Source organism: Salvelinus alpinus, chromosome 4, assembly GCF_045679555.1.
Source record: "Salvelinus alpinus chromosome 4, SLU_Salpinus.1, whole genome shotgun sequence".
NCBI lineage: Eukaryota > Metazoa > Chordata > Actinopteri > Salmoniformes > Salmonidae > Salvelinus > Salvelinus alpinus.
The window spans coordinates 34,683,295-34,803,668 of record NC_092089.1 but is presented as its reverse complement, the minus strand read 5'-3'; the positions used below and the strand labels follow the sequence as shown (position 1 = coordinate 34,803,668).

The 120,374-nt window shown below is 43.0% G+C and overlaps 3 protein-coding genes and 1 long non-coding RNA gene across 13 annotated transcripts; 2 read left to right on the top strand and 2 right to left on the bottom strand.

Annotated features, from left to right (window-relative positions):
- Positions 1 to 14,008: 14,008 nt before the first annotated feature.
- LOC139573386 (cell adhesion molecule CEACAM1-like) lies at positions 14,009 to 29,535 on the bottom strand. 5 transcript variants are annotated; one of them, XM_071396780.1, is made up of 5 exons: positions 22,947 to 23,032; positions 20,485 to 20,715; positions 19,845 to 20,120; positions 19,445 to 19,701; positions 14,009 to 18,926 (listed from the first exon to the last, which is right to left on the bottom strand). In XM_071396780.1, exons 1-4 carry the CDS (start codon positions 22,996 to 22,998, stop codon positions 19,637 to 19,639), a joined length of 624 nt encoding a protein of 207 aa, XP_071252881.1. In that variant the 5' UTR covers positions 22,999 to 23,032; the 3' UTR covers positions 14,009 to 18,926; positions 19,445 to 19,636. The 5 variants fall into 5 exon arrangements, 4 of the variants coding, with proteins under 4 accessions (XP_071252881.1, XP_071252877.1, XP_071252880.1 ...); XR_011674585.1 differs by lacking the exon at positions 22,947 to 23,032 and adding an exon at positions 29,349 to 29,535 and having other exon boundaries at positions 19,445 to 20,120; XM_071396776.1 differs by lacking the exon at positions 22,947 to 23,032 and having other exon boundaries at positions 20,485 to 21,207.
- A 19,621-nt stretch (positions 29,536 to 49,156) lies between these two features.
- On the top strand, positions 49,157 to 52,902 carry LOC139573384 (putative nuclease HARBI1). 6 transcript variants are annotated; one of them, XM_071396774.1, is made up of 11 exons: positions 49,157 to 49,545; positions 49,847 to 49,917; positions 50,005 to 50,181; positions 50,272 to 50,333; positions 50,416 to 50,502; positions 50,590 to 50,631; positions 50,700 to 50,873; positions 50,953 to 50,988; positions 51,088 to 51,642; positions 51,924 to 52,035; positions 52,130 to 52,902. In XM_071396774.1, the coding sequence occupies exons 1-8, from the start codon at positions 49,388 to 49,390 to the stop codon at positions 50,986 to 50,988; spliced, it is 807 nt and encodes a 268-aa protein (XP_071252875.1). In that variant the 5' UTR covers positions 49,157 to 49,387; the 3' UTR covers positions 51,088 to 51,642; positions 51,924 to 52,035; positions 52,130 to 52,902. The 6 variants fall into 6 exon arrangements, with proteins under 6 accessions (XP_071252875.1, XP_071252871.1, XP_071252873.1 ...); XM_071396770.1 differs by lacking the exon at positions 49,157 to 49,545 and adding an exon at positions 51,712 to 51,827 and having other exon boundaries at positions 49,552 to 49,917; positions 50,590 to 50,873; XM_071396772.1 differs by lacking the exon at positions 49,157 to 49,545 and adding an exon at positions 51,712 to 51,827 and having other exon boundaries at positions 49,552 to 50,181.
- An 890-nt stretch (positions 52,903 to 53,792) lies between these two features.
- LOC139573385 (cell adhesion molecule CEACAM21-like) lies at positions 53,793 to 73,768 on the top strand. The gene is made up of 9 exons (XM_071396775.1): positions 53,793 to 53,922; positions 54,063 to 54,129; positions 54,713 to 55,036; positions 67,643 to 67,927; positions 70,734 to 70,851; positions 71,067 to 71,095; positions 71,361 to 71,443; positions 71,742 to 71,783; positions 71,939 to 73,768. The coding sequence occupies exons 2-9, from the start codon at positions 54,084 to 54,086 to the stop codon at positions 71,939 to 71,941; spliced, it is 930 nt and encodes a 309-aa protein (XP_071252876.1). The 5' UTR covers positions 53,793 to 53,922; positions 54,063 to 54,083; the 3' UTR covers positions 71,942 to 73,768.
- Positions 73,769 to 87,615: 13,847 nt separating this feature from the next.
- LOC139573388 (uncharacterized) lies at positions 87,616 to 110,601 on the bottom strand. Its single transcript, XR_011674586.1, has 3 exons — positions 110,430 to 110,601; positions 88,348 to 88,466; positions 87,616 to 88,136 (listed from the first exon to the last, which is right to left on the bottom strand). It is a non-coding gene; the product is annotated as an uncharacterized lncRNA (long non-coding RNA).
- Positions 110,602 to 120,374: the final 9,773 nt, after the last annotated feature.

Below are 120,374 nucleotides of genomic sequence, written 5' to 3'. Positions count from 1 at the left end.
GGTCATTATGTATTGTGTGGATGAAGGGACGGTGGGTTCAGGGTCATTATGTATTGTGTGGCTGAAGGGACGGTGGGTTCAGGGTCATTATGTATTGTGTGGATGAAGGGACGGTGGGTTCAGGGTCATTAAGTATTGTGTGGATGAAGGGACGGTGGGTTCAGGGTCATTAAGTATTGTGTGGCTGAAGGGACGGTGGGTTCAGGGTCATTAAGTATTGTGTGGATGAAGGGACGGTGGGTTCAGGGTCATTAAGTATTGTGTGGGTGAAGGGACGGTGGGTTCAGGGTCATTAAGTATTGTGTGGCTGAAGGGACGGTGGGTTCAGGGTCATTATGTATTGTGTGGATGAAGGGACGGTGGGTTCAGGGTCATTATGTATTGTGTGGATGAAGGGACGGTGGGTTCAGGGTCATTAAGTATTGTGTGGCTGAAGGGACGGTGGGTTCAGGGTCATTAAGTATTGTGTGGATGAAGGGACGGTGGGTTCAGGGTCATTAAGTATTGTGTGGCTGAAGGGACGGTGGGTTCAGGGTCATTAAGTATTGTGTGGATGAAGGGACGGTGGGTTCAGGGTCATTATGTATTGTGTGGATGTAGGGACGGTGGGTTCAGGGTCATTAAGTATTGTGTGGATGAAGGGACGGTGGGTTCAGGGTCATTATGTATTGTGTGGCTGAAGGGACGGTGGGTTCAGGGTCATTAAGTATTGTGTGGGTGAAGGGACGGTGGGTTCAGGGTCATTAAGTATTGTGTGGATGAAGGGACGGTGGGTTCAGGGTCATTATGTATTGTGTGGATGAAGGGACGGTGGGTTCAGGGTCATTATGTATTGTGTGGATGAAGGGACGGTGGGTTCAGGGTCATTATGTATTGTGTGGATGAAGGGACGGTGGGTTCAGGGTCATTAAGTATTGTGTGGATGAAGGGACGGTGGGTTCAGGGTCATTATGTATTGTGTGGATGAAGGGACGGTGGGTTCAGGGTCATTATGTATTGTGTGGATGAAGGGACGGTGGGTTCAGGGTCATTATGTATTGTGTGGATGAAGGGACGGTGGGTTCAGGGTCATTAAGTATTGTGTGGGTGAAGGGACGGTGGGTTCAGGGTCATTATGTATTGTGTGGCTGAAGGGACGGTGGGTTCAGGGTCATTATGTATTGTGTGGATGAAGGGACGGTGGGTTCAGGGTCATTATGTATTGTGTGGGTGAAGGGACGGTGGGTTCAGGGTCATTAAGTATTGTGTAGCTGAAGGGACGGTGGGTTCAGGGTCATTATGTATTGTGTGGATGAAGGGACGGTGGGTTCAGGGTCATTATGTATTGTGTGGCTGAAGGGACGGTGGGTTCAGGGTCATTATGTATTGTGTGGATGAAGGGACGGTGGGTTCAGGGTCATTAAGTATTGTGTGGATGAAGGGACGGTGGGTTCAGGGTCATTATGTATTGTGTGGATGAAGGGACGGTGGGTTCAGGGTCATTATGTATTGTGTGGCTGAAGGGACGGTGGGTTCAGGGTCATTATGTATTGTGTGGCTGAAGGGACGGTGGGTTCAGGGTCATTATGTATTGTGTGGATGAAGGGACGGTGGGTTCAGGGTCATTATGTATTGTGTGGCTGAAGGGACGGTGGGTTCAGGGTCATTAAGTATTGTGTGGATGAAGGGACGGTGGGTTCAGGGTCATTATGTATTGTGTGGATGAAGGGACGGTGGGTTCAGGGTCATTATGTATTGTGTGGATGAAGGGACGGTGGGTTCAGGGTCATTAAGTATTGTGTGGATGAAGGGACGGTGGGTTCAGGGTCATTATGTATTGTGTGGCTGAAGGGACGGTGGGTTCAGGGTCATTATGTATTGTGTGGATGAAGGGACGGTGGGTTCAGGGTCATTATGTATTGTGTGGCTGAAGGGACGGTGGGTTCAGGGTCATTAAGTATTGTTTGGCTGAAGGGACGGTGGGTTCAGGGTCATTAAGTATTGTGTGGCTGAAGGGACGGTGGGTTCAGGGTCATTATGTATTGTGTGGCTGAAGGGACGGTGGGTTCAGGGTCATTATGTATTGTGTGGCTGAAGGGACGGTGGGTTCAGGGTCATTAAGTATTGTGTGGGTGAAGGGACGGTGGGTTCAGGGTCATTAAGTATTGTGTGGCTGAAGGGACGGTGGGTTCAGGGTCATTAAGTATTGTGTGGATGAAGGGACGGTGGGTTCAGGGTCATTAAGTATTGTGTGGATGAAGGGACGGTGGGTTCAGGGTCATTATGTATTGTGTGGCTGAAGGGACGGTGGGTTCAGGGTCATTAAGTATTGTGTGGATGAAGGGACGGTGGGTTCAGGGTCATTAAGTATTGTGTGGCTGAAGGGACAGTGGGTTCAGGGTCATTATGTATTGTGTGGCTGAAGGGACGGTGGGTTCAGGGTCATTAAGTATTGTGTGGCTGAAGGGACGGTGGGTTCAGGGTCATTAAGTATTGTGTGGATGAAGGGACGGTGGGTTCAGGGTCATTATGTATTGTGTGGATGAAGGGACGGTGGGTTCAGGGTCATTATGTATTGTGTGGCTGAAGGGACGGTGGGTTCAGGGTCATTATGTATTGTGTGGATGAAGGGACGGTGGGTTCAGGGTCATTATGTATTGTGTGGCTGAAGGGACGGTGGGTTCAGGGTCATTAAGTATTGTGTGGCTGAAGGGACGGTGGGTTCAGGGTCATTAAGTATTGTGTGGGTGAAGGGACGGTGGGTTCAGGGTCATTAAGTATTGTGTGGATGAAGGGACGGTGGGTTCAGGGTCATTAAGTATTGTGTGGATGAAGGGACGGTGGGTTCAGGGTCATTATGTATTGTGTGGCTGAAGGGACGGTGGGTTCAGGGTCATTAAGTATTGTGTGGATGAAGGGACGGTGGGTTCAGGGTCATTAAGTATTGTGTGGGTGAAGGGACGGTGGGTTCAGGGTCATTAAGTATTGTGTGGATGAAGGGACGGTGGGTTCAGGGTCATTAAGTATTGTGTGGCTGAAGGGACGGTGGGTTCAGGGTCATTAAGTATTGTGTGGATGAAGGGACGGTGGGTTCAGGGTCATTAAGTATTGTGTGGATGAAGGGACGGTGGGTTCAGGGTCATTATGTATTGTGTGGCTGAAGGGACGGTGGGTTCAGGGTCATTAAGTATTGTGTGGATGAAGGGACGGTGGGTTCAGGGTCATTAAGTATTGTGTGGCTGAAGGGACAGTGGGTTCAGGGTCATTATGTATTGTGTGGCTGAAGGGACGGTGGGTTCAGGGTCATTAAGTATTGTGTGGCTGAAGGGACGGTGGGTTCAGGGTCATTAAGTATTGTGTGGATGAAGGGACGGTGGGTTCAGGGTCATTATGTATTGTGTGGATGAAGGGACGGTGGGTTCAGGGTCATTATGTATTGTGTGGATGAAGGGACGGTGGGTTCAGGGTCATTATGTATTGTGTGGCTGAAGGGACGGTGGGTTCAGGGTCATTATGTATTGTGTGGATGAAGGGACGGTGGGTTCAGGGTCATTATGTATTGTGTGGATGAAGGGACGGTGGGTTCAGGGTCATTAAGTATTGTGTGGCTGAAGGGACGGTGGGTTCAGGGTCATTATGTATTGTGTGGCTGAAGGGACGGTGGGTTCAGGGTCATTATGTATTGTGTGGCTGAAGGGACGGTGGGTTCAGGGTCATTATGTATTGTGTGGCTGAAGGGACGGTGGGTTCAGGGTCATTATGTATTGTGTGGCTGAAGGGACGGTGGGTTCAGGGTCATTAAGTATTGTGTGGGTGAAGGGACGGTGGGTTCAGGGTCATTAAGTATTGTGTGGATGAAGGGACGGTGGGTTCAGGGTCATTAAGTATTGTGTGGATGAAGGGACGGTGGGTTCAGGGTCATTATGTATTGTGTGGCTGAAGGGACGGTGGGTTCAGGGTCATTAAGTATTGTGTGGATGAAGGGACGGTGGGTTCAGGGTCATTAAGTATTGTGTGGATGAAGGGACGGTGGGTTCAGGGTCATTATGTATTGTGTGGCTGAAGGGACGGTGGGTTCAGGGTCATTAAGTATTGTGTGGCTGAAGGGACGGTGGGTTCAGGGTCATTATGTATTGTGTGGCTGAAGGGACGGTGGGTTCAGGGTCATTAAGTATTGTGTGGATGAAGGGACGGTGGGTTCAGGGTCATTAAGTATTGTGTGGATGAAGGGACGGTGGGTTCAGGGTCATTATGTATTGTGTGGCTGAAGGGACGGTGGGTTCAGGGTCATTAAGTATTGTGTGGATGAAGGGACGGTGGGTTCAGGGTCATTAAGTATTGTGTGGCTGAAGGGACAGTGGGTGGCGGGCGATTTGAATAAAGAGAAAACAATACCTTCAAAAATCTATAAATCTCTAATTATTGTGCAGTTTTTATCTATAGGCTACATTGAGGTTTTTCTTTAGTTATTTTAGGCTGTCGAGCATTAGTGCATAAACCTAAACTTCAGGGCTTAACTGTACATGAGCCAGATAGCCTACACACCAATCATCAAATAATGCTTTTGGGAACAGGAAGAAAAAGTTAACATCAAGCCAGGGAGGCAGAAGGGACATTGTCGAAGTTGAACTTAATAAGACAAAAGCTGCGGAAGGAGAGTTGAAAATAAAGAGAAGGGAGGGCCAGAAAAGTAATGTTTGGGAAAGATTTGGTGAAGTGGTAAAAGCAGTGTGATGTTATGTGATTTATGTGTGATGTTATGTGTGATGATTGTGAAGCGCTATACAAATTCCACAGTCACAAGACTGGACTTCAAATAGGCCCATGGCAAGTCAAGGGAACTGTAGCCTACTGCTCAGATGGGTTCAATGGAAAATGAAACCTGGACACTGACTGTAGGTCTATAACCTCTCACATAGCCTTAATATTAACTCCTGCAGAATTAAGTATTTCTTGCAGTAAAATGATACACCAAATGTAGGCACAATTTTGACTTGTGAACAGAAGTGGAGAAATATGATGTATTTATTTCTGCATCTTGAGATGCTGTTAGCATCATAAAATCTGATAGTATTTCAACCACAGAAAATATGCATCGAAGCCGAACTGAAATGTTTTCAGAAACACATTGGATCGTTTTCACAGATTTCAATGTCCTTTCACCTGGTCAAACGGATGTCATTTGGACATTTTACACAGAAAATCTTCCTGTTTCTTTAGCGTCATTGTATTTACTCCCCAGATCCTAAACGTCTTTGCTCCGCAAAAAAAGATAACAGAGAAAAGTTTACCGATGTCAACTATACTGAACAAAAATATAAACGCAACATTTAAAGGATTTGTCGTATGTTTTCATGAGCTGAAATAAAAGATCACAGGAATGTTTCATTACAAACAAAAACGTTATTCTCCAAAAAATGTTGCCTAATTTTTTTACATCCCTGTTAGTGAGCATTTCTCCATTGCCAAAATAATCCACCATCTAACAGGTGTGGCATATCAAGAAGCAGATTAAACAGCATGATCATTACACAGGTACACCTTGTGCTGGGGACAATAAAAGGCCACTCTAAAATGTGCAGTTTTGTCACACAACACAATGCCACAGATGTCTCAAGTTTTGAGGGAGCGTGCAATTGGCATGCTGACTGCAGGGATGTCCACCAGAGCTGTTGCCAGAGAATTTAATGTTAAATTCTCTACCATAAGCTGCCTCCAACATCATTTTAGAGAATTAGGCACGTCAGCCCAGGACCTCCACATCCGGGTTCATCACTGCGGGATCGTCTGAGACCAGCCACCCAGACAGCTGATGAAACTGAGGAGTATTTCTGTCTGTAATAAAGCCTTTTTGCGGGGAAAACATAATTCTGACTGGCTAGGCCTGGGCCCCAAGGCACAAGCCTGTGCCCCTCCCAGGCCTACCCATGGCTGCGCCCCAAGGCACAAGCCTATGCCTCTGCCAGGCCTACCCATGGCTGCGCCCCAAGGCACAAGCCTATGCCCCTGCCAGGCCTACCCATGGCTGCGCCCCAAGGCACAAGCCTATGCCCCTCCCAGGCCTACCCATGGCTGCGCCCCAAGGCACAAGCCTGTGCCCCTGCCAGGCCTACCCATGGCTGCGCCCCAAGGCACAAGCCTGTGCCCCTCCCAGGCCTACCCATGGCTGTGCCCCAAGGCACAAGCCTGTGCCCCTCCCAGGCCTACCCATGGCTGCGCCCCAAGGCACAAGCCTGTGCCCCTCCCAGGCCTACCCATGGCTGCGCCCCAAGGCACAAGCCTGTGCCCCTCCCAGGCCTACCCATGGCTGCGCCCCAAGGCACAAGCCTGTGCCCCTCCCAGGCCTACCCATGGCTGCGCCCCAAGGCACAAGCCTGTGCCCCTCCCAGGCCTACCCATGGCTGCGCCCCAAGGCACAAGCCTGTGCCCCTCCCAGGCCTACCCATGGCTGCGCCCCTGACAATTCATTAGGGCCTCAATTGACTGATTTCCTTACATGATCTGTAACTCAGTAAAATCGTTGAAATTGTTGCAAGGAGCGTTTATATTTTTGTTCAGGGTGGATTGAAGCATTCATTTTATCGATCTATTATATTATTTTGTTGAGCAAGGGTTTATAACATATAACGACAAAAGAGAAGCTGCACGTATCTAATTATAGAGAAGTTGACTGACTAATAAATAGCCAACCAAAATGTCAGAAATTATAAGCAGAAACATACTGTATATAAATCAGGCAAAAAACCATCCTGCACCCTCTGTCAAAAAAATCATTATTCCGTATTTGACTGTAGCCTACAGTGCATTTCTATATTTGCGGGTCAGGGTTGGGTGCGGGCCTCAGATTTTCAATTTATCACATCTAGTCGGGCAGTTGCGGAAGAATTATTAGCAATTGCGGGCAGATGCGGGTGATTAACAGCTGACCCGCGCACCACTAATGCACACATACATACAGTGCAGTTGGAAAGCATTCAGACCCCTTGACTTTTTCCACATTTTGTTACGTTACAGCCTTGTTTTAAAATGGAATAAATTCACATTTTTACTCATCAATCTACACACAATTCCCCATAATGTCAAAGTGAAAACAGGTTTTAAGATTTTTTTGCCAATTTATAAAAAAATTAAAACAGAAATACCTTATTTACATAAGTATTCAGACCCTTTGCTATGATACTCAAAATTGAGCTCAGGTGCATCCTGTTTCTATTGCTCATCCTTGAGATGTTTCTACAACTTGATTGGAGTCCACCTGTGGTAAATTCATTTGATTGGGCATGATTTGGAAAGGCACACATGTGTCTGTGTAAGGTCCCACAGTTAACAGTGCATGTCAGAGCAAAAACCAAGCGATGAGGTCGAAGGAATTGTTCGTAGATCTCAGAGACTGGATTGTGTCGAGAAACAGATCGGGGGAAGGGTACCAAAAAATGTCTGCAGCATTGAAGATCCCTAAGAACACAGTGGCCTCCATCATTCTAAAATGGAAGAAGTTTGGAACCACCAAGACTCTTCCTAGAGCTGGCCGCCCGGCCAAACTGAGCAATCAGGGGAAAAGTGCCTTGGTCAGGGGTGTGACAGATGTGGTCAGGGATGTCACTCTGACAGAGCTCCAGAGTTCCTCTGTGGAGATGGGAGAACCTTCCAGAAGGACAACCAAGATTGAACTCTTTGGCCTGAATACCAAGCATTGCTCCCCATCCAACCTGACAGAGTTTGAGAGGATCTGCAGAGAAGAATGGCAGAAACTCCCCAAATACAGGTGTGCCAAGATTGTAGAGCCATCCCCAAGAAAACTTAAGGCTGTAATCGCTCCAAAGGTGCTTCAACAAAGTGCGGAGTAAAGGGTCTGAATACTTATGCAAATGTAATATTTTTAATACATTTGCAAAAGTTTCTAAAAACCTGTTTTTGCTTTGTCATTATGGGGTATTGTGTGTAGATTGATGAAATTAGTATTGAAGATTTTATGAATAAGGCTGTAACGTAACAAAATGTGGAAAAAGTCAAGGGGTCTGAATACTTCCCGAACACGCAGGTGCACACTCAAACTAAACCAGTATCTCTACGCCATAGCAGACTGGCAGAATTGTTGTATTACACTAGGTTATCTTAATAGCAGTTACATTATGGACCCACAGGGCCTTCAGGATATTACTTGTCTAATCTAACTAATCTAATAGTGAGCTGGGCTGATTTCGCTGACTCACCCAGCACAGTGAGGGTGGAGGTGGCTGTGAGCTGAGGGCTGGTGCTCTGGACCACATAGACCCCTGAGTCGACCACTGTGATGGAGGTCAGGGTCAGAGTCCCCATGCTGACGTCCACCGAGGCACTGCCGTTGTGGCTCAGGAACACAGCCTGCTGGCCCACCGACCAGGTCAGGATCTGAACGTCGCCCACAGCCCAGCTGCTGCTCTGCAGCTGAGTGGCCGGAGACAGCGTCAAGGTCACCGTGTTGCCCCCACAGACCGGGTTCTCAGAGAGAAGCACATTCTCAGTGCTGGAGCTCAGCACACCTGGAGAAGAGTGGAAAGAAGGGTCTTTAGCATTCAGTGGTCAACAATCCTGGTCCTGGAACAGAACAGGATGTACCCACTTTTGTTCCTCTTCCAGCTAATCAGTTGCCGAATAAGACATACATTATTCGAATTCACAGATTTTTGTTATTTTGAAGTGATATCATGATGGTCAAATATGAACTTGAGGTCACTAGTCTTTAACATGCAATATTTATGGGACATTTGGTAGAGTCTACCTGGTAAATACAACTTTGTAATTTCTTAGGTAATGATATAATACAAATACAATAAACAGGTACTCAATCAAATAAAGTTTTCACAAACTATCTAGTCTAAAACTGTATCCACTTTAGTACAAGATGTAATTAATTAATTCACATTTTACTGTAAACGTCTCTATTTTACACTTTCATTTCTCCATCTTCTGGACTTGAAATTCACAGTAAATGAAACTGAAACTTACCTCCCTGAGTTACTTGTATTATTGAAAAATAAGACATGTTACCTTGTATCAAAGCCAGTAGAAGAACATGTGGGACCCTTCCTCTTGTCTCCCCCATTGTGTTTTGGTGGTCTATGAGTGCACCTACTCTTTTATATTGATATTTTGGGGTCCAGCCCCCTACACAAACTCCTCAGGAAACACGTTAATATCATATCTTTATATGCCAGTGTCCATCATATAGTACTCGTTCTTGTCAAACTATAAAAGAGGGCTCACATATTATCGTTTTTTATTTCTACAAATATTTTCCTTGGTGGCATGGTTTGAATGACAAATTAGGGGAATCTGATTGACAATGGTGACAGAGAGTGTGTGTCATCTCTGAGTCGCCTATCCCCCTTCATCCCTCCTGTCTGCCTCCTTCACACTTTGATACAGCATGTAGCTTTATTGTGGCAATGGCATTGTAGTAAAGAATCATTACAAATATTTTCACTGATCAATTAGACATAAAAAAAACATATAAATTGGATTATTTCTATAGTATTTAATTGTGTGTAGTTTAAGTCTATATTTTCTGACGACAGCTTTACTGGTTTGGAACAGGGCTAAAGTCTCACAAAAACACCATGACAACAAAATGTGTTAAATGTTTATAATGTAGTCAACAATTACAGAATAGAACGGTCCACACTGTAAATCAAGTATCATATATCGTGTCTGTGATATTGTAACGTAAAACTTTAACATACAGTACCTATATCATTGACATTCCCATTTCACAATTTTCCCAAATATTGAGAAATCTCCCTCTGTTATTCCTGGCAGTGTTTGTGTAACAAGGCAACAACACCTGTAGAATTGTGTAATCTGTGGGGACAGGTCCCTATCAGGGAACACCTGAGCACACCTATGTGTGTCTATGCCAGATCAGGTTTGATTTATGAACAGTGGAGGAAAAGGTATGCTGCCTGTCATTATCTCACTGTCCAACCAAGGAGCATGAATAGAGGAGCAAACTGGTCATGCGAAAGACATTCAGCTATTCTATGAAACCAACATAAGTACCCACATGCTGTATTACAAAGCTCTCAGGTTGAGGGTAAGAGGTTATATTAACCAACATAAAGCCCTGAGAAAGAGAACAGGCACCCAATGATAACAACATCAAAACATGAGAGCTGAGTTGAACAGTGGGATTTTGTACTAATCTCTATTCAGAGCCTGAATGTTCTGCCTGCTCATGTAACAAGTGTTGTATTTCATGTCATATATTTACACAACATCAGAACAGTTCCCATGCCTGATATTAGTGTACATTCCTTTTGGTGGTGTAAGTGCCCTTTTCAATGTTGCACACTTCCTTCTCCTTCTGTGTTCCCCCCCATTAACATGCCCTGCCTTCTTACATCTTCCCTGTCTACGCTGTCTACTCTAGACATGTAGAAGAGGTAAGTCGCAGTGAAATTGTCCCATGGAAATCATAAACAATCCTTCCTAATATTGAGTTGCACCCTGTTTTGCCCTCAGAACAGTCTCAATTCGTCAGGCATGGACTCTACAAGGTCTCGAAAGCATTCCACAGGGATGCTGGCCCATGTTGACTCCAATGTGTCCAACAGTTGTGTCAAGTTGGCACAATGTCCTTTAGGTGGTGGACTTTTCTTGATACACACAGGAAACTGTTGCGCAGGAAAAACCCAGCAGCGTTGCAGTTCTTGACACACTCAAACCGGTGCGCCTGGCAGCTACTACCATACCCCGTTCAAAGGCATTTAAATATTTTCTTCTGCTCATTCACCCCCTGAATGGCACTCATACACAATCCATGTATTAATTGACTCAAGGCTTAAAAACCCTTCTTTATCCTGTCTCCCACCGTGCATCTCTACTGATTGAAGTGGATTTAATAAGTTACATCAATAAGGAACCATAGCTTTCACCTGGATTCACCTAGTCAGTCTATGTTATTAAAGGACTTTTGTACACTCAGTATGTATGTAAAAGCACCATTAATTAATGTATATGGTCCTGACATATTATTATTATGTCATCCTACCATTATATTGGGAGATTCATGCATTTCATGTATTTATATATATTTTTTTATCTTGTAATCTATGAATACTGTTCATGTTAGCTAGATACTGTACTTTTTGCTGTACATGGCGTCATTGGACTAGCATGTGTATTCATGTCCCCTTTCCTTGTTAATTTATACTTTCCAGAGGAATTAGTGTACTGTATACGGGCAGCACAGCATTTGTTTATGGATGTTTTTCCTTTCCTTATCAGGTATGTCATGTGCTATGCTTGTTAAAGGTCCGAAGCAGACGTTTTATCTCAATATCAAAACAATTCTGAGTAACAATTCATTACTTTATTGTGATTGTTTTCAATTAAAATGGTCAAAAAGAAACAGCGATAGCATCTTAGCAAAAGGGCATTTCTCAAGCAAGATTTTTGCTAGAACTGTTTGGGAGTGGTAGTGTGGAAATATATATAAAACACAGTAGAATCTAGTTTTTGACTGCACTGGGCCTTTAGGATATGTGGAACATATATTTACTGTCCAAGGCTAGCTATGTTCACAAGTGCATGGCACTACTGTACTGTACGTAACGCCTGGCTGTCATTGGGAAAGTTGGATAGCCTAGGTCCATATGCTACTGTACATTTACATTTCATACTGTACATTGTGTTTCATTATATTGCACTGCTTTGTGAAAGGAGATTATTGTTATATTGCCCTGCCCTGTCTACTGTACTCAGGTGGAAGAGAGGAGTTGGTGTAGAAGGGAAGCACAGCATTTTTTTAAGGAAGTTTTTCCTTTCCTTTTCAGAGAATTAAAGATCAACACCAACCCTGATCCTTTGGTCAAATGTAAGCCAATCAAACACAATGCAGAGGCAATCTACACCGGTCACACCCACAATTTGGCCTGATTTACAGTATGTCTGAATAATTCATATCACTATTACTCAATGTAATAAAGGGGGTGATCATAAATTCCCCTAATATAATGTAATAATAAACCTAACCCTAACTACATGTCCACAGCCCTGCTCAACGCTATTCCCTGATAGAATCCCTAATGGGTGAATATGGTGGCAGACAGGTGCTTAGGATTAGGGTTGAGCTGGGGTGTGAACATGAAGCTAGGGTTAGGGTTAGTCAGGGTCATGGTTAGGGATAGGCACACTAACTACCAGATACTGTTTGAATAATGCTTTGACTTCCAATAGAAGGCAAGTGATGTGGTCATAGATAAAGGAGTATATCTAAACAGATGCTGGAGTATGATGCATCCAGTATAGGTTACCCTGTAAATGATAAATAACCAATGGCTTTGTGCCAGTTGTATTGAGAAATGAACGCCTCCTCATGTGCCATTTCCAGGTTTGAGGTTAGCTCAGTATCTAGTTTGTGGTATTCTGGGTCCATGACAAATGGTGTCCATTGTTCAATTTCACCATGTCATGCCCTGACCAAACAGGGTAGGCAAACATGGCCTGAGGTTGACAATACCTTATCACACAGAAAGGGATTTGCCAACAGACATTTGAATGTGTGTGATTGTGTTGGACACGGGGCTAGGACTGAGGTAAAGACTTGTTCAACTTGTACATCAGGTTAGCCTTTGCAATAAGTAGGATACTGTAGCTATATGAGCCTACACACTGACAGCCTACAGTATACTATCATGTTATGAAACAACTTCTGTGTATGTAGGTCAGGCTAGTCTCATAATACCACTCTCACATAAACAAGTGATGTTATGGTGTGAAGATGGTGTGATTATTACAGCAGCTTTTCATAGGACTATTTCCTTGAAACTCAACACCCTGGGGAGACAGCAGGTTTGTCTCTGCTCCCTAGTGAGGGGAAGGACAGTACAGTGTACTCTACTGGTATGTCTGGGAGTGGATCTGGAGGTATGGTGGGTCCTTCTTTTAATATAATGTGCCACTGTACAGTAGTTGGCCACTTACCCCTGTCAATCAAAGACCAAAAGTGACAACTCTATACAGAGACAGGTATCCACAGTTGAAGACAGAAGTTTACATACACTTAGGTTGGAGTCATTAAAACTCGTTTTTCAACCACTCCACACATTTCTTGTTAACAAGCTATAGCTTTGGCAAGTCGGTTAGGACATCTACTTTGTGCATGACAAGTAATTTTTCCAACAATTGTTTACAGACAGATTATTTCACTTATAATTCACTGTATCACAATTCCAGCGGGTCAGACGTTTACATACACTAAGATGACTGTACCTTTAAACATTTTGGAAAATTCCAGAAAATTATGTCATGGCTTTAGAAGCTTCTGATCATTTGAATCAGTTGGAGGTGTACCTGTGGATGTATTTCAAGGCCTACCTTCAAACTCAGTGCCTCTTTGCTTGACATCATGGGAAAATCAAAAGAAATCAGCCAAGACCTCAGAAAAAAAATTGTAGGCCTCAACAAGTCTGGTTCATCCTTGGGAGCAATTTCCAAATGCCTGACGGTACCACGTTCATCTGTAGAACAACAGTACGCAAGTATAAACACCATGGGAACACGCAGCCGTCATACCGCTCAGGAAGGAGATGCATTCTGCCTTCTAGAGATGAACGTACTTTGGTGCGAAAAGTGCAAATCAATCCCAGAACAACAGCAATGGACCTTGTGAAGATGCTGGAGGAAGGTTCAAAAGTATCTATATCCACAGAAAAACGAGTCCTATATCGACACAACCTGAAAGGCCGTTCAGCAAGGACGAAGCCACTGCTCCAAAACCGCCATAAAAAAGCCAGACTACGGTTTGCAACTGCACATGGGGACAAAGATTGTACTTTTTGGGGAAATGTCCTCTGGTCTGATGAAACAAAATAAAACTGTTTGGCGATAATGACCATCGTTATGTTTGGAGGAAAAAGGGAGAGGCTTGCAAGCCAAAGAACACCATCCCAACCATGAAGCATGGGGGTGGCAGCATCATGTTGTGGGGTCACTTTGCTGCAGTAGGGACTGGTGCACTTCACAAAATAGATGGCATCATGAGAAGGAAAATTGTGAATATTTTTTTATTTATTTTATTTAACCTTTATTTAACCAGGAAGGGCTATTTGAGATTTAAAATCTATTTTTCAAGAGCGCCCTGGCCAAGATAGGCAGCATCAAGTCATTACAAAAATTACAGACAAACAACATGAAAAACTACAAGTCATCTAGTAAAAACCATAGAATTCACAAGAGTATAACAAAATCAAAAACAGCAAATTAAAAACATTGACACGTCAGGGAATCAGTCTCAAGATCATTCATCAGTGATTTAAAAATACCAATCGGGACGAGTTCTTCCAGTTTAAAAGTATTTTGTAAGGCGTTCCAAGACGATGGCGCAGAGTACATAAAAGCCCTTTTATCAAATTCAGTTTGGACATTTGGAACAGTTAGCAGGATAAAGTCCAGCGAACGAAGAGAGTACCCACCACATTTCTGAACAATAAAAATGCCCAAATAAAAAGGTAGTAAACCCAAAACGGCTTTGTAAATAAAAGTATACCAGTGCCTGAGCCTACGAGTGACTAGAGAAGGCCACCCAACCCTGGTATACAAAGTGCAGTGGTGCGTAAAGGTTTTGCAGTTTAAAATAAATCTCAAAGTGCCATGGTAAAGGGTGTCAATTGATCTCAAACACCGAGCGGAAGCATTCATATATAAAATATCCCCATAGTCTAGTAAAGGCATAAATGTAGCTGATACTAGCCTCCTTCTGGCTTCAAAAGAATAACAGGCCTTATTCCTAAAATAAAATCCCAATTTCAGCTTCAATTTTTTTGTAAATTGTTGAATATGCAATTTAAAAGAGAGGCCGTCATCAATTAAAATTCCAAGATATTTACATGAGGTTACAACCTCAATCTCCTTGCCCTGACAGGTAGTAATAGGTGAAAGGTTCAGAGGTCTATTTCTTGCTTTAGAAAACACCATAAGTTTAGTTTTGTCAGTATTGAGGATAAGCTTCAATTGACACAACGTATGTTGAACAGAATAAAAAGCAGTTTGCAAGTTCTGGAAAGCTTTTGCAAGAGACGAGGCACAACAGTAAATAACAGTATCATCAGCATAAAAATTCAGTTGCGCATTTTGGACATTTTTGTCTAAATCATTTATATAAATAGTGAATAAGAGAGGACCAAGTACAGAGCCTTGGGGCACACCATTAAAGACAGACAATTTAACAGACATAAGCCCATCAAATTGAGTGCACTGAGTTCTATCAGACAGATAGTTAACAAACCATGCAACTGCATGCTCTGAAAGACCTACACTCGACAATCTCTGCCTTAGTATAGCATGATCAACTGTATCAAAAGCCTTAGAGAGATCAATAAAAAGTGAGACACAGTGCTGTTTTTTGTCAAGGGCTTCAGTGATATCATTTAAAACCTTCATGGCTGCTGTAATTGTGCTATGCTTCTTCCTGAAGCCCGATTGGTATATTGATAAAATAGAGTTAGTAAATAAAAACTCTTTTAGCTGTTCACTCACAATGGTTTCAAGTATTTTCACCAGGGGTGACAGCTTTGAGATTGGCCTATAATTACTTAAAAGAGTTGGATCTCCCCCTTTTAAAAGTGGTAGGACAAATGCTGATTTCCAGATTTTCAGAATCTCATTACATTCCATGGTTAGATTGAACAGATATGTAAGTGGTTCAGCTATGAAATCAGCTGCCAGATTTAAAAAGCAGGGATCCAAAAGATCAGGACCTGATCTAAGGATTTCAGGGCTTTATGTACCACCTGCACTGAGAATGGCAAAAAGCAAAAAGTTTGACCAGCTCTCACTGGTTCATCCACACAGGGTTGTACAGAGACAGAGGACACTGAATCAAACAGCCTACCAGAGGATGGAACGTGCTCATTGAAACAATTCAGGATTTCAGTTTTGTCATATACAGCAAGAGTCCTTCAAAACACATGACGGTAATTCATTAACATTACTGTTACCAGACATAGACTTAATAGCATTCCAAAACTTTCTAGGGTCATTCAGGTTATCAGTGGTAACAGACATAAAATATTCAGACTTGGCCTTCCTGAGAAGAAAAGAACACTTGTTTGCCTAAAAATAAGCCAATCAGCATCAGAACAAGATTTCCTTGCTTTAGCCCAGGCTAGATTACGGTCGTAAATAATACAAGACAGCTCAGAAGAAAACCATGGATTATCCCGTAGATTAACCCTGAACCTGCGGAATGGGGCATGTTTGTTTACTATTTGGAAAAAAACATAATGAAAGAATTTCCAGGCAGTTTCCACATCAGGGATAAACTCAATCTTGCACCATCAAAATAAAACAAATCATGAAAGAAAACCTGCTCATTAAAACACTTCAAATTTCTCTTACGAATAAAACGTGGGTTTGTCTTAGGAACCTTAGTATTTCTAACAGCAACAACAGCACAATGGTCACTTAAATCATTACAAAAAACACCAACCGCAGAATATTTATGTGGAACATTTGTCAATATCAAATCAATCAGGGTAGATTTATCTGGGCTTTTAAGATTTGGGTGAGTGGGTGAGTTCATCAAATGGGTAAGATTCATAGAATTACAAAACATTTTTAAATCATCAGACACTGGCTTTAACCAACACCAGTTGAGATCACCAATCAAGATACTTTCACTGTAAAGACGTTTAGACATAAGGTGCGTCAAAGAAGAAAATGCATCACCGAGAGCAGAGGGGGGTCTATAACAGCCAATCACAGTTATAGAGAGACCCTTTGAAACCTCAATATTCAAAGCAATAAATTCCAACTGTTTACAAATAGTTTCAGACTTTGCCACACTTACAGGGAATTTAGTTTTTACATATATAGCCACACCTTTCTTAACTCGATCAGTGCGATAAACATTGTAACCACTTATACAAATATCCTTATCAAAAACAGACTTGCTGAGCCAGGTTTCAGAAAACACAATTACATCAGCATCAGTTGATTTAGCCCAAATCCTAACCCTATCAATTTTTGACAACAGGCTGCGTACATTTAAATGAAAAATACCAAAACCAGATCCTTGATTTAAAATCAGAGGGGGTTTGGAGACATTGCATACCAGGGCCAGGGTTAGGTTGCACGTTACCTGGTATCAACAAATATCAACAAAAGAAGAATAACTAGGCACCTCGGTTTAATAACCTTGCACGGCTTCTCTTTTTTAAGAGACCTACCGCAAGCGTGTGTGAGTTTCCAGACAATAAAAAACAGTCATTTAAAACCCTTAGACTTTGGTAGTGACACAAATTCGTACTGTTCACATCATGCCACAAATACATCGGCACATGGACGAGTGGACCGAGTGAAAAAGAACAAGTTCCTGCAAACAAAATGTCTAATGGGCGAGAGAGCACATTGTCAGATGCACTCACCCAGCAACAATGTTCGTTTTCTCCAGAGTTCAATAAAGTCAGTGCACTAAGCAATACCATGAAAATTGTAATTTTCTCTGACAAATGTAAAAAATAGAGGCCAACGAAGGTAAGGGGAGAGAGGGACAGCGTGTATGTATGAGTCTGTGTGTGCGCGTGTGAGTAGATTGGGTGTTGAGGTCGATTGAGAGAACGGGTTGAGGATTGTTGAGCTGCCACTGACAGCCAGGCGAAAAGCAAAAAGGAGCAGCTTGGACGAGACACTCCGCGGACGAAGGAGGAACTCAGGCCAGCCAGAGATAGGGTTACTTTGGTAAACTTCAAGTAATGAAGTGCCGAGTTGAGAGAGACCCGTGATCTTTACACCAGCAAAAACAAAATAGTTTGCACTACACAACAAGGAAGTTACTCAACCATAAATAAATAGGTTATTAGTAGGTTAAAATGTACTAGTCACAGACAAACGACTTGACATGCTGCCATATATTGAAGCAGCATCTCAAGACATCAGTCAGGAAGTTAAAGCTTGGTCGCAAATGGGTCTTCCAAATGGACAATGACACCAAGCGTCCTTCCAAAGTTGTGGCAAAATGGCTTAAGGACAACAAAGTCAAGGTATTGGAGTGGCCATCACAAAGCCCTGACCTCAATCCTTTAGAACCTTTGTGGGCAGAACTGAAAAAGTGTGCGCAAGCAAGGAGGCCTACAAACCTGACTCAGTTGCACCAGCTCTGTCAGGAGGAATGGGCCAAGATTCACCCAACTTATTGTGGGAAGCTTGTGGAAGGCTACCCAAAACGTTTGACCCAAGTTAAACAATTTAAAGACAATGCTACAAATACTAATTTGACTTCTGACCCACTGGGAATGTGATGAAAGAAATTAAACCTGAAGTAAATCATTCTCTCTACTATTATTCTGACATTTCACATTCTTAAAATAAAGTGGTGATCCTAACTGACCTAAGTAAGACAGGGAATTGTTACTAGAATGAAATGTCAGGAATTGTGAAAACTGAGTTTAAATGTATTTGGCTAAGATGTGTGTAAACTTCCGACTTTAACTGTATTACCACACTCATCTGGGAGTATATTTTACAAGGTCATCTCAACAGCAACAAAGTACAGAAATAATACAAATAATTATAATACAGTACGTATTGCAAATAAGGAAATATTACATAGATAATTTCTCATCATTATCCACTGCATGTGAATGATAAACATAATTCACTGGAAACTTCCAATGACTCAACTATCATTATGCCACAACATAGGAAACATTCTTACATTCTTATATTCTTATTCTGAGAAATTAGCATTCTTATTGGACAGGATTAAGAATTTCCAAACGTTGGTTCCTGTTTTATTGTTCATTCTGAAGGTGAACCTGGTCTCAATCAATGTTCTCCTCTGTCCTTCCCATTATCTGTAGTCTTATAGCGCCGCCTCTAGGGATCCAGGAGGAACAGCTGACCCACACAGAGGACCAGTCCTAAAACTCCACTCAGCCTCAGTGTTTCAGATCCTGATACTGTGGGTCCTGCATGAGGGAACAATAACATGATGCAGTCTGGGATTTTGGAGATGATGGAAACTGTCTAAAACAGTATTTTTACCATGTAGTATGCAGGTATTCTAGCTAGGTTAAAAAACAAAGCATTTCGATTTAAATATTTAGATTTAACAGTACCTACAACTGGGGTTAAGCATGAGTTAATACATTTTGTATCATGATAACTTGGTGATAATAGTGTAGGAATATTTTATGAGGGATATTATTATATAAGTCGAAGTATAGTGTAGTTTTACAATATGGTGAATCAGTTCTTTGGAATTATGATAGTAATTGATTATCTACCTTTATGCATGGCTGAATGAATGTGGTCAGTTCATCATTAAATCTGCCAAAGAGTAATCAGTCTCCATCCAGGGTTTGTCTGGAGAGTCATCTATTCACAATCTAAAGAACCCTCAAACTACAATCACAAAACTGCCATTGCAAGAATTGATTCTGCAGTGTAGCTTCATTTTATCATACAATAAAACAGGAGTAACTACCTGTGACCTTCACTGTCTTGGAGGCCTCTGCAGAGCATCCAGCTGCTGTGTTCTTCACCACACAGGTGAAGTTCTGGACCGTACCAGGTACCGACGGGATCCATTTCAGGATGTTCCTGTTCACGGAGAGGTAGGTGCTAGTGAGGATACCCCCCCTCAACGGCCAGCGGATGGAGCAGTCGACAGTGCAGTTCACCTTGCAGGTAAGGATGTATTCCCTCCCAGGCAACACTGTGCCAGGGCCACTGATACTAACACTCCAATGATCAACGGTCAGCAAAGGAAGAAAATGTCAGCAAAATAGCTTTGCCTCTACATTTTTTTAAAGGAAAATTGGAGAGCATCACCAATATTCACTGATTCTCTCAAATGAAGCGTAGGCGTTACATCTTATACTCACAGTTTAGCAGGTAGCCCAAGCTTATGACCTTGCTTTCAGCCATGTTTGCCATGGTCACCTCGCACTGATAGAAGCCACCATCAGAGGGCAGCAGGGAGTTGAAGTGGAGGGAGGTGTTGTGTTCCAACAGGTTTATCCTGGCGTCTGGAGCTACAACCTGGCCGTCTTTGTACCAAATCACTGGCAGGCCTGGGAAGGAGCCGTCACAGTCCAGGCTGAAGGACTGGTTGAGGACGGGGAGAGAGAGCTGTGGGCTGGGCCTCACGGACACTGAGCCTGGAACACACAGAAAGGAGATCCAGAGGTGTGATTGGAGTTGTTTAGGGTTAGGGATCTTAGGCATATTCAATCAGGGCAGAGCAAGAGCACTTGAAAGAGAAAAGACACATTTCTGTGGACGGACTGTAAGGACAATGGACTATAAAGTATTCTTATTTTCTTCGCACCGCAGCGTGTCGCACAGGATAGAAGGAGTTGACACTAGATTTAGAAATCTGTAATACAGGTTGCAGTGGTGGCTGCAGTAGTGTGAGCTTCTGTAGATCTGTTGGTAGAGCTCTTGCAACACCAGGATAGTGGAATGCATTTCTGGGACCACAAGCACGCATGATTGTAAGTTAAAAACAAAGAAATCTCTTACTTTTCACCTCCAAGATTGTGGTTATGCTCTTTGAGCTCCCACTCTCTGTGTTGACCGCAGTACACTGCAGCTCCACAATGCGGTCCAGACCGTCTGGGGTCCAGGTCAACTCACTCCCATTGAAAGTGCGCCCCTTCAGCAGCCAGGTGTAGGTGCATCCTGGGATGCAGTTGGGGGTACAGGTGAAGGTCGTCTCGTATCCAGCTCTCACCCGACCCACATAGGACAGGCCTGTTAAATCAGGACCACATGCAAGGGAGATTGATTTACTAAACACTTCATTGTTACAGCATAAAAACCACTGTCGCAATGTCATAACAAAATAGCGAACATATAACACAATGCTAAACACTATGATACTAAACATATAGTAAAATGTAGCTCTATATAATTGTGAGTTAACATAATTGCTTTGGTGGTAAAAGTAAGAGATTAGAGGTAGTCTAATCTCTTACTGTGTTGTTACCTAAGGGTAGGTAACAACACATCCGCCACGCTGATCCTCAACACAGTGGCCCCTCAGGGGTGCGTGCTCAGTCCCCTCCTGTACTCCCTGTTCACTCATGACTGTATGGCCAGGCACGACTCCAACACCATCATCAAGTTTGCCGATGACACAACAGTGGTAGGCCTGATCACCAACAACGATGAGACTATAGGGAGGAGGTCAGAGACCTGGACGTGTGGTGCCAGGACAACAACCTCTCCCTCTGTCACGTTCCTGACCTGTTTTCTCTTGTTTTGTATGTCTTTATTGGTCAGGGGGTGAGTGTTGGGTGGGCAGTCTATGTTTTGTATTTCTATGTTGGGTTTTGTGTTCGGCCTGGTATGATTCTCAATTAGAGACAGGTGTGTATCGTTTGTCTCTGATTGAGAGTCATACTAAGGCAGCCAGGGTTTCACTGGTGTTTTGTGGGTGTTTGTTTCCTGTGTTAGCGTTTGGGCCACACAGGACTGTTGCAGGTTAGTCACGTTTGTTGTTTTTGTTTATTTGTAGTGTTTGTTGGTTTGCCATTAAAATCATGAATACCTCCTACTCCGCATCTTGGTCCGATCCATGCTCCTCCTCGTCTGAGGAGGAGAACGACATTGACAGCCGTTACACCCTCAACGTGATCAAGACAAAGGAGATGATTGTGGACTACAGGAAAAGGAGGACCGAGCACGCCCCCATACTCATCGACGGGGCTGTAGTGGAGCAGGTTGAAAGCTTCAAGTTCTTTGGTGTCCACATCACCAACAAACTATCATGGTCCAAATACACTAAGACAGTCGTGAAGAGGGCACGACAAAACCTATTTCCCCTCAGGAGACTGAAAATATTTGGCATGGGTCCTCAGATCCTCAAAAGGTTCTACAGCTGCAAAATCAAGAGCATCCTGACTGGTTACATCACTGCCTGGTATGGCAACACCTTGGCCTCTGACCGCAAGGCACTACAGAGTGTAGTGCATATGGCCCAGTACATCACTGGGGCCAAGCTTCCTGCCATCCAGGACCTCCTCACATTGACTCTGTATATAGCCTTGCTATCGTTATCTCCCTGCTGCTGTTTAATTATTTGTTACTTTTATTTTCAATTATTTACTTATTTTTTGCTGAGAGAGAGAGAGAGAGAGAGAGAGAGAGAGAGAGAGAGAGAGAGAGAGAGAGAGAGAGAGAGAGAGAGAGAGAGAGAGAGAGAGAGAGAGAGAGAGAGAGAGAGAGAGAGAGAGAGAGAGAGAGAGAGAGAGAGAGAGAGAGAGAGAGAGAGAGAGAGAGAGAGAGAGAGAGAGAGAGAGAGACCATTAAATCAGCAGTAAAAACTATAACAAAGCAGTTCCGTAAAAAGCTGAGGGATGGGGCTGGAGAAATCGAACCACTCTCTAATTCATAGACAGAGCTATGGATGCAAGGACTGATCATCCATGATAATGATAACCATGTCTTGAGGCTATATAGTTTGTTTACATTTTCTTTGTTTACAAACATTGGAGTAAAACAAGCTTATATTTTGGATTCTGATGGGGAACAACAGCTGAACTAAGCTCATGAGTCATTTATAAATTCTTCAAAAATCAATGGGTGCATATCATTCATTTACACTGTAAGTCCAAAAATGGTGTAGCAACTGCTGATTGCCACTTTAAGGGCATCATACATCCTGATGAGCTGTGTCTGAATAATGTTGTTTGTCACAGACTCACGTGAGTGGCTAACAATTTGCTCGATATGTTGTACAATGATCACACTGAAATTGTAACTTTGTGTGTGCGCGCGTGCGTGTGAGTTTTTTTTGTCACATCGCCATTTGTAACTCCATCCTTTGTGGGATTAATTGACTAAATGATTCAGTCATCTTTATACATGTGTGAATTAAATGTATACTGTGTGTGTGTGTGTGTGTGTGTGTGTGTGTGTGTGTGTGTGTGTGTGTGTGTGTGTGTGTGTGCGTGTGTGTGTGTGTGAGAAAGACCCCTTACCTGTCAGTGTCAGTACCAACACAGTGTAGATAGTATTCAAATCGAATGCCATAGTATTACTACCTCAGTCTACTACCACTCTCTGTGGCTACCTAAAATATGTGGGCACCTTTAAACCTTCTTTAATACAGGAAGTGTTATGTTGACATGCTGTAATGTCCCAGATTTCAACATACAAGTCACAAAATTATGATTTTTTCATACATTCTTTATACAAGCCTCAACCATCTTGTGTAGAGATTCCAGGTTGCTAAAACATTTTGTTTTTATTTCCGTGTTACTTTACTCAAAGAGTAGGCTGGTTTAAATGAAAGTGTGTACTCTCGAATGTATTGGGAGAGTTCAGATGTGTAAAATGCCTTCCTCTCTTGCCTCATCCCTTCATGACTGCTACTGATTCCGAAATGTCCTGTTGCCCCAAAACAGAATATTTCAGTTGACGACCATCAATAGTTGATTATATTGAATCATGTGTGTTAGAGCTGGGCTGGAACAAAAGCCTACACACTACCCTGTAGTCAACCCCTGTGGTTTGTGTATGATATCCCCCTGGTTAACTGGGTCACTGGAGTTCTTTACTGATCAAGATCCCTGACCTCTTGGCAATACTGTGGTAATCAGGGACTAAACTGACTGGAAGTTACCGTCACTGTAATCTAGTTCCCCTGCTGTGCCCAGTAGCCTGGGGATGAGGTTACCGTCAATGTAAAGGTGAGAAGGTGTGTCTGAGCTGATGTGTTTGCAGGTGTGACCAGGAGCCACCAGGGGGTGATCAGGCTGCAGTATGTTCTATGACCTACCGTTTCACCTGACTACACCATGGACTGCACCAAAGATGTTCTGTTATATTGACAACATAGTCGAGTAACCGTTGCAACAATGGAAAAACATGTCCTCAAAGATGGAAGGCAGGCGGGAGAAGGCGAGATCAGGTGGGACCATTCTAGCCAATGAGAGGGCAGATACAGGTGTGAACGGGTGTGAAGTTTCCAAAACACCACGTACGTCCACTTATACCAGTGCATTCTTAACAACCTAACCATTATGAAACTTCTATTCAGTTTTGTACCACTCTTTCTGTGGCCACCCAAAATATTTGGACACCTTTATAGCCTCATTAGTACAGGAAGGGTTATGTTGACATACTGTAACGTCCTGGATTTCAACATCTGACTCACAAAATTATATTTATTCATACATTCTTGATTCTTTATACACGCCTCAGTCATCGTGTGCTGAGAAACATAGACTAGAGATTCCAGGTAGTTAATTGATGATGTGTTTATTGTTTCCCTGTTTCCTTAAAGAGAGGGCTGGTTTAAATGATGACTTCAACACTAGTATGTGAGTTCAGACTTGTGTAAAATGCCTTCCTCTCTTTCCTCATCCCTTCATGACTGCTACGGGCCCTGTAGCCAATCCCTGCATTTTGTGTATGATATCCCCCTGGTTAACTGGGTCAAAGTCAAGTTCCCTGACCTATTAGCATAGCTGTGGTAATCGGTGACTAAGTTGACAAGAAGTTACAGTCACTGTGAAGGTGTGTCAGGCTTCTGGTCAGTGTGACCAGAAGCCACCAGGGGGTGATCCGCCTGCAGTTTGTTCTGTGACCTACCATTTCACCTGACTGCGCCATGGACTGCACTCTACCCATAGACATAGATAGAAGACTCATCTTTATATCTGTGCCATTATAGGCAATCTACATTTGAAGTAGTCCATTTTCTTCTTCATGATTGGCTGATCCCTCCTGATGATCCAGTTGGACTTGACTCCAACAGGGTCACCAGGAGGGACCTGCCAAAGAAGTTGGAAGTCACACCCAGTTGACTACATTAAAATGGTGGATCCCTCAATGGAGCTGCCCATGCTAATACAGCCTTTTGGCCTCTAGAGGCCTCTACCATTGTCTATTTAGTTATGTATGTAGAACTATTGTGAGGTAAACGGTAGAGAAGAAGGATAATAATGTGGGCAGCAGAACCAGGTTAAAGAAAACACAGCATATCCAGTTATGGAGATGTGTCATCCCATTGGCTAAGGAGCACCATTGAATTTTGGTTGATATATACAGAAGATAACAGCATGAAATAAAGCATTTTCAATTTAAAGAGCAACTGCTCCTTCAGAAAAACTTCTCATTTAGAAAACTGCTAGCGGCCGTGACTGAATTCAAATGTTAATTTGTTTCAGGGTGTGGTTTGATGTGGGTGTCTCGTGTGTGTGTTTGCAGGTGGGAAGAGTTAGCCAAATTTTCTCATTAAATGCTTTCAATATTTAAACATGTCCCATTTGAATTGTGTGATTTACCGCTGCTCCCTAACTAGCCTCATCGGGATATGATGAGAAAAATGCAGTTGCGATTGTGTGTGTCATCATTTGTCATCATGCAGTTGTGTGTCATCATTACAGTATGAGCCATGAACATTTATTCTACTGTCAAAATTGAATACAAAGTGTAAATGAGGATAATTTTGGTTATAAAGTCAGTCTTATCCAAAACAGAGTTTTGTGAGACTTGTGGTTGCAACTGCATCGCAACGTAAATGAATGTTGGGTTTGTTTCAAACCTGCCCACATGCCGACAGCTGGCATTACTCAAGTAATTTTCATTTCGGGGTGCAGTTACATGCGATCCAATCATAATGACTGTGGTAGGTTTGGGTGGACTTCGGATATCCCGATGAGGCTAGTTAGGGAGCAGCGGTAAATCACACAATTCAAATGGGACATGTTTAAATATTGAAAGCATTTAATGAGAAAATTTGGCTAACTCTTCCCACCTGCAAACACACACACGAGACACCCACATCAAACCACACCCTGAAACAAATTAACATTTGAATTCAGTCACGGCCGCTAGCAGTTCTTAATGAACAAAAAACGAGGCCAAATTAGGAAGTACAGTCGCCCTTTAAAACAACACCACAAATGATGAATCTATAACACCAGAGGGCACAGACATGATTCAGCAACTGGCTATGTATGGCCCATGAGTCGAAACATAACAGGATGCTATACCAGTCTACACTCTTAGGAAAAAAAGGTGCTATCTAGAACATACAAGGGTTTTTCAGGTGTCCCCATAGGATAACCCTTTAAAGAATACATTTTGGTTTCAGGTAGAACCCTTTTGTGTTCCATGTAGAACCCTTTTTCCGAGAGGGCTCTATATGGAACCCAAATGGGTTCTACCTAGAAGCAAAACGGGTTATCCTATTGGGACAGGTGAGGAACCCTTTTAGGTTCTAGATAGCACCTTTTTTTCTAAGAGTGTAGAAAAACCCTTTTTGTAAAAGGGCTGCAATGCTACATCATTCCTAGCAGTGGCTGATGTTTGCACACCATTTGCCTTTTATAGGCTTTGAATGGTATGTCATCAATAACCTCTTTTCTCTCTCTCTTTCTCACTTTCTCGCTCTCCACCTCTTGCTCTTTGCCAATCTCTCTCTCCCCTCTCTCACTTCCCCCTCCTCTCCCCCGCTCTCTCTCTCTCTCTATCAAGATAGTATGAATAGAACATTAATTCTTGGGGGAACTTAAAACTATAGAAATTCTATTAAATTTGTGTAAATGCTAATTCAATTCTTAGAACTTTCTCAGCATTTAATGCTAATCATTTCTTGACTCCACTTCCAGTAACTGCAGTCTATGTGTCCAATATAAGAGGAACATGTACATTTGGTTAAGAATGTTGCTTTTGTCTCTTCTCATGAAAAGCCACAAATAGTTACACCAACTGTCACTGCTGCAATCCATGATGCACTTTGGCCTTCTGATAATCTATGAGGAAGTACATGTTCAAAGCACGCAACCCCACCGCAACCACGTTTAACTTTAACACACACAGGTGTAAAAATACAAAAAAGTGGAAGCTTCTCACAGACCCAAGTTAGTCTCTAACGATTTGCCCAATATGTTGTACAGTGATCCCACAGAAATTGTGACTTTGTGTGTGTGTGTACAGTGAATTCAGAAAGTATTCAGACCCCTTGACTTTTTCCACATTCTGTTATGTTACAGCCTTAATCCGAAATGGATACATCATTTTTTCCCCTCATGAATCTACACACCATACCTCATAATGACACATTTTTGCAAATGTTTTAAAAATAGAACATTTAAATATCACATTTAAACAAGTGTGGTAAACCGTGGGGTGTTGGGTTGAGCGTGCAGAGATTGACACAGAGACAGGGAGGCTTTAGTCCGAAAAACAACTTTACTTTAGAAAGAAAATAAATCTATCAAAGAAATAACTTAGGTTTGCTCGGTCTTCCTTCTCTCCCTTCTCTGGTGTCCGTCTCTCTCCTTTCTCTCCCTTCTCTGGTGTCCGTCTCTCTCCCTTCTCTCCCGCGGTGTGCCATCGTGCTCCTTTTATTTAGCCTCCACGGCTGGTTGGCACTATCCTCTAATTACCTCCACTTAGCTGTCCGTGTCGGGGTGCTCAGCTCCCGTATTCCCAGCAGAGGGAGCCAACGTCGCCTCACGTACTTCCCCTCTATTACCATCCCCCGGGGTAGACCTCCTGGGATACCACACAGGTATTCAAACCCTTTAATCAGTACTTTGTCGAAGCCCCTTTGGCAGCAATTACAGCCTCAAGTCTTCTTGGGTATTAAACTAAAAGCTTGGCACACCTGTATTTAGGGAGTTTCTCACATTTTTCTCTGCAGATCCTCTCAAGCTCTGTCAGGTTGGATGGGGAGCGTTGCTGCACAGCTATTTTCAGGTCCCTCCAGAGATGTTTGATCGGGTTCAAGTCTGGGCTCTGACTGGGCCACTCAAGGACATTCATAAACTTGTCCCGAAGCCAATCCTGCGTTGTCTTGGATGTGTTCTTAGGGTCGTTGTCCTGTTGGAAGGTGAACCGTAGCCCCAGTCTGAGGTCCTGAGCACTCTGGAGCAGGTTTTCATCAAGGATCTCTCTGTACTTTGCTCCGTTCATCTTTCCCTTGATCCTGGCTAGTCTCCCAGTCCCTGCTGCTGAAAAACATCCCCACAGCATGATGCTGCCACCATGATAAACATCCCCACAGCATGATGCTGCCACCACCATGCTTCACCGTAGGGATGGTGACGGGTGTCCTCCAGACGTGACATTTTGCATTCAGGCCAAAGAGTTCAATCTTGGTTTCAACAGACCAGAGAATCTTGTTTCTTATGGTCTGAGAGTCCTTTAGGTGCATTTTGGCAAACTCCAAGCGACTGTCATGTGCCTTTTAATGAGGAGTGTCTTCCGTCTGGACACTACCATAAAGGCCTGATTGGTGGAGTGCTGCAGAGATGGTTGTCCTTCTGGAAGGTTTTCCCACCTCCACATAGGAACTTTGGAGCTCTGTCAGAGTGACCATCGGGTTCTTGGTCACCTCCCTGACCAAGGCCCTTCTCACCCATTTTCTCGGTTTGGCCGGGCGGCCAGTTCTAAGAAGAGTCTTGGTGGTTCCAAACTTCTTCCATTTAAGAATGTTCTTGGGGCCATTTTTTGGAACCTTTCCCCAAATCTGTGCCTCGACACAATCCTGTCTCAGAGCTCTACGGACAATTCCTTCGACCTCATGGCCTGGTTTTTGCTCTGACATGCACTGTCAGCTGTGGGACCTTATAAACTTATAAACATATAAACAGGTGTGTGCCTTTCCAAATCATGTCCAATCAATTGAATTTACCACAGGTGGACTCCAATCAAGTTGTAAAAAGATCTGAAGGATGATCAATGGAAATAGGATGCACCTGAGCTCAATTGCGAGTCTTACAGCAAATGGTCTGAACATTTATGTAAATAAGGTATTTCTGTTGTTTATTTTTTATAAATTAGCAAACATTCTGAAAACCTGCTTTCACTTTGTCATTATGGGCTATTGTGTGAAGATTGATGGGGATTTAATTTTTATTTAATCCATTTTAGAATTATGAAGTAACCTAACAAAATGTGGAAAAAGTCAAGGGATCTGAATACTTTCCGAATGCACTGTATGTGTGTGCGCGCACGTTTGTGTGTGTGTGAGACCCCTTACCTGTCAGTGTCAGTACCAACACAGTGTAGAAAGTCTTCAAATAGAATGCCATAGTATTACTACCTAAGTCTACTACCACTCTCTGTTGCCACCTAAGATATGTGGACACCTTTATAATTTCATTAGTACAGAAGGTTTTATGTTGGCATACTATAATGTTGAATATTTTAATCTCTGCTCACAAAATTATGATGTATTCATACACTCATTCTACACGCCTCCGCCATCTTGTGCTGAGAAGTCTTGAGTAGAGGTTCCAGGTTGCTAAAACATTTTGTTTATTGTTTTCTTGTTACCTTAAAGAGAGGGCTGGTTTAAATGATGACTTCAACACTAGTATGTGAGTTCAGACTTGTGTAAAATGCCTTCCTCTCTTGCCTCATACCTTCATCACTGCTGCTGATTCCAAAATGTCCTGTTGCCCCAAAGCAGAATTTTTTAGTTCACGACCATCATTGGATGATTATATTAAATCATGTGTATTAGATCTGGGCTGGAACAAAAGCCTACACACTACGGCCCTGTAGCCAGCCCCGGTGGTTGGTATATGATATCCCTGTGGTTAACTGGGTCAAAGTCAAGTTCCCTGACCTCTTAGCATAGCTGTGGTAATCAGTGACTAAACTGACTGGATGTTACCGTCACTGTAATCTCGTTGCCACTCCGCAATAACCTGTGAATGATGTTACCATCACCGGGTTAAAGAGATTGATTTATTGTATGTCGTCCCTTTACCTAAAGAGCACCATCTTATTTAATTCTGGTTGTTGCATTCAGAAAAGAACAACATTAAATACAGCATACTCAATTTAAAAAACATCCACAAAATATGAATCTATCTATACCACCAGAGGGCACAGACATGATTCAGCAACTGGCTATGGCCCATGAATCAAAACTAAACAGGTTGCTATGCCAGTCTAGTCTTCATGGTCCTCATAAATATGACTCCAAAGAGTAAAGGTTGACATGTAAAGCAACAGGAGGAATGGAAATGGGGCTAGGTCCCAACACAGTACGTGTTGCAATTTACCAGCATGTTGTAAAACGGCTGCAATGCTGCAATACTTATTATTCCCGGCAGTGACTGTTGTTTACACAACATTTGCCTTTTATGGGCTTTGAATGGTGTCATCCATAAACCTCTTCCTCCTCTCTCTCTCTCTCCCTCCCTCCCTCCCTCTCTCTCTCTCTCTCTCTCTCTCCTTTAAGATAGCATGAATACAACATTTTATGCTAATAATTTCTTTAACTACACTTTCAGTAACTGGAGTCTATGGGTCTGATAGAAGAATTTTGCTTTTGTCTCTTCTCATGAAAAGCCACAAATAGTTCTACAAACTGTTCACTGCTGGAACCCACAATGCAATTCGGCCTTCTGAAAATACGAAAAAGCAGAACTGAACCAAAAACATTACACTAATATCCTTGTTTTACAACCTTCATACTGTTAAACTGTCTCCTGGAGTGATTCCACAGGTAAAGAACTGTACAGTATGACAGTATTGTTTATACTTCCTGTGCCACTCTATTATTGTTTATACAGTGGGGAGAACAAGTATTTGATACACTGCCGATTTTGCAGGTTTTCCTACTTACAAAGCATGTAGAGGTCTGTAATTTTTATCATAGGTACACTTCAACTGTGAGAGACGGAATCTAAAACAAAAATCCAGAAAATCACATTGTATGATTTTTAAGTAATTCCTTTGCATTTTATTGCATGACATAAGTATTTGATACATCAGAAAAGCAGAACTTAATATTTGGTACAGAAACCTTTGTTTGCAATTACAGAGATCATACATTTCCTGTAGTTCTTGACCAGGTTTGCACACACTGCAGCAGGGATTTTGGCCCACTCCTCCATACAGACCTTCTCCAGATCCTTCAGGTTTCGGGGCTGTCGCTGGGCAATACGGAATTTCAGCTCCCTCCAAAGATTTTCTATTGGGTTCAGGTCTGGAGACTGGCTAGACCACTCCAGGACCTTGAGATGCTTCTTACGGAGCCACTCCTTAGTTGCCCTGGCTGTGTGTTTCGGGTCATTGTCATGCTGGAAGACCCAGCCACGACCCATCTTCAATGCTCTTACTGAGGGAAGGAGGTTGTTGGCCAAGATCTCGCGATACATGGCCCCATCCATCCTCCCCTCAATACGGTGCAGTCGTCCTGTCCCCTTTGCAGAAAAGCAGCCCCAAAGAATGATGTTTCCACCTCCATGCTTCACGGTTGGGATGGGTTCTTGGGGTTGTACTCATCCTTCTTCTTCCTCCAAACACAGCGAGTGGAGTTTAGACCCAAAAGTTATATTTTTGTCTCATCAGACCACATGACCTTCTCCCATTCCTCCTCTGGATCATCCAGATGGTCATTGGCAAACTTCAGACGGGCCTGGACATGCGCTGGCTTGAGCAGGGGGACCTTGCGTGCGCTGCAGGATTTTAATCCATGACGGCGTAGTGTGTTACTAATGGTTTTCTTTGAGACTGTGGTCCCAGCTCTCTTCAGGTCATTGACCAGGTCCTGCCGTGTAGTTCTGGGCTGATCCCTCACCTTCCTCATGATCATTGATGCCCCACGAGGTGATATCTTGCATGGAGCCCCAGTCTGAGGGTGATTGACCGTCATCTTGAACTTCTTCCATTTTCTAATAATTGCGCCAACAGTTGTTGCCTTCTCACCAAGCTGCTTGCCTATTGTCCTGTAGCTCGTCCCAGCCTTGTGCAGGTCTACAATTTTATCCCTGATGTCCTTACACAGCTCTCTGGTCTTGGCCATTGTGGAGAGGTTGGAGTCTGTTTGATTGAGCGTGTGGACAGGTGTCTTTTATACAGGTAACGAGTTCAAACAGGTGCAGTTAATACAGGTAATGAGTGGAGAACAGGAGGGCTTCTTAAAGAAAAACTAACAGGTCTGTGAGAGCCGGAATTCTTACTGGTTGGTAGGTGATCAAATACTTATGTCATGCAATAAAATGCAAATTAATTACTTAAAAATCATACAATGTGATTTTCTGGATTTTTGTTTTAGATTCCGTCTCTCACAGTTGAAGTTTACCTATGATAAAAATTACAGACCTCTACATGCTTTGTAAGTAGGAAAACCTGCAAAATCGGCAGTGTATCAAATACTTGTTCTCCCCACTGTAAGTATGGTATGAAAGTACATTTTTTGCACCTTACTTGTGAAAAAAACTCCAAAGCTCTCTATAATTGGATGAATTGGTATCTCTAGGGAAATTCAAAAGGCTGACTGAGGACCTTTTTACTGAATAATGTGTTTGTTTTATATGATTGTGTTTTGATTTTTGTTATTGATATGAATATTGATATGAATATTGATGTGAATATTGGTGTGCGTATTGATGTGTATACAGGCCTCATCTGTAAAATAAACCTTGACTCAAAATTATCAAAATTAAGGTTACATGAATACAAAATACACAAAGAACTAAAAAATATAAACACAACATGTAAAATGTCCCATGTTTCATGAGCTGAAGTAAACAATCCCAGAAATGTTCCATACGCAAACATTTTTTATTTCTCTCAAATGTTGTGCACAAATTTGTTTACATCCCTGTTAGTGGACATTTCTACTTTGCCAAAATAATCTGTCGATCCGACAGGTGTGGCATATCAATAAGCTGATTAAAAAGCATGATCATTACACAGGTGCACTTTGTGCTGGGGACAATAAAAGGCTACTTTAAAATGTGCAGTTTTGTCACACAACACAATGCCACAGATGTCTCAAGTATTGAAGGAGCGTGCAATGGGCATGCTGACTGCAGGAATGTCCACCAGAGCTGTTGCCTGATAATTTTATGTTAATTTATCTAACATAAGCTGCCTCCAATGTCATTTTATAGAACTTGGCAGTACGTCCAACCGGCATCATAACCACAGACCACGTGTAACCAAGTCAGCTCAGGACCTCCACATCCGGCTTCTTCACCTGTGGGATTGTCTGACGGCGGGTGGGAGTGGGGGATGTTGAGGAGTATTTCTGTCTGTAATAAAGCCCTTTTGTTGAGAAAGACTCATTCTGATTGGCTGGGCCTGGCTCCCCATGGCTACACCCCTGCCCAGTCATGTGAAATCCATAGATTAGGGCTTAATGGATTTATTTAAATTGACTGATTTCCTTATATGAACTATAACTCAGTAAAATCTTAGAAATTGTTGCATGTTGTGTTTATATTTTTGTTCAGTATATATATATAAAAAGATTGCTGCCTACTTGAAACAGGTGAAAGAGACTTGTTATCTCAATGGCATCACATCTATAAATAAAGGATTAAATGGATAAAAAAATATTGATGTGAGATTCTGTTAAATGAAGAGTTAGATGAGGTTAATGGGTGGCTGGTATGTTTTGCAGGCCCTGAATGAAGAGAGCTCTAAAACTGAACTCTGCATAATTCTGTTTTTCCAATCATTATTGAGCTTTGATAGATAATAAACACTCTGCTATGATGACAACCTATATGAGTCATCATATATATGGATAAAAATACACACTAATACGCTTTGTCTCCCTTTCAAAATAGTTCATGAGACTGTCACTGGTCCGACCTCTAATTTGCATTCTGTGAACTCAATGTAAATGTGATGTACTGTATAACTGCATCTTTGTGCTTCAGAGACAGATGTGTACTCACTTTACTAATGAATATAAAACATAACCAAACTTATGCGAGAGGGAAAAGAAAGTAAGAGAAAGAGAGAGAGTGTGTGTGTCTGTGTATATTCAACAAGGAAGTTCCAGAAGCGTTACATTGTTAAAGGGCAACTCCACTAATTTTCAACCTCATTTTCCTTATCATTAGAACAATAACAGTGTCTACATGTGAAAATGGCACATTTCTAAGTTTTGTAGAAAATATATAAAGTTAAAAAGTTCTATCCGATAACATCCTCAAACAGTGATTTCAAACACTGTGAAATTTGAGGCGACGTGGCAGCAATAAAATACTCTCCCCCTGACAAGAAACTGGTTGCAGGTTTTGAAAATCCCCAGGTTTTTTAACTTTGACCTTAGTATTCTTTGTTATATTTATTATTTTTGGTTAGGTCAGGGTGTGACAAGGGTGATATATGTTTTTTGTCCTGTCTAGGGTTTTTGTATGTTTATGGGGTTGTAACAAGTCTAGGTGTTTTGTATGTGTATTGTTGCCTAGATTGGTTCTCAATTAGAGGCAGCTGTTTATCGTTGTCTCTAATTGGGAACCATATTTAGGCAGCCATATTCCTTGAGTATTTCGTGGGTGATTGTCTATGTTTATGTCACGTTCTAACCTTAGTTCTTTTGTTATTTCATTGTTTTAGTATGGTCAGGGCGTGAGTTGGGTGGGTTATCTATGTTCGTTTTTCTATGTTGGTTTTTTCGTTTGGCCTGGTATGATTCTCAATCAGAGGCAGGTGTCGTTAGTTGTCTCTGATTGAGAATCATACTTAGGCAGCCTTTTTCCACCTGTGTTTTGTGGGTGTTTATTTTCTGTCTTTGTGTAATTCACCAGACAGGACTGTTTCGTTTCGTGTCATTCTCGTTTATCGTTAGTTTTGTTGTTTTGTTCGAGTATTCGTTTTCATTAAAAGGCATAATGAATACTTACCACGCTGCATCTTGGTCCTCCTCTCTTTCTCCCAACGACGAGCGTTACAGAAACACCCACCACCAAAGGACCAAGCAGCGTGGAAACGGGCAGCAGCAGCAGCAGCGGCCTAAATCGCAGGACTCCTGGACCTGGGTGGAGATTCTGGATGGCAAGGGACCCTGGGCACAGGCTGGAGAATATCGCCGCCCTCGTGAAGAGCTGGAGGCAGCTAAAGCCGAGAGGCGGTGGTATGAGGAGGCAGCACGGCAGCGCAGCTGGAAGCCTGAGAGGCAGCACCAAATATTTCTTGGGGGGGGGGCACACGGGGATGGTGGCGAAGTCAGGTAGGAGACCTGCGCCAACTCCCCGTGCTTACCGTGGGGAGAGAGGGACCGGGCAGGAACCGTGTTATGCCATGAGGCGCACAGTGTCCCCGGTGCGCAGGCAGAGCCCGGTGCGGTACATAGCAGCGCCTCGTATCGGCCGGGCTAGAGTGGGCATCGAGCCAGGTGCCATGAAGCCGGCTAAGCGCATCTGATCTCCAGTGCGTCTCCTCGGGCCGGGGTACATGGCACCAGCCCTACGCATGGTGTCCCCGGTTCGCCAGCACAGCCCAGTGCGGGCTATTCCACCTCGCCGCACTGGCCTGGCTACAGGGAGCATTCAGCCAGGTAGGGTTGGGCAGGCTCGGTGCTCGAGACCTCCAGTGAGCCTCCACGGTCCGGTCTATCCGGTGCCTCCTCCACGTACCAGGCCTCCAGTTCCTCCTCCCCGCACTTGCCCTGAGGTGCGTGTTCCCAGCCCGGTACCACCAGTTCCCGGCACCACGCACCAGGCTTACAGTGCGCCTCGTCTGTCCTGAGCCGCCCGTCTGTCCTGAGCCGCCTGAGCCGCCCGTTTGTCCTGAGCCGCCTGAGCTGCCCGTCTGTCCTGAGCCGCCTGAGCCGCCCGTCTCTCCTGAGCCGCCTGAGCCACCCGTCTGTCCTGAGCCGCCTGAGCCGCCCTTCAGTCAGGAGCCGCCTGAGCCGCCCTTCAGTCCAGAGGCGCCTGAGCCGCCCTTCAGTCCAGAGGCGCCTGAGCCGCCCTTCAGTCCAGAGGCGCCTGAGCCGCCCCTCAGTCCGGAGCTGCCCTTCAGTCCGGAGCTGCCCCTCAGTCCGGAGCTGCCCTTCAGTCCGGAGCTGCCCCTCAGTCTGGAGCTGCCCTTCAGTACAGATCTGCCCCTCAGTCCGGAGCTGCCACTCAGTCCGGAGCTGCCCCTCAGTCCAGAGGCGCTCCTCAGTCCAGTGGGGTCCTTTATTGGGGTTCCCAGTCCAAGGTCGGCGGCGAGGGTCGCCGCTCTAAAGAGGCCACTGAAGCGGGCAATGACTATGGTGGAGTGGGGTCCACGTCCCGCGCCAGAGCCGCCACCGCGGACAGATGCCCACCCAGACCCTCCCCTATAGGTTAAGGTTTTGCGGCCGGAGTCCGCACCTTGGGGGGCGGGGGGGTGGTACTGTCACGTTCTGACCTTAGTTCTTTTGTTATTTCTTTGTTTTAGTATGGTCAGGGCGTGAGTTGGGTGGGTTATCTATGTTCGTTTTCTATGTTGTTTTTTTTGTTTGGCCTGGTATGATTCTCAATCAGAGGCAGGTGTCGTTAGTTGTCTCTGATTGAGAATCATACTTAAGTAGCCTTTTTCCACCTGTGTTTCGTGGGTGTTTATTTTCTGTCTTTGTGTAATTCACCAGACAGGACTGTTTCGTTTCGTGTCATTCTCGTTTATTGTTAGTTTGTTGTTTTGTTTGAGTATTCGTTTCCATTAAAAGGCATTATGAATACTCACCACGCTGCATCTTGGTCCTCCTCTCTTTCTCCCAACGACGAGCGTTACAGTTTAGTTGCCTGTGTCAGCACAATTATTATATAGTTTCACGTTCGTTTTATTGTTTTTGTATAGTTTGTTCAGTGTTCTTTCTTCATTAAAGAAGATGTATTCAAATCGCGCTGCGCTGTGGTCTCATCGCTATAACGAACGTGACAGAATCACCCACCAACCAAGGACCAAGCAACTTGGTATCGGGCAGCAGCGAGTTCTGGACTCCTGGACATGGGAGGATATTTTGGACGGAAAAGGACCCTGGGCACAGGCTGGGGAATATCGCCGCCCCAAGGCAGAGCTGGAGGCAGCGAAAGCTGAGCGGCGGCGATATGAGGAGGCAGCACGGCAGCGCAACAGGCACGAGAGGCAGCCCCCATTTTTTGGGGGGGCGGGTCACACGGGGAGTGTGGCAGAGTCAGGTTGGAGACCTGAGCCCACTCCTCGTGCTTATTGTAAGCAGCTCGTTACTGGTCAGGCGCCGTGTTATGCGGTTAAGAGCACGGTGTCGCCAGTACGCGCCCATAGCCCGGTGCGCTATAGGACAGCCCCCGAAAGTGTCATGCGAGTGTGGGCATCCAGCCAGGGCGTATTGTGCCGGCTCAGCGTGTCTGGTCTCCGGTATGCCGTTTCGGTCCAGGGTATCCTGCGCCTGCTCTGCGTGCTGTGTCTCCGGGGCGCTGGGAGGGTGCAGTGCGTCCTATGCCTGCGCTCCGCTCGTGCCGGGCGAATGTGGGAATTGAGCCTAAGGGAGAGGTGCGCGTAGTATGCACCAGATCTCCAGTGCTCACCCACAGCCCGGTTCAACCTGTGCCTGCACTCTGGAGGGTCCGGGCTAGAGTTGTCATCCAGCCTGGGGGAGTGGTGCCAAGGCTGCGCACCAGAGTTTCGGTGCTCCCCCACAGCCCGGTCCTTCCGGTGCCTCCTCCAAGCACCAGGCCTCCTGTAGGTCTCCCCAGCCTGGTGGGTCCTGTGGCAGCCCCACGCACCAGGCTGTCTCTCCGTCTCCTCCCTCCAGGTTCTCTCTCCAGGCCAGAGCCGCCCGTCTGTCCTGAGCCGCCAGAGCCGCCGTCTGTCCTGAGCCGCCTGAGCCGCCCATCTGTCCTGAGCCGCCTGAGCCGCCCGTCTGTCCTGAGCCGCCTGAGCCGCCCGTCAGTCAGGAGCCGCCTGAGCCACCCATCAGTCACGAGCCGCCTAAGCCGCACGTTAGTCAGGAGCCGCCTGAGCCGCCCGTCAGTCAGGAGCCGCCTGAGCCGCCCGTCAGTCAGGAGCCACCAGAGCCGACGGTCAGTCAGGAGCCGCCAGAGCCGCCCGTCAGTCAGGAGCCGCCTGAGCCGCCCGTCAGTCAGGAGCTGCCTGAGCCGCTCGTCAGTCCGGATCTGCCAGAGTCTCCCTCCAGTCTGGATCTGCCAGAGTCTCCCTCCAGTCCGGATCTGCCAGAGTCTCCCTCCAGTCCAGAGGCGCCAGAGTCTCCCTCCAGTCCAGAGGCGCCACTCACTCCAGACTCAACCATCAGTCCAGTGGCGTCCTCTAGTCCGGGGTCGGTGGTGAGGGTTCCCGCTCCAGAGACATTACGTAAGTGGGCCAAGTCAGAAGTGGAGCGGGGGGTCCACGTCCCTCACCAGAACCGCCACCGCGGAGTTATGCCCACCCAGACCCTCCCATATAGGCTTAGGTGTGCGGCCGGGAGTCCGCACCTTTGGGGGGGGGGGGTACTGTCACGCCCTGACCTTAGTATTCTTTGTTTTCTTTAATATTTTTGGTTAGGTCAGGGTGTGACAAGGGTGATAAATGTTTTTTTGTCATGTCTAGGGTTTTTGTATGTTTATGGGGTTATCCTTTTGTCAATAGGGGGGGGCGCTATTTTCACTTTGTAAAAAATCGTTCCCAAATTAAACTGCCTCATACTCAATTCTTGCTCGTACAATATGCATATTATTATTACTATTGGATAGAAAACCCTCTCTAGTTTCTAAAACCGTTTAAACCTGAATTATATCTGTGAGTAAAACAGAACTCATTTTGCAGCAAACTTCCTGTCAGGAAGTGAGAAATCTGAAATCGAGGGCTCTGTTCCAGGGTCAGTTTATTAATTTGCATGGAATCTATGGGGCTACATGCACTGCATACGCCTTCCCCTAGATGTCAGTAGGCAGTGAGAATTGGAATGGGGTGTATATCTCTATCTGAGGCCGAATAAGACCGGTTGGAATGATGCGATAACTCTTTTCTTTCTTCACCGTGACGCGAAAGGGTCACCTGGATTGCGTTCTGAAAACCTTTCGTTATCGACGTTAGATATCTCCGGCTCTGATTTTATTTGATATATGTGTTAAAAACATCATAAACTAGTTATATTAAACCGACTTATAGCAGTTTATATCAGTTGATTGCGATTTTCGGTATTTTGTTTGTAATGCGTTATTGTGAGTTGGAGTTCCGTGCCGCATGGCCAGCTTTGTTAGCTAATTCCACAGATGAAGACGACATTCTACAACCAAACAACGATTATTCTGGACAAAGGACAACTTGTACAAGATTCTGATGGAAGCTCATCAAATAGTAGGAACCATTTATGATATTATTTCGTATTTCTGTCGAAAAATGTTTAGACTATATTCCGCCCAGATTTCGGGCGCTGTTTCGCTATAACGTAAGCTGTATGTCGTAATAAGGTTATTTTTAAAAATCTAACACAGCGGTTGCATTAAGAACTAGTGTATCTTTAATTTGCTGTCCAACCTGTATTTGTTAGTAAAGTATATGATTAGTTATTTGATTAGATGATGTGAGTGTCAGAAATATATCCAGATTATTTTGTGCTGTTTGGCTAGTATTCACATTGTTCAACCACGAATTGTACCGCTAAATATGCACATTTTCGAACAAACCATATATGTATTGTGTAATATGATGTTATAGGACTGTCATCTGATGAAGTTTGAGAAGGTTAGTGAAAAAATTAATATATTTTGCTGGTTTATTCGCTATCGCTAACGTGCATGAATCAATGCTGTTGTGTGGTTGGCTATTGTAGTAAGCTAATATAATGCTATATTGTGTTTTCGCTGTAAAACACTTAAAAAATCTGAAATATTGGCTGGATTCACAAGATGTTTGTCTTTCATTTGCTGTACACTGTGTATTTTTCATAAATGTTTTATGATGAGTATTTAGGTATTTCACGTTGGTTTCTGTAGTTATTCTAGCTGCTTTGGTGAGACTTCTGATGGTGGCTGCAATGTAAAACTATGATTTATACCTGAAATATGCACATTTTTCGAACAAAACATATGCTATACAATAAATATGTTATCAGACTGTCATCTGATGAGGTTGTTTCTTGGTTAGTGACTATTTATATCTTTATTTGGTCGAATTTGTGATAGCTACCTATGCAGTAAAAAAAATTTGGAAATATGCGGTTGGGTCTTTTGCTATCGTGGTTAGCTAATAGAAATACATATTGTGTTTTCCCTGTAAAACATTAAAAAAATCGGAAATGATGGCTGGATTCACAAGATGTGTATCTTTCATCTGGTGTCTTGGACTTGTGATTTCATGATATTTAGATGCTAGTATTTACTTGTGGCGCTATGCTAGGCTATGCTAGTCAGCTTTTTTACTGATGAGGGTGCTCCCGGATCCGGGATGAGTACCAAGTAGAAGTTAAAGAAGATGTATTCAAATCACGCTGCGCTTTGGTCTCATTGCTATAACGAACGTGACACATGGTATACGGTCTGATATACCACGGATGTCAGCCAATCAGCATTCAGGGCTCGAACCACCCAGTTTATAATGTAGATTATATATTATTTTTGTGTGCCTTGACTTGTTATATTTCATCACTGAAAATGTCTGTTCACATACATAGGTTGACCCAAACAGTACAAACATCTCCTAATCTTTGGAAAATGTTGTTCATCGAGAGATGCATAGAACCTTGTCAGTGACATTGTTTTCAATAGTTCTCCAATCACTGCATCAGACTGAAGATCTATAAGCTCAAGTTGCAGGTCAGTGGGAGCATTATCCACAAGGTGAAAGGAGAGGAAACCAACAGCATGTCATTTTCCAACACTTGGAAATCCTCAAAACGATGAGAAGACTCACCGTTCAAAGCACGCAGCAGCGATATATACCTCTCCCGCTGGTCACCTGATAGGGAACAGACTAGTAGTGTTGGTAGGTGGGTGAGATTGTTGGCTTTGACAGGGTTGTACATCTGCAAAAAGGCCCTTCCCTTGTAGTTTGGAAATCAGTTCATTCATGAGGGCCATGAAGTCCACGGTGAAGGCAAAATCAGCCAACCATTCTTTATCTTGCAGTTGAGGGAAATACACATATTTTCCTTTCATTTGCAAACACTCAGCAATCTCCGACTTCAGGTCCCACACCCTTTAAAGCACCTTCCCCAAACTCAGCCATCTCACGTTTGTGTGGTAGGGGAGATCTGCATGACCTGACTCTGTCTCTTACAACAGTGAGACAAACTGCCTGTGGTTTAAAGATTTTGCTCTTTACCACTTTAGTGACTGTATCCACAACATGGCTCATTTTCAGAACACATTTACAGAGCACCTCCTGATGAATAATGCAATGCAGGAAAATCCATTTCTGATCTGGTTTCAACTCAGCTACTTCATATTGTATCCTAAAGTTTTTTCCCGTCAAGTTTGGGCACCCATCAGTGGTCACATTGGATAACTCAGTCCCAGCTTTGCCACACACTTATTAACCTCCTCCAATAAATATTTCCCTGTGGTTGTGCTCTTCATTGACTGCACTGAAGCAAACTCCTCTGTAATTTCAATGTCTGGGGTTATGCCTCGTAAGAATATCAACAACTGCGCCGTGTCACGTGCATCTCTCATCCAGGGCCAAGGAGAAATAGGTGAAATCCTTTTCCTTGTCTTTTAACCTCTACCGCTTCTCTCCCGGATCCGGGATCCTCCTCATCTGACTAGCATAGCCTAGCCTAACGGGACAGGGATATCATATAATATAATTTACATGAAATCACAAGTCCAATACAGCAAATGAAAGATAAACATCTTGTGAATCCAGCCATCATTTCCGATTTTTAAAATGTTTTACAGCGAAAACACAATATGTATTTCTATTAGCTAACCACAATAGCCAAACACACAACCGCATATTTTCACCATGTTTCCACCGCATAGGTAGCTTTCACAAAACCGACAAAATAGAGATAAAATTAGTCACTAACCAAGAAACAACTTCATCAGATGACAGTCTTATAACATGTTATGCAATACATTTATGTTTTGTTCGAAAATGTGCATATTTGAGGTATAAATCATAGTTTACATTGCAGCCACCATCAAAAATAGCACCAAAGCAGACAGAATAATTACAGAGAGCAACGTGAAATACACAAATACTCATCATAAAACATTTATGAAAAATACATGGTGTACAGTAAATGAAAGATAAACATCTTGTGAATCCAGCCAATATTTCCGATTTTTTAAGTGTTTTACAGCGAAAACACAATATAGAATTATATTAGCTTATCACAATAGCCAAACACACAAACGCATTTATTCACCGCAAAGGTAGCTTTCGCAAAAACCAGCAAAAGATATAAAATTAATCACTAACCTTGAACAAATTCATCAGATGACAGTCTTATAACATCATGTTATACAATACAATTATGTTTTGTTCGAAAATGTGCATATTTATAGCTACAAATCCTGGTTATACATTGTGAATACGTAGCATCGATTCACCAGAATCTCCGGAGATATTTTGGACACTCACCTAATCTGACCAAAGAACTCATCATAAACTTTACATAAAAATACTTGTTGTATGGCAAATGAAAGATACACTGGTTCTTAATGCAACTGCTGTGTTAGATTTTTAAAAATAACTTTACCATAACATACAGCTTGCGTTATTGTGAGACAGCGCTCACCAAAACGGCGGAGAATAGGAGTCAACATTTTACACAGAAATACGAAATAACATCATAAATGTTTTCTTACTTTTGCTGAGCTTCCATCAGAATGTTGTACAAGGAGTCCTTGGTCCAGAATAAATCGTTGTTTGATTTAGAATGTCCATTTCTTCTGACGAATTCGCGCCACAATGCTAGCCAAGGTTGATAACATTCCCATCCTCTCTTGATGCAAAGAACGGAAAACTCCAAAAGTCCCAATAAACGTTGAATAAACTGATAAAACTCGGTTGAAAAAACCTACTTTATGATGTTATTATCATATGTATCAAATAAAATCAGAGACGGAGATATTCGCCGTGTAAACCGAACGCTTTTCAGAAGACAATGTCGAGCTCCCCAGCGCGCCTTCGAAGACAAAAAAAATTCCGGACCTGTCACTCCAAAAGCTCTTGTTCGGCCTCAGATCAAGCTAGACACCCCATTCCACCTTCCACTGCCTGTTGACATCTAGTGGAAGGCGTATGAAGTGCATGCATATCGATAAATAAAAGCCAGTTGAATAGGCAGGCCCTGAAACAGAGCCTCGTTTTCAGATTTTTCACTTCCTGTTTGGAAGTTTGCTGCAAAATTAGTTCTGTTTTACTCACAGATATAATTCAAACAGTTTTAGAAACGTCTGAGTGTTTTCTATCCAATAGTAATAATAATATGCATATTGTATGATCTAGAAAAGAGTACGAGGCCGTTTCATTTGGGCACGATTTTTTCCAAAGTGAAAACAGCGCCCCCCTATTGACAAGTGTTCCATATTCTTTGCGATGTCCTCAACACGCCATGTCACTGTTCGTCTTGACAGGGAAATATTTTGAAACTGCTCTTTCTTGTCGGGGCAAAGTATTGCTGCAGAGTCAATTAAATATTCTTTAATGAATTCGCCCTCAGCGAATGGCTTGCTATGTTTAGCAACTTTGTGGGACAGTACATAGCTAGCTCTCACAATTCCATCGTTTGCTGAATGCAGTTTTGTGAAAAGTCCTTGCTGCTTTTGCAACTGAGAAAGCTGAGAAACTATTTTGATGCACTTGCCCTCTGCTCAGAAGACATATTCCTATATGTATCTGCATGCTTTGTCTGGAAGTGTCAAGACAAGTTGTAGTCTTTCAAGACAGCTGTGCTCTCTTTGCACACTAAGCACACAGCTTTCCCTGATACCTCAATAAAGAAATGTCTCCATGTCCACTCTTGCTGGAACATCCTACATTCATTGCCTACTTTCCTTTTCTTTGAAATCTTAGAAAAACTAATTTTTACACAATTTCTAGCTAGCTTCTATTTGTAACTGTGACATATGTGTCAGACTGTCATTCACTGTCTGTCCTCAAGCAGTTGCTATTTATACGTGCCTTCAAAATAAATGTCCCACAAGCGGAGGGAGTTAAATCATTACACAAAGGCGAATATTCATTGGGCTTTTAATTTGAATAAAAATCTGCTTTCATGCTACGTGTTATTGTGCACTTGTTATTACGGGTCTCATCCCATGTATTATTTAGAGGTTTACACCTCGCTCTTTTGTTTGGGTTACATCCCTGTGTTTTATTTATATATGTGTTTGTTTTGGGCTTCGTCCCCATTGTTTTTATGATGTACTTTATTTTGGGTGGAGAAATAAAAAAAACGATGACGTATTCCTGCGCTTGTCTCCTATCATTATACAGCGTGACAAAATAATCGACTACTTTAAATGGAGAGAGTGGGAAAGGCAGAGCTGGCGACCATTGTAGAGACAGTCCAGCATCATGAGGACTGTCTCTCCAGACTCGGCAGCGCCATGGACAGCGTGCCGGTAACCATCCTACGTTTGGAGGGGAATGTGCAGTCCCTCCCGTCTCCAGCACCGGTTCCAGCACCAGCCCCCACACCACCACTACCTGCCTCTGTCCCATCTGAGCCGGTCCACGGAATACCCCTGTCCCTCCCGGAGCGCTTGCAAGATGCAAGGGATTCCTTCTGCAATGAGACCTGTACCTCGCACGCTACGGCGAGGCTGTCTCCGGCAGAGACAGGTTTGCCATGTCATCTTGGCACTGACCGGACAGGCCCTGGACTGGGGTGCCGCGGTCTGGGAAACAGGCGGACCAGAGGTCGAGTCCTACAAGCGCTTCACCCTTCTCTTCCCCCCGGTGTTTGATCATCCTGTGGAGGGCCGAGAGGGAGGTGAGCGCGTACTCCAAGTACTCCGGGGATCTAGGACCGCCTCAGAGTTTGCCTTGGAGTTCCGCACGATCTCGGCCTCCACCGGATGGAACGAGTCGGCTCTGGTCACCGTGTTCCGCAGCAGACTGCGGGAGGAGGTACAGATGGAGTTAGCCTGCCGTGATGACAACCTGTCACTCAACCAGCTCATCAGCATGGCGATCTGGTTGGACAACCTTCTGCGGTCCCAACGAAGACCTGCGCGGAATCTGGAGCCCATGGCTACACCCGCTCTGTGGCTAGAGCCAATGGAGGTGGGCTCTGCACATTTGCCCGAGCCAGAGCGTAGGAGAAGGAGGATTCTGGGCCTCTGCTCCTATTGTGGAGAAAAGGGTCATTTCTCCCCGACCTGCCCTCTATCCACTAATAGGTGAGGAGGTGACAAGCCAGGGAATTACCCTGCTCCAACCCAGGTAGGATGCAAGGTCTCCCCTCCTTTTCTGTCAACTCAACCAGTGTGTTTTCCCATTAAATTCCCTGAACACCTTAGCCCCTCACTCCCATTAGCTTTGATTGATTCCGGAGCTGCTGGGAATCTTTTAGATAGTGCACTGGCCATTGCATTACGCATTCCTTTGAATCCCCTACAGTCACTCATTCCGGTTCAAGCACTGGATAATCGTCACGCCTGCCGCCTCATCGCCCCTGGGACTGTGCCATTGACCTGCTGTCTGATGCAGCCCTCCCAAGAGGACACGTCTATCCCCTCGCCTATGCAGAGACCGAGGCCATGGAGACCTACGTACAGGAGAGCCTCCAGCAGGGTTTTATCAGCCCATCTACGTCACCAGCCTCCTTAAGCATCTTTTTTGTTAAGAAGAAAGATGGGGGACTGCGCCACTGCATTGATTATCGAACACTGAATAAAGCCACCGTTAAGTTCACCTATCATTTACCCCTCATCCCAACCATCATCAAACAAATACATTGGGCCCAGTACTTCATGAAACTGGACTTGAGGAGCGCCTACAATCTGATGCATATTCGTGCAGGCGACGAATGGAAAATGGCCTTTTCCACGACCATGGGCCATTACGAGTATCTCGTAATGCCCTTTGGCCTGTCTAATGCTCCTTCAGTCTTCCAGACCTTTATTAACGAAGTGTTTCGGGACATGCTGGGAAGAGGGGCATTGGTTTATATAGACGACATTTTGGTCTATTCTGCTGACCGCGCCCAGCATAGTCAGGTTGTTAGTCAGGTTGTTAGTCAGGTCTGTGCTGGGAAGACTGTTGGAGCATGATCTATATGTTAAACAAGAGAAATTTTTGTTTTTCCAGCTGACCGTGTCCTTTTTGGGCTAACTCATATCCACGGAGGGAGTGGAGATGGAGGAGCAACGCGTCAGCACAGTCAGGTCATGGCCCATCCCCAACTCCGTGAAAGCAGTCCAGTGATTCATGGGGTTCGCCAACTATTTCCGGAGGTTCATCCGGAAATTGATCCATGGCACGAAGCCTCCAGTGATGATCCATGGCACGAAGCCTCCAGTGATGATCCATGGCAAGAAGCCTCCAGTGATGATCCATGGCAAGAAGCCCCCAGGGGTGAGACATGGCACGAAGCCTCCAGAAACGGCCTCCAGCCCGGAGCCTCCAGAGACGGCCTCCAGCCCGGAGCTGCCAGAGTCTCCTTCCTGTCCGGAGCTGCCAGAGTCTCCCTCCAGCCCGGAGCTGCCAGAGTCTCCTTCCTGTCCGGAGCTGCCAGAGTCTCCCTCCTGTCCGGAGCTGCCAGAGTCTCCCTCCTGTCCGGAGCTGCCAGAGTCTCCCTCCTGTCCGGAGCTGCCAGAGTCGCCCTCCTGTCCGGAGCTGCCAGAGTCGTCCTCCTGTCCGGAGCTGCCAGAGTCGCCCTCCTGCCCGGAGCGGCCAGAGTCGCCCTCCTGCCCGGAGCGGCCAGAGTCGCCCTCCTGTCCGGAGCTGCCAGAGTCGCCCTCCTGTTCGGGGCCCGCTGCAAGGGTCCCCAGTCAGGGGTCGGAGGCAAGGGTCCCCTAAGGTGGAGCGGGGTCCACGTCCTGCGCCAGAGCCGCCACCGTGGATAGATTCCCACCCAGACCCTCCCCTATATCTTTAGGTTTTGCAGCCGGAGTCCGCACCTTTGGGGGGGGGGGTGACTTTAGTTATATTTGTTATCTTTATTTTTTGGTTTAGGTCAGGGTGTGACAAGGGTGGTTTGTTTAGTTTTTGTTTTTGTCTAGGGGTTTTTGGCTTGTCTAGGGGTGTTGTCTATCTATTGGGATTTGGTATGGTCTAGGGGATTGTAGGTTTATGGTGGCTTGAATTGGTTCCAAATCAGAGACAGCTGTTTCTCGTTGTCTCTGATTGGGGAGCCTATTTAGGTTGCCATTTTCCTTGTTGGTTTTGTGGGTAGTTGTTTTCTGTCTCTGTGTCTGTACCAGACAGGACTGTTTTGTTTGTTCCGCTTTGTTATTTTTTGTTCTAGTGTTCAGTGTTATTAATAATCATGAACACGTACCACGCTGCACCTTGGTCCTCTCATTCTTCCTCAGACGAACATCGTTACAAACCAGCCATCCTCTAACCCTAACTTTCAGCTGTGGGTCCATTTTCATTAACAAACTGTATGCATCTGTATGTTTTATCCAACATACTCTCCTCAAGTTATTCTACAGGCTCATATGACTTACACTTGTTGACCACTCTAGCTGGTTGACCTTTGCCTCTTGGTCTTGACTATGACATTGATTGGACACTGTTTTACTGGGCTTACAACTATTTTCAAATGTTTTGCAGATGTTCCAGAAAACACCACAATAAAGGTGATCCCTCTAGATGACCACTCTAGATAACCCTTCTAGGGCGGCAGGTAGCCTAGCCGTTAAGATATTGGGCCAGTAACTGAAAGGTTGCTGGTTTGAATCTGTCGATGTGCCCTTGAGCAAGGTGCTTAACCCTAATTGTTCCTGTAAGTTGCTCTGGATCAGAGTGTCTGCTAAATGACTTAAATGTAGATGTACTGTATGGATCAACATCAGACCAGACATGGTGGATAAATTAAGATGTCTTACTCAGGCAGTTTACCATTGGAAAAAATTGTCAAGGTATCTGTCTTTGTAATTTGGCCCTCCCTCTCTTGAGTGATTATGCTTTCCAGTGATTATGCTTTCCAGCTTTAGACCGTGTGGTGGGGGAATAAGTGATTATGCTTTCCAGTGATTATGCTTTCCAGCTTTAGACCGTGTGGTGGGGGAATAAGTGATTATGCTTTCCAGTGATTATGCTTTCCAGCTTTAGACCGTGTGGTGGGGGAATAAGTGATTATGCTTTCCAGTGATTATGCTTTCCAGCTTTAGACCGTGTGGTGGGGGAATAAGTGATTATGCTTTCCAGTGATTATGCTTTCCAGCTTTAGACCGTGTGGTGGGGGAATAAGTGTGGTGGGGGCATAAGTAGACCTTGCTTTCTCTAACGTCTCTGGTCAGACCTCACTCTGTCCTGGAGTCCAGTCCTCCTGCTCAGTTTCAGTGGGCTCTGAATGGAACACTACTGTCCAATAAGGCAGGGTTTCTAACCTCGGTCCTGGCCCCCCTGGGTGCACATTTTGTTCTTTGCCATACCACTACACAGTTGATTCAAATAACCAACTCATCATCATGCTTTGATTATTTGAATTAGCATTCAACATAATTGAAAAGCCTTTGAGAAAGATACAGACATACATTTCCAACACATCTCTGAATGACTCTCACGCTAATGTCACACACACACTGCATATAGAAAAAAATGCCCCTATATGGCTGCCAGGGCTAAGTTACAAATTGCAAGACAAAACGTATCAAAACCATGAGCGAAGAACCACACACTATACATGACTGATGTCCAACCTTGACTTTAGTTCTGTTTTTAATTTTTCATTGCAGAGTGCATTAAAGGGATAGTTTTGATCAGCATGTTGGCATATATCTAGAACCAGTATGGCCAAACTGTCACACCCTGGCCTTAGTTAACTTTGTTTTCTTTATTATTTTAGTTAGGTCAGGGTGTGACATGGGGGATGTATGTGTTTTGTATTGTCTAGGGTTTTTTGTATGTTTATGGGGCAGTGTTCAGTCTAGGTGTATGTATGTCTATGGTTGCCTAGATTGGTTCTCAATTAGAGACAGCTGTCTATCGTTGTCTCTGATTGGGAACCATATTTAGGCAGCCATATTCATTAGGTAGTTCGTGGGTGATTGTCTATGTGTAGTGTTTAGTGTCAGCACTATTTGTTATATAGCTTCACGGTCGTTTGTTGTTTTTGTATAGTTTGTCAAGTGTTCTTCGTCTTCGTTTATTAAATATGTATTCATTTCACGCTGCGCCTTGGTCCTCCTCTCTTCAACGTTACGACGAACGTGACACAAACATCTATAAATAGAATACCTTTTCATTTTGTTTGGTCTTCCAAACCACCTCCAGCAATCAAGGTAAACCGTTTTGGCCATGGGAAATCACTCTTAAGTTGGCCCCATGGAGCTAGGTGGCAGCCATATTTAAAACTGGTGCCCAGACATCTTTAGTTTGATGCCGTTGTGAATGAGCCTAGTCAGTATGACCTGGGGCCTGTTGCACAAAAGTAGAATTAAGACATCCGGGATAAATGACTCAGCTGAGCTCAATGAAGCCAAAACATGTGCGTCCAGGCTTAATTGGTTGCACAAAGACCAAGCCAGGATGAGCAGACACGGATTCATTAAGCCAGGTGAAACCAATCCTGGATAGGTGCGCGCTCACGGCTCACTCAAATAGACCCCGCCACAGATCACAGATTAACTGATTTACCATGGCAACTAGAGCCGCGTACTTTTCCCCGTCGGAAGCACAAATCCTCATGGAGGCATACGAGGAGGTAAAATATATAATTAAGAAGAAAGGCAACACCGCCACAGTGATAAAGCAAAGAGAAAAACCGTGGCAAAGTATTGCAGACCGCCTGAATGCGTAAGTAGTGCACAATTACACACTCACCGCTCCGCTGAAACATCACAATTACAATTCAAATATTTAATTCACATCTCCAAAAATGCAGTTGTACTGTAATTATGAAACGGTTAAATTTTTAATTGAAATGCACTGCAGATATGAGTGAAATTGTGTAAAGTAACTCCATCACACTGTATAAAGCTATGATACATTTTTTGATATTTTTACTGAAAACAAGACAAAAATACCAAGTAATTTTTTGCAGTGTGACTCCATTAAATGTGTGTGTGTGTGTGTGTGTGTGTGTGTGTGTGTGTAGATTAAACATGAACGGGCCAAAACGGACATGGCAGCAGGTCAAAATCAAATACAAGAACATTCTGCAGAATGGTATGGTCCCTGACTAATATTTAACAAAGCACAAGCATATATTGTACCCAGAAGGTGCCTGCTCACACATTGTCTGTACTGTTTTAGCAGTGAAAAAGAATACCCACAGACAAGGCACGGGTGGTGGGTCACCAAAGGCTGACCTTACCCCAGCAGAGGACATGGCCTTGGAGCTAAATAAAGGCAGGCCCGTCTTAGAGGGGATCCCTGGGGGGAAAGAGACGAGCATAGGTTCCTCCCAAGATGCCACCCGCTTCATTCAAGGTATGTCCTTCCATCTCTACATGGGATACAACCACATTCATATTGAATCAATTTGGACTGTCTGACTTTGGTTTACCTATTGCCTTGCAGTGTCTGGCAGCACTGTGTTCCTGTTAGAGCCACCAGCACAAGCACCAGACGATGCTGATCCAGTGAGTACTCCATCAAAGGCATACTGTAGGCCTGGCATGTCTTGTCTACTAGCTTCAATATGAATCCGATTAAATGTGATAGGGTGAAGGCCCCAGTGCAGCAGCAACAGCACATGATGGAGACGATGATGAGGAGGAGACCATCTCTCTGGATTCCAGAAGGCATGAGGTATCATGTTAAGACTGTGAAAGTACTATTTACTCTACAATGGTGAGGAGTCCTCATCAAAATCAAAAAATCTAATTTCTTTTACAGGACCCAGATGCTATACAGTGGGAAAACCAGCCTGGCAACATAGTGCGTATTAATAAAAGGACACCACATCCTGCCAAATTCCAGCTGCGCTAATTGTATTGTGTTCACAGAGCTCACAAGCTATCAGAAAGTTGTATGGCAACCACCTCCGGCGCCAAATAGAACTGGCAGACATAGACATTCAGTACAAGAAGAAAAAGATGGAAAATCTTGCACTGGAGTCCGAAATAAAAAAGAGGACAATTAGGAAACTGGACCTTGAAATAAAAAAACTTGAGAGGGAGGTGAGATATGCCTTCAATGTACACTGTATGCTAACTGTAACACAAATGTATTAATCATTATTTTTCTTTCCTCCCCCAGCTCCAAGAAGATGACACAGCTCAAAATAAAAATTAGGTATATTCTCGTAAAGTCAAGTGAGCCATGACATATGAGCTCTTATTGTGAGCACACAGGACGGTGGCATCTTTCTAAGTTTTTTATTTATTTTCCCAGCAATCAGTACAACCAAGTCATCGTTATAAGGCATCGCCCTCTTTTGCCCACCCCCCCAGCACCAGGTGTGGCCACTAGCCTATATGAAGGCCCAAAATTGTGTGTTCCTTTCTGCTCTGACAATGGCATGCCCATTCGTGCGAGATGTGGTGGATGAAGAAGCACTTGTGCTGAGGAGAGCCTTCAGGCGAGAAAGGGTCTTCAGGGACCGGTTGGACCCACTGGCCTTCCCTGATGACCATCTATATGAAAGATACAGATTTTCTGCAGATGGCATCAGGTATCTATGCAGACTACTGGGTCCCAGGATTAAGCACCGCACTGCACGGAGCCATGCACTGAGTGTGGAGCAAATGGTTTGTGTGGCCTTGCGCTTTTTTGCTAGTGGAGCCTTCCTGTACTCAGTGGGGGATGCAGAACAGCTGAACAAGGCCACAATTTGCCGCACAATAAGGAGTGTGTGTCTGGCTATCAAAGCATTAGCAGATGTCTTCATCTCCTTCCCTGGCCACAGAAGACTCTGTGACATCAAAGAGGAGTTCTATAGGATTGCAGGTAAGAGGATCTACAAATTACAGGACAACTGTTAACACATAGTAGGATACTCATTACTTTGTGTGACAGGTTTCCCCAATGTCATTGGTGCAGTGGACTGCACACACATAAGGATAAAAGCCCCCTCAGGTGCCCATGAGGCCGATTTTGTGAATAGGAAATCCTTTCACAGCATTAATGTTCAGGTGAACATAACTTTTTGATATTGTCCATTGACGAACACTCTGCATTGCCAGTGATGTGCATTGATTGGTGTAATATTCCTCATCTTATGATTTCAGATGGTCTGCAATGCTGACTGTGTGATCAGCAATGTTGTGGCAAAATGGCCTGGCTCAGTCCATGACTCCAGAATCTTTCGGGCCTCTGAAATCTATCAGTGCCTATCACAAGGTAAGCCACACAACCCCTATTTATAACCATCATGGCTGTGTCAAGAATATCACTGTGTTTATGAGGTAGTAATGATGAGATTTTGTGTTGACAGGTGAATTCTCTGGTGTGTTGCTGGGAGACAGGGGGTATGGCTGCCAGCCTTTTCTCCTGACACCTTTCACAGACCCCCAGGAAGCACAGCAGGCCTACAACCATGCCCATGCCAGGACCAGGGCCAGAGTTGAAATGACCTTTGGCCTCCTGAAGGCACGCTTTCACTGCCTTCACAAATTAAGGGTCAGCCCTGTTAGGGCATGTGATATTACTGTGGCTTGTGCTGTCCTCCACAATGTGGCCTGCCTGAGGAAGGAGAGGGCCCCCAGAGTGCCACCAGCCATGGACTGGGACAATCCGGCAATCTTCCCTGATGACGACAGTGGTCGGCTGCTGAGGGACCAATATGTGTTGAATTATTTTAGTTAGTATGTGTGCTTTCAATTTTGGTTAAATATGTCCTGCGGTGGCAGAGGAATTTGGTTTTTTTTGGGTTCGTTTTTTGACGAATTTGGCCTCTTATGATGTTTGTGCGGTATACTGTGTGTAATACAAGGCTGCAGGGAGGCTACTGCATCCATTCATTTGTCTGTTCAGTTGATGTGTATGGATTTGTCCTGCATTTATTTTAGTGTGCAGACATGCAGGGTGTGTTATATACAGACCTTTGAATGTGTATGTATCATTTTGTATAATATGCTTGGATTCTGTGCTTTCCATCTTGTAGAGTCACTGTGACTTCAGTTTCGAAAGGAGCTGATGGTTTACCTGCTTTGTTTTGTCCTTATTCAATAAAGGAACATAATGTTACACATTGTGTTTTTATATTCATATGGAATGTGTATTTGTTTATATGACTACTAGGGCCACACTGAAGAAAAAGGATAAAGTCATAAATTTATGAGGCTGGTTCTTTCTGCAGAAAAGCTACATATTGTTTTTACAGTTTTGATACTTATGACAATGTGATACTTAATATTCTGGCACATCAGCATGTCTTTGTTTATGAAACCATACTGAAGTACAATTTCACGAAATGCCCCACATCTGTCATTTTAACAACTGTCCTCCTTTAAAACAACTGGTTACAATATTATGACTTGTGTTTTTTTCCCCTCTGTGGCCCTAATATTCTATCATTTTATATATAGCCTTATAGTCTATGGGAAACTGTAAATTATCTAATGATAGCAACATCATCTAAAAATCATTTTTTATCCAAAATCATTGAAATTAATGATCACAAACGTTTAAATAACAGTGGGTCTAGTTATATGTGATAACAATGTATAGTGAGCAGTGAAATAACTATTGGTTTCCATTTGTGGTGACTGCTGACTGACAATAGGGATGAGATTAAATAGATCCTGGAATTTAGCCTGGTCTGGAGCAGGCTAGCTCCACAGAATAAATCTCCATGGTAATTTATACCATAACATATCCTCCTGCCCCCTATCCATCTTTAGTGCAACCGGATTACGGATCAATTGAGCCAGGATCACCAAGATATCCTGGCTTAATCCCTTATCCTAGTTTTGTGCAACAGGCCCCTGGTGACTCCAGTCTCCAGTCAGAGAAATGGTGATACTGAGACAAGGAAGATGAAGAAGAAGCAGAAGCAGAAGAAGGACAGGAAGAGGCCTCAACCACAGGCAACAGGGGAGCAGCAAAACCCAGTCAGAGGCAGAGAGGAAGGGGGAGGATGTCTTGTGTGGCTGTAGTCAACAGAGGCATGGACTTGGTAATTAAGCGGTATAAAACCCAATTTAAAAGATAGGGAAAGGAGCAGGGATTCTGGGGAAGACATATCAAGAGCTGATTGATGTATTAGAAGTTAGAATACTTTTTGGGGTAAGGTTTAAACAGAACTTGATTTTTATTGTTAGAAGCTTTTGCATTATAATTGCAATAAAACAAAATCTGTATTTATTGCACCCCTGTCTCCTACGTAATATTTATTTTATGAAACTAAACTACAGTCTGAATCACAGACATTTGATACGTCAGAAGAGATGGTGGCATCTGCAGTTGTCTTTCTTACCATGGGAATACTCTCAGGTGAGACCTTATCTGCTGCTCATAATAAAATACAGCCGCACATAGGATAACCCTAAAAGCACCAACATGAGGTCATCATTTCGTCATCATTTCTAAACCCTTTTTGGATCCTTCTGAAATTTTAGGACCATTTTTTCTGTGTTAATGTAATATATTCTTCTCTACTCCCATGACAGTAGGAATTGTTCTTCAATCAATAGCAGGTTCTTGTCAATAGTCATAGACATGGTTGCAATTGTGTTAATATCTATCTCCAAGGCCAATTGCTGTCACACCTTGTCCATAGACCACTTACATGGCAAAGAAACCAAATTTAATTTTGTAATTTGGGTAAACTATCCCTTTAATGTGGTGACACATATTCCCATTAGTCCATCTTAATGTTTGCTTGCATAAAATATAGTTATTCTACTAGGCACAGTGGCTTCTACAGTGACTTCCAAAATTGTCTTGGTAAAATAATGATTCTGTAAGAACTATAAAAAAAAATGCATTTGGAAACTTTCCACTAATATCTTTTGTCTGCTGAATTTTGTGTTTATTTTGAAAACGTTATAATCAAGCATTGTTTTTGTTTCCTCAGGATATTGTGCTGGTCAAGATGTGTTTCCACCTGGACCTGTGAATGGAACATTGGGAGGAAATGTGATTTTCAAAACCACCATCAATCCAACCACACTTTTTGCAATCAGCTGGACTTTTCGTGAACCCCCTGTCTCCGTTGTTGACTTTGTCAGTTCTTTAGGTCCTGTGATCGGAGAGGGATATGTTGGTAGGATCAGTCTGGACAATAGCACTGGATCTCTGGAGCTCAGGAAACTGACCCTGATTGACAATGGGCCATACAGAGTGGCCCTAAGAACGGCTGCTGTTTCTCAGGTGGGATCTACTTCACTGATTGTCTATGGTGAGTTCCAAATGTTGCAGGGTAAGGTATGTACATAAAGTTACATTCACAAATGTTACGTTCACGAAGAGTGATACTGGGAGAACAATTGTCACAATGCTTGGATAACGGCACCGTCAGTGTTTTCTTTGATCAAGTGTCAAACTAATTAAGACGATCTAAGCAAGGCTTAGAACTTGTTCTCAACTGGCCTACCTGGTTAAATAAAGGTGAAATAAAATAAATAAAATAAAAGGCTGGCTGAGGTCCCTAAGGTTTAGACAGCGTATGAAAACAACCGCTCTCTCATTTAGGTCAACTACCAGTTCAGGGTCAACACCTGCCGTTTTGAAATGGTTTTGAGCATTGTTGGCTGAACACAATGCTTTATAATTTGACCATTTACATTTTTTAAATGGTATGTTCTCGGTTTTCCCCTTTTATGAGAGGATTGTTCTTAGGTTGTACCTGGGTTATCTACTTTTGAACATAGGCTTCTACTTTGAGAACATTTTTATTTACTTGAATTGCAGTTATTTTTTTCAAATGTCCAGGTGTTTCCGGCAATGAAACACAATGTGACATGCAAAGTACCATAACATAATGTTGCAATTTACAAAACTGAACTCTTTTGCAATAGTGAGGTGCAATTAGAGGACGTCTTTCAGTAGCTGCCTTGTCACCACTGGTCAGGTTTGGCTTCAAATTAGTGGATTTGTCTATTTCAGCCACACCCATTGCTGACAGGTGTATAAAATCGAGCACACAGCCATGCAATCTCCATAGACAAACATTGGCTGTAGAATGGCCTTACTGAAGATCTCAGTGACTTTCACCGTGGCACCGTCATAGGATGCCACATTTCCAACAAGTCAGTTCATGCTAGAGTTCTGTCATGCCCCCCCCCCATCTCCATACCTCTCGATCTCTTACCCTCTGGTGAGTGTGAGAGATCTCTATGTAGGATTGTGGTCCACGATAACCTGGCCCGAGCAGGCCAGTCATGACAGTTCAACATCTAGTGAAAACCCTTCCCAGAAGAGTGGGCTGTTATGGCCGCAATGGGGAACCAACTCCATATTAATGCCCATGATTTTGGAATCAGATGTTCGACGAGCAGCTGTCCACATACTTTTGGTCATGTAGTGTATGAACACAGAAATAATGGACATTTTGAACTCTTATGGTAGTGATATGACAAAATTACACATGGTTTTGAAAATGTTCTGGTCTTGACTTGGCCTCAAACCTTTTGTCCCCCTCCCAGTCTCAGTTTTGACTCGGTTTCGCATTTTATCGATGGCAATTTGAATTAGAGGTTGACCGATTAATCGGAATGGCCGATTAATTAGGGCCGATTTCAAGTTTTCATAACAATCGGAAATCGGTATTTTTGGGCGCCGATTTGCCGATGTATTTTTTTTATTTAAAAAATGTATACCTTTATTTAACTAGGCAAGTCAGTTAAGAACACATTCTTATTTTCAATGACGGCCTAGGAACGGTGGGTTAACTGCCTTGTTCAGGGGCAGAACGACAGATTTTCACCTTGTCAGCTCGGGGGATCCAATCTTGCAACCTTACAGTTAACTAGTCCAACGCAATAACGACCTGCCTCTCTCTCGTTGCACTCCACAAGGAGACTGCCTGTTATGCGAATGCAGTAAGCCAAGGTAAGTTGCTAGCTAGCATTAAACTTATCTTAAAAAAAACAATCAATCATAACCATTAGTTAACTACACATGGTTGATGATATTACTGGATATTATCTAGCGTGTCCTGCGTTGCATATAATCTGACTGCCTTCTAGTAGTTGTTCCCCTTGCTCTGCATGGGTAACGCTGCTTCGATGGTGGCTGTTGTCGTTGTGTTTCTGGTTCGAGCCCAGGGAGGAGCGAGGAGAGGGACGGAAGCTATACTGTTACACTTGCAATACTAAAGTGCCTATAAGAACATCCAATAGACAAAGGTTAATGAAATACAAATGGTATAGAAGGAAATAGTCCTATAATTCCTATAATAACTACAACCTAAAACTTCTTACCTGGGAATATTGAAGACTCATGTTAAAAGGAACCACCAGCTTTCATATGTTCTCATGTTCTGAGCAAGGAACTGAAACGTTAGCTTTCTTACATGGCACATATTGCACTTTTACTTTCTTCTCCAACACTGTTTTTGCATTATTTAAACCAATTTGAACATGTTTCATTATTTACTTGAGGCTAAATAGATTTTATTGATGTATTATATTAAGTTAAAATAAGTGTTCATTCAGTATTATTATAATTGTCATTATTACAAATAAAGAAAGAAAAAAATCATAATCGGTCGACCTCTAATTTGAATGCACAAAAATACCGTGACGAGATCCTGAGGCCTATTTGTTTTTCTTAAGGTATCTGTGACCAACCGATGCATATCTGTATTCCCAGTCATGTAAAATCCATAGATTAGGGCCTAACAAATGTATTTCAATTGACTGATTTCCTCGTATGAACTGTAACTCAGTCAAATATTTGAAATAAATATTCCAATTATTATTACTTTCTAAAATATGTGAGAATGTGGAAATTGCCTGACTAAATAGATTGGATCAGGGATGCAAACTAGTAACCTTTCGGGTAAAATTCGCCATTTTGAATCCAAAATAGGTAACCTACATGATTTGTGTAGATCTGATGAGAAACGTTTGGGCTTTGGATCACTACTTGCTGTAAGAGAACGAGTGATGCACGTTTGGAGCAATACTTGCTGTATCCAAGGCCCAGCCAATCATTCACATAACCGAATGCAGCACGCAACTGAAGAGAGAAGAGACAACCAGTTTGCTAGTTACAGCATCAGCGTGTGCTCTGGAAAGGCAGTTTGCCAGTTTAGTAGCACGTCCCTTGAACGATAACGAAGAGGTAGGTGAGATGCATGACGACGGAGGCGGGGGGTGAGAAGGTGATGAATCGTACTTCATGAGCTGTTACCGAAAATCAACTGCCATTTAAAGTTTGAGGTGAGGGAGCAAGTGTGGTGGAACAAGAATTGTTAGCGTTAAGTATCTTACTAGCTGGATCGAGTTCTGTTAGCTAGTTAACTAATTATCCCAGAGAAGTTAACTAGCTAAAAGAGTATACCCCATGGTGGCGGTGGGGTTATGGTAGTTAGCTAGCTAGTTAACTAGCTATCTATGAACTAATGTTTTCCCTCTACAGTATATGGTTAATTTTCAGAATGAGAGAATTAGGTGAAAATGAGGCATTGCTTGTTAACTTCTTATGGCTGCAGAGCAGTATTGAGTAGCTTGGATTAAAGGTGCACAGAGGTGCACAGAGTAAACGGCCTGCTCTTCAGTCATAGTTGCTAATATATGCATATTATTATTAGTATTGGATAGAAAACACTCTGAAGTTTCTAAAACTGTTTGAATTATGTCTGTGAGTATAACAGAACTCATATGGCAGGCAAAACACCTGAGAAAAAATCCAAACAGGAAGTGGAAATTCTGAGGCTGGTAGATTTTCAACCAAGCTCCCATTGAAATTACAGCGAGATATGGATGAGTTTTCACTTCCTACGGCTTCCACTAGATGTCAACAGTCTGTAGAACTTTGTCTGATGACTCTACTGTGAAGGGGGGCCGAAGGAGACAGGAATGAGTCACCACTGCCATGAGGTGACCATTCTTTCACCATGCGCGTTCACATAAGAGGGAGCTCCGTTCCATCGCTCATCTGAAGTCAATGTAATTCTCCGATTGGAACGTTATTCAAGATTTATGTTAAAAACTTTCTAAAGATTGATTCAATACATCGTTTGACATGTTTCTACGGACTGTTACGGAACTTTTGGACATTTCGTCAGGTTTTAGTGAACACGCTTTCCTGACGTTGGATTTGTATACCAAACACGTGACAAAAATAGCTATTTGGACAAAAATGATGGACATTACCGAAAAAAAACGAACATTTCTTGTGGAAGTGGGAGTCCTGGGAGTGCATTCCGACGAAGATCCGCAAAGGTAAGTGAAGATTTATAAAGCTTTTTATGAGTTTTGTTGACTGCACAATTTGGGCGGGTAACTGTATGGCTTGATTTTGTGGCTGAACGCTGTTTTCAGATTATTGAATATTGTGTTTTGCCGTAAAGCTTTTTGAAATCTGACAGGGCGGTTGCATTAAGAACAAGTGTATCTTTAATTCTATGTAGAACATGTATCTTTCATCAAAGTTTATGATGAGTATTTCTGTTATTTGACGTGGCTCTCTGCAATTTCTCCGGATATTTTGGAGGCATTTCTGAACATGGCGCCAATGTAAACAGAGGTTTTTGGATATAAATATGAACTTAATCGAACAAGACATATATGTATTGTGTAATATGAAGTCCTATGAGTGTCATCTGATGATCATCAAAGGTTAGTGATTAATTTTATCTTTATTTGTGCTATTTGTGGCTCCTCTCTTTGGCTGGAAAAATGGCTGAATTTTTCTTTGAGTTGGTGGTGACCTAACATAATTGTTTGTGGTGCTTTCGCTGAAAAGCCTATTTGAAATCTGACACTTTGGTGGGATTAACAACAAGATTACCTTTAAAATGGTTTAAGACACATGTATGTTTGAGGAATTTTAATTATGAGATTTCTGTTGTTTGAATTTGGCGCCCTGCACTTTCACTGGCTGTTGTCATATCGATCCCGTTACCGGGATTGCAGCCATAAGAAGTTTTAAACAAGTGGATTCATGGATGAGGTGTAGCTGGAGCTGAGCTTAAGGTGGATGCCACTAATGTTATAGGTGAAAGGAACACCACACACTTTCCCTCTTTCTCACTTTTTCCATACGGTTGATAAAAAGGGGTATGCCAGGTGTAGTCTCTGCCTGACAGAGATCAATTATGTCAACAAGGGTCACGTGCTCTGCTGCTGGCACATTGTAGAACAGATTACCACAGCAGAAAGTGTACAATGTAATAACGTCCAATGTAGCCCAAAGCTATTGCTTTTGTTGTTGAACTTGACATACAGTTGTGTGAGTAAGGGGTGATTCTTTTAGTTTACTCAGTAAATGTTTTTTTTTGTACACACGCAGCCTTGTGCACTTGATCGATGTAAATATGGCGCCGAAGAGGATGGCTGATGTTTTACATGCTCCTAACCAACTGTGCTATTTGTTAGTTTTTTTTGCGTTGGTTAATTTATTTTTTAAATTATTTTGTATAGTTGAAGTCGGAAGTTTACATACACTTAGGTTGGAGTCATTAAAACTCATTTTTCATCCACTCCACAAATTTCTTGTCGGTTAGGATATCTACTTTGTGCATGACAAAGGTAATTCTTCCAACAATTGTTTACAGACAGATTATTTCACTTATAATTCACTGTATCACAATTCCAGTGGGTCGGAGGATTACATACACGAAGTTGACTGTGCCTTTAAACAGCTTAGAAAATTTGAGAAAATTATGTCATGTCTTTAGAAGCTTCTAATAGGCTAATTGACATAATTTGAGTCAATTTGAGGTGTACCCGTGGATCTATTTCAAGGCCTACCTTCAAACTCAGTGCCTCTTTGCTTGACATCATGGGAAAATCAAAAGAAATCAGCCAAGACCTCAGAAAAAAAATTGTAGACCTCATCAAGTCTGTTTCATCCTTGGGAGCAATTTCCAAATGCCTGAAGGTACCGTGTTCATCTGTACAAACAATAGTACGCAAGTATAAACACCATGGGACCATGCAGCCGTCATACCGCTCAGGAAGGAGACGCGTTCTGTCTCCTAGAGATGAACGTACTATGGTGTGAAGTGCAAATCAATCCCAGAACAGCAGCAAAGGACATTGTGAAGATGCTGGAGGAAACAGGTACAAAATTATCTATATCTACAGTAAAACGAGTCCTATATCGACTCAACCTGAAAGGCCGCAAGGAAGAAGCAACTGCTCCAAAACCTCCATAAAAAAGCCAGACTACGGTTTGCAACTGCACATGGGGACAAAGATCGTAATTTTTGGAGAAATGTCCTCCATCGTTATGTTTGGAGGATAAAGGGGAGGCTTGCAAGCCGAAGAACACCATCCCAACCGTGAAGCACGGGGATGGCAGCATCATGTTGTGGGAGTGCTTTGCTGCAGGAGGGACTGGTGCACTTCACAAAATAGATGGCATCATGAGAAGGAAAATTATGTGGATATAATGAAGCAACATCTCAAGACATCAGTCAGGAAGTTAAAGCTTGGTCGCAAATGGGTCTTCCAAATGGACAATGACCCCAAGCATACTTCCAAAGTTGTGGCAAAATGGCATAAGGACAACAGTCAAGGTATTGGAGTGGCCATCACAAAACCCTGACCTCAACCCTCTAGAAAATGTGTGGGCAGAACTGAAAAAGCATGTGTTGAGCAAGGAGGCCTTCAAACCTGACTCAGTTACATCAGCTCTGTCAAGAGGAATGGACCAAAATTCACCCAACTTATTTTGGGAAGCTTGTGGAAGGCTACCCGAAACGTTTGACCCAAGTTAAACAATTTGAAAGGCAATGCTACCAAATACTAATTGAGTGTATGTAAACTTCTGACCTATTGGGAATGTGATGAAATAAATAAAAGCTGAAATAAATCTTTCTCCCTACTATTATTCTGACATTTCATATTCTTAAAATTAACTGGTGATCCTAACTGACCTAAGACAGGGAAGTTTTACTAGGATTAAATGTAAGGAACTGTGAAACTGAGATTGTATTTGGCTAAGGTGTATGTAAACTTCCGACTACAACTGTACATAATGTTGCTACCACCATCTCTTATGACCGAAAATAACTTCTGGACAGCGATTACTCACCTCAAACTGGAAGAAGCTTTTTCCTTTTAATGAGTCCGACGAGAAGGATATACTGCTTTCCCGAGAACAGGCTCAAATCCCTGTCATTTGCGTGAAGAAAAGATGGAGGAAAAGGGGACGCAGGTCGGGCTGAGTTTACTTCTGAGTGAGTAAACTCCCACTGCCATCCGTTCTACTGGCTAACATGTAATCAGTGGAAAATAAAATTGTTGACCTACGATTTAAGATTATCCGACCAGTAGGACATTAAAAACTGTAATATCTTATGTTTCACCGAGTCGTGGCTGAACGACGACGCGGATAATATAGAGCTGGTGGGATTTTCCATGCACCGGCAGAACAGAGAAGCTACGTCTGGTAAGACGAGGGGTGGGGGTGTGTCTGTTTGTCAAGAACAGCTGGTGTGTAATGTCTAATATTAAAGAAGTGCCGAGGTATTGCTCGCCTGAGTTGGAGTACCTTTATGATAAGCTGTCGACCACACTTTCTAACGAGTTCTCATCTGTATTATTCGTAGCCGTCTATTTACCACCACATGCTGGCACTAAGATCGCTCTCAACCAACTCTAAGGCCATAAGCAAACAAGAAAATGCTCATCCAGAAGTTGTGCTCCTCATGGCCGTGGACTTTAATGCAGGCAAACTTAAATCAGTTGTACCAAATTTTTACCAGCATGTCACAAGTGCAACCAGAGAAAAAAATAATTCTAGACCACCTTTACTCCACATACAGGGATGCACACCAAACTCTCCACCGGCCTCCTTTTGGCAAATCTGACCATAATTCTATCCTCCTGATTCCTGCTTACAAGCAAAAACTGAGGCAGAAAGTACCAGTGACTTGCTCAATACGGAAGTGGTCAGATGACGCAGATGCTACATTATTTTACACACAGTCACATAGATCATATTCTTTGTTTAATTAGTTCATCTGCATTTCAAGGATGGATTTAGACTCAGTCACTTGAAATTAGCATTTTAAAGCTGATATTTATTTTTCTGTATTTTATTATTATCCCCCCCTAGCAGGGAGTTTTTTGCATGTTTCAGTGCAACAAAAAAAGTGACACCTTTTTGGACCCTCACCAGTTTGCATCCCTGTTGGATGCATGCATGGAGATTTTTATGTAGCCTGTGTGGCTGACACAGGCACACATAATAAATCCATTAATAGCGGTAGCATTCATTTCACCATCGCTGTTTTTATGAGAAAGTGACCAAAAATCAGGTTCTTTTTTGTTTTATTTTTATGAAGGATTTGTATGGAAAGCCAAGTTGAAGCCAACATTAGACATCCTCATAATAACTGCACACGGTTTTACCGCAACAGAGTAGGGAACACCCTTCAATGAAAACAGTGGGAAAAACAGAAGTGGCCACATCTCTCTCAAAAACGGACCAAAAATGAAATCACAGATAATTATAAGGGAGCAGGAGAATTTATAAATTGGCTTCAATAATTAAAATGTTTGTTTTGTTGTGGAAATGTAGTACTAAGAGAGACTTTCTCATTTCTTCCAGCAATCATCTTTATTTAATATTGATTTTATTATTGCAATAATGAAACCATCGATCCCACACTGTGAAGTGTGTGAGAGAGACAGACAGACAGACACTCGTACTAACTATAGTGCATAACAATCTTGTAATCCTGCTGCCACACTTTTCAATCACCAAATTAAGAATGTCAGACTTTCAAGGTAGGCCTATTCCAGTACTTGAATTTCAAATTAAATTTAAATGATGCTCCTTCAAGATCCTTGTATTGTTTGAAAAACTAGTTCATTGACACACCGGTGTGACAATGGAAGTAACCTAATAAAAGAATCCCCATCATCCGTCAGTTTAGGCTAGAGAAATGGGCTGCGTCTCAATCCGCCACATCTGTGGAGGAAGGTGGCCCAGCTACAGCGGTGTTTGCAGACCATGAGACATCTTGAAAATTGGTCTTCTCACAAAAAACGGCTGTAGCATCCAAAAGGTTTGGCCTACTAATGTGTGAGGGGAGGTTCTCACAAAGACGATGGTGTTCTCCGTTTTGCTCTATGTCCCCCACAAGGGGTCCTAAAATTCCAAATCAGATAGCTAAAAGATCCATGGTATGACCATCTTAAAACAATTACGATGCATTTGGAAAGTATTCAGACCCTTTGACTTTTTCCACAGTTTGTTACATTACAGCCTTATTTTAAAATGGATGAAATTGATGAGAAAACAATCTACACACAATACTTCATAATGACGAAGCAAAAACAGTTTGTGCAAATGTATTAAAAATAATAACTGAAATCACATTTAAGTAAGTGTTCTTTACGCAGTACTTTGAAGCACCTTTTGGCAGCGGTTTCAGCCTCAAATCTTCTTGGGTATGACGCTACAAGCTTCGCACACCTGTATTTGGAGAGTTTCTCCCATTCTTCTCTGCAGATACTCTCAAGCTCTGTCGGGTTGGATGGGGAGTATCACTGCTCAGCTATTTTCCAGAGATGTTGGCCACTCAAACATTGAGACTTGTCCCGAAGCCATTCCTGCATTGTCTTGGCTGTGTGCTTAGGGTCGTTGTCTTTGCTTCATTAATCTTTTCCTCGATCCTGACAAGTCTCCCAGTTCCTGCCGCTGAAAAACATCACCACAGCAAGATGCTACCACCACCATGCTTCACAGTAGGGATGGTACCAGGTTTCCTACAGACTTGATGCTTGGCATTCAGGCCAAAGAGTTCAATCTTGGTTTCATCAGACCAGAGAATCTTGTTTCTCGTGGTCTGAGAGTCTTTAGGTGCCTTTTGTCAAACTCCAAGCGGACTGTCATGTGCCTTTTACTGAGGAGTGGCTTCCGTCTGGCCACTTTACCATAAAGGCCTGATTTGGTAGTGTGCTGTAAAGATGCTTCTCCTTTTGGAAGGTTCTCCCATCTCCACAGAGGAACTCTGGAGCTCTGTCAGAGTGACCATCGGGTTCTTGGTCAACTCCCTGACCATGGCCCTTCTCCCCCGATTGCTCAGTTTGGCTGTGTGGCCAGAATGATTGAGGCCACTGTGTTCTTGGGGACCTTCAACGCTGCATATATGTTTTTGGTACCCATTCCCAGATCTGTACATCAACACAATCCTGTCTCGGAGCTCAACGGACAATTCCTTCGACCTTGTAGCTTGGAAATGCACTGTCAACTGTGGGACCTTTTTATATAGACAGATGTGTGCCTTTATAAGGCATGTCCAATTAATTTAATTTACCACAGGTTGTAGAAACATCTCAAGGATGATCAATGGAAATGATGCACCTGAGCAGAACTGAGTCCCATGCATATATATATATATATATACAAACACACACACACGATAACATACGCACTATACACACACATGGATTTAGTACTAGTGGTGGAGTAGGGGCCTGAGGGCACACAGTGTGTTGTGAAATCTGTGCATGTAATGTTTTAAAAAATGTATAAACTGCCTTAATCTTGTTGGACCCCATGAAGAGTAGCTGCTGCCTTGGCAGCAGAAATGCAAATTGTTTAAAAACCTCTTCACTTTGTTGTTTAAGGGGTATTGTGTGTAGATTGAGGAACATGTTTTATTTAATCCATTTTAGAATAAGTCTGTAATGTATCAATGTGGAAAAAGTTGTTGTGACAAGATAGGGGTGGTATACAGAAGATAGCCCTATTTGGTAAAAGACCAAGTCCATATTATGGCAAGAACACCTCAAATAAAGAGAAACAACAGTCCATCACTTTAAGACCTGAAGGTCAGTCAATCTGGAAAATGTCAAGAACTTTGAAAGTTTCTTAAAGTGCAGTTGCAAAAACCATCAAGCGCTATGATGAAACTGGCTTTCATGAGATCCGCCACAGGAATGGAAGACCCAGAGTTACCTCTGCTGCAGAGAATAAGTTCATTAGATTTACCCGCCTTAGAAATTGCAGCCCAAATAAATGCTACAGAGTTCAAGTAACGGACACATATCAACATCAACTGGTCAGAGGAGACTGTGTGAATCAGGCCTTCATGGTCGAATTGCTACAAAGACACTACTACTAAAGGACACCAATAAGGAGAGACTTGTTTGGGCCAAGAAACACAAGCAATAGACATTCGAAATCTGTCCTTTGGTCTGATGAGTCCAAATTTGCGATTTTTGGTTCCAACCGCTGTGTCTTTGTGAGACGCTGAGTAGCTGAACAGATGATCTCCGCATGTGTGGTTCCCACCGTGTAGCATGGAGGAGGTGTGGGGGTGCATTGCTGGTGACACTGTCAGTGATTTATTTAGAATTCAAGGCACACTTAACCAGCATGGCTACCACAGCATTCTGCAGCGATCCCATCTGGTTTGTACTATGTCCCACTATCATTTGTTTTTCAAGGGGACAATGACCCAAAACACACCTCCAGGCTGTGTAAGGGCAATTTGACCAAAAAGGAGCGTGATGGAGTTCTGCATCAGATGACCTTGCCTCCACAATCTTTTTATTTTATTATTTTTAAAATAACCTTTTATTTAACTAGGCAAGTCAGTTAAGAACAAATTCTTATTTACAAAGCCTGGACACATCTGCAGTCCTCATGCCTCCTTGCAGCATGTATAATGCACATTCATGCAGATGAGCAGGGACCCTGGGCATCTTTCTTTTGGTGTTTTTCAGAGTCCGTAGAAAGGCCTCTTTAGTGTCCTGAGTTTTCATAACTGTGACCTTAATTGCCTACAGTGTGTTAACGACCGTTCCACAGGTGCATGTTCATTAATTGTTTATGGTCCATTGAACAAGCATGGGAAACAGTGTTTAAACCCTTTACAATGACGATCTGTGAAGTTATTTGGATTTTTACGAACTATCTTTCAGGGTCGTGAAAGGGTCCTGAAAAAGGGATGTTTCTTTTTTTGCTGAGTTTATATGATATAACTTCAACTTACTGCCATAAATGAAAGGACAGAGAATTCATGTTTTTTCACACGATTTGACATCTGTCAAGACACCAGCCATGATAAAGGTTTTAAATCAACCCATGAATTTAATTTAATATACAGTAGCTATGATCCTACCTTATATCTTAATGTAATGACAAACAAATTAGTGATTATTATCAATGATGTATCAACAGCTGTAACAAGTTGTCCAGTGTAGGAAATCCGCACTGGTACCCTAGTTCATATAGAAAGACGCCTAATTCAAAACAACGCTGTACTTTAACTCAAGAAGATCGAAATTCTTATATTCCCATGAAACTAATCAAGGTCAAATGGTTGGCATGCAGATGCTGCATGGACGTTTCACCGGTAAAACTTGAAGAATTATCATTCACAATTGACAGTGAGAAATGTGAAGGGAGGGTGACCACAAACATTTCTGTGTAACGTAGAGGAAAAGAAACCTGCACAGAGCGTGATGTGGATCTTTATCTCTGGGGAAGAGGTGGGCCGAAAAGTCTGGCCATTTTAGAAAGCACAGTAAAATAATGAAAGCTCACTCCACCAAGGTACTCTTTTCACCACAACCACGTTTACCTCTGCCCCCTTTTGGTTTGGTGTTGAATTTTGGGTGACTCACCAGCAATGTGTGTTTGGGGGTGCTTGGCATTTCCTTATTCAAACAAATGACTGGCAACATCCTAGCCACATTTTATATGACAGCCAACAGTATTGTGAGGGTAGCAGTGCTGCTTTCAGGTTACTGTTACAATGTCACAATCATGGCTTTAGAAATTTAGACACCTTGGAACACCTTGCTTTAGACACAGGCATTTGTACTGGCACAAACACATTGACAGATGTCATCTACTCTCTCACCCACAGAGACCATTTCAAACGTGACCCTGAGGGCCAACGTCATTGATCTAATGGAACTGAATGACACTGCCATTTTCTCCTGCTCTGTGTCCTCTGGCTCCTCCCCCTTCTCTTACCGCTGGCTGAATGGCAGCTCTGAGGTCACAGCCAGATATGGAATTCAGCTTGGTGATGGAGGCCGTACTCTCACCATAGCCAATGTGACCCGGTATGACCAGGGGCCATACAGGTGTATTGTGTCCAACCCCGTCAGCAGTAAACCCAGCCAGAATCTAACCCTCATCATCAGCTGTGAGTCGCTAACCTGCATGTCTAATATATCTGTATGCAGAGAAATTAATTTATGTAAACGTTGTAAAAATGTAAATGTAAATGTTTACCTTTCACCATGGACTTCGCATACAGTGCTGTAGTTATATCTTGATTTTGCTTCCTGCAGTACATGTCTGCTTAACTGTAACTGCTTAAGAATAACTACACATATTGCTAATTACATCAGATTCATAGGTTACAACGTTAATGCCTGTTCTGCATATCACTAACACCTGCTTATGAAAGCAGTCCTGTGGCATGTCTTAATGTTTTATCACTTCTTCCATTTGGCTCTAAGCTGTTGCTTATATTTCTATTGAATCCAGCCTGCCTACTGTATGTGTTGGGTGGCTAATTGCTGGTGATGGAACATTTTGAAGCTAGGGATAACATGACACTAAGGATAAGGAAACTGAATGATTTCCCTGACCTATTCCTGACTACTTCTCTGATGAGGACACCAATCCTGAGCATAAAGACCCAGATATAGAGCTCATGTTCAACACTGTGTGTAAGAAGTGACCAAAGAGGGGACTCTGTCACTGGTGTAGGAAGGGCTCTAGGGGAGACAGACATTTTCATCATGCTGACCCCTATCACGGTGCTCTTTGTCAGTGTGATGATTGTCCTATTTGCTGTAATGAAGCTTGTGTGTGATTTTATTTTTATGTTCCATTTTCTGATCCAGATTGAATGCGTTTTGAAAAGGAAGGTTGTTTACCATGGATGAAATGTCAGGCACCAGAAGGATGTACACTGCTCCAAAAAATAAAGGGAACACTTAAACAACACAATATAACTCCAAGTCAATCACACTTCTGTGAAATCAAACTGTCCACTTAGGAAGCAACACTGATTGACAATACATTTCACATGCTGTTTTGCAAATGGAATAGACAACAGGTGGAAATTATAGGCAATTAGCAAGACACCCCCAATAAAGGAGTGATTCTGCAGTTGGTGACTACAGACCACTTCTCAGTTCCTATGCTTCCTGGCTGATGTTTTGGTCACTTTTGAATGCTGGCGGTGCTCTCACTCTAGTGGTAGCATGAGACGGAGTCTACAACCCACACAAGTGGCTCAGGTAGTGCAGCTCATCCAGGATGGCACATCAATGCGAGCTGTGGCAAGAAGGTTTGCTGTGTCTGTCAGCGTAGTGTCCAGAGCATGGAGGCGCTACCAGGAGACAGGCCAGTACATCAGGAGACGTGGAGGAGGCCGTAGGAGGGCAACAACCCAGCAGCAGGACTGCTACCTCCGCCTTTGTGCAAGGAGGAGCACTGCCAGAGCCCTGCAAAATGACCTCCAGCAGGCCACAAATGTGCATGTGTCTGCTCAAACGGTCAGAAACAGACTCCATGAGTGTGGTATGAGGGCCCGACGTCCACAGGTGGGGGTTGTGCTTACAGCCCAACACCGTGCAGGACATTTGGCATTTGCCAGAGAACACCAAGATTGGCAAATTCGCCACCGGCGCCCTGTGCTCTTCACAGATGAAAGCAGGTTCACACTGAGCACATGTGACAGACGTGACAGAGTCTGGAGACGCCGTTGAGAACGTTCTGCTGCCTGCAACATCCTCCAGCATGACCGGTTTGGCGGTGGGTCAGTAATGGTGTGGGGTGGCATTTCTTTGGGGGCCGCACAGCCCTCCATGTGCTCGCCAGAGGTAGCCTGACTGCCATTAGGTACCGAGATGAGATACTCAGACCCCCTGTGAGACCATATGCTGGTGCAGTTGGCCCTGGGTTCCTCCTAATGCAAGACAATGCTAGACCTCATGTGGCTGGAGTGTGTCAGCAGTTCCTGCAAGAGGAAGGCATTGATGCTATGGACTGGCCCGCCCATTCCCCAGACCTGAATCCAATTGAGCACATCTGGGACATCATGTCTCGCGCCATCCACCAACGCCACGTTGCACCACAGACTGTCCAGGAGTTGGCGGATGCTTTAGTCCAGGTCTGGGAGGAGATCCCTCAGGAGACCATCCGCCACCTCATCAGGAGCATGCCCAGGCGTTGTAGGGAGGTCATACAGGCACGTGGAGGCCACACACACTACTGAGCCTCATTTTGACTTGTTCTAAGGACATTACATCAAAGTTGGATCAGCCTGTAGTGTGGTTTTCCACTTTCATTTTGAGTGTGACTCCAAATCCAGACCTCCATGGGTTGATAAATTTGATTTCCATTGATAATTTTTGTGTGATTTTGTTGTCAGCACATTCAACTATGTAAAGAAAAAAGTATTTAATAAGAATATTTCATTCATTCAGATCTAGGATGTGTTATTTTAGTGTTCCCTTTATTTTTTTGAGCAGTGTATTATTCCAGCAATTCAAACTTGTTTTGAAATAATTCCTTTAGTTGTCTTTGTGTAATTGTTACCCATTTGTACTGTATTGTGCTGTTACGTCCGTCGTTGAATGAATGAGACCAAATCGCAGAAAGTGTTCATGATAATTTAATATTGAACCACCGACAAAACAACAAAATAAAAACAAACGTAAAGTTCTGCAGGACTATACAGCTAGGGTGGAAAACAGGGTGACTAACTAAATATGATTCCCAATCAGAGACAACGATAGACAGCTGCCTCTGATTGGGAACCATACTCAGCCAACAAAGAAATAGAAAACTAGAATGCCCACCCAAATCACACCCTGACCTAATCAAATAGAGAAATAAAAAGGCTCTCTAAGGTCAGGGTGTGACATGTGCAGTACTTCCTGTTCACTGTGTAGCCTTTCATCTCCTCATGGTTTTGTCTCTGGTCACTGCAGCAGAGGGCTCTTTATCACCAGTTCTGCCTGCTGGTGCCATCATTAGGATTGTGATTAGAGTATTGCTGGTTGTGGGAGGGGCAGTTGGTGTTGCAGTGTTATTCATCAGGAAAAATGGGTGAGTAAAAAAAACTTTTCAGTCAAACAAGTATATTTTCTATCACTGTAGTTTGTAGAAAATGTTGGCTTACTTTCCACATTGATTAAAACTGGTCACAAAGAGAGCCTGGTTGTATTTCACAAGCACTGTAAACTGTCAAAAGCAATTTAATATTATCTTCTTATAACTTTCTAAACAGCAACCTGTCCATGTTTATTTCTTGTTGTATACAGAACCAATGCTGAGCCAATGCATCGAGGAGGTAAGCATACTCTATCATACAGGTTGTTATCGCATCTAATTAATAATGTTTTTTAAATGTTTGTTTACTCCACATTTATGTTTAGTGAATTAGCAGATACTCTTATCCATAGCAACTTACAGTTTCCACAAAATTATGATACGGATTCAGACAAATGACATGATATAGTACAACACCACTATGACATTGCTTAATAATGTAACAATGCTTATGCAGACAAGATATCAGGATCTATACAACCCCTCTATTTGTGTATCTCTTACAGGTTCTCAACAACCTGTATATGAGAACCCTTCATCTGTATGTGAAAACCCACAACAAAATCAATCTCCACCTCTACCCCTGACAGTGAGTAAGACCTGGTTACCTGGGATGTGCATATCTGTATTATATTACAGTCTTACTGTAATAAATATGACTTTGCTTAATAAGAAATTCAGCATGCAAAGACTGTTTGTCTATCATAGTGTTATCCAGGAAGTTTCCATTTTGACTCAATGACAGCCATTTACATTATTCATTAACATATGATCGTTGTAAAAGTTTGTTCAGGAATTTGAGGTTTCATATTTTGTCATGGCAACTGTTGGTGTGGCTGTTCCTTCTATGTAATGCCTTTCTTAATGTAAGCTTTATCCCAAATTAGGAAATGCAGGACTTCAAGAGTACGTATGATACTAGGATAATGGTAAGTTTGTGTTAGACCACATGGCACCACGTGACTGTAATACTGTAAAAACAACTGATTTATGTGTTATATGTTAAATGGTATTAATGCCGTATTATAGCTGATAAATGGAAGTTAATGTTCCTTTCTTTTCTCCCTCACTTTCAATCTAACAGTGAGAGAAGTCAATGGAAAAGACCTCCATTCAACCACCATTGACAGCATTGCACACTCTTGGCATTCTCTCAACCAGCTTCACCTGGAATGTTTTTCCAACAGTCTTGAAGGAGTTCCCACATATGCTGAGCACTTGTTGGCTGCTTTTCCTTCTCTCTGCGGCCCAACTCATCCCAAACCATCTCAATTGGGTTGAGGCCGGGTGATTGTGGAGTCCAGCTAATTTGATGCAGTACTCCATCACTCTCCTTCTTGGTCAAATAGCCCTTACACAGCCTGGATGTGTGCTGGGTCATTGTCCTTTAGAAAAACAAATTATAGTCCCACTAAGCGGCAGGTAGCCTAGTGGTTGCTCGATCGAATCCCCGCGATCGAATCCCCGAGCTGACAAGGTAAAAATCTGTCGTTCTGTGCCTGAACAAGGCAGTTATCGCACAGGCCTTCATTGTAAATAAGATTTTTTTCTTAACTGACTTGCCTAGTTAAATTTTAAAAAATACAGAGAAAAATAAGCGCAAACCAGATGGGATGTGGTATCGCTGCAAAATGCTGTGGTAGCCATGGTGGTTAAGTGTGCCTTGAATTCTAAATAAATCACTGACAGTATCACCAGCAAAGCCCCATCACACCTCCTCCTCCATGCTTCAAGGTAGGAACCAAAAATGCGGAAATCATCTGTTCACCCACTCTGTGTCTCACAAAGACAAGGCGGTTGGAACCTAAAATCTCACATTTGGACGCATCAGACCAAAGGACAGATTTCCAAAAACCATCAAATGACAGATTTTTACCTTGTTAGCTCGGGGATTCAATCGAGCAACCCTTCGGTTAATAGCCCAACGCACAGTCACAAAAACCATCAAGCGCCATGAAGAAACTGGCTCTCATGAGGAACGCCCCAGGAAAGGAAGACCCAGAGTTACCTCTGCTGCAGAGGATAAGTTCATTAGAGTTAGCAGCCTCAGATTGCAGCCCAAATAAATGCTTCACAGAGTTCAAGTAACAGACACATCTCAACTGTTCAGAGGACTGCGTGAATCAGGCCTTCATGGTTGAATTTCTACAAAGAAATCACTACTAAAGGACACCAATAGGAAGAAGACTTGCTTGGGCCAAGAAACACGAACAATGGACATTAGACGTTTGGTCTGAGTCCAAATTTGAGATTTTTCATTCCAACCTCAGTGTCTTGTGAGACGCAGAGTAGGTGAACGGATGAGCTCCGCATGTGTGGTTCCCACTGTGAAGCATGGAGGAGGAGGTGTGATGGTGTGGGGGTGCTTTGCTGGTGACACTGTCTGTGATATATTTAGAATTCAAGGCACACTTAAACAGCATGGCTACCACAGCATTCTGCAGCGAAACGCCATCCCATCTGGTTTGCGCTTAGTGGGACTATCATTTGAACAGGACAGTGACCCAAAACACACCTCCAAGCTGTATAAGGGCTATTTGACCAAGAAGGAGAGTGACGGTGCTGGCCTCCACAATCACCCGACCTCAACCCAATTGAGATGGTTTGGAATGAGTTGGACAGCAGAGTGAAGGAAAAGCAGCCAACAAGTGCTCAGCATATGTGGGAACTCATTCTAGACTGTTGGAAAAGCATTCCTCATGAAGCTGGTTGAGAGAATGCCAAGAGTGTGCAATGCTGTCATCAAGGCAAAGGGTGGCTACTTTGAAGTAATATAAAATATATATATTTTGATTTGTTTAACACTTTTTTTGCTTACTGCATGATTCCATATGTGTTATTTTATAGTTTTGATGTCTTCACTGTTATTATACAATGTAGAAAATAATACAAATAAAGAAAACCCTTGAATGAGTAGGTGTGTCCAAACTTTTGACTGGTACTGTATGTACATATTGTATGTATATATAAAAAATATATGGGGGATTGGAAATGATGCAGACAATTACTTTGGATTACAATTACAATTACTACAGAAGCTATAATCTATCTGCAATATTATAGCTGATCTCCCCCCTAATAGAAATGTAAATAGGCTGGCCAGCCGGCCAAATATTTAAGTCAGACAGACAGACAGACATACAGTGAGGGAAAAAAGTATTTGATCCCCTGCTGATTTTGTACGTTTGCCCACTAACAAAGAAATTATCAGTCTATAATTTTAATGGTAGGTTTATTTGAACAGTGAGAGACAGAATAACAACAAAAATATCCAGAAAAACGCATGTCAAAAATGTTATAAATTGATTTGCATTTTAATGAGGGAAATAAGTATTTGACCCCCTCTCAATCAGAAAGATTTCTGGCTCCCAGGTGTCTTTCATACAGGTAACGAGCTGAGATTAGGAGCACACTCTTTAAGGGAGTGCTCCTAATCTCAGTTTCTTACCTGTATAAAAGACACCTGTCCACAGAAGCAATCAATCAATCAGATTCCAAACTCTCCACCATGGCCAAGACCAAAGAGCTCTCCAAGGATGTCAGGGACAAGATTGTAGATCTACACAAGGCTGGAATGGGCTACAAGACCATTGCCAAGCAGCTTGGTGAGAAGGTGACAACAGTTGGTGCGATTATTCGCAAATGGAAGAAACACAAAATAACTGTCAATCTCCCTCGGCCTGGGGCTCCATGCAAGATCTCACCTCGTGGAGTTGCAATGATCATGAGAATGGTGAGGAATCAGCCCAGAACTACACAGGAGGATCTTGTCAATGATCTCAAGGCAGCTGGGACCATAGTCACCAAGAAAACAATTGGTAACACACTACGCCGTGAAGGACTGAAATCCTGCAGCGCCCGCAAGGTCCCCATGCTCAAGAAAGCACATATACATGCCCGTCTGAAGTTTGCCAATGAACATCTGAATGATTCAGAGGACAACTGGGTGAACGTGTTGTGGTCAGATGAGACCAAAATGGAGCTCTTTGGCATCAACTCAACTTGCCGTGTTTGGAGGAGGAGGAATGCTGCCTATGACCCCAAGAAACCATCCCCACCGTCAAACATGGAGGTGGAAACATTATGCTTTGGGGGTGTTTTTCTGCTAAGGGGACAGGACAACTTCACCGCATCAAAGGGACGATGGACGGGGCCATGTACCGTCAAATCTTGGGTGAAAACCTCCTTCCCTCAGCCAGGGTATTGAAAATGGGTCGTGGATGGGTATTCCAGCATGACAATGACCCAAAACACACGGCCAAGGCAACAAAGGAGTGGCTCAAGAAAAAGCACATTAACTTCTACCGAGTCAGAAACCCGGATCCGGGAGCACCCCCCACCCCCCACCAGTAAAAAAGCTGAATAGCATAGCTAGCATAGCGTCACAAGTAAATAGTAGCATCTAAATATCATTCAATCACAAGTCCAAGATACCAGATGAAAGATCCACTTCTTGTGAATCCAGCAATCATTTCTGATTTTTAAAATGTTTTACAGGGAAGACACAATATGTAAATCTATTAGCTAACCACGTTAGCAAAAGACACCATTTTTCTTTGTCCACCATTTTTTCTCTCCACCAGTAGCTATCACCAATTCGGCCAAATAAAGATATTGATAGCCACTAACCAAGAAAAAAACTCATCAGATGACAGTCTGATAACATATGTATTGTATAGGATAGTTTTTGTTAGAAAAATGTGCATATTTCAGGTAGAAATCATAGTTTACAATTGCACCCACCATCACAACTCGACTAGAATAAATACAGAGAGCAACGTGTATTACCAATTTACTCATCATAAAACATTTCATAAAAATAGACAAAGCATAGCAATGGAAAGACACATATCTTGTGAATTCAGACAATATTTCAGATTTTCTAAGCGTTTTACAGCGAAAACACAATAAATCGTTATATTAGCATACCACATGTGCAAACGTTACCCCAGCATGAATCCAAGGCAAGGGGAGCGATAACGTTATGATCACCAAAATATATTAATTTTTTCACTAACCTTCTCAGAATTCTTCCGATGACACTCCTGTAACATCATATTACAACATACATATAGAGTTTGTTCGAAAATGTGCATATTTAGCCACAAAAAAACGTGGTTATACAATGAGAATAGTAGCAAAACTGGCCTGAAAATGTCGGGCGCTATTTTTGAGAGTGATCTAGTCTAATCGATAGCTAATCATAAACTTGACTAAAAAATACAGGGTTGACAGGAATCGAAAGACAAATTAGTTCTTAATGCAATCGCTGACTTACATTTCAAAAATTATCCTTACTGTGCAATACCGGGTCCGCCAAGCGAAGCTACACATAACAAAATGGCGATATATGCGTTTAAAATTTTTCAACAGAACAGCGATTTATCATCATAAATAGTTCTTACTGTGAGCTGTTCTTCCATCAATATCTTGGGCAATGTATCCTTTCTCCGGTCTAATCGTCTTTTGGTCGAAAGATGTCCTCTTGTCCCGTCGAAATGGCCAATAACGTTCGGTATGTACAGGAAACGTGCCCAGCTCATGGAAGAGGGTCACAAATAAATGCCTCAAAATCGCACTAAACGGATATAAATTGCTATAAAACGGTTTAAATTAACTACCTTATGATGTTTTTAACACCTATAACAAGTAAAAACATGACCGGCGATATATTACTGGCTAAACCAAGGCTTGGAAAGGGGTCGGTCCGACGCCCTTCATGCGTCCAGCGCAGGATCCAAAAGAAAGCTACTTCCGGTCTTTTCTGTTTTATACGGGCCCTGATTGCGCAATCGACTCCATTCAAATTGTCACCACTTACTGACATCTAGAGGAAGGTGTAGGCAGTGTTTGTATCCTCATAGCATTCACAGGGACATTAAAACTGACCTGGGACCAGAGGCCAAGATTTCTGAAATCTCACTCCCTGTCAGGGAAAGTGCTGTAGATAGAGTTCTGTTCCACTCAGAGACATAATTCCAACGGTTATAGAAACTAGAGAGTGTTTTCTATCCAATAATAACAATAATATGCATATTGTACGAGCAAGAATTGACTACTAGGCAGTTTAATTTGGCAATGTCAAAAAAAATAAAGTGCTAACAGCACCCCCTATTGACAAAAGGTTAAGGTCCTGGAGTGGCCTAGCCAGTCTCCAGACCTTAATCCCATAGAAAATCTGTGGAGGGAGCTGAAGGTTCGAGTTGCCAAACGTCAGTCTCGAAACCTTAATGACTTGAAGAAGATCTGCAAAGAGGAGTGGGACAAAATCCCTCCTGAGATGTGTGCAAACCTGGTGGCCAACTACAAGAAACATCTGACCTCTGTGATTGCAAAACATGACTTAGTACTTGGTGGCAAAACCCTTGTTGGCAGAGGGGTCAAATACTTATTTCCCTCATTAAAATGCAAATCAATGTATAACATTTTTGACATGCGTTTTTCTGGATTTTTTTGTTGATATTCTGTCTCTCACTGTTCAAATAAACCTACCATTAAAATTACAGACTGATCATTTCTTTGTCAGTGGGCAAACGTACAAAATCAGCAGGGGATCAAATACTTTTTTCCCTCACTGTAGAGGCAGGCTGACAGAAATTTACAGACAGGCAGGGAGGCAGGTAGGCAGACAGACAAACTCTAAACTCAACCCTAAACCTAACCCTAGCTTCATGTCTCAACCCTTAACCTAACCCAGGCTTCACTGCTCCCCGGTAGGCAGTCATTGTAAATAAGAATTTGTTCTTAACTGACTTGCCAAGTTAAAAATAAAGGTTACAAAAAATGTAAATGTTCACATCCCGGTTCAAACCTAGCCATAACCCAAACCCTAGCCTTCCACATCTTGGATCAGCTCTTGGAATTAGGGTTCAGACAGGACTTGGACGAGAAGTTAGTGTTAGAGTTATGGCTAGGGTTAGGGTTTAGCCAAGATTTGGAGATGAAGCGAGGGTTGAGCCGGGAGTCAACATGAAGCTAGGGTTAGGGTCAGGGTAAGAGTTAGTGTTGACGTGGGAGTTGATTAATTTGCCCCTCCCCCTACTACAGGTCAGAAAGGTAGGCCACACTTGAAACTTGACCAAGAGTTAATTTGCTTTTGAGTGACTTCAACAGGAGGATTTAGTGCGGGTTAACTGTTCAAACACATGGCCGCTTTCCCACTGTATATTGCTATATAATTTTCACAAATGTCTTAATCTACGTCATTCCAAAACATTCTATGAATTTATGAAAATGTGAATTTGACCATATTTAAGTTCTTGCTTGTCAAAAAATTTAAAAAAGGTGTCATATTCTTCCTGGGGGTGTATATGATCAAATTTTAATAACATTTGATGTTGCTAAAACGCTGTCAGTTCCACTTTAATCCAATTAACAGTTATTTCATTTGCAACTCCCTCCTCTACATGGCAGAAAGGTAGGCCTCTTGAAGCGTGACCTAGAATTAATGTGCTTTTGAGTGACATGGGTTAAGGTTAGGGTTAGGGTCAGGGTTGAAGTTAGGGTTGAGCAGGGAGTTGATATGAAAGCTAGGGTCAGGGTTGAGGCTAGGTTTAGGGTTGAGCCGGGATGTGGACATGAAGCTAGAGTTAGGATCAGGGTTACAGTTAGGGTTGAGCTCGGAGTGGACATAAAGCTAGGGTTAGGGCCTAATCCTAGACATAACCCTAACCTTAATCCAATGAATTTGCCCCTCCCCTACTACATGGCAGAAAGGCATGCCTCCCTTGAAGCCTGACCTAGAGTACTTTTGAGTGACATCAGCAGAACGGTTGAAGCTAGAAACAAAATGCCTGCATAGGATCGTTCAAAAGACACTCCCAATGAACGCAAGCCTACATCTGACCATGTGAAATTAACTCTTCACAGTGAAAATTTGGTCCCACAGAGAAGAAGGCTTTTCTTCTATAGAAAAGCATTACCTACAGCCCTCACGTAACCATGATGCCCCCGTTGACTGGGATTGAGCAAACTAAACGTTGTCCATGCACACAACCAATCGTGACCTTATCCTCTTAGCGCTAGGGGTCAACATTTTTGTTTTTCTTAAAATAACATTCCCAAGGTAAACAGACATTTTCTCTGGCCCAGATCGTAGAATATGCATATAATTTACAGATTAGGATAGAAAACACTCCAAAGTTTCCAAAACTGTCAAAATATTGTCTGTGAGTATAACAATACTTATTCTGCAGGCAAAAACCTGAGAAAATCTAACCCGGAAGTGATAAAAAACGTTTTTAAATCTGTGTTTCCTGGACCGTCTATCTTCCATTTAAAGGGGTATCAACCAGATTCCTTTTCCAATGGCTTCCTCAGGCTGTGACCAGGCTTTAGACATAGTCATGCTTTTATTTTGAAAAATGAGCGAGATTTTTCAAAAGTAGTCAGGTGTCCTCTGAATAGAGAGAGGAGCTCCCCATTTTCCTTTTCTCTCTTAATGAATAGGTTATGGTCCGGTTGAAATATTATCGATTATGTTTGTTAAAAACAACCTGAGGATTGATTATGAAAAACATTTGACATGTTTCTACGACCATTACGGATACTTTTTGGAATTTGTCGAACGGAACAAGGCTTTGGTTTTCTGAACATAATGCGCAACCCAAATGGCGTTTTTTTGTGATAAAAGTAATATTTATCGAACAAAAATAACATTTGTTGTGTTATTGGGAGTCTCGTGAGTGAAAACATCCGAAGATGATCAAAAGTAAGCGAATAATTTTATTGCTTTTCTGACTTTCGTGACCAAGCTAACCAAGCTAATATAAGGCTAACTGTTCTAGCATTGATTGCTACACTCACAAAAGCTTGGATTTCTTTCGCTGTAAAGTATATTTTCAAAATCTGACACGATAGGTGGATTAACAATAAACTGTGTTTTGGTATATTTCACTTGTGATTGCATGATTATAAATATTTTTTGTAATATTTTTTAATCTGATACGTTTGGGAATTTTCATCTTCCTTTCAGGATCGGAACGAGGCTGTAGTTTTCTCAACATAACGCGCAACCCAAATGGCGTTTTTTTGTTATAAAAGTAATATTTATCGAACAAAAATAACATTTATTGTGTAACTGGGAGTCTCGTGAGTGCAAACATCCGAAGATTATCAAAGGTAAGCGATTAATTTTATTGCTTTTCTGACTTTCGTGACCATGCTAACTTGGGGCTAGCTGTTGTAGCATTGATTGATACACTCACAAAGCTTAAATTTCTTTCGCTGTAAAGCATATTTTCAAAATCTGACACGATAGGTGGATTAACAACAAGCCAAGCTGTGTTTTGGTATATTTCACTTGTGATTGCATGATTATAAATATTTTTATTAATATTTATGCATTTGGCGCCCTGCAATTCTAGCGGTTGTTTAGGAAAGTGATCCCGTAAAAGGGATCCGTAGCGCAGTGAAGTTAAACAGATTACTTGTGTTGAGGTCAGTGTTAATTTTGTCAACTAAAATAGTGACATAAATATTCGTCAAACACCTATTTTTCAGTGGTATTTGGCAAAACGATATCTGACTAAATAGACCCAGATCCAAAGGGGAATCCACAGAATCCCTGTCGGATGCAGAAACTGATAGAGACCTTTTCTGTGCAACAATGTCTCTGGAAAACTACACTATTTCCAGAATTATCCGCTTCGATAACCGAGACACCAGACCAGCTTGGTGGCAGAGAGACAAGCTAGCTGCCATTAGGTCAGTGTGGGACAAGTGGGTGGACCGCCATCCCCTGTTTTACAGCCCTGGGCCCAAAGTTACTGTTGATGATTAGCTAAATGCCATTTAGGGGCCGCTGACCCTTCAGGCAGTACAGAATATGGAATCAAGATCTGGGCTGCCTGTGATGCTGCTTCATTATATAAGTGTATACGGGGAAGACAGATGGAGGAGCCCCTGAGAAGAACCAAGGGATGCGGGGTGTTCTGAACGTGACACAGGGACTCCGTGGCCACAACATCACATTCAATAACTTTTTTACTTCGCACAAGCTGGAACAGGAGCTCTTCAAGAGGAAGCTGACGATGGTAGGAACTGTATGAAAAAACAAGCCAGAGCTCCCACCTCAGCTGTTGAATACACGGAACAGGCCTATTAATTCCTCTAAGTTTGTGTCCACGGCTGACACGTCCCTAGAGTCCTACGTGCCAAAGAAAGCCAAAAATGGGGTACTCGTGAGTACGCTGCATTGGGATGGAAGAATCTGTGGCCAGGAACATCAAAAATTACAATGCCACTAAAGGAGGGGTGGACAATTTAGACAGGTTGGTGACTGGCTACAGCTGCAAAAGAAGAACCCTATGCTGGCCGCTTGTGATATTCTTCAACATCTTGGACATCTCGGCATACAACGCGTTTGTCATCTGGATGGCGTTGAACCCAGTTTGGAACAGAGGGAAGCTCCAGAGGAGATGGCTCTTTCTCGAGGAGCTGGGCAAGGCATTGGTAAGACCACAAATCCTGAGGAGGCAACATATCCCAAGGACCCTAGCTTCTGCAGCCACCGTGAGGACGATTCAGGTGGAGGATGCTGGTGCCTCATCCGCCCGACCCACAGAACCAACAACTCCAATACCGGAAGTAAGTGTCAGTGATGTTGTTGCATGTGTGTGTGTCTGACTCTCCTACCTTGGCCTGCTGTAACTATATTTGTGAGTGAGTGAGATGTTAGTAAGATTCCTGAACTAAGTGTTTTCATCATTCTAGATTGCAGCCAGTAGCAACAAGAAGAGCGCTGCGATGTGTGTGGACCCAAGAAGGACAGGAAGACACTGTACACATGCATCAAGTGCAAGAACTACATTTGCAACACACACACAGTAAAATACTGTCCCTCATGTGGTGTGTAGACCAGCCTTAATTTGTGTTCAATGGGGCTCATTTACCATTTCCATAAAATACTGTATGTAAAATGTGTCCTTCCAATTTGTTCAGTTCAAAGCAATAAACAATAAATCAATAGTGATGAAAACCTTGATTCATTTATATTTGTTCAAGATACACATGATTTATTCCACCCATGTCTTGATTATGTATATATTATTTTAAACAAATAGCGGTTTTATTGATAAATGTGATCTAGCAAAGGTAAATGGCAAATATTAACCATGTATGCTTGTATGTATGTTTTTAAGAAAGATAGCACCATCGCACACAACCTCAAACTCAAAATGTTGGTGTGTTAAACCAATAAACAGCATAGTCCAAAAAATGAAAGATGGTTTACACACAAAAATATATAAAACTTCCAAACTGACTCTTTATATTTTTGTATTTTAGCAGGCAGGGGGGAAAACTAACACAAATGTTTCAGTGTCTGTTTCTCTGGTTTCAGGCATCAGTTACCTAGAGTGAGACAGGCAGATTGGATTAAATGCTAGAATTGGGCATTTCTCGAGGTGGAAGAAACGCACACCTGTTTAGGCGAGGTGCTAGCTAGCGGAGTAGAACACTTAAAAAATAATTGGGTAGTTCAAAACTTTAAATGTTATTCTGATCCTTGATACAGGTGTGAATGTAAATTGATTAACAGTAGATTGACATTCCCACATGTTTTTGGAGTGGATCATGCACTCACCTATAACAAAGACAATTATAAGATATCAAATCTATAGTGAATAAATATTGGCTGAAATTGTATAGATTTTTTGGTGTGAACCACCCTTAAATTTCTTAAATTGCCATTCAAATAAATGAACAGTTGATTCTCAAATGATATCTTTGACGTAATACCGTAAGCTCCAGGACAGTGCCTGAGTCTCCATCTACAGTTATGGACCTGTGTTTGCCATTTTAGGCATTTTATTTTTCCCAGAATCCCACAGTGGCATCACTAGTAATTCTAATTCCTATGATGTATGTAGATGTGTAGGCATATAGCCAATCACATTTGCAACACAATTATTTTAATGTAACTGGTCGTACACAGACTTATGGTCATACATGGTTATAGAAAATTAGTAGCCTAACAAGTCTCTATATGTTCCCAGTCACATTTGAAACCAAATTATTTTAACCATTGCAAACTGGTTATACTGTTGTATACATATACTGTTGTATATGTCATTTGTAATTTTTTGGTCATTTAACTATTATTATTTAATAGTATTATTTAATAGTATGCATGGTTTTTAGTATTGACTTGTGAACCAGCCAACCAGGTTACTGTGGTCACCATGGAGGAGGCAGGTGAGGAGGGGCCATGGTGACGGATGCAGAGCAGGTGACCGTGGTCCCCATAGAGGAGAGAACTGATACCAATCAGGGCAGGTAAGCCAGAAAACTGAGCCTTAAGCAGAAATAACACGGGGGACTCTGTCAACCACATGTAACAGCAGTAAGCATTAATTCAAACATACAGCGTAGCGTATGCCAGCGTAATGTCAGGCAAATCCATTATAAAGTTGCATTCTGTTTTGAAATTGGAGTTACCTCATTCCTCAAGTTTTCCAGCCAGAGCCTAGGCTACATGTCCATGATCTAAACAAACAGTAGTAGCTGGTGCATTTTTTTCAAATACTTTAGGTAGCCTATTTGTCAGATAAACCATAGCCTACAGCTCAAAATATATATTTTCATCCATAAAGCTTTTCTAAGCAAAGTTGGGAAAATCATAAAAATTTATAGAATTCCCATTCTACAAACAACCCACTCAATCTCTAAAACAGATTTGATTCTTTTTAACCACTTAATTTGAACTGTACAATCAAAACAGCTGTAAGCAACAAAGGAGATAAAGTCAAGAAAATGACACTGATGATGTGATATATCATTTCGAAACACGATACAGTTTATAAATGTATAATAACATTTCATTCATATATTGCTACATGGTTTTTCATAAGCGCTAGTCTATACATAATATTGGCTAGCAGTTGAACTTATTTACACTAAATAGATACTTTTCAACTGTACATCACAAATATGTTGACATTTATTTTCTTCAGTCTTGTCCTGGAGGCAAAACTGAGCGATTCTCCCTTAGATAGGCCAGCTGGCTATATTGTAGAAATGAATTGCCATTAATTTAAGGTTAGGGTTAGGTTTAAAATCTGATTGTATGACTTTGTGGCTGTGCCAGCAAGCGACCCCTCTGCAGAGCTGCCTCCAGAACAAGATTCATGACAAAAAACTCTAACCTGCACTTCACAATTCCAGACTCGGTAACAATGCACAAGAATTGATCAGCTCATTTTATCAGCATTGTACCTCGAGAAAAATATCAATCTAATTTGGCGTTCTATACACTTGTGATGCCGTTGACGCTCATGCATTCATGCCATTGACTCCCATGCATTCTATTTCCAGTGTAAGCGTGCTCATTCACGCACGTATATATAAAAATTATCCCCGTGTGATTTTGGTCTTCAGCTCCCGAGTGGCGCAGTGGTCTAAGACACTGCATCTGAGTGCAAGGGGCGTCACTGCAGTACCCGGTTCGAATCCAGGCTGCATCACATCCGGCCATGATTGGGAGTCCCTTAGAGCGGTGCACAATTGGCCCAGCATCGTCCGGGTTTGGCCGGGGTAGGATTTCTTAACTGATTTAACTGATTCTTATGGCTGCAATCCCGTTAACGGGATGATATGACAACAGCCAGTGAAAGTGCAGGGCGCCAAATTCAAACGACAGAAATCTCATAATTAAAATTCCTCAAACATACATGTATCTTATACCATTTTAAAGGTAATCTTGTTGTTAATCCCACCAAAGTGTCCGATTTCAAATAGGCTGTTCAGCGAAAGCACCACAAACGATTATGTTAGGTCACCACCAAGTCACAGAAAAATGCAGCCATTTTTCCAGCCAAAGATAGCAGTCACAAAAAGCACAAGTAGAGATAAAATGAATCACTAACCTTTGATGATCTTCATCAGATGACACTCATAGGACTTTATGTTACACAATACATGCATGTTTTGTTTGATAAAGTTCATATTTATATAAAAAAAATCTGAGTTTACATTGGCACCTTACTTTCACTAGTTCCAAAAACATCCAGTGATTGTGCATAGCCACATCGATTCAACAGAAATACTCATCATAAATGTAGATGATAATACAAGTTATACACATGGAATTATAGATATACCTCTCCTTAATGCAACCGCTGTGTCAGATTTCAAAACAACTTTACGGAAAAAGCAAACCATGCAATAATCTGAGACGGCGCTCAGAAATATAATAAAATTGGCCGCCATTTTGGAATCAACATAAACCAGAAATTACATGATAAATATTCCCTTACCTTTGATGATCTTCATCAGAATGCACTCCCAGGAATCCCAGGTCCACAATAAATGCTTGATTTGTTCGATAATGTCCGTTATTTATGTCCAATTAGCTACTTTATTTAGAGCGTTTGGTACACCCATCCAAACGCTGGTGCTGGTCGAGCATTTCTTCGGACGAAAACTTCAAAAAGTTATATTACAGGTCGAAGAAACATTTCAAACTAAGTACAGAATCAATCATTAGGATGTTTTTATCATAAATCTTCAATAAAGTTCCAACTGGAGAATTCCTTTGTGTCTTGAGGAGAAACGGACCGCAAGTGGATATCATGTGAAATACGCATGACCAGAAAATGTCTCTCTGCCAGTAGCATGACTCATTCAGCTCTTATTCAGCCGCACAACACAGTAGACACCTCATTCAAGTTTCTATAGCTGGTTGACATCTAGTGGAAGCCGTAGGGAGTGCAAACAGATTCATATCCTACTGTGTTTTCAATAGGCGATGAGTTGAAATCGACCAGCCTCAGATATCCCACTTCCTGTTTGGATTTTTTCTCAGGTTTTTGCCTGCCATATGAGTTCTGTTATACTCACAGACATAATTCAAACTGTTTTAGAAACTTCAGAGTGTTTTCTATCCAATACTAATAATAATATGCATATATTAGCAACTATGACTGTGGAGCAGGCCGTTTACTCTGGGCACCTTTCATCCAAGCTACTCAATACTGCCCCTGCAGCCATAAGAAGTTAAATAAAGGTTAAATAAATAACATTTACCCATAGTGACTCAGCCGGTCCCAGTTCACTCCTTAACTATTTTCCTTGGCCCTAACCCTTCGATGTTTGTAAATTTGTAAGCAATATGGTGTAAGCGCCACCGCTTTCCTGATTATATCTATCCAGACCCTTAAGAAAAATCTAAGGGTTAGGTCAGGTCCAAGAGGAGGGTTAGGGAGTGAATTTGGACCAGCAAATAATGTGTATGTGCCACCTAAGAGTTTCAATACCAATCCTGTCTGTGTGTGTTCATTCAGATTGAAGTTCACAGTGGAAGAGGTGCACTGCAGAGTGCCAGAAAAGACAGATCCAAAAAAGTGCAATGGTACATGCAGTGGCGTAAAGTATTTAAGTAAATATACTTTAATGTACTACTTAAATAGTTTTTTGGAGTATGTGCACTTTACTATTTATATTTTTGGCAACTTTTACTTTTACTTCACTACATTCCTAAAGAAAATTATGCACTTTTTACTCCATACATTTTCCCTGACACCCAAAAGTACTAATTTCCTGTTACATTTTGACAGGAAAATGGTCCAATTCACACACTTATCAAGAGAACATCCCTGGTCATCCCTACTGCCTCAGATCTGGCGGACTCACTAAACACAAATGCTTTGTAAATTATTGTAAATGATGTCTGAGTGTTGGAGTCTGCCCCTGAATATCCTTAAATAAAAAAAATTGTGCCGTCTGGTTTACTTAATATAAGGAACTTGAAATTATTTATACTTTTACTTTTGATACTTAAGTATATTTAAAACCAAATACTTTTAGACTTTTACTCAAGTAGTTTTTTACTGGGTGACTTTCACTTTTACTTGAGTCATTTTCTATTAAGATATCTTTACTTTTACTCAAGTATGACAATTGAGTACTCTTTCCACCACTGGGTACATGGACCACTGTCTACAGTGCAAATGTGGGCTGTCATCACTATAGTACAGCACAATATCTTAGTTGTTTATTAGTGTACCAGCAAGGACAGTGAAAGTCAACTAAGTTATCAACAGCATGCATTGCTATGTTTGAGGCTAAAATACATGAGCATTCTATCAGGTGTAAGAATAAAATGAATGATGACTGAAATAAAATACAAATACCAAATTAGTCTCTTCCCTCACCCCTCCATTTGTGCATTCACATGTGCCCCTGTCATGTCCCAAAACAGAGAAGTATGAAAGTTATGTAAGTCAGGAAAAAATTCAAACATTAAAGGTATTTCTTGGACTCTTCCATTTGACCAATCTTGATGTGTTTTTTCCATTTTGTTTTTTGTTGTTGTTGGTTTCATTGCAGTGGCAGAAAATGGCAGAGCACCTGGGTCCACCTACCCACCATCACCCACTCCTCTACTTACACCTGTGAAGGAGTTCTCATTCTTTCTCTCTCTCGCTCTCTTCTCCATCCCCTCCCCCACCCACCCACTTATCTCCATATAATAAATCTTCTTCATTTTCCAATGTGTGGTGAAGACATTGTGAAAAATTATTAGGAGCTCATATAATCCTATATTATTGTTTACTGGCATAAACATAAACATCTACATCAGTGGAGGCTGGTGACGTGAAAAGTTGAGGAGGATGGGAGACTCATGGTATAGGCGCGGAACGCATGGAGACCACAAAGTGTGTTTCAAAAATCATCAAAGACTAATTATTTTAATCTAAAGCATTTAATAAATACATTTCTAGTACAATATTATGAGGAAGGGGAATGAGAGGGCTACTTACACAGTGTTGGATAGGGGTCACAGCAGTGATTGAATGAGGGTATGAGGCATGAGTTGAGGTGTTCAGAGTCTTGACTAGTGCAGGACAGGATTTTACTGGGAAGACAAAAAACAATAACACAAGACACTACACAGTGTCAGACCAGAAATTACAACATTATGTTATAATGTTGTTATTGCATCAAATGGTTGTTTTATGCAACAGAATAGAGGGTTCTTATACCTCTATTGTGTCTGTGTGAACTGAAAGTGGGTCTCTGGGAGATTAACACTGACAGGGGATTTACGATGTCTTTGGGTGATACCACACTCCAGAGCATGACCCTGGTCTCTACACAATGACGACAGTATTTACAGCAGATGCTGTTTGCTGTGAATTATTAGTAACCTTGTGACCCATTCCATACATCTGTTGTTTGTCATGAACATCCAGGAGGATGGACTTTGCTATAAAAAGCTGTGGCTCAAATCCGCTCGTTGAGTTCTCAGTACCTCCAGGGGTGATTACCGACCAGCTCCATTACTGCAGGAATGAAATAATAAAGTTTGATTGTTTTGAAGAAATCTAAAAGTCTCTCCTTTTGATTTCAATAATTCCACCACAACAGTTAGACAAAAGAGCTAAGAATGAGTTAGTCCAAGCAAGGAGTAAAATCATTGATGTGTAATAATGTGATTGTGTATGTGATTGACTCTACATACAGTAATCAGAGAAAATTGATAGGGGTACTCACAGTGCTTGGAAGGGAAACATTCAATGTGCCAGTGGATGAGCGGACACATGAGACATCGTGGCTTCAGTTCATGTCAGGAGAAAGTTGACAATGGTAGTGGATTGGAGTAGTCATCGCCTCTAAAATCAAGGAACATTAGGGGACTTAGCTGTAAATACAAATAGCAGATACATTCCATTACAGCTGCGCCGTCTAGGTTTGGACAATAAGTTTCTCTATGAAGTTAAACTCAGACATCTCAAAATTCATAAAGTCAAACACAGACTCTGCATTTTGCCCACTTGACACATCAAAGTAGCCCAAGAAATGTTCCTGAATAAAGCCCTGATCATCCACATACCTGACGATAACTGACAACTGCAAGCAGACTGGTGGCACCATATGTACCAGAGCGGTAGGGCAATTTTTACCCCCTGGGGCCTGGAGTTTTTCCTTATATGTTAACCAAACTAGGAAAACTCGAGACCCTATAAGGTGATTAATCAGTTGTAAAAGGTTTTATATGGGCTATGAAGGGACCAGTCACATGGTTTTAAAAAACTCCTGGCTCTGGGGGGGATAAAAACCCTCTCAAACTGCAGCTACCTTATATTTGTTCATATACATTATATTTAGACTAGATTAGGAGGGGGATTTCCTCTATATCGGGTTCCAGGTAAGACCCAAATGCAGACTGTGTTGAAGTAACAATGTTTATTACAGCAACAGGGGGAGGCAAACGACAGGTCAAGGCAGGCAGGGGTCGATAATCCAGAGTAGTGGGACAAAGGTACAGGACGGCAGGCGGGAACAGGGTCAGGTCAGGCAGAGGTCGGTAATCCAGAGAAGGGGCAAGGTACAGGACGGCAGGCAGGCTCAGGGTCAGGGTCAGGGGCTGGCAAAGTGGTCAGGCAGGCAGGCTCAGAGTCAGGACAGGCAAGGGTCAAAACCAGGAGGGTGAGAAAAAGTGAGACTAGGGAAAGCAGGAGCTGAGACAAAACGCTGGTTGACTTGACAAACAAGATGAACTGGCAACAGACAAACAGAGAACACAGGTATAAGTACCCAGGGGATAATGGGGAAGATGGGTGACACCTGGAGGGGGGTGGAGACAAGCACAAGGACAGGTGAAACAGATCAGGGTGTGACACTCTACCCAGACACATAGACAACAACTGATAGACAATAGAACTCACAGGGCTGAGCTTGCTTTATGCATGTTTGCATCATGTAGGCCTATGCAACTGTAGATAAAAAATAATGACTCACATCTGCCATCACTATTATGTTGATTGATTAATTCCAGGTAATACTTTTGGATTAAAAACGTATATGCAGCCTAGCCAGCCCAATTTTGAATATAATCTAAATTTGATTACGTTAAAATTTTCTCCTGACACGCAAATGGACTATAAATACATAACGTTACCAATTAGTTTACCCAGGGTGCCTAGGCTGTATGCACCTGCTCTTATTAATACCCTACAGTTGATCAGACGGGAAAAAAGTATTGTTTTCATCCCATACAGCATGTCATATTTCTAATGTTTAGGTGTAGCCTAGGCTGCTGCAACATTTATGTAAGGAGTTTTTGATTGTGTCTGTCCGGAGTGATTATGTGTTATCATCTTTGCTAATTAAATACTGGAGGAAAGTGCAACGCCTACTTGAGCGCACGTGAAAAAATGTGCTGCGTCAACCTTTCTAATCTAACTTTTAATGGATGATGCGATGGAAGCTATCAAATCATTCGGAATTGTTTTCAACATCTCAGAAGCATTCGGAACGTGCAATTACAGGTGGCTTGATGATAGGCTTCCTGTTAACCAGCTATACATTTGATACCATTTGGAATGCCCTCACCTTTTCATCCTTCTTCATGAAACTGATCTCAGGCAGAGGTTTACCCTCGCTTTTAATTTACACCTTTTCAGTGTACCCCAGAGAATGAAAGGGGTTCTTCAACAAAAAGTCCACAACATTTTCGGCAGCGTTGGCCATTCTACCATTCGGGCAAAGAAAACTACACACTTGCGCTGGTAGCTAGCTAGCTACTGAAGTTAGCAAGGCACATGTAGTCAAATTTCTTGTAGTCAAAGTTCTAAATTCAAGAAAACTATTTATAATATACCTCCACCAATCTCCTGTAATTTAAAAAACTAATTTGAATTGAATAATTACCAAAAACGCTCAACATCACTCTACCCTACTCACCAAGCTTCTCAACACATAGAACCCCATAATGCTCTGTGGCGCAATCCCAATACAACACAAAAGGTTCATACTCTGATCCTATATCTATGATTGGATGGACAACATGTCAGTTCATACTGCAAAAGCTTTGATTGGTTGGAGGACGTCCTCCGGAAGTGGTCATAATTACCATATATGTCTATGGAAGTGGGTGAGGCATACCAGCCTCCTAGGTTTTGTATTGAAGTCAATGTAGCCAGAGGAGGACGGAAGCTAACTGTCCTCTGGCTACACCATGGTGCTAGCCCAGACAGTGCTGTTGAAGTTACTATAGACCTTCATTGCAAACAGTGTATTTTAACCAATTATTTGGTGAAATATGAATATATTTAGCATAGTTTTATCTAAAAGGATAACTTTAATGTTTCATTATTTTTATGAAATTTCACTGAGGAGGATGGTCCTCCCCTTCCTCCTCTGAGGAGCCTCCACTGATCTACATGCAGTATGACAGATCTACAAGTTGTACAATAAATCAGGAAAGCAGCAGATACGGCAGTCGGCAGAGCCAGGAGGACACAATGATAGATGTCATACAGGTAGCCTGTCAATATGCAATGGGACAAGGGAGGCCAACAAGGCGTGCCTCCGTGACACTATAATTGTTGTAATGTACCCAGTTAATATTGGTTTATCAATATTATTAAATGTGTAGGCCTAGTATCAAAGTTAGTCTGCAATCAGGGTTAGGCCTAGTAGAATTGACTGATATTAAGATTTGGTTCAGTAAAATGAACAATTCTCAGTTCACTAAACTGATACAATATGTATAGGGAATACAATCATTAGCTGGCAATACATCATACTTCATCGGTATGTTCAATATGTCGTACTTCATCGGTATGTTTAATAAGTAAAACTTCCTCGGTGTGTTAATAAGTCATACTTCATCGGTATGTTCCTGGTCAATTTTAAAGTGTTGTTATTGTTTGTTTGTACCGCAGTCACGATTGCCTCTACACAAAACATTTATACATGACCATTCTGTAACGTTGTGCCCTGCTGAACAGGTCCCATATTTTTGGCAACAGCATTGTTTGCTAGTAAAGCTCAAAATTGGATGTATTATTTTTCCAGTTAGTGGAAATAAATTGTACATTTTTATGATCATAACAACAACTAAGTCTGACATATAAAAAGGGAGAACGGTAAACATGGACTTCGAACAGACATCTCTAGAGGCTGCGTTTCAAACACGTAAAAGACACACCTTCTTCCACTTACCCCCGCCTTATTCCCTTGGGGGAATCCCCACGGTCATCTTTGCCGTTGGTCCAAACAATTAGCCAGGCAAGGGAAGTTGGCAAACTAAGCCCCTCAGCCCTCATTTGTGATCGAGTTTGCGAGCATATAATTCTGTTCACTTCGGGGCCTAAAACTATAAGGGCACAAGGCGAGACCCAGATGCGGACATGGGAGGCAGATGGTTTGAGTCTTTGATATTTATTAATCAATCCAAAAGAGGTAGGCAAGAGAATGGTCGTGGACAGGCAAAGGGTCAAAACCAGTTCAGAGTCCAGGAGGTACAGAGTGGCAGGCAGGCTCGAGGTCAGGGCAAGCAGAATGGTTAGGCAGGCGGGTATGGAGTCCAGATAACAGGCAAGGGTCAAAACCGGGAGGACTAGCAAAAGAGAATAGAAGCAGGAGTACGGGAAAACACGCTGTTTGACTTGAAAGACATACTACCCGAAGGGGCAAGTCCCGTGTGGACAGCCAGTGCGACCCGTGCTCCTCTCCAGGTACGTCAACAGCGGTCAGGAACAAACATCTGGGCAGAGTTGATTCTGGTTCTTGTTCTGGGAAGAGTGGAGGTTGATACCCCATGGAGCACTCAAAAGGGGAGAGTCCCGTAGCTGAACAGGGAAGGGTGTTCCGGGCATACTCCACCCAGACCAGTTGTCGGCTCCAGGTAGTAGGGATGGTTGAGACCAGGCATCTTAGGGTGGTCTCCAGGTCCTGGTTAGCTCACTCTGACTGGCCGTTCGACTGGGGATGGAATCCGGAGGATAGGCTGGCTGACGCCACAATAAGGGTGCAGAACGCCTTCAAGAACTGAGACGAAAACTGAGGACCCCGGTCGGAAACCATATCCACCGGGAGTCCATGGATCCTGAAGACGTGTTGCACCATGAGCTGGGCCTTTTCCTTGGCAGAAGGAAGTTTGGGGAGTGGGATGAAATGAGCGGCCTTTGAGAACCATTCCACCACTGTCAGAATGACGGTGTTGCCATCAGACGGGGGAAGCCCAGTGACAAAGTCAAGAGAGCTATGAGACCAGGGACGATGAGGACCGGTAGTGGCTGAAGAAATCCAGAAGGAGCTTGCCGTGAAATCTTGTTCTGGGCACACACTGTGCACGCGGCGACGAAGGCAGAGACGTCAGGAACTATTGTGGGCCACCAGACACGTTGTCGGAGGAATGCTAGGGTACGGCGGGAACTGGGATGACAGGTCAGCCTGGAGGAATGTTCCCATTCCAGGATCCGGGACCGGACTGAATTAGGGACAAACAGCCGGTTAGCCGGGCCCCCTTCAGGTCCAGGCTGGGAACGTTGTGCCTTGTGAACCAGTGTCTCAATAAACCCCAACCCATTGAGGCTGCAAGGCATGAGGTAGGGAGAATGGTTTCGGAGACTGAGGGTATGGCAGAGGAACTGTATAGGCGGGAGAGGGTGTCAGGCTTCACATTCTTTGACAAGAGAGCCCACCGGGCCTGCCTGGATGGTCGGTCCAGACCAGGAATGGCTGTTCTGCTCCAGGAGTTCTCGGTTGCCTACATCGTAGTTCCTCTCTGCAGGATTGAGATGATGGGACAGGAAGGCACAGGGATGAAGCTTTTGGTCCTGGCAGATCGCTGGGACAGGATGGCCCCCACTCCAACATCAGAAGCATCAACCTCGACCACAAATTGACGGGACGGGTCCGGATGGATGAGGATGGGTGCTGTGGTGAACCGATGCTCCAGTTCCACAAAGGCTCTGTCGACAGCTGGAGACCATGTAAACCATACTTTGGGAGAGGTGAGTGCAGAGAGGGGGTCCACCAGGGTGCTGTAACCCCGAACTAAATGGAGGCAGAAGTTAGCAAAACCCAGGAAGCGTTGCAACTGCACCCTGGATGTAGGTTGAGGCCAATCCACCACTGCTTTCACCTTTCCAGGATCCATCCGGACATTTCCCTCAGCGATGACATATTCCAGAAAGTAGTTTGTGGAGCGGTGGAACTCACACTTCTCGGCTTTCACAAACATTTGGTTCTCCAGGAGGCGCTGAAGGACCTGTCTGACATGAAGAACCTGTTCTTGGGCAGACCGGGGAAAAAACAGCTGCCTGTCCCTCACCGTCCCTGGTCCCACATATCCCTGGATTTCCCCCCATCTGAGGGAATCACTGCCATCCTGACTGTGGTCAACCGGTTTTCCAAGGCCGCTCACTTCATTCCTCTCCCCAAACTACCCTTTGCCAAGGACTCGGCCCAGCTCATGGTGCATCACGTCTCCGGATCCATGGACTGCCCGTGGACATGGTCTCCGACCAGGGGCCTCAGTTCTCGTCCCGTTTCTGGAAGGCGTTCTGCGACCTCATTGGGTCGTCGGCCAGCCTGTACCTGGGTTCCACCCCCAGTCCAATGGCCAGTCGGAGTGAGCCAACCAGGATCTTGAAACTACTCAGCGCTGTCAGGTCTCCGCCAACCCCACCTCCTGGAGTCAGCAGCTTATGTTGTTCGAGTACACCCGCAGCACCCTTCCCTGCTCTGCCATGGGCCAATCTCCGTTTGAGTGTTCCCTGGGGTATCAGCCCCCACTCTTCCTCGAGCAGGAGGAAGAGGTCGGCGTACCTTCTGCCCAGATATTTGTCCGCTTCTGCCGTCGTACCTGGAGGAGAGCCCAGTCGGCCCTCCTCAAGACCATCTCCAGGTATCGGCGACAAGCGGATTCCCATCAGACCCCGTGATCGTCTCAGGCAGAAGGTATGGCTATCCATCCGGGATCTCTCCCTCCGGATGGAATCCCGCAAACTCTCCCCCGGTTTATCTGCCCATTTCCCATCTCCAAGATTTTTAGCCCCTCTGCTGTTCGTTCGTCTTCTGTTGCCTCTCCGTATACATCCCATCTTTCATGTGTCCAGAGTCAAACCTATGTCTCACAGCCCTTTGTTTCCTGTTTCCAAGCCCACCCAGTCTCCCTTTTTCTTGCCCTCCTGGTTTTGACCCTTGCCTGTCCTGACTCTGAGCCCGCCTGCCTGACCACTCTGCCTGCCACTGACCCTTCCTGCCGACCTGTACCTTTGCCCCACCTCTGGATTGTTGACCTCTGCCTACCCTGACCCTGAGCCTGCCTGCTGTCCGGTACCGTTGACCCACCTCTGGTTTACTGAACCCTGCCTGACTTGACCTGTCTATTGCCTGCCCCTGTTGGAATATTAAACCACTGTCAATTCGACGAGTCTGCATCTTGGTCTTACCTTGATTCTTGTCAATTAGTACATATAAACATTGTGCTTATTTGTACATATCCTCTACCCCCCGGGATCAGTGTGTGTGTGTGTGTGTGTGTGTGTGTGTGTGTGTGTGTGTGTGTGTGTGTGTGTGTGTGTGTGTGTGTGTGTGTGTGTGTGCGTGTGCGTGTGTGTGTGTGTGTGTTTCGTCCCCCCGTTGAGCTAACATTGGCTAATGTGACGAGGTTGTAAGTAACAAAACATTTTCCCAGGACATTTACATATCTGATATGGGCAGAAAGCTTACGTTCTTGTTAATCTTTAGAGTAGCTATTACAGTGGAAGAATACCATGCTATCGTTTGAGGAAAATGCACAATTATGAACTTGAAAATGTATTAATAGACCAATTAGGCACATTTGGGTAGTCTTGATACAACATTTTGAACATATATGCAATGGTTCATTGGATCAGTCTAAAACGTTGCACATACACTGCTGCCATCTAGTGGCCAACATATAAATTGCGCCTGGGCTGGAATAATACATTATGGCCTTTCTCTCGCATTTCAGAAAATGATGGTATAAAAAATAAATTAAATAAATATTATTTTCTTTGTATAATCTTTTACCAGATCTAATGTGTTATTTTCTCCTATATTTCCACAAAATTCAAAGTGTTTCCTTTCAAATGGTATCAAGAATATGCATATCCTTGCTTCAGGTCCTGAGCTACAGGCAGTTAGATTTGGATATGTCATTTCAGGCGAAAATTGAAAAAAAGGGTTGTACCTTTAACTTCTTTCAGCTAGCGGGCAGAGTTTTTATGTTTGAAAAAATAACGTTCCCAAGGTAAACGGACTATTTCTCAGGTCCAGATGCTAGAATATGCATACTTGACAGATTAGGATAGAAAACACTCTAAAGTTTCCAAAACTGTCAAAATATTGTCTGTGAATATAACAGAACTGATTTTGCAGGCGAAAACCTGAGGAAATCCAACCCGGAAGTGCCTTTTATTTGGAAAAATCCCTGTTCCGTTGCCTGCCCCTCCTCCATTTAACGGGGTATCAACCAGATTCCTTTTCCAATGGCTTCCTTAGGCTGTGACCAGGCTTTAGACATAGTTTCAAGCTTTTATTTTGAAAAATGAGCGAGATTTTTCAAAACGCGTCAGGTGTCCTTAGATTAGTTCCTGCGCGCGAGAGATGTAGTTCGACATTTTCTTTAACTGTAGTATTGAATAGGTTACCGTCCGGTTGAAATATTATCGATTATGTATGTTAATTTTATCTCTATTGCTGGGTTTTGTGAAAGCTATGTTGGCGGTGAATAAATGGCGTTGTGTGTTTGGCTATTGTGGTGAGCTAATATAAATACATATTGTGTTTTCGCTGTAAAACACTTAAAAAATCTGAAATATTGTCTGGATTCACAAGATGTTTATCTTTCATTTGCTGTACACCATGTATTTTTCATAAATGTTTTATGATGAGTATTTAGGTATTTCACGTTGCTCTCTGTAATTATTCTGGCTGTTTTGGTGCTATTTGTGATGGTGCCTGCAATGTAAAACTACGATTTATACCTCAAATATGCACATTTTCGAACAAAACATAAATGTATTGTATAACATGATGTTATAAGACTGTCATCTGATGAAGTTGTTCAAGGTTAGTGATTAATTTTATCTCTATTTGTGGGTTTTGTGAAAGCTACCTATGCGGTGGAAACATGGTGAAAACATGACGTTGTGTGTTTGGCTATTGTGGTGAGCTAATATAAATACATATTGTGTGTTCGCTGTAAAACATTTTAAAAATCGGAAATGATGGCTGGAATTCACAAGATGTTTATCTTTCATTTGCTGTATTGGACTTCTGATTTCATGAAAATTATATTATATGATATTTAAGAGGATATAAACTCAGCAAAAAAAGAAACGTCCTCTCACTGTCAACAGCGTTTATTTTCAGCAAACTCAACGTGTGTAAATATTTGAATGAACATAACAAGATTCAACAACTGAGACATAAACTGAACAAGTGACTAACATAAATGGAATAATGTGTCCCTGAACAAAGGGAGGGTCAAAATCAAAAGTAACAGTCAGTATCTGGTGTGGCCACCAGCTGCATTAAGTACTGCAGTGCATCTTCTCCTCATGGACTGCACCAGATTTGCCAGTTCTTGCTGTGAGATGTTACCCCACTCTTCCACCAAGGCACCTGCAAGTTCCCGGACATTTCTGGGGGGAATGGCCATAGCCCTCACCCTCCGATCCAACAGGTCCCAGATGTGCTCAATGGGTTTGAGATCCGGGCTCTTCGCTGGCCATGGCAGAACACTGACATTCCTGTCTTGCAGGAAATCATGCACAGAATGAGCAGTATGGCTGGTGGCATTGTCATGCTGGAAGGTCATGTCAAGATGAGCCTGCAGGAAGGGTACCACATGAGGGAGGAGGATGTCTTCCCTGTAACGCACAGCGTTGAGATTGCCTGCAATGACAACAAGCTCAGTCCGATGATGCTGTGACACAGACCATGACGGACTCTCCACCTCCAAATCAATCCCGCTCCAGAGTACAGGCCTCAGTGTAACGCTCATTCCTTCAACGATAAACGTGAATACGACCATCATCCCTAGTGAGACAAAACTGCGACTCGCCAGTGAAGAGCACTTTTTGCCAGTCCTGTCTGGTCCAGCGAAGGTGGGTTTGTGCCCATAGGCGATGTTGTTGCTGATAATGTCTGGTGAGGACCTGCCTTACAACAGGCCTACAAGCCCTCAGTCCAGCCTCTCTCAGCTTATTGCGTACAGTGTGAGCACTAATGAGCACTAATTGTGCATTACTGGTGTAACTCGACAGCTGTTGTTGCCATCCTGTACCTGTCCCACAGGTGTGATGCTCAGATGTACCGATCCTGTGCAGGTGGTGTTACACGTGGTCTGCCACTGCGAGGACGATCAGCTGTCTGTCCTGTCTCCCTGTAGTGCTGTCTTAGGCATCTCACATTACAATTTATTGCCCTGGCCATATCTGCAGTCCTCATGCCTCCTTGCAGAATGCCTAAGGCACGTTCACACAGATGAGCAGGGACACTGGGCGTCTGGGAATTGATGTCAGTCATAACTGTGACCTTAATTGCCTACCGTCTGTAAGCTGTTAGTGTCTTAACCTGTCTAGGATGAGAGTGGCGCTAGCGGCACTCCCCCCCCACCCCCACTGAAAAACCAGTGCCGCGAAATTCAAAAACAATATTTTTTTTAAATATTTAACTTTCACACATTAAAGTCCAATACAGCTAATGAAAGACACAGATCTTGTGAATCCAGTCAACATGTCCGATTTTTAAAATGTTTTACAGGGAAGACACAATATGTAAAGATGTACATCTATTACCTAAAAACACATTAGCATAATCCACCATCTTTTATTTGTCCACCAACACCAGTAGCTATCACCAATTCGGCTAAACTAAGATATTTATAGCCCCTAACCAAGAAAAAAACTCATCAGATGACAGTCTGATAACATATTTATGGTATGGGATAGGTTTTGTTAGAAAAAAGTGCATATTTCAGGTAGATGGCATAGGTTACAATTGCACCCACCGTCACAAATGGAATAGAAAAACTACTTAGAGCAACGTGTTTACCTACTTACTAATCATCAAACATTTCGTAAAAATACACAGCATACACGAATCGAAAGACACAGATCCTGTGAATACAGACAATATTTCAGATTTTCTAAGTGTCTTACAGCGAAAACACAATAAATCGTTATATTAGCATAGCACATAGCAGCCCAGCATTGATTATAGCCAAAGTGAGCGATAAAAGTAAACATCGCCAAAATATATTAATTTTTTCACTAACCTTCTCAGAATTCTTCAGATGACACTCCTGTAACATCATATTACACAATCCATATAGAGTTTGATCGAAAATGTTTATATTTAGCCACCAAAATCATGGTTAGACAATGTGAAATGTAGCTCAGCTGGTCAGAAAAAGTCTGTGCGCCACTTAGACAGTGATCTACTCTTATACATAAATACTCATAAACGTGACTAAAAAATATAGGGTGGACAGGGATTGATAGACAATTTAATTCTTAATACAATCGCGGAATTACATTTTTTAAATTATCCTTACTTTTCAATACAGCTTGCGCCAAGCGAAGCTACGTCAAAAAACATGGCGTCCGAAGCCACTAACATTTTTCGACAGAAACACGATTTATCATAATAAAAATGTCCTACTTTGAGCTGTTCTTCCATCGGTATCTTGGGCAAAGGATCCTTTCTTGGGTCCAATCGTCTTTTGGTGGAAAGCTGTCCTCTTGCCATGTGGAAATGCCAACTGCGTTCGGGATGAACTGGAAGCGTGCCCAGCAATTCACAGCGTTTCAGAAATAAATGTCCCAAAATCGCACTAAACGGATATAAATTGCTATAAAACGCTTTAAATTAACTACCTTATGATGTTTTTAACTCCCATAACGAGTAGAAACATGACCAGAGTAATATTACTCCCTCCACTAATGCTTGGAACAGGTGCGGGTCGGTGTCCTCTAGGCGCATGACGCAGCTCCAAAAGAGTGACTAGCCTCAGGGTTTTTTAATTTATAGTGCCTGTGAACGCGCAATCGACCCCATTCAAATCGTCATCACGTAAAGACATCCAGGGGAAGACGTAAGCAGTGTCCGTATAGTCATAGCAATAACAGTGCCCTTTTAACTGACTCCAGAACAGTGGCCAAAATTTCTGAAATCTGACTCCATGTCAGGGAAATTGCTGTAGAATGGGCTCTGTTCCACTTAGAGACAAAATTTCAACTCCTATAGAAACTATAGACTGTTTTCTATCCAATAATAATAATAATATGCATATTGTACGATCAAGAACTTTGTGGGAAGCCGTTTCAAAAAATTACACGATTAGCATAAATAGCCACAACAGCGCCCCCATCCTCAACAGGTTAACTTCTTTGGGATAGGGGGGCGCTGTTTTCACTTTGGGAAAAAATCGTGCCCAATTTAAACGGCCTCGTACTCTATTCTATTTCGTACAATATGCATATTATTATTACTATTGGATAGAAAACACTCTCAAGTTTCTAAAACCGTTTGAATTATATCTGTGAGTAAAACAGAACTCATTTTGCAGCAAACTTCCTGTAAGGAAGTGAAAAATCTGAAAACGAGGCTCTGTTCCAGGGCCTTCCTATTCATTTGCTTGAAATCTATGGATAAACAGTGGGGCAAAAAAGTATTTAGTCAGCCACCAATTGTGCAAGTTCTCCCACTTAAAAAGATGAGAGAGGCCTGTCATTTTCATCATAGGTACACTTCAACTATGACAGACAAAATGAGAAAAAGAAATCCAGAAAATCACATTGTAGGATTTTTTATTAATTTATTTGCAAATTATGGTGGAAAATAAGTATTTGGTCACCTACAAACAAGCAAGATTTCTGGCTCTCACAGACCTGTAACTTCTTCTTTAAGAGGCTCCTCTGTCCTCCACTCGTTACCTGTATTAATGGCACCTGTTTGAACTTGTTATCAGTATAAAAGACACCTGTCCACAACCTCAAAGAGTCACACTCCAAACTCCACTATGGCCAAGACCAAAGAGCTGTCAAAGGACACCAGAAACAAAATTGTAGACCTGCACCAGGCTGGGAAGACTGAATCTGCAATAGGTAAGCAGATTGGTTTGAAGAAATCAACTGTGGGAGCAATTATTAGGAAATGGAAGACATACAATACCACTGATAATCTCCCTCGATCTGGGGCTCCACGCAAGATCTCACCCCGTGGGGTCAAAATGATCACAAGAACGGTGAGCAAAAATCCCAGAACCACACGGGGGGACCTAGTGAATGACCTGCAGAGAGTTGGGACCAAAGTAACAAAGCCTACCATCAGTAACACACTACGCCGCCAGGGACTCAAATCTTGAAGTGCCAGACGTGTCCCCCTGCTTAAGCCAGTACATGTCCAGGCCCGTCTGAAGTTTGCTAGAGAGCATTTGGATGATCCAGAAGAAGATTGGGAGAATGTCATATGGTCAGATGAAACCAAAATATAACTTTTTGGTAAAAACGCAACTCGTCGTGTTTGGAGGACAAAGAATGCTGAGTTGCATCCAAAGAACACCATACCTACTGTGAAGCATGGGGGTGGAAACATCATGCTTTGGGGCTGCTTTGGGGCTGCAAAGGGACCAGGACGACTGATCTGTGTAAAGGACAGAATGAATGGGGCCATGTATCGTGAGATTTTGAGTGAAAACCTCCTTCCATCAGCAAGGGCATTGAAGATGAAACGTGGCTGGGTCTTTCAGCATGACAATGATCCCAAACACACCGCCTGGGCAACGAAGGAGTGGCTTCGTAAGAAGCATTTCAAGGTCCTGGAGTGGCCTAGCCAGTGTCATGTTTTGTCTTTGATCTTCATGTCTTGTCCCTGTGCTTCCCTCTGCTGGTCTTATTAGGTTCTTTCCCTCTTTCTCTCTCTCTCTCTCCTCCTCCCTCTCTCCCTCTCCCGCTCTCTCTCTCTATCGTTCCGTTCCTGCTCCCAGCTGTTTCTCATTCTCCTAACGACCTCATTTACTCTTTCACACCTGTCCCCTATTTTGCCCTCTGATTAGAGTCCCTATTTCTCCCTCTGTTTTCCGCTTCTGCCTGGTCGGATTCTTGTTTGATGTTTGCTGTTCCTGTGTCCTTGTTCCGCCCTGTCGTGTTTTTGCCTTCTTCAGATGCTGCGTGTGAGCAGGTGTCTATGTCAGCTACGGCCTGTGCCTTCCTGAAGCGACCTGCAGTCTGTGGTCGCGTCTCCTGTCGTTCCTCTCTACTGACGAGAGGATTTCAGTTTCCTGTTTTGGATTTACCTTTGATATATCCAGGAGAATCATTGTTTGTTTGATACTGGAATAAAGACTCTGTTACTATTACGTCGCTGTTGGGTCCTCATTCATCAGCATAACAGCCAGTCTCCAGATCTCAACCCCATAGAAAATCTTTGGAGGGAGTTGAAAGTCCGTGTTGCCCAACAGCCCCAAAACATCACTGCTCTAGAGGAGATCTGCATGGAGGAATGGGCCAAAATACCAGCAACAGTGTGTGAAAACCTTGTGAAGACTTACAGAAAACGTTTGACCTCTGTCATTGCCAACAAAGGGTATCTAACAAAGTATTGAGAAACTTTTGTTATTGACCAAATACTTATTTTCCACCATAATTTGCAAATGAATTCATAGAAAATCCTACAATGTGATTCTCTGGAAATTTTTTCTCATTTTGTCTGTCATAGTTGAAGTGTACCTATGATGAAAATGACAGGCCTCTCTCATCTTTTTAAGTGGGAGAACTTGCACAATTGGTGGCTGACTAAATACTTTTTTGCCCCACTGTACATGCACTTCATACACCTTCCACTAGATGTCAACAGGCAGTGAGAGGTGAAATGGGGTGTCTAGCTAGATCTGAGGTCGAATAAGAGCTCTTGGAATGACGTGACCACTACATTACATTACATTTAAGTCATTTAGCAGACGCTCTTATCCAGAGCGACTATTTCCTTTGTTCAGCAAGGCGCGGGAAGGAACCCTGGATTGCCTTCTGAAAAGCTTTCGTTATAGACGGCTAATATCTCCGGCTTTGATTTTATTTGATACACGTGATAATATCATCGTAAAGTATGTTTTTTCAATATAGTTTTATCAGATTATTGAAAGTTTATCGGGAGTTTTGGCTTCTTCCGTTCTCTGCGTTTGGTGAAGATGGACAGCTTCGCGCCACTTGGCTAGCTTTGGTTGCTAATTCAACAGGAGAAAATGACATTCTAAAACCAAACAACGATTGTTCTGGACAAAGGACCCCTTGTACAAGATTCTGATGGAAGCTCAGCAAAAGTAGGAACCATTTATGATGTTATTTCGTACTAATTTCCGCCCTCATTGCAGGCGCTGTCTCGCTATAACGTAAGCTGTATGTTGTACTAAAGTTATTTTTAGAATTCTAACATGGCGATTGCATTAAGAACTAGTGTATCTTTCATTTGCTGTACGACATGTATTTTTTTGTAAAGTTTATGATGAGTTATTTGGTCAGATTAGGTGAGTGTCAGAAATATATCCGGAGATTCTGGGAAAAAAATGCTACGTTTTCACAATGTATAACCACGGATTTCAGCTCTAAATATGCACATTTTCGAACAAAACATAAGTGTATTGTATAACCTGATGTTATAGGACTGTCATCTGATGAAGTTTGTCAAGGTTAGTGAAAAATTATATATCTTTTGCAGTTTTTTTGCGATCGCTAACTTTTGCTGCTGATAAATGGGTTGTGTTTTTGGCTATTGTGGTAAGCTAATATAATGCTATATTGTGTTTTCGCTGTAAAACACTTAAAAAATCTGAAATATTGGCTGGATTCACAAGATGTTTATCTTTCATTTGCTGTACACCATGTATTTTTCATAAATGTTTTATGATGAATATTTCGGAATGTCACGTTGGTCTCTGTAATTGTTCTAGCTGCTTTGGTGATATTTGTGATTGTAGCTGCAATGTAAACCTATGATTTATACCTGAAATATGCACATTTTTCGAACAAAACATAGATTTATTGTATAACATGTTATAAGACTGTCATCTGATGAAGTTGTTTCTTGGTTAGTGACTAATTCTATCTCTATTTGGGGGTTTTGTGCAAGCTACCTGTGCTGTGAAAGAAATGTCTGTGCTTTTTTGTATTTGGTGGTGAGCTAACATAAATATACGTGGTGTTTTCGCTGTAAAACATTTAAAAAATCGGACATGTTGGCTGGATTCACAAGATGTTTATCTTTCATTTCCTGTATTGGACTTGTTAATGTGTGAAAGTTAAATATTTCAAAAAAATACTTTTTGAATTTCGCGCGCTTCCTTTTCAGTGGAATGTGGGGGAGGTTCCGCTAGGGCTAGACAGGTTAAAACCTCTTGGCGCACAGATCCCTTTAGCGGGATCATTTACTTCAACATCCGCTGAATTGCAGAGTGCCAAATTCAAATTAAATTACTAAAAATATTTAATTTCATGAAATCACAAGTGGAATATACCAAAACACAGCTTAGCTTGTTGTTAATCCACCTATCGTGTCAGATTTTGAAAATATGCTTTACAGCGAAAGCAATCCAAGCGTTTGTGTGAGGACATCAATCAGTAGACAAAACATTACAAACAGCTAGCAGCAAAGTAGCTTGGTCACGAAAGTCAGAAAAGCAATACAATTAATCGCTTACCTTCGATGATCTTCAGATGTTTGCACTCACGAGACTCCCAGTTACACAGTAAATGTTCGTTTTGTTCGATAAAGATTATTTTTATATCCAAAAACCTCCATTTGGTTGGCGCGTTTTGTTGAGTAATCCACAGGCTCGTGCAGGTCATGACGGGCAGACAAAAATTCCAAATAGTATCTGTAAAGTTCGTAGAAACATGTCAAACGTTTTTTATAATCAAACCTCATGTTGTTTTTAACATAAATAATTGATAATATTTCAACCGGACGGTAAACTATTCAATACAAGAGAGAAAGAAAATGTCGAGCTACAACTGTCGCGCGCATGAACTAATCGAAGGACATCTGGCAGTCCACTGACGCGATGTGATAAATCTCGCTCATTTTTCAGAATAAAAGTTTGAAACTGGGTCTAAAGACTGTTCACACCCTTTGGAAGCCATAGGAAAAGGAATCTGGTTGATATCCCTTTAAATGGAGGAAAGGCAGGCGATGGAACAGGGCTTTTTCAAAATAAGATGCACTTCCTGGTTGGATTTCCTCAGGTTTTCGCCTGCAAAATCAGTTCTGTTATACTCACAGACAATATTGACAGTTTTGGAAACTTTAGAGTGTTTTCTATCCTAATCTGCCAATTATATGCAAATTCTAGCATCTGGGCCTGAGAAATAGGCCATTTACTTTGGGAACGTTATTTTTCCAAACATAAAAATACTGCCCCCTAGCTTCAAGAGGTTAATGACCGTTCAATAGGTGCATGTTCATTAATTGTTCATGGTTCATTGAACAAGCATGGGAAACAGTGTATAAACCCTTTACAATGAAGATCTGTGAAGTTATTTGGATTTTTACTAATTATCTTTGAAAGACAGGGTCCTGAAAAAGGGACGTTAATTTTTTTGCTGAGTTTAGTAGATAGTTCATGAGAGACTGGGTTGAAAAATGTAGAAACCTTTATAGCTTCACTAGTACAGGGAGTGTTATGTTGACATACTGTTACGTCCCGGTTTCAAAATCTGACTCATAAAATGATTTATTCAGACATTCTTAATTCTTTATACACACCGCAGCCATCTGAGAAACATTGACTAGAGATTCCAGGTAGATTATGTGTTTATTGTTACATTGTTACATTACTCAGAGAGTGGGCTGGTTAAAATGATGACTTCAACACTAGTATGTGAGTTCAAATTCCTGTAAAATGCCTTCCTCTCTTGCCTCATCCCTTCATGATTGCTACTGATTCTGAAATGTCCTGTTGCCCCAAAGCAGAACGTTTCAGTTGACGATCATCATTAGATGATTATATTGAATCTTGTGTGTTAGAGCTGGGCTTGAACAAAAGCCTACAAACTACGGCCCCTGATTGGTTTGTGTATTATATTCCCCTGATTAGCTGGGTCAAAGTCAAGTTTCCTGACCTCTTAGCATAACTGTGGTAATCAGTAACTAAACTGGGTAGAAGTTACCATAACTGTGAAGGTGTGTCAGGTGTGTCTGATCTGGTCTGGTGTCTGCACTATAGATGTGACCAGGAGCCACCAGGGGGTGATCCACCTACTGTTTGTTCTATGACCTACTGTCACGCCCTGACCATAGAGAGCCCTTGGTTCTATGGTGTTACGGTCAGAGCGTGACTAGGGGGGTATTCTAGTTTTCATATTTCTAGGTTGGTGTGCTTGATATGGTTCCCAATTAGAGGCAGCTGGTTATCGTTGTCTCTAATTGGGGATCATATTTAGGTAGCCTTTTTTCCACCTGTGTTTTGTGGGATATTGTTTATGGGGGTTTATTGTTTATTGTTTATATGTCAGCACTCCATTGTCGTCACGTTTCGTTCTTGCTTTATTGTTTTGTGCGTTTCACTATATAAAGATGTGGAACCCAGATCACGCTGCATGTTGGTCCGAGTATGCCTCAAACGATCGAGACAGAATATCCCACCATAACAGGACCAAGCAGCGTGCCCAGGAGGAGAGTGTATCCTGGACTTGGGAGGAGATCCTGGATGGGAAGGGATCCTGGACTTGGGAGGACATCCTGGCAGGACAGATTTGCCTTCCTTGGCGGCAGACGCAAGGAGAGAAGGGAGGACAGCAACGCCACCGGGGTTCGCGGCCGCAAGGAAAGCCCAAAAGACAGACCGAATGTTTTTTTGGGGGGTGGCACACGGGGTGGTCGGCGGAGCCGAGGTGTGAACTAGAGACAACATAGGAGGAGGTAGAGAGGTGGTCGGTCCACCCAGGGAGAGTACCAGAGCCCGCCTGGGAGTCAATGGAACAGTGTGAGGAGGGATACCGGAAAATGGAGTTGGCAAGGAGTATGCGGCAACGCAGGCATTTGGAGGAGCGTGTTACCAGGCCGGTGCAATCTGTGCCGGTCCCCCGCATTAGGCCTCCAGTGCTCCTCCTCAGTCTGGTACGTCCTGTGCCTGCTCCTCGCACTCGCCCAGATGTACGGCTCCATAGTCCAGTACGTCCTGTGCTAGCTTCCCGCACTCGCTGTGCGAAGTGTGTCATTGTTCCGGTACAACTTGTGCCGGCTCTACGCGCCAGGTTTCCAGTGTGCCTTCACAGCCCGGTACGTCCTGTGCCAGCTCCTTGCACTTGTCGTGCGAAGTGTGTCATCGAACCGGTACAATTGATGCAGGCTATACACAACAGGTCTCCGGTGCGCCTTCACAGCCCAGTACATCCTGTGCCTCCTCCCCGCACTCGCCCTGAAGTGCGTGTCACCAGTCTGGTGCCACCTGTACCGGCCCCACGCATCAGGCCTCCAGTGCGCCTCCCCAGTCCGGTACATCCTGTGCTGCCTCCCCGTACTCGCCCTGAAGTGCGTGTCACCAGTCCGGTGCCACCTGTACCGGCCCCACGCATCAGGCCTCCAGTGCGCCTTCACAGTCCAGAGCTTCCGGCGACAGTTCCCAGTCCAGAGCTTCCGGCGATGGTTCCCAGTCCAGAGCTTCCGGCGACGTTCCACAGTCCGGAACCTCCTGAGACGGACCACGGCCCGGAACCTCCTGAGACGGTCCACGGTCCGGAACCTTCGGCGAGGGTCAACGGTCCCGACCTTCCAAACACGGCGTCCAGTCCAGCTCCATGGCAGGAGCCTTCCTCTGCGCCGGTGTTCAGTCCAAACATGGCGTCCAGTCCCACTCCATGGCAGGAGCCTTCCTCTGCACCGATGTCCAGGCCAGGGCTGGTGTCCAGTCCCGCTCCATGGCAGGAGCCTTCCTTGACACAGAGGTCCAGTCCAGGCACAGTGTTCAGCCCGAGTCTATGGCTGGATCCATGGGATGAGCGGGCTCTTTGGCCTACTCCGAAGCCGCCACCGACACTAATCAACCCCCCTACTCTCCCCATTTTGTTTCAGGTTTTGCGGCCAGAGTCCGCACCTTTGGGGGGGGGGGGGGGGGTACTGTCACGCCCTGACCATAGAGAGCCCTTGGTTCTCTATGGTGTTAAGGTCAGAGCGTGACTAGGGGGGTATTCTAGTTTTCATATTTCTAGGTTGGTGTGGTTGATATGGTTCCCAATTGGAGGCAGCTGGTTATCGTTGTCTCTAATTGGGGATCATATTTAGGTAGCCTTTTTTCCACCTGTGTTTTGTGGGATACTGTTTATGGGTAGTTATATGTCAGCACTCCATTGTCATCACGTTTCGTTCTTGCTTTATTGTTTTGTGCATTTCACTAAATAAAGATGTGGTACCCTGCACGTTGGTCCGAGTATGCTTCAAACGATCGTGACACCTACCATTTCACCTGACTGCACCATAGACTGCTCTCTACCCATAGACATAGATATAAGACTCATCTTTGTATCTGTGCCATCTTGGCAATCTACATTTTGAAGTAGTCCAGTTTCTTCTTCAGGATTGGCTGAGCCCTCCTGATGACCCGGATGGACTTGATTCCAACAGGGTCACCAGGAAGTTTCAGCCAATTAAATTGGAATTCCCACCTAGTTGACGACATTCAAATGGTGGAAGCCATTAGTTATGTATGTGGAACAATTGTGAGGTAAAAGGTAGAGAAGAAGGATAATAATGTGGGCAGCAGGACTGGGTTGAAGAAAACATTTTATTTCACAGAGCATTTCCAGTTATGAAGATGTGCCATCCCTTTGGCTGAGGAGCACCACATACAGAAGAGAACAACATAAAATAGAGCATTTTCAATTTAAAGAGCAACTGCTCCTAGAAAACAACTTCTCATTTAGAAAACAGCCTGTGTGTCATCCATATGAGTCATCAACATTTATTCTACTGTCAAATTGAATACAAAGTGTAAATTAAGATAATTTTGGTTATAAAGTAAGAGTTTTGTGTGACTTCTGGTTGCAACTGCATCACATCGTAAATGAAGGTTGGGTTTGTTTCAAGTCTACCCACATGCCCACAGCTGGCATTACTCAAGTCATTTTCATTTTGGAGTGCAGCTGCATGCGACCCAATCATAATGTCTGTGGGAAATTTAGGTTGACCTTGGATATCGCTATGGGGCTACTTAGGGACCATCGGTAAATTACACAATGTAAATGGGACATATTTAAATATTGAAAACATTGTGAAAACTATGTGTGCAACATGAATATGTTGTCCCATTTACATTGTGTAATTTATTGACAGTCCCTAAATAAGCCCCAGAGATAGGCTATCCAAAGTCCAACCAATAATGCCACGGTTGAAACTAATTGGCAACATAATTTGGCTAACTCTTCCCACCTGCGAACACACACGAGACACCCACATCAAACCACACCCTGAAACAAATTCACATTTGAATTCAGTCACGGCCGCTAGCAGTTCTTAATTAACGAAATCTAAAACAAGGCCAAATTAGGAAGTACAGTCGCTCCTTAAACAACACCACAAATTATGAATCTATAGCAGCAGAGGGCACAGACATGATTCAGCAACTGGCTATGTATAGCTCATGAGCCGAAACTAAACAGGATGCTATGTCAGTCTACACTCTTTGAAAAAACGGTGCTATCTAGAACCTAAAAGGGTTCTTCAGCTGTCCCCATAGGATAACCCTTTGAAGAACCCTTTTTGGTTTCAGGTAGAACCCTTTTGTGTTCCATTTGGGACCCTTTTTCCTAGAGGGCTCTATATGGAACCCAAAACGGTTCTACCTAGATCCAAAAAGGGTTATCCTATGGGGATAGGCGAAGAACCCTTATGGAACCATTTTTTCTTAGAGTGTAGTCTTGATGGTGCTCAAAAATATGGCTCCAAAGAGTTAAGCTACAGGGGGAATGGAAATGGGGATAGGTCCCAAAACAATGCATGTTGCATTTTATCAGGACATCCTGGCAGTGACCGACATTTGCACACCATTTGCCTTTTATAGGCTTTGAATGGTATGTCATCAATAACCTCTCCCTCCTCCCTCTCCTCCTCTTGCTCTTTGTCAATCTCTCTCTCCCCTCTTTCACTTTCCTCTCCCCTTTCTCTCTCTCTCTCTCTCTCTCTCTCTCTCTCTCTCTCTCTCTCTCTCTCTCTCTCTCTCTCTCTCTCTCTCTCTCTCTCTCTCTCTCTCTCTCTCTCTCTCTCTCTCTCTCTCTTGCTCTCTCTCTTACGATAGCATGAATACAACATGAATTCTTGGGGTAAGTTAGAACCATAGAAATGTTATTAAATTATAATTGCGAATTCAATTCGTAAAACTTCCTCAGCATTTAAAGCTAATCATTTTTTGACTCCACTTTCAGTAATAAGAATTTGTTCTTAACTGACTTGCCTAGTTAAAATAAAGGTAAAATAAATAAATAAAAACTGCAGTCTATGTGTCCATATAAGAGGAACATGTATATTTGGTCAAGAATGTTGCTTTTGTCTCTTCTCATGAAAGCCACAAATAGTTACACCAACTGTCACTGCTGAGATCCATGATGCACTTTGGCCTTCTGAGAATCTGTGTGGAAGTACATGTTCAAAGCACGCAACCTGCCACAACCACATTTAACTTTAAAACACGCAGGTGTAAAAATAAGAGAAAGTGGAAGCTTCTCACAGACCCAGATGAGTGGCTAATGATTTGCCCAATATGTTGTACAGTGATCACACTGAAATTGTGACTTTGTGTGTGTATGTGTGAGACCCCTTACCTGTCAGTGTCAGTACCAACACAGTGTTTAAAGTCTTCAAATAGAATGCCATAGTATTACTACCTAAGTCTACTACCACTCTCTGTGGCCACCTAAAATATGTGGACACTTTTATACCTTCATTAGGACAGGAAGTGTTATGTTGACATAATGTAATGACTCACAAAATGATTATGTATTCATACACTCTTTATATATGCCTCAGTCATCTTGTGCTGAGAAATCTTGAGTAGAGTCCAGGTTGCTAAACATTCTGTTTTTGTTTTGTAATTACCTTACTCAAAGAGTGGGCTGGTTTAAATTATTTGTACAGTAGTAAGTATTGGGAGAGTTCAGATTTGTGTAAAATGCCTTCCTCTCCTGCCTCATCCCTTCATCACTGCTACTGATTCGGAAATGACCTGCTGCCCCAAAGCAGAATGTTTCAGTTGATGACCATCATTAGTTGATCATATTGAATCAAGTGTGTTAGAGCTGGGCTGGAACAAAAGCCTACAAACTACGGCCCCTGTAGCCAACCCCTGTGGTGTGTGTATGATATCCCTGTGGTTAACTGGGTCAAAGTAAAGTTCCTTGACCTCTTAGCATAACTGTGGTAATCAGTAACTAAACTGGGTAGAAGTTACGGCCACTGTCATCTGGTTCCCATGCTGTGCGCAGTAGCCTGGGGACGAGGTTACCGTCAATGTGTAAGGTGTGTCTGAGCTGATGTGTTTGCAGGTGGTGTGACCAGGAGCCACCAGGGAGTGATCAGGCTGCAGTATGTTCTATGACCTACTGTTTCACTGACTACACCATGGACTGCATCAAAGATGTTCTATTATATTGACAACATAGTCTAGTGACGGCTCTAACAATGGAAATACTTGTGCTCAAAGATGGAAGGCAGGCAAGCAGGAGGCGAGATCAGATGGCACCATTTTAACCAATGAGAGGGCAGATACGGGTGTGAGCAACAGGCACAACTCCGATATAAAGTTGTTTTTTTCAAAGTTGCTGAAATGCCAAGTGCTTCCACTTATATCAGTGCATTCTTAACAACCTAACCATTACAAAAGTTATATTCAGTCTTGTACCACTCTTTCTGTGGCCACCCAAAATATGTTGACACCTTTATAGCTTCATTAGTACAGGAAGGGTTATGGTGACATACCGTAACGTCCAGGATTTCAACATCTGAGTCACAAAAGTAGTCATACGTTCTTGATTCTTTATACACGCCTCAGCCATTTTGTGCTGACAAACATTGACTAGAGATTCCAGGTTGTTAATAGATTGTTTTTATTGTTACTTTACTCAGAGAGTGGGCTGGTTTAAATGATGACTTCAACACTAGTATGTGAGTTCAGATGTGTAAAATGCCTTCCTCTCTTGCCTCATCCCTTCATGACTGCTACTGATGATGACTGCTACTGATTCATGACTGCTCCCGAAATGTCCTGTTTCCCCAAAGCAGAACGTTTCAGTTGACGATCATCATTAGATGACTATATTGAATCATGTGTGTTAGAGTTGGGCTGGAACAAAAGCCTACACACTACCCTGTAGTCAACCCCTGTGGTTTGTGTATGATATCCCCCTGGTTAACTGGGTCACTGGAGTTCTTTACTGATCAAGATCCCTGACCTCTTGGCAATAATGTGGTAATCAGTGACTAAACTGACTGGAAGTTACCGTCACTGTAATCTAGTTCCCCTGCTGTGCGCAGTAGCCCGGGGATGAGGTTACCGTCAATGTAAAGGTGAGTAAGGTGCGTCTGATCTGATCTTACCTGATGTGATGTGTCTGCAGGAATGACCATTTCACCTGACTACATCATGGACTGCACTTAACCCTTGTTAGTGAACAGTAGATTATGGAGATTTACTTATTGTATGTCATCCCTTTACCTAAAGAGCACCATCTTATTTAACTATGTTTGATGCATTCCGAAGAGAACAACATGAAATACAGCATTCTCAATTTAAAAACATCCACACAATATGAATCTATCTATACCACCAGAGGGCACAGACAAGATTCAGCAACTGGCTATGGCCCATGAACCAAAACTAAACAGGTTGCTATGCCAGTCTAGTCTTCATGGTCCTCATAAATATGACTCCAAAGAGTAAAGGTTGACATGTAAAGCAACAGGAGGAATGGAAATGGGGCTAGGTCCCAACACAGTACATGTTGCAATTTACCAGCATGTTTTAAATGGCTGCAATGCTGCATTATTCCTGGCAGTGACGTTTTTACACAACATTTGCCTTTTATGGGCTTTGAATGGTGTCACCCATAAACCTCTTCCTCCCTCCTCTCTCTCTATCCCTCCCTCCCTCTCTCTCCTTTAAGATAGCATGAATCCAACATGAGTTATTGAGGGAACTTAGAACTTCCTCAGCATTTGATGCTAATAATTTTTTTAATGTAACCAGGTAGGCCAGTTGAGAACAAGTTCTCATTTACAACTGCGAAGATAAAGCAAATCAGTGTGACAAAAACAACACAGAGTTACACACGGGATAAACAAACTTACAGTCAATAACACAATAGAAAATCTACGTACAGTGTGTGCAAATGTAGTAAGATTAGGGAGGTAAGGAAATAAATAGGCCATAGTGGCGAAATAATTACAACTTACCATTAACACTGGAGTGATAAATGTGCATATGATGATGTGCATGTAGAGATGCTGGGGTGCAAAAGAGCAAAAAATAAATAACAATATGGGTATGAGGTAGTTGGGTGTGCTATTTACAGATGGGCTGTGTACAGGTACAGTGATCGGTAATCTGCTCTGACAGCTGATGCTTAATTTTAAAGAGGGAGGTATAAGTCTCCAGCTTCAGTGATTTTTGCAATTCGTTCCAGTCATTGGCAGCAGAGAACTGGAAGGAAAGGAACCAAAGGAGGTGTTGGCATTGGGGATGACCAGTGAAATATACCTGCTGGAGTGCGTGCTACGGGTGGGTGTTGCTATGGTGACCAATGAGCTGAGATAAGGCGGGGCTTTACCTAGCAAAGACTTATAGATGACCTGGAGCCAGTGGGTTTGGCGAAGAATCTGTAGCGAGGACCAGCCAAAGAGAGCATACAGGTCGCAGTGGTGGGTAGTATATGGGGCTTTGGTGACAAAACGGATGGCACTGTGATAGACTACATCCAGTTTGCTGAGTAGAGTGTTGGAGGCTATTTTGTAAATGACATCGCCGAAGTCAAGGATCGGTAGGATAGTCAGTTTTATGAGGGTATGTTTGGCAGCATGAGTGAAGGAGGCTTTGTTGCGAAAAAGGAAGCCGATTTTAGATTTAATTTTGGATTGGAGATGCTTAAAACTTGTTTTGGCTGGGGGCAGTATTGAGTAGCTTGGATGAAAAAGGTGCCCAGAGTAAACTGTCTGCTTCTCAGGCCCAGTTGCTAATATATGCATATTATTTGGATTTGGATAGAAAACACTCTGAAGTTTCTAAAACTGTTTGAATGATGTCTGTGAGTATAACATAACTCATATGGCAGGCAATACCTGACAAAAAATCTGAACAGGAAGTGGGAAATCTGAGGCTTGTAGGTTTTCAACTCATTGCCTATCGAATACACAGTGTCTATGGGGTCATATTGCACGTCCTACGGCTTCCACTAGATGTCAACAGTCTTTAGAACCTTGTTTGATGCTTCTACTGTGAAAGAGTAGGGGAATGAGTCAGAGGTCTGCCAGAGAGGCACAAGCACGAGCTGACCATGCACGTTCACGTGAGAGTTAGCTTGCTTTCCATTGCATTTCTACAGACAAAGGAATTCTCCGGTTGGAACATTATTGAAGATTTATGTTAAAAACATCCTAAAGATTGATTCTATACATCGTTTGACATGTTTCTACGGACTGTAACGGAACTTTTTGACTTTTCGTCTGGACCTAGTGATTGCGCGTCATGAATTTGGATTACTGGGCTAAACGCGTGAACCAAAAGGAGGTATTTGGACGTATTTAGACTTAAATGATGGACTTTATCGAACAAATCAAACATTTATTGTGGAACTGGGATTCTTGGGGGTGCATACATTTTTTTTTTAATCTGGCACAGCGGTTGCATTAAGGAGAAGTGTATCTATATTTCCATGTATAATAGTTGTATCTTTTATCAATGTTTATTATGAGTATTTCTGTAAATTGATGTGGCTCTCTGCAAAATCACCGCATGTTTTGGTACTACTGAACATAACGAGCCAATGTAAAATTAGATTTTTGGATATAAATATGCACTTTATCGAGCAAAACATACATGTATTGTGTAACATGAAGTTCTATGAGTATCATCTGATGAAGATTATCCGAGGTTAGTGATTAATTGTATCTCTATTTCTGCTTTTTGTGACTCCTCTCTTTGGCTGGAAAAATGGCTGTGTTTTTCTGTGACGAGGCGGTGACCTAACATAATCGTTTGGTGTGCTTTTGCTGTAAAGCCTTTTTGAAATTTGACACTGTGGTGGGATTAACAACAAGAGTATCTTTAAAATGGTATAAAATACATGTATGTTTGAGGAATTTTAATGATCAGATTTCTGTTGTTTGAATTTGGCGCCCTGCACTTTCACTGGCTGTTGTCATATCGATCCCGGTAGCGGGATCTAAGCCATAAGAGGTTTTAATGTGAGCCTGGAAGGAGAGTTTACAGTCTAACCAGACACCTCAGTGGTTGTAGTTGTCCACATATTCTAAGTCAGAACCGTCCAGAATAGTGATTCTAGTCGGGCGGGCAGGTGGGGGCAGCAATCGGTTGATGAGCATGCATTTAGTTTTATTAGCATTTAAAAGCAGTTGGAGGCCACGGAAGGAGTGTTGTATGGCATTGAAGCTCGTTTGGAGTGTGTCAGTGTCCAAAGAAGGGCCAGATGTATACAGAGTGGTGTCGTCTACGTAGCGGTGGATCCGAGAATCACCAGCAGCAAGAGCGACATCATTGATATATACAGAGAAAAGAGTCGGCCCGAGAATTTAACCCTGTGGCACGCCCATAGAGACCGCCAGAGGTCCGGACAACAGGCGACTTGACACACTGAACTCTATCTGAGAAGTAGTTGGTGAGCCAGGCGAGGCAGTCATTTGAGAAATCAAGGCTATTGAGTCTGCCGATAAGAATATGGTGATTGACAGAGTCGAAAGCAATGAAGACGGCTGCACAGTACTGTCTTTTATCGATGGCGGTTATGATATGGTTTAGGACCTTGAGTGTGGCTGAGGTGCACCCATGACCAGCTTGGAAACCAGATTGCATTGTGGAGAAGGTACGGTGGGATTCAAAATGGTCAGTGATCTGTTTGTTAACTTGGCTTTCAAAGATTTTAGAAAGGCAGGGCAGGATGGATATAGGTCTATAACAGGTTGGGTCTCGAGTGTCTCTCCTTTTGAAGAGGGGGATGACCGCGGTAGCTTTCCAATCTTTGGGGATCTCAGACGATAAGAAAGAGAGGTTGAACAGGCTAGTAATAGAGGTTGCAGCAATTTCGGCGGATAATGAGGCTCTTTCAGGACATCAGCTGTCTGGATTTGGGTGAAGGAGAAGCGGGGGGGCTTGGGCAAGTTGCTGCGGGGGGTACAGAACTGTTGGCCAGGGTAGGGGTAGCCAGGTGTAAAGCATGGCCAGCCGTAGAAAAATGCTTATTGAAATGATCGATTATCGTAGATTTATCGGTGGTGACAGTGCTTCCTAGCCTCAGTGCAGTGGGCAGCTGGGAGGAGGTGCTCTTATTCTCCATGGACTTTACAGTGTCCCAAAAGTTTTTGGAATTAGTGCTACAGGATAAAAATTTCTGTTTGAAAAAGCTAGTCTTATCTTTCCTAACTGACTGTGAATATTGATTCCTGACTTCCCTGAAAAGTTGCATATCGCGTGGGCTATTCGATGCTAATGCAGAACACCACAGGATGTTTTTGTGCTAGTCAAGGGCAGTCAAGTCTGGGGTGAACCAAGGGCTATATCTGTTCTTAGTTCTACATTTTTTGAACGGGGCATGCTTATTTAAGATGGTGAGGAAAGCACTTTTAATTAAAGAGCGATCAGGCATCCTCTACTGACGGGATGAGGTCAGTATCCTTCAAGGATACCCGGGCCAGGTCGAATAGAAAGGCCTGCTCACTGAAGTGTTTTAGGGAGCGATTGACAGTGATGAGGGGTGGTCGTTTGACCGCGGACCCATTACGGACATAAGCAATGAGGTAGGCACTGAGATCCTGGTTGAAGACAGCAGAGGTGTATTTAGGGGCAAGTTGGTCAGGATGTTATCTAAGAGGGTGCCCATGGTTACGGATTTAGGGTTGTACCTGGTAGGTTCCTTGATAATTTGTGTGAGATTGAGGGCATCTAGCTTAGATTGTAGGACGGCCGGGTTGTTAAGCATATCCCAGTTTACGTCACCTAACAGTACAAACTCTGAGGATAGATGTGGGCAATCAATTCACATATGGCAACGGTGAGAGACTTATTTCTAGAAAGGTGGATTTTTAAAAGTAGAAGCTCAAAATGTTTGGGCACAGACCTGGATAGTTTGACAGTACTCTGCAGGCTATTGCTGTAGTAGATTAAAACTCTGCCCCCTTTGGCAGTTCTATTTTGCCCGAAAATGTTGTAGATGGAGATGGAAATGTCCGAATTTTTGGTGGCCTTCCTAAGCCAGGATTCAGACATGGCTAGGACATCAGGGTTGGCGGAGTGTGCTAAAGCAGGGAATAAAACAAACTTAGCGAGGAGGCTTCTGATGTTAATATGCATGAAACCAAGGCTTTTACGGTTACAGAAGTCAACAAATGAGAACGCCTGGGGGAATAGGAGTGGTGCTGGGGGCTGCAGGTTCTGGGTTAACCTCTACATCACCAGAGGAACAGAGGAGGAGTAGGATAAGGGTACGGCTAAAGGCTATAAGAACTGGTCGTCTAGTGCGTTTGGAAACGAGCATAAAAGGAGCAGATTTCTGGGCATGGTAGAATAGATTCAGGGCATAATGTACAGACAAGGGCATGGTAGGATGCGAGTACAGTGGAGGTAAACCTAGGCATTGAGTGACGATGAGAGAGGTGTCTCTGGAGGTACCAGTTAAGCCAGGTGAGGTCTCTCCATGTGTGTGTGGTGGGACAAAAGAGCTATCTAAGGCATGTTTGGCAGGGCTGGGGGCTCTACAGTGAAATAAGACAATAATAACTAACCGAAACAGCAGTAGACAAGGCATATTGACATTAGTGAGAGGCATGTGTAGCCGAATGATCATAGGGTCCAATGAGCAGCAATAGGTGAGTCAGGGAGCCGTTTGGGAGTCGCTACTACGCTAGGCGAGCAGGAGACATGGCGATTCAGAAAGCTAACAGGCCGGGGCCAGCAGATGGGCCTTCGGCGATGTCGCAGCGGAAAAGCCTGTTGAAACATTTACATTACATTTAAGTCATTTAGCAGACGCTCTTATCCAGAGCGACTTACAAGTTGGACCACCTCGGATGATTACGTCGGCAGACCAGTCGTGATGTGTCGGCGGGGCTCCGTGTCGGCAATAAAGGGTCCAGGCCAATTGGCAAAAGAGGTATTGTAGTCCAAGAATTAGCTGGTAGACCTCTTCGGCTAGCCGGGAGATGGGCCTAGCTCGAGGCTAGCTCAAGGCTAACTGGTGCTTGCTTCGGGACAGACGCGTTAGCCAGCAGTAGCCACTCTGTTGTAGCTAGCTAGCTGCGCTGATCCGGTGTAATGGTCCAGAGCTTGCAGCAGGAATCCGGTGATGTGGTAGAGAAAAAACTGTCCGATATGCTCTGGGTTGATATCGCGTTGTGCAAACTGGCAGGTATTGGCCGAGCTGAAGCTGGCTGGTGTCCAAGTTAACGGTGAAGGCCACTATCAGTGGCTAACTGACTACTAGCTAGTAAAAATAGCAGGTCCGTACCACATTGGGTGAGGCGGGTTGCAGGAAAGTATATTCAGTTCGTAGATGGAAAGTGAGATTAAAATATATACGAAAAAATGAGGAAAACGACTATTTACACGAGCCAAGACAAGACAAACACACATCCGACTGCTACGCCAACTACACTTTCAGTAACTGCCTGTCCATGGGTCTGATATAAAGGGCACATGTATATTTGGTCAAGAATGTTACTTTTGTCTCTTCTCATGAAAAGCCACAAATAGTTCCGCAAACTGTTTTTCACTGCTGAAACCCACGATGCAATTTGGCCTTCTGAAAATAAGAAAACAAAACCAGAACTGAACCAAAAAAATTACACCAATATCCTTGTTTTACAACCTTCATACTGTTAAACAGTTTGATCCACTGTCTCCAGGTGTGATTCCACAGGTAGAGAACTGTACAGTATGACAGTATTGTTTATACCTCCTGTGCCACTGTATTATTGGTTGTAAGTATGGTATGAAAGTTACTTTTTTTGCACCTTACTTGTGGAATAATCTCCAAAGCTCTCTAAAATTGGATGAATAGGTATCTCTAGGGAAATTCAAAAGGCTGATTGAGGACCTTTTTACTGAATGTGTTTGTTTACCGGGATTGTGTTTTGCTTTTCGTTATTGATGTGAATTTTGATATGGTTACTGAACTTAAAAATATAAACACAACATGTATCAAATCAAATCAAATGTATTTATATAGCCCTTATTACATCAGCTGATATCTCAAAGTGCTGTACAGAAACCCAGCCTAAAACCCCAAACAGTAAGCAATGCAGGTGTAGAAGCACGGTGGCTAGGAAAAACTCCCTAGAAAGGCCAAAACCTACGAAGAAACCTAGAGAGGAACCAGGCTATGAGGGGTGGCCAGTCCTCTTCTGGCTGTGCCGGGTGGAGATTATAACAGAACATGGCCAAGATGTTCAAATGTTCATAAATGACCAGCATAGTCAAATAATAATAATCACAGTAGCTGTCGAGGTTGCAACAGGTCAGCACCTCAGGAGTAAATGTCAGTTGGCTTTTCATAGCCGATCATTGAGAGTATCTCTACTGCTCCTGCTGTCTCTAGAGAGTTGAAAACAGCAGGTCTGGGACAGGTAGCACGTCCGGTGAACAGGTCAGAGTTCCATAGCCGCAGGCAGAACAGTTGAAACTGGAGCAGCAGCACGACCAGGTGGACTGGGGACAGCAAGGAGTCATCATGCCAGGTAGTCCTGAGGCATGGTCCTAGGGCTCAGGTACTCCGAGAGAGAGAGAGAAAGAGAGAATTAGAGAGAGCATACTTAAATTCACACAGGACACTGGATAAGACAGGAGAAATACTCCAGATATAACAGACTGACCCTAGCCCCCCGACACATAAACTACTGCAGCATAAATACTGGCGGCTGAGACAGGAGGGGTCAGGAGACACTGTGGCCCTATCCGATGATACCCCCGGACAGGGCCAAACAGGCAGGATATAACACCACCCACTTTGCCAAAGCACAGCCCCCACACCACTAGAGGGATATCTTCAACCACCAACTTACCATCCTGAGACAAGGCCAAGTATAGCCCACAAAGATGTAAAATGTTGATCCCATGTTTCATGAGCTGAAATAAACGATCCCAGAAATTTCCCAAAAATTGAGTTTACATCCCTGTTAGTGAGCATTTCTCCTTCGCCAAGATAATCCATCGACCTGACAGGTGTGGCATATCAAGAAGCTGATTAAAAAGCACGATGATTACACAGGTTCACCTTGTGCTGGGGACAATAGGCTACTTTAAATGTGCAGTTTTGTCACAACACAATGCCACAGATGTCTCAAGTTGAGGTAGCGTGCAATTGGCATGCTGACTTCAGGAATGTCCACCAGAGCTGTTGGCAGAGAACAGAATGTTCATTTATCTACCATAAGCTATTTCCAATGTTGTTTTATAGAATTTGGCAGTACGTCCAACCAGCCTCACAAACACAGACCACGTGTAACCACACCAGCCCAAGACCTCCACATCCGGCTTCCTCACCTGTGGG

What these genes read in the sequence shown, in the direction of transcription:
- LOC139573386 (XM_071396776.1), bottom strand. Translation starts at nt 20,851, where the DNA reads ATGTTTAGTATCATAGTGTTTAGCATTGTGTTATATGTTCGCTATTTT. An exon ending in CACAATCTTGGAGGTGAAAA is followed by an intron (nt 20,121 to 20,484) that starts GTAAGAGATTTC and finishes TGTGTGTTCCAG; the next exon opens with GCTCAGTGTCCGTGAGGCCC. An exon ending in CTTGGGCTACCTGCTAAACT is followed by an intron (nt 19,702 to 19,844) that starts GTGAGTATAAGA and finishes TGATCATTGGAG; the next exon opens with TGTTAGTATCAGTGGCCCTG.
- LOC139573384 (XM_071396770.1), top strand. Translation starts at nt 51,171, where the DNA reads ATGAAGGCCCAAAATTGTGTGTTCCTTTCTGCTCTGACAATGGCATGC. An exon ending in GGAGTTCTATAGGATTGCAG is followed by an intron (nt 51,643 to 51,711) that starts GTAAGAGGATCT and finishes TTTGTGTGACAG; the next exon opens with GTTTCCCCAATGTCATTGGT. An exon ending in CTATCAGTGCCTATCACAAG is followed by an intron (nt 52,036 to 52,129) that starts GTAAGCCACACA and finishes TTGTGTTGACAG; the next exon opens with GTGAATTCTCTGGTGTGTTG.
- LOC139573385 (XM_071396775.1), top strand. Translation starts at nt 54,084, where the DNA reads ATGGTGGCATCTGCAGTTGTCTTTCTTACCATGGGAATACTCTCAG. An exon ending in TACTTCACTGATTGTCTATG is followed by an intron (nt 55,037 to 67,642) that starts GTGAGTTCCAAA and finishes TCTCACCCACAG; the next exon opens with AGACCATTTCAAACGTGACC. An exon ending in TGAGCCAATGCATCGAGGAG is followed by an intron (nt 71,096 to 71,360) that starts GTAAGCATACTC and finishes TATCTCTTACAG; the next exon opens with GTTCTCAACAACCTGTATAT.